Source organism: Zalophus californianus, chromosome 8 (genome assembly GCF_009762305.2).
Source record: "Zalophus californianus isolate mZalCal1 chromosome 8, mZalCal1.pri.v2, whole genome shotgun sequence".
In the NCBI taxonomy this organism is placed as follows: Eukaryota; Metazoa; Chordata; class Mammalia; order Carnivora; family Otariidae; genus Zalophus; species Zalophus californianus.
The window spans coordinates 84,223,984-84,368,162 of NC_045602.1; the positions used below are offsets into that span (position 1 = coordinate 84,223,984).

The 144,179-nt window shown below is 41.1% G+C and overlaps 2 protein-coding genes and 1 pseudogene across 3 annotated transcripts; 1 reads left to right on the plus strand and 2 right to left on the minus strand.

Moving 5' to 3' along the window:
* Nucleotides 1-20,397: 20,397 nt before the first annotated feature.
* LOC118357296 lies at nt 20,398-21,672 on the minus strand (annotated as a pseudogene).
* A 20,635-nt stretch (nt 21,673-42,307) lies between these two features.
* Nucleotides 42,308-104,840, plus strand: MRPS9 (mitochondrial ribosomal protein S9). Of its 2 annotated transcripts, XM_035728814.1 has the most exons (11): nt 42,308-42,470; nt 53,223-53,402; nt 72,150-72,212; nt 72,303-72,331; nt 85,144-85,225; nt 93,642-93,721; nt 94,556-94,631; nt 97,091-97,256; nt 98,186-98,294; nt 102,597-102,766; nt 104,559-104,840. In XM_035728814.1, exons 1-11 carry the CDS (start codon nt 42,336-42,338, stop codon nt 104,648-104,650), a joined length of 1,182 nt encoding a protein of 393 aa, XP_035584707.1. In that variant the 5' UTR covers nt 42,308-42,335; the 3' UTR covers nt 104,651-104,840. The 2 variants fall into 2 exon arrangements, with proteins under 2 accessions (XP_035584707.1, XP_027477433.2); XM_027621632.2 differs by lacking the exons at nt 72,150-72,212; nt 72,303-72,331; nt 85,144-85,225.
* LOC113937395 (elongin-C) lies at nt 61,351-61,887 on the minus strand. Its single transcript, XM_027621633.2, has one exon. The coding sequence runs from the start codon at nt 61,730-61,732 to the stop codon at nt 61,394-61,396; it is 339 nt and encodes a 112-aa protein (XP_027477434.1). The 5' UTR covers nt 61,733-61,887; the 3' UTR covers nt 61,351-61,393.
* Nucleotides 104,841-144,179: the final 39,339 nt, after the last annotated feature.

The following is a 144,179-nucleotide window of genomic DNA, read 5'->3' on the forward strand; positions in this document are numbered from 1 at the left end:
GGGTCCTGGGATCCAGCCCCACACCGGGCTCCCTGCTTGGCAGGAAGCCTGCTTCTCCCTCTCCCACTCCCCCTGCTTGTGTTCCCTCTCACTGTGTGTCTCTCTGTCAAATAAATAAATAAAATCTTTAAAAAAAAAAAATAACATTTTAGGGACACCTGGGTGGCTCAGTCAGTTAAGTGTCCAACTCTTGGTTTTGGCTCAGGTGGTGATCTCAGGGTTGAGGGATCGAGCCCCACGGTGAGCTCTGAGCTCAGTGCAGAATCTGCTTGTCCCTCTCCCTCTGCTCCTCCCCCCACTTGCAATCTGCCTCTCTTGAAATAAATTAAATCTTTAAAAAAATTTTTTCTAATAAAAAATCAAATAATTACAGTTAAAAAAGTGGTCATTTTTTCATACACTGTTCTGTGGGCTAATCAGGATAAATGTCATCAACTAGAGTTTATAATTTCAAAAACAAAAGTACAAGTGTCCTCCCTCCAAAGGCAGTGCTTTTCCCCCGACACCATAAATAAGCAGACAACGCAGTTAACCGTGCTCTGTCCCCACAAAACCCACTTAGGTGTGGAAATGATATAAAGTGCTTCTGGCTAAGTGGTTATCAGGAATACTAATGAGCCTAACAGAATGTGGGAAACTAGTTCAATGTATAAACAAAATGTTTTATATAGTAAAAGAAAATTTCAGAGTATACAACTAAAAGATGAACTATACATATAAATACAGGCATATTCTGTGCAAAGTCCAATTATAACAATATCTACTATTTATGACACACTTACTATCTGCTAAGAAATTTACATTCCTTGTTGCTAATTATCACCAACCACTTGCATTGTTGCGGCTATCGTGCCAATTACACAGACGCCGAGGCTGAAGTTCAAGGAGCTAGAAAGTGGCCGTGGTGGATTCTGGACCGAATTGTTGATGTCTGACAGCAAAGCCCGTGTTTTTTCCCTCGCACCCTGGTATCTCACCTAAAACAAAAACAAAACAAAACAAAAAAACCCAAAACAGAAACAAGTAACTCTGTTTGTAACTCACAAAAATCTTCCTGGAAAAATGAGAATTGCACATTTAAGAATAAAACACTACCTAAAGGCAAATGGACAAGGGTAATTCAGCAGTCTGTAGTGCTGAGTGCATTTTTTCTGTTCTTTCTGGAGAATACAAGACAGCTCAAAAGAGGTCCCAGACACAGTGGTTCACAAGAGGAGATGTTCAAATACTTTATGAACTCAGCTTGTAAGATTGTAGGTATTTGGGCAGTTTCATTCTAAGATTACTCTGAAGTGTGACCATGTCGGAGCCAAAGGAGCAAGTATGCCTTTGTTATATATTTTTTAACACTTTGCACGATTCTGTCATCTACCCAGAGAAACAAACATCGATAATATTCAGCAGCATACCAACAATCTAGACAGAATGGGTCAAGTTTCCATCATCATCTTACATCACATTACATTACCATTTCAGCAATAGTGTCAGTAATTAGATATTGGCTAAATGCCTAAATCCTGATTCGCATCTATAATTTAAGTACATATCATACTAAATAGTGTCATTGTGCAAAGCCAAGAGGTATTCAGTGGTTGGTGTTTTCCCTCTTCCTGAAACACAAAGAAGCTTATTCTGTTCTCCAAGAATGCAGGTGTAATGTTGGAAAATGCCTTGAAAATTTCACTCATGCATTTGCCTGGGAAAAATAACTGATTTTTTAAGTTGTAAAAATATACTGGCTTTTCCATCTGAGTGGGCAGATGGAAATCAGTAGAAATGTATCATTTCCAGCTGATATGTTTATGTTATTGAAACCTTGAAAACAGTTCAAAATCAACAGCCCTAAATAGTTAGGCTAATAAACCAAAATGTTTGTCATACTTATTGTTTTGCATTGAACCTTCACTTGTACACAGAAAAATTAGATTAAGACCATTTCAGTACATTTGGAACTTGTCTTTTCAAAAAGTTACTTGCTGTGGATGCAAGGAAAAAGCAAATATCTTCTTAAACTAAAGCACAATAAATTTGTGGCAACCAAAGAATTTCGAAAAACATGGATGGGAGATGGTAATCATGCTGCGTATGCCTCCTCTCCCCACAATCCGTGTCAGACAAATGGGAAGTAGTATATAGCATCTGCATACCGTATCAGTAGTTGAACTTGAATTTCATTACAAAATGGCTTTGGTCACAGCTTGGGCTATTTACAGAAAGCTTATTTCAGTTCTCCTGAGCCCAAATTAAACAGTCTTAGAATGCGGTACTTATAAAAGGAAACAAAGGGCCTATTTATCCGATATTGTGCACCAGAAAGAGAAGACATAAATTGCATTAATCTCCCGTCTTTCTATTCTTACTCCCCTGGTCCAAAGAAGCACTGTTTTCATGATCTGAGTACTCTTACTCAGGATGGTTTTAAGTGGTCAGAGAAGTGATTTAACGACCTAATAGACTAGCTTGGCTACTCCTGTTCCCTATTTTCTGTCCCTTGGCTTATTCTCTTGGGGAAGATGAGAAGGAGGCATTTAGGTTAAAGCATTATGGTAGATTACTAAATGTAGTCATAATTTGTAACTCTGCTCATCGAGATCTAAAGTTTGTCTCTTCAGCTCTTAAATTCAGGCTGTGTGTGACATGCTCTGAACAACAGAATGCAGTAGAAGTGAGGTTGTGTGCATTCCAAGCCCAGGTGTCAAGAGGCCTTGTTGCTGCTTTTCTTGCTGCTAGGAGCCCTTTTGCCACCATGTGGACAAGTCCAGCCTGGCCTGGGGACAATGAAACAGCACCTGGAGCTGGCCTCACAGCTGTCCCAGACTTCCCAGCTGAGGCCCCAGACACGGGAGAGAGCTTGGCCAAGAAAAGTCAAGCTGGGAACGGACCAGAGAGGCGCCCCAGTGAACTCAGCCCAAATTGCCCAAGTTTGGGGTCATTTGTTACACAGCGATAGGTAACCGTTACAAGCGCTGTAGGCCATCACAGCCCTTTCAACAGTAATTCTCTTTCCTCAATCCTTTCCACTAAAGGGAGATTGTTTCTAACAGATCTTTATCTGCCAATGGTGATTATATCAACAACTACTTTATCTGCCTTAAGAAGACAAACTTCATTGCAAAAATCAAAAGTTTTCTCTAGATAAGATATGCTGGCCAACAAAGAAATTAACTCTAGACTATTCTACAAATTAAGCCAAAAGAAAAGCGTTTCCCTGGGTTGAAAGAACTATGGATTAAAGGTCCCCAGTGACAAGAATCTCCAAAGAATAAACAGAAATGTCCCCAAAATAAAGACTAAGTTTGACAACTGCCAGGATCAGAGGGCACAACGCTGTCCTAGGAAAGTAGCTGTCAGATGTTTCTCCTCACTTACCACTCTTCTGCTTTCTCCTCCACTCTGTTTTGATGGGCAAATGGGGAGCAGAGCCAAGGGAAGACAGAAAGGGCCACACTCCATTTCCTTGGGTCTCCTAGAGAAGACAACAGCTGGGTGGGAGAGCAGTTTTCAGCTAAGTCAAGTTTAAAGACTGGATAACTACAGATAGGGTGGTACATCAGAGGGCTCTAATCCTCACCTTGAAGCTACAAGTTTCCCCGTAGAGGGCCAGAATTTGCGTAGGTGATAACCAGGTACTGGTACAATATTACATTCAGAAGGGAGCAACTGGTGTGCTCACCACTTTGACTCAGCTTTTCCTTTCAGTGTCCTAAAAATACAACTTAAAAAGAATCAGAAAATCACCTGGCTCAGAGATGGCAAATTATTTCTAAGCTTAGTAGTTTCTAACATTTCCTAGGAGCAGTGTGCCTGGCTGGCTCAGGCAGAGGAGCATTCGACCCTTTATCACAGGATCATGAGTTCCAGCCCCATGTTGGGTATAGAGATTACTTAAAATGAATAAATAAAAATAAAAATAAAACATTCCTAGGAGGGGCATCTGGGTGGCTCAGTCATTGGGTGTCTGCCTTCGGCTCAGGTCATGATCCCAGAGTCCTGGGATCGAACCCCGCATTGGGCTCCCTGCTCCACGGGAAGCCTGCTTCTCCCTCTCCCCCTCCCCCTGCTTGTGTTCCCTCTCTCGCTATATCTATCTCTGTCAAATGAATAAATAAAATCTTTAAAAAAATTATTAAAAAAAATTCCTAGGAGCTATATGTCGCCATATACGACATCAGTTCTATATGTTAGAGAACTAGGCAGTAAGAGGAAGGAGAAGGTAGTGTGGATGCCCAGTATGTTCTACTAGGAGTAATAGCCATGGGCTAAAATATTTGAAAACCACATATCCAACAAAGGACCTATATCTGGAATATGTAAGGAAGTCCCAAAAATCCTCTTAAAAAAAAAAAATTCTTGTTAGAAAATAGGCAAAATACATGAACATTTTATGGAAGAGGATACATAGATGACAAATAAAACACATAGAAAACTATTCAATTTCATTAGTCATCAGGGAATTGCAAATTAAAATCAACACAAAATACCATTACATACCAATTAGATGTTTAAAATAATAATAAAAAAATAATGTTGACACCAAATGCTGGTGAAGATGTAGAGAAACTGGATTATTCAGACATTGCTGGTGGTAATGTAAAATGGTACCACTGCTCTGGAAAACAGTTTGGTGGTTTTTAGTAAAATTAACCCTGTAGCTATCAAACAACCAGTAATGACATTCCTGAGCATTTATCCCAGAGAGATAAAAATTTAGGTCCACACAAAAACTGTATATAAATGTTCATAGCTGTTTTGTTCATAATAGTTGAAAATTGGAAACAAACCAGATGACCATCAATGAGCAAATGGTAAACCACCTGTGGTACATCCATGCCATGGAATACTACTCAGCAATAACAAGGAACAAAGTTTTGACCCACACACGACTTGCATAATCTCTGGGATTTATGCTGACTAAAACAAAACAAAACAAAACAAAAAAACCCTCAAAATCTTTACATCATTCCATTTATATAACATTCTTAAACTAACATAATTACAGAGACAGACTAGATTGGCATTTGCCAGAGGTTAAGGGGTGGTAGTTGTGAGGAGAGGCTATAAAAAGATAGCAGGAGAGAGCCTTTGTGGTTATGGAACTCTTGTGTATCTTGACTGTGGTGGTGAGTACATGAATCTACACAGGCCATACATTTGGACATTACACACTCCCCCACCCCTCTGTCTCTCTCCCTCCAAGATTCCCGTTCCTCAAAATGCATATAGAACTGGTAAAATATGATAAGCTCTGTGGCTCGTCCATTTTCTGATGTGACATTCTATAGTTATGTAAGATGTTACCATTGAGAGGAACTGGGGGAAGGGTACCTGAAACCCGCAAGAACGTTTTTTGCAACTCTTTAATCGATAACTACTTTGAATCTTTTAATGCTTAATCTGTAATTATATCTTAAATTTTGGCCACTGTATAATGATTTCAAAATAAAAATTTTAAGCTTTTGTGGGTTTTTTGTTGTTGTTATTTTTAGAGAGGGGGAGGCAGAGAGAGAAAGAGAGAGGCAGAGGGAGAATCCCAAGCAGGTTCCACTAGGGGGGTTCGATCTCATGACCCTAGGATCTTGACCTGAGCCGAAATCAAGAGTCGGACGCTTAACCAACTGAGCCACCCAGGCGCCCCTCAAAATAAAAACTTCCAATGAAACTAACAAAGAAGATTGCAGGACAGGTAATACAGCACATGAAGTAAGAGCCGAGATGAGGTCTCGTGACTGCCAGGCACATGTTCCCAGATCCTGGTCATTCAGTCAGGATGGGTCACCAGAGATGGGGCTGAGTGGGGGTCAGAGAAGCCTTCAGCTGGTTAGACGTGTGCCTCCCATTCTCCATTTCACCAGTGTTGGTTACTTGTCACTCAGTAACCAATCTCAACAAGGCACAGATGCTGGCGCTGGTACATAGACCTAGGTTCAATTCTATTTATCTTGGATCTATAATCTTGATGGATTCCTATATTGGAAAGGGCGTTTGATCAACACCTCTGGCATCCCTAGGGGAAGCTAGAGGAAAGGCCACACAATGAGCTGTTCCCTATCCTTCCACTATTGCAATACCACAAAGTGACATTTACAGATAGCTGCCAAACACTCAGAACTGGGCTGGGCAGTGAATTCAACCTGAACTTGGGAATATAAATGAGAAGGAGAATAGAGCAAAATAAAAATGACCAATGCCTGGGGCCTAGGGAAATCTACGCACGCTGTTACCTGGTAGAAACCAGGTAGATGGATTCGTTGTCATTGTAGTCTAGTGTGTGTGCGCACCCATGTGTGCGTGTGTGTCTATACATACTTTTCTATTGCTCATTAGGGGATATGGAGCATCATTCTCAGACTATAGAAGGAAAACCTATTTCTGAAAATGACTATAGAAATCAGAAGAAAGTTTAAGTAACAATTATGCACCTTATTAGGGTGAGAAAGACAACCATGTTCTCAATGACACGAGAAAAAGAAAGTCATAATAAAATGCTATCCAGAAGGCCGGGAGAGAGAAGGATTTGTTAAAGAAACTTAAAGAGCCAACAGCACATTTATGACTTCAAGTTTTCAAATGGTGGGGTAAAGAGGATTGCTCTTCCCCCTCCTCAAAAATCATACTGGAGGACTAGAAGAAAAAGTACCTACAAGAATATTAAAAGCATAAAAAGCAGAAGCAAGATCCATTTTCACTGAAATGAGGAGGCATCTGTAACCCTGAACCGCAGGCTGTGAGGAAGGGCTGGCAAAGGTGGGGAAGGTGAAACAAAAAGTGGGAGGTGTCCCCAGGTCCCCAGGGACCCAAGCCGATCATGAAGTTACTCTCAACCTCCCCCTCAAAGGCCCTTCCTTCCCTTTCCCTGTGCTGCGGGCACATTTCTCCTGCCGGAGTCCGCCAGTAGAGGAAGAGGAACAGAAGGAGGGAGGAGAGGGTCAGTCCAGGGCTGGGGTTCATCCCAGGAGTGGCCATTGGGTCCACAAACAGTTGATTTCAGTTTCCAGATTTTCCTACATTCCTAGAACATCATCTTATGCCCTCTGAAATAGCGACCAACTGGCTGACATCCGTCCCAGAGGTCTGTGTCCCCCCCACACCAAGCTCCTGTGTTGTAACGACCCCAGGCTCTCTCCTGACTTCCCCCAGGGCTAAGAGTGGTAGCTGCCTCCTGCAGTTCCTATTGCTATGTTAAGTCGGTGTCCTTTTTCTCATTTTCCATCTTCCAGTATCTGTTTAATCAAGCTCATATATTAAACTCACTCTACTAAAATAACTGGTGGCATTCTGTTTTCCCCACTGGATCTTGACTGAAATAAAATCACCATCCTCAGAAGTAAGTAACACACTCCGAGGGGCAAAATTACTCATTCTTGAGAGCTGCTTGTTGCAGTGTCCCTGGCCTTGTTTCGATGGGATGCTTCCAGAAGCAGGGAGGGTGATGCTGGGTAAACCATCGCATAGATCGCTGTTACAGAAAAAGGTGTCTTGGTGAAGTGGGGGGGGGCGGGAACAGGGGCTCAGCCTCATGAACTGACTGTAGGGCTTATGTCCTTGTCTGGGGAGAAGTCACAGCCAAGAGGATGCTCACATAGGCTCCTGTCACAGGAATCTTGTCAGCCTGGAGCATGACCCTGACACGTAGCTGCCATAGACAACTGGCCCGGGAAGAATTCATCTCACTCAAAGGTGAGCAACAATCCAAATTGAACTGGCCATAAATTATATGCAGACACATACCGGGTTCTATGTGAGAAAACAATAGCATAAGAATAAATAACCAAAATTCTAAGAAAGATATTAGCATATCGAGTCAAGCAGTAAATTTTACAATGATATAAAGTAACTAAGTAAGATTTATTTTTTGGATTGATAAAATGCTTCAGCATTAAAAAATTTAAAATATGGGGTGCCTGGGTGGTTCGGTTGGTTAAGCAACCGGCCTCTTGATTTTTGCTCAGGTCATGATGTCAAGGTCATGAGATCAAGTCCCACATCCGTACTGGCTGGGCACGGAGCCTGCTTAAGATTCTCTCTCTCTCCCTCTCCCTCTGCCCCCATTCCCACCCTCTCTTTCTGTCTCTCCCTCTAAAAAATATAAAATATTATATTAATAAATCAAAAATAAAAGCCAAATAACTGGTAGTGATTTTTATAGGTACCAAATGTGAATAAAATTCTATATCCATTATAAAAAATGTTTAACAAAAGAAAAAATTGCCAAGAAATGTTTGAAAAACAGAATAATGAGTAGAGACGTATCTTATCAGATATGAAATGTCCTTAAAATCTATTATAATTAAACGAGCATGTTGTTATGCCAGTAATAGACAAATAGTTTATTATATCAGAATATAATCCAGAAATATATAGCCATTTGATACATGAAAAATGTGACATTTTAAATCAGTAGGTAAAGAATGAATTATTCAGCATATGGATATGGAACAACTGAATATCCATTTTGAGTAAATCAAACTTGGATTCCTGCATTGTGAGATAGATATGTCTATGTCTATATTTATATCTATATCTATATATATCAGTGATGGTTTACAAACTATTAGAGAAAAATTTAAAGAAAAATTTTTAAAAATCTTTATTGGGGAATGACCTTCTAAAGTCCAGCAGCCAGAGAAAATTGGACATAATTCCTAGATTGTCCTACTAAAATTTAAATTTGCTCTATGTTGAAAAAATACCATAAACAAAGTGAAAAGATGAAACAGATTAAGAGAGAATGTTTACAACTCAGAGAACACAGAGGGGCCAGCAGGGTGTCGCATTCACTTTCAACCTGAGAGTTTTGGTGACCTAGTGAGCTTAATCACCAATTTTCAACAGTTTAGCAGAGTAGGGGTGGAAGAAAAGGCCCAAAGTGGGGGCTAAGTAGGACGCTGTCCCCCACCCCACAGACCTAGAACATGAAAAGGCAACACTCTCACAGTAAAGTTAAACTAGAAATAACATGTCCTCTGTTCCATCAGACTGGAAAGACATGGCCAATCTCAAAACCGGTTGTTGAGTAGCAAAACTATCACCCACCCTTAAGGCAATGAAGGAAACAGCCTGAATTCAACTTCACTAGGGGTTTCAAAAAAACCTCAAGCAAGAATTTAATCTAGAATGGTCTGGGAGTGTCTCCAGAAATCTGGCAAAAGCAAACACAAATCCTTTCTTCAGAAATACACCTTTATCCCAGGTCCCAAGCATTTCCCTCCCCCTTCCAAAACAAAACAAAACAAAACAACCAAACAAACAAAAACAAAAACAAAAGCAAAAAACAACAACAACAACAAATAAAATGAGTAGCTTTTACTCAAAACCAAACCAAACCACGAAAAAACAAGCATCATGAGAGCACCAACCAGAGCTAGAAAAATCTGACCAACAAATACTTTAGATGAGTTATTCTCAAAACACAGTCCCTAAACTAAGCAGCATCCGCATCATCTGGGAACTTGTTGGAAATAGAAGTTCCTGGGTTCTGCCCCAGACCTGCTAATCACAAACTCTAGGGGTAAGGCCCAGCCACGTGCGATTTAAAAAGTTCTCACATCATTCTGATGTACATTCAAGTTTAGGAACCATGGCTTTAAATATTAAATTTAGGGGCGCCTGGGTGGCTCAGTTGGTTGAGTGTCTGCCTTTGGCTCAGGTCATGACCCTGGAGTGCCAGGATTGAGTCCCACATCGAGCTCCCTTGCTCAGCAGAGAGCCTGCCTCTCCTTCTGACCCTCACCCTACTTGTGCCCTCTCTCTCAAATAAATCAATAAATATTAAATTTAAAGAACCAGTGTATGGTGCAAATGTGTTCAATGTGTTGCTCAAGAGAGGCTTGGAAGTACGACAAAAGAGCAAACAATTCTGAATGAAGCCAACCAGGGCTTTCAGAAGTGAAAAATACGGTAAACAGAATTTAAAATTCAATTGATCCATTTAGCAGCAGGCCAGCTCTCTCTCTCTCACTCAAATAAATAAATAATGTCTTCTAAAAATAAATAAATAAAAATAAAAGATTTTATTTCTTTATTTGAGAGAGAGAGAGCACAGAGGAGTGGGGGGAAAGGCAGAGGGAAAGGGAGAAGCAGACTCCCCGCTGAGCGGGGAGCCTGATGTGCGGCTCCATCCCAGGGCCCCAAGATCATGACCTGAGCCAAAGGCAGACGCTAACTGACTGAGCCACCCAGGCGCCCCAAAATGTCAAATTTCAACCAGGCTTCAAGGAAAAAGGCAGACTAAGTAAGAATTTTGGCACTTTAGTACAGGAGAACTCAAGACATTTGTTGTCTAGTAAATTGAAGAGTGTGAGTGGCTCATGGCAAGCAATTGGTACCACTAGTACTTACAAACAGCATTAGTCTATAATGTGCAGGTTTTATATGCTTTAGAAAGTATATGGTTAAAACTAACATCTAATTGTGATGGAAAAATAAAAACTCTTGGAAAACTAAAAACAAAATGCTATCTCCTGGACATGATAAAGAATATCTAACTTAAGGGGCGCCTGGCTGGCTCCGTCAGAAGAGCGTGCAACTCTTGATCTTGGGGGTCATGAGTTCGAGCCCCACGTTGGGGGCAGAGAATACTAAAAAATAAATAAATAAAACTTCTTATGAAAATGATTATCTAACTTAAAAAAATAGCCAACACCATACTTGAACAAGTCGTCCAAGAGATTATCATTATCAAATAAAGAAGAGGTCAAAGATGGCTGCTATCTACAGATTTCTCCCATTTGAAAGGAAAACCGAGAAAACACACTAAACTTTCTCCTTGTCTTTGAGATTCTCAATTTTACCATACTGTACTCAGAAGTAGAACTGATTTTATTACCTAGCCTGTGAACTTTACCAACCTGCGGTCTTTCATTATTCCTTTCCTTCTGGAAAATGGAATATTAAATTCTATTTAATAACAGGCAGGGAGCAAGATGGCGGAGGAGTAGGAGACCTGGATTTCGTCTGGTCTCAGGAATTCAGCTGAATAGGGATCAAACCATTCTGAACACCTATGAACTCAACAGGAGATCAAAGAAGAGAGTAGCAACAACTCTCTGAACAGAGAAATGACCACTTACTGGAAGCAGGGACCCAACGAGCGGCAGAGCTGGGGAGACTCACCTTCCTTCCCCGGGGAGGAGCGGCATGGGAGCGCACCGCAGGGATCTGCTGGGTTTGGAGACTCCACACCAAGTCGGGAGCCAGAGATAGAAACACTCGGTCACAGGCCGGGTGAGCACAGAGTGCGGCGGGAGACCGGGGAGACGGGAGTGACTGCTTTTCTCTGGGGGCGCACTGAGGAGCGGGGCCCCGAGTTCTCAGCTCCTTTGGATAGAGATTGGGAGTCCGCCATTTTCACTCTGGTCCTCCAAAGCTATACCAGAGCTTGCAGGGAACATAAGCTCCTGAGAGCAAACCCAAGCAGATTGCTTAGCCGGCACCGACAAGGGTGGGGCAATTCCGCCTCCGGCAAAGACATTTGGGAACCATGGCAAAAGACCCCTCCCCCAGAAGATCAGCACGAACAGGCAGCAAGCCAAGACCAAGTTTACCAATCAAGGAGAACGGGAGAACTCCAGCGCTAGGGGAATACTGCACATAGAATTCATGGCTTTTTTACCATGATTCATTAGTTTTTCAAAGTTAATTTTTTTAACTGTTTTTTTATTTGAATTTTTCTTTTTCCCCTTTTCAACCAACATCTTATCAATCCCCTTTTAAAAAAAAACATTTTTTATTTTTCATTTTTAGAGTCATATTTTATCCCTTCATAGTAGTTACCCTTATTTTTGACATATATATATATAAGTTGTTCTCTCTTTTAAAATTTTGAGATACAGTTTCTTCTAATAGATCAAAATATACCCTAAATCACTAGTGTATGGCTTTGTTCTAGTCTCCTGCCTGATCACATTCTCTCCCTATTTTTTTTTCTTTTCTTTTTTTAAATCTTCTTCTTTCTTTTTTCAAACAACTTATCTTACCAATTCCTTTTATAAAATCTTTTATAATTTACATCTTTACATTCATCTTCCATCCCTTCACTATATCAACCCTTATTTTGTACATATATAAATCTTTCTTCCTTTAAAATTTTAGGAGGCACTTTTTTCTAACAGACCAAAATACACCCAAAATCTAGTGTGTGGCACTGATCTATGCACTAACCTGGTCATATTTGATCACATTCTGTTTTATTGTTCTGTTTTTGTTTTTATCTTTTTCTTTTTGTTTTTTTTCTCTTTCTTTCTTTTCTCTTTCTTTTTCCTTTCTTTCCCTTTCTTTTCCCCTGGTTTCAGGTCTTTTCTGATTTCTATAGAGTATATTTGCTGGGGACGGTGTTAACCTGTTAGCATTTTGTTCTCTCATTCATTTATTCTGCTCTGGACAAAATGACAAGATGAAAAAAATCACCTCAGCAAAAAGAACAAGAGGTAGTACCATCTGCCAGGGATCTACTCAATACGGACATTAGTACGATGTCGGACCTAGAGTTCAGAATCATGGCTTTAAAGATACTAGCTGGGCTTGAAAAAAGCGTGGAAGATATTAGAGAAACCCTTTCTGGAGAAATAAAAGAACTAAAATCTAAGCAAGTCAAAATCAAAAAGGCTATTAATGAGGTGCAATCAAAAATGGGGGCACTAACTGCTAGGATAAATGAGGCAGAAGAGAGAATCAGCAATATAGAAGACCAAATGATGGAAAATAAAGAGGCTGAGAGAAAGAGAGATAAACAACTACAGGAACACGAGGGCAGAATTCGAGAGATAAGTGATACGATAAGACAAAACAACATTAGAATAATTGGGATCCCAGACGAAGAAGAAAGAGAGAGAGGGGCAGAAGGTATATTGGAGCAAATTATAGCAGAGAACTTCCCAAATGTGGGGAAGGAAACAGGCATCAAAATCCAGGAGGCACAGAGAACCCCTCTCAAAATCAATAAAAATAGGTCAACACCCCGACATCTAATAGTAAAACTTACGAGTCTCAGAGACAAAGAGAAAATCCTGAAAGCAGCTTGGGAGAAGAGATATGTAACCTACAATGGTAGAAACATTAGATTGGCAACAGACCTATCCACAGAGACCTGGTAGGCCAGAAAAGACTGGCATGATATCTTCAGAGCACTAAAAGAGAAAAAAGTGCAGCCAAGAATACTATATCCAGCTAGGCTGTCACTGAAAATAGAAGGAGAGATAAAAAGCTGCCAGGACAAATAAAAACGAAAGGAATTTGCAAACAAAAAACCAGTCCTACAAGAAATATTGAAAGGGGTCCTCTAAGCAAAGAGAGAGCCTAAAAGCAGCATAGATCAGAAAGGAAAACAGACAATATACAGTAACAGTTACCTTACAGGCAATACAATGGCACTAAATTCATAACTTTCAATAGTTGCCCTGAATGTAAATGGGCTCAATGCCCCAATCAAAAGACACAGGCTATCAGATTGGATTAAAAAAGAAGACCCATCAATATGCTGTCTGCAAGAGACTCCTTTTAGACCCAAAAACACCCCCACATTGAAAGTGAGGGGGTGGAAAACCATTTACCATGCTAATGGACACCAGAAGAAAGCAGGGGTGGCAATCCTTATATCAGACAAATTACATTTTAAACCAAAGACTGTAATAAGAGATGAAGAAGGACACTATATCCTACTTAAAGGGTCTATCCAACAAGAAGATCTAACAATTGTAAGTATCTATGCCCCTAACATGGGAGCAGCCAATTCTATAAGGCAATTAATAACAAAAGCGAAGAAACACATTGACAACAATACAATAATAGTGGGGGATATTAACACCCCCCTGACTGAAATGGACAGATCATCTAAGCAAAAGATCAACAAGGAAATAAAGACTTTAAAAGACACACTGGACCAAATGGACTTCACAGACATATTCAGAACATTCCATCCCAAAGCAACGGAATACACATTCTTCTCTAGTGCCCATGGAACATTCTCCAGAATTGATCACATCCTAGGTCACAAATCAGGTCTCAACCAGTACCAAAAGATTGGGATTATTCCCTGCCTGTTTTCAGACCACAATGTTTTGAAACTAGAACTCAATCACAAGAGGAAAGTCGGAAAGAACTCAAATACATGGAGATTAAAGAGCATCCTACTAAAGAATGAATGGGTCAACCAGGAAATTAAAGAAGAATTAAAAAAATTCATGGAAACCAATGAAAATGAAAACACAACTGTTCAAAATCTTTGGGATACAGCAAAGGCAGTCCTAAGAGGAAAGTATATAGCAATACAAGCCTTTCTCAAGAAACAAAAAAGGTCTCAAATATACAACCTAACCCTACACCTAAAGGAACTAGAGAAAAAACAGCAAATAAAGCCTAAACCCAGCAGGAGAAGAGAAATCATAAAGATCAGAGCAGAAATCAATGAACTAGAAACCAAAAGAACAGTAGAACAGATCAACGAAACTAGGAGCTGGTTCTTTGAAAGAATTAACAAGGTTGATAAACCCCTGGCCAGACTTATCAAAAAGAAAAGAGAAATGACCCAGATCAACAATATCATGAATGAAAGAGGAGAGATCACAACCAACACCAAAGAAATACAAACAATTATAAGAACATATTATGAGCAACTCTATGCCAGCACATTAGATAACCTGGAAGAAATGGGTGCATTCCTAGAAATGTATCAACTACCAAAATTGAACCAGGAAGAAATAGAAAACCTGAACAGACCTATAACCACTAAGGAAATTGAAGCAGTCATCAAAAATCTCCCAACAAACAAAAGCCCAGGGCCAGATGGCTTCCCAGGGGAATTCTATGAGACACTTAAAGAAGAATTAATACCCATTCTCCTGAAACTGTTGCAAAAAATAGAAATGGAAGGAAAACTTCCAAACTCATTTTATGAGGCCACCATTAACTTGATCCCCAAACCAGACAAAGACCCCATCAAAAAGGAGAATTACAGACCAATATCCTTGATGAACATGGATGCAAAAATTCTCACCAAAATACTAGCCAATAGGATCCAACAGTACATTAAAAGGATTATTCACCACGACCAAGTAGGATTTATCCCTGGGCTGCAAGGTTGGTTCAACAACCGCAAATCAATCAACGAGATACAATACATGAACAAAAGAAAGAACAAGAATCATATGATCCTCTCAATAGATGCAGAAAGAGCATTTGACAAAGTACAGCATCCTTTCTTGATCAAAACTCTTCAGACTATAGGGATAGAGGGTACATACCTCAATATCATAAAAGCCATCTATGAAAAATCTACAGCAAATATCATTCTCAATGGGGAATAGCTGAGAGCTTTTTCCCCTAAGGTCAGGAACGTGGCAGGGATGTCCACTCTCACCACTGCTATTCAACATAGTATTAGAAGTCCTAGCCACAGCAATCAGACAACAAAAAGAAATCAAAGCCATCCAAATCGGCAAAGAGGAAGTCAAACTCTCACTCTTTGCAGATGATATGATACTGTATGTGGAAAACCCAAAAGACTCCACCCCAAAACTGCTAGAACTCATACAGGAATTCAGTCAAGTAGCAGGATATAAAATCAATGCACAGAAATCAGTGGCATTCCTATACACCAACAACAAGACAGAAGAGAGACAAATCAAGGAGTCGATCCCTTTTACAATTGCACCCAAAACCATACGATACCTAGGAATAAATTTAACCAAAGAGGCAAAGGATCTGTACTCGGAAAAGTATAAAATACTCATGAAAGAAATTGAAGAAGACACAAAGAAATGGAAAAAGGTTCCATGCTCATGGATTGGAAGAACAAACATTGTGAAGATGTCAGTGCTACCTAGAGCAATCTACACATTCAATGCAATCCCCATCAAAATACCATCCACTTTTTTCAAAAAGAAATGGAACAAATAATCCTAAAATTTGTATGGAACCAGAAGAAACCCCGAATAGCCAGAGGAATATTGAAAAAGAAAAGCAAAGCTGGCGGCATCACAATTCCGGACTTCCAGCTCTATTACAAAGCTGTCATCATCAAGACAGTGTGGTACTGGCACAAAAACAGACACATAGATCAATGGAACAGAATAGAGAGCCCAGAAATGGACCCTCAACTCTATGGTCAACTGATCTTTGACAAAGCAGGAAAGAATGTCCAATGGAAAAAAGACAGTCTCTTCAACAAATGGTGTTGGGAAAATTGGACAGCCACATGCAGAAGAATGAAACTGGACCATTTCCTTACACCACACACAAAAATAGACTCCAAATGGTTGAAAGACCTAAACGTGAGACAGGAGTCCATCAAAATCCTAAAGGAGAACACAGGTAGCAACCTCTTTGACCTCAGCCGCAGCAAGTTCTTCCTAAAAACATCACCAAAGGCAAGGGAAGCACGGGCAAAAATGAACTATTGGGATTTCATCAAGATAAAAAGCTCTTGCACAGCAAAAGAAACAGTCCACAAAACCAAAAGACAACTGACAGAATGGGAGAAAATATTTGCAAATGATGTATCAGTAAGGGGTTAGTATCCAAAATCTGTAAAGAACTTATCCAACTCAACACCCAAAGAACAAATAATCCAATCAAGAAATGGGCAGAAGACATGAACAGACGTTTTTCCAAAGAAGACAACCAAATGGCCAACAGACACATGAAAAAGTGCTCAACATCGCTCGGCATCAGGGAAATCCAAATCAAAATGTCAATGAGATACCACCTCACACCAGTCAGAATGGCTAAAATTAGCATGTCAGGAAACGACAGATGTTGGCGGGGATGCGGAGAAAGGGGAACCCTCCTACACTGTTGGTGGGAATGCAAGCTGGTGCAGCCACTCTGAAAAACAGTATGGAGGTTCCTCAAACAGTTGAAAATAGAGGTACCATACGATCCAGCAATTGTAGTACTGGGTATTTACCACAAAGATACAAATGTAGGGATCCGAAGGGGTACGTGCACCCCAATGTTTATAGCAGCAATGTCCACAATAGCCAAACTGTGGAAAGAGCCAAGATGTCCATTGACAGATGAATGGATAAAGAAGAAGTGGCATATATACACAATGGAATATTATGCAGCCATCAAAAGGAATGAGATCTTGCCACTTGCAACGATGTGGATGGAACTAGAGGGTGTTATGCTGAGTGAAATAAGTCAATCAGAGAAAGACAGGTATCATATGACCTCACTGATAGGAGGAATTCTTAATCTCAGGAAAGAAACTGAGGGTTGCTGGGGTGGTGGGGGGTGGGAGGGATGGGGTGTCTGGGTGATAGACATTGGGGAGGGTATGTGTTATGGTGAACGCTGTGAATTGTGCAAGACTGTTGAGTCACAGATCTGTACTTCTGAAACAAATAATGCAATATATGTTAAGAAAAAAAGAAGAAGAAGATAGCAGGAGGGGAAGCATGAAGCAGAGCAAGTCAGAGGGGGAGATGAACCATGAGAGAGGATGGACTCTGAAAAACAAACTGAGGGTTCTAGAGGGGAGGGGGGTGGGGGGATGGATTCGCCTGGTGATGGGTTAATTAGGGAGGGCACATTCTGCGTGGAGCACTGGGTGTTATGCACAAACAATGAATCATGGAACACTACATCAAAAACTAATGATGTAATGTATGGTGATTAACATAACAATAAAAATTTAAACAATAAAAAAATAACAGGCAGTTATTTTTAAAAAAGAAACCAAGTGGAAATAATAATTTAAAAGTGTAATTGCCGAAATCAAGAACTGAATGGGTGGGGTTAAAGTCAGCATGCGTCCCACCGAAAGCAGATTTTTATGAGCAGAAAATCAGGCCGAGGAACCCTCCCAGCAGAAAGTAGTAATTCTACCTCTGAAACTAATTTAAAAAAAGAAAGAAAGTAGTAAAGAGTCAACGCTGATAATAGTAGTGCCAAAAGGACAGGGGAAAACAGATGGGAGGAAGCATTTGAAAAAAATTATAATGACTGAAAATTCTCAGAACTTTACAGAGAAAAAGCAAACCACATACAAAGGACCAAAATAAATCAGACTTTCAATATCACTGGCATCAAGGAGACAGTGGTAACACATTAAAGACACCCCAAGAGGATAGCTAACTGGGCCTGCATTTCTTCCTGACTCTGAGAAGCAGGAGGAGGGGAGAGGGGAAAGGATGTGGACAGAGATGGTGGGGGCTGGCCTGAGGCTGCAGAGGATGCTGGGAAATGCAGCTGGTAGAAATGTCCCAGTTGGTGAAATAGCCAAAGACTATTTAAGGACAACGGTTTTGAAGAACAATGTGAGCCACTGTTCAGAAATTTATAGTAAAATGTTTTCTTCTGCTAAATGCTTTCTATGAGTGTGTGTGTGTGTGTGTGTGTGTGTGTGTGTGTGTACACACATGCCCATGAAACAAACTCACTGAAGAGGTTGGATGTTCCATCCAGATTGATGTATAATAAGTAATACAGCCTCACTGAAATGAGGAGCCTGGAGACAAAAGTGACCAAAGGGATGTAAGGTCCCAGGAATTTTTAGAAATTTTGGAAGGCAGGGAGGGTAGGACATCCACAAAGCTTTGAGTCAAGCCTGTCGGAACAGCCAGGGTCTGGGAGACTTCATTCCAGCTGACATCTGGATGACTAGCACTTCTGCTTCCAGAACAAAAAGGTACTCTTCAGGATGGTTCCTGCGCCTTGGGTGCTCTCTGCATGAATCCCCTGACAAATGTCTTCCGTACCTCTGGGTTCTCGAAACTTCCTCAGTTCAGTCTCCTGTACTCAGCCTGTCTTCTTTATTAGCTCGCCTTTCCTTCCTTCCTTTTGTCCAAACGGCATTTTCCGAAGTGCTCCGAGCACGCCTCTTCTACTTTCTCCAGCTCACCGATCCATGAGGTCACCCTGGAAGCCACGGTTCCCAGAGTTCCATTGTAGGGATACATGAATCACCTTGAACGTGAGGGCCCTCGGCGGCTGCAAGTTCATCATGCGCTTGGAAACAGTTTGTTGTAATATTCACTTCATTTCGAACTTTTCAAACTTTTTCTGTAAAGTTTAGGAACTATTTTAGATTTCACAGGCCATATGGCCTCCGTAGCAACCATGCCGTTCTGCCATTTTGCACGAAAGCAGCCATAGACGATATGTAAACAAATAGTTATGGCTGTGTGCCAGTGACATTTTATTTACAAAAACAGCCAGTGGGAAGGAGTTGGCCCACAGGCCTGCGTATGATGTAAGCAAGCACTTGCCAAAATGAATACCAGGCCCCTATAGATGGCTGGATCTGGGTAATATTGGCCAGATTTCCCTGTGGGTGTGCAATCCTTCCCCCAAGAGTTTTATGGATTTCAAGATTTTTCAAGGTGAATTTTAGCTCTAGACCTTGGTTTTGCATGGGGTTGCCTCTGTTCTGTACCTGGTCTGCCCTGCTTTGTGTACATAAGGCATTCACTGATGTTAGTATTTATTAAACTATTCACACTATATTTTGGCAATGGTATCATTTTGCTAGGGCTATCACAACAAAGTACCACGCACTGGGTGGTTTAAACAACAGAAATTTATTTTCTCAAAATTCAGGAGGCTTGGACTAGAAGTCCAAGATCAAGGTGCCAGCAGGGTTCAAGGCTTCTGAGGCTTCTTTAAAAAGTTAAATTTAAATAAAATTTAAATTCCAGTTAGTCAACATTCAGTGTAATATTAGTTTCAGGTGTACAATGTAGTGATTCAACACTTCCATGTAACACCCAGGATTTATCACAAGTACCCTCCTTAATCCCCATCATATATTTAACCCACTGCCCCACCCCCCCACCTCCCCTCTGGTCACCACCAGTTTGTTCTCTGTAGTTAAGAGTCTGTTTCTTGGTTTGTCTCTCTCTCTCTTTTTCTTTATTCATTTTGTTTTATTACTTAAATTCCACATATGAGTGAAATGATATGGTATTTGTCTTTCTCTGTCTGACTTATTTCACTTAGCATAATACTCCCTAGCTCCATCCACATCATTGCAAGGGGCAAGATTTCCTTCTTTTTCATGACTGAGTAATATTCCATTACACACACACACACACACACACACACACACGTGTGTATATATTTAAAAAAAACATTTATTCAGCATCATGATCAGACTATTATATTTAGCAATCAACAGCAAGGGTAGAAAAAGAAAAAAAACTACATTAAAACCCTTTGTTGGAATGCATTACACTTTCCACAGAACAGAAACTAAAATAACTTGTTATACAATTAGTCACAAATCCAGTCCTCAAGTTTTTTTGCTGGAGCATGTGAGTATTGTCTCAAATCTGTCTTCTTTGTAGCAGCTCGGCCCTGCCCCCACTGTGCTTGGCTGAGGTCCAAATCTGTCATAACCGATAGCTTTCCTGTCCCTTCTCTGGCTCTCCTCTCCTGCTAAGCTTTGGTTCCTGGCAGTGATTAAAACCTCCTGCCACTGTTGTAGCTACTGCTGCTGCTGGAACTGCCACAGCCACCTTGGTTTCATGGTTTGGCAAGGTATTGGCCTCCACTACCGTAGGGGTCAGAGCTCTGCCTCCAAAATTTCTTCTGATCATGGGTCCAAAATTTGAGGATTGATTGTTGTAGTTGCCAAAATCATCATAGCTTCCACCACCTCCAAAGTTGCTTCCATCATTACAAAATCCATTATAGCCATCCCGCTGCCACCATACCCACCACCACCTCGACTGCCACCAAAGCCACCTCGACCACTGAAGTTCCCTCCACGACCAAAGTTGTCATTCCCACCCAAACCACCTCCACAACCACCACCAGAGTTTCCAGAACCACTTCGACCTCTTTGGCTGGAGGAAGCCCCAGCCATCTCTTGCTTAGACAGGGCTTTCCTTACTTCACTGTCGTGGGCTTTTTGAATGACAATCTTGTCTACAGAGTCATGGTCATCAAATGTTACAAAAGCAAAACCTCTCTTCTTGCCACTGCCTTGGTCAGTCATGATTTCAGTCACTTTAATTTTCCCATACTATTCAAAACAATCTCTTAGATGATGTCCTTCAGAGTCTTCTTTAACGCCACCAACAAAAATCTTTTCCAGTTAAGTGGGTACCAGGTCTTTAAGAATATTCTCTTGAGGGTGCCTGGGTGGCTCAGTTGGTTAAGTGACTGCCTTAGGCTCAGGTCATGATCCTGGAGTTCCAGGATCGAGTCCCACATCGGGCTTGCTCAGCGGGGAGTCTGCTTCTCCCTTTGATCCTTCCACATCTCGTGCTCTCTCTCTCTCTTTCTCTCTCTCATTCTCTCTCTCTCTCAAATAAATATATAAAATCTTTAAAAATTTTTAAAGATTAAAAAAATTTAAAAAATAAAAAAGAATCTTCTCTTGAGACTGCCCTCTTTGGTTCCACAAGTCTTCCATCCACCTGTGTGGCCTTACATTCATGGCTGCATCCACCTTCTCCACAGTGACATACTTGACAAACCCAAAGCATCTGGAGTGTTTGGTGTTCAGATCTCTCATTACCATACAGTCTGTAAGTGTTCCCCATTGCTTAAAATGACTCCTCAGACTCTCATGGGTTGTTTCAAGCTCAAACCTCCGATGAAGAGCTTCCGCAGCTGTTCAGGCTCTTTGAGAGACTCTGACTTATATGTGACTACAGTAGGAGGGGAGACTTTAACAATGCTTACTTGGTGGTGTCCACAGGCAGAAAGGACCACATCTTCTTTATCCATTCATTTGTTGATGGACGCTTAAGCTGCTTCCATGATTTGGCTATTGTAGATAATGTTGCTATAAACATCAGGGTGCATGTATCCATTTGAATTAATATTTTTGTATTCTTTATTTTTAAAGATTTAATTTATTTATGGGGGGGAGGAGCAGAGGGAGAGGGACAAGCAGACTCCACGCTGAGCACAATGCCCAACGTGGGTCTTGATCTCAGGACCCTGAGATCATGACCTGAACGGAAACCAAGAGTCAGACACTTAACTGACTGAGCCATCCAGGCACCCTGAATTAGTACATTTACATTCTTCGGATAAATACCTAGTAGGACTGCATTGTAGGGTAGTTCTGTTTTTAACTTTCTGTGAAAACTCCATACTCTTTTCACAGTGGCCACACCAGTTAGCATTCCCACCAACAGTACAAGACGGTAAAAGCCTTTTTTGACCACTCTGCCACTCTGGATTTTAATCAGTCTCTGTTTCCCAAGTGGTGTCCAGATTTTCACCATCCAACTAACATTCCTTTTATTTGCCCCCTTTTACCAAATCTTTACCTCCTTCCTTCTGAATGTGGTCACACAGTTGGCCTGAAGATTGAGGTCAATCACATGACAATCAATCAATCACGCCTACGTGATGAAGACCCAACAAAGACCCTGGACACTGAAGCTCGAGTGGGTGTCCTAGAATTCACTGGACCTAGAATAACCAAAATGATATTGGAAAAGATGAGCAAAGATAAAGGACCTAAATTATCTGGGGTTTTTTTAGAATTAATTTTTTTTTAGTGAGAGAGAGAGAGAGCACACCAGCAGGGAGGGGCAGAGGGAAAAGGAGAGAGAGAATCCCAAGCAGTCTCCATGCTCAGCGCAGAGCCCGATATAAGGCTCAAATCTCACAACACTGAGATCATGACTTGGGCCAAAATCAAGAGTCAGATACCCAACCAACTGAGCCACCCAGGCACCCCTTAAATTAACTGTTTTTAATCTTTATAATAAAGTCACAGTAAAAGATAGTGTGGTATTGGTGTTACACAAATAGATCAATGAAATAGAGATTCTAGAAATAGAATTACATATATATGGTAAATTTATTTTCAACAAAAGTGCCAAGGCAATTCATCAACAAAAAGATAATCTTTTCACCAAATGGTGCTAGAATAATTGGATAGCCATATGCAGAAAACAGCCTCAATCTTTATGTCACACCATGTAAAAATACTAACTTGAAATCATATATTTACACATAAGAGCAAAAACTAAAACATATCCAGAATAAGAAATAAGAAAAAACCCAGTGACCTTGGGTTCAACAAGGAGTTCTTAAATATGACACTGAAAGTATGAATTATAAAAGGAAAAATCAAAACAATTGGACTTCATTGACATGAAAAGCTTTTGTTCTTCTTAAAGGCAATATTAAGAAAATGAAAAAACAAGCCATGTACTGGAAGAAATTATTTGCAAAACATATATCCTACAAAGGATAAAGGATAAAGACCTCATAACTCAAGAATAAGACAAGCCAATTTTTTAAGTGGGCAACAGAAGAACACATAGATGGCTAATAAGCACATGAAAAGATGCTCCATATCATTAGTTTTTAGAGAATTGCAAATTAAAACCATGAGACACACCTTCACACCCACCACATAGCTAACCATAAAATGACTGACTACACCAAGTGTTGGCAAGGATCCAGAGCAACGCTCACTTTCTTAAGTTAAAAATACACCTACCCTATGACCCAGGTATTCCACTCTTAGCTATTTATCTAATCAGAAGAAATGGAAGCATATGTCTGCACAAGAACTTGCACTGTATTTATAAATGACCCCAAACTGGATACAACCCAAGTGTCCATTAACTAGTGAATGGATAAACCAGTTATGATTAAACTATACCGAGGAATATTACTCAGAAATAAAAGCAAATGAACTATTGATACAAAAGTATGTGGAAGAACGTTTAAAGTACTGAGTTAAAGCAATCAGAGTTCTGCCCCTGAAAAAGGAGTACATACCGCATAATTCCATTTACATAAAATTCTAGAAAATTCAAACTCAACTCTAGTGACAGAAAGCAGCTCAGTGGTCATCTGGAACTGGGGTTGAATGGAGGGATAACAAAGGGGCACAAAGAAACTTTTGGGCATGTGGATCTGTTCATTATTGTGATTGTGGTGATGGTTTTACAGATGTGTATATATATATATATATAATAATTTATTAAGTTGTGCGCTTTAAAGATGTGCAATTTACGTACGTCAATTATACCTCAATGAAGCTGTAAAAAATATTAGCCATTAATATCAGGTAAAAAATTAAAATAAATACATGCATCATACACAAAAATAAAAATGATGATATCTCATCGTGGTGAGGGATGAAGAAGCCAATCCTGTCTGTAAAAACTCCTGGCTCTGGTGAGAGAGCTGTTCGTGGTCTCTAACAATGAAGCTAGAGCCAAATCAGTGTATTAGAGAAGACAGGAGATGGGTCAAGAAGGAGAATGTACACTCATCCAGGAGTGAGGGGAGAGCTCAGGGAAGAAGCCAACAATCCAAATGAACCCTGAAGAAGTCAAACTGAGTGAGGGAGAAGGAATGAATGCCAGAGAGATTGAAGAGCCTGAACAAATGCACAGATTTGGGTATGCTTTTGGGCGGGGCTCAAAAGCAGTATCACCTCCCCTCGATAGCATATGTTTCGCTGTATGGATATTCAGATCTGTAGTCATATTACTAATCAGATAAAATAGTTTCTTTCTTAATGCGAGCCCCATTTGAGTGTCCTTATTCTTTGTAGGACCCTTTTATAAGCACTTCACTGTTTATGTTGCAAGCACTGTGGTATCTACTCATATATCCATAGGAACCCAGTGCCTGGGGAAGTTCTTTTTAAACTGAAGGTCCTTTCAAGACAGTTAAGTCTTGAAAAACTAGTGCTCCTTTTGGTTCGGAAGGTACACTTGTAGCGTCCTTGAAGTACTCAAAGCCTTTTCATATAAAGTTTATTTTCTCAGTCATATAAGAATCACAGGTTCAAATAAAATACCTACAATATACAGGAAGAAGGGAAACACTCCCACAGTTATGCCACACTAACCATCACTGTTAACATTTTGACATTTACTTTGAGGCTTGTTCTTTTTAAGATTTTATTTATTTATTTGAGAGAGAGAGAGCACGAGCGAGAGAGCCTGTGCACAAGCGGGGTGCGGGGCAGAGGGAGAGGAAGAAGCAGGTTCCCTGCTGAGCATGAAGCTGGAAGTGGGGCTCGATCCCAGGACCCAGAGATCATGACCTGAACCCAAGGCAGACGCTTAACCGACTGAGCCACCCAGGCGCCCCTACTTTGAGGCTTTTAATGCACTTTTTAACACAGAGGTGACTAAGATATTTATGTTGTTGTTTCTTGCGAAGAGTATTTTTTGGTCCATAAAGCTAATTAATTAGCCGGGTGCATTTCTACTTTATATCTGGGAATTACATCTGCTCAAGTAAAAGGAATTTATCAGTTATTTACATTATCAAGAGATGGCCTGCCACTCTCACACGGATGCTTGTCTGATGGATAAAGGACAAAAATTAAAGCAGTGTCAGTTACAGACGGCATTCACCAATAAGTTATTCAATAGTATTCAACAGTAACTATATTAATGCGCTCCTTTTTAAATCAGCTAATGGAAAGTTAAGTGTTAGCAGGGCCTGTTCCCAGATTGAACAAGAGTCATCAGCTTCCTGGTAGTCAACTTTTGGGTTGAAGAGGGTTTTCAATGGGAATGTGTGCATTTGATGAATGCTAATTACATGCTTCCAAATCTTCTTTAGCCAATCCCGTTTGCAGCTGTTATCCAAGTTATTTTGTAAATGTCTGAAACAGCTGTCAACATTCTGAGGGGGAAGCTCTTCAATCAATGAATTGACAGAAATGCAATACTTAGATTTTTCTGAGCAGAAGGCGCGAGAACATCATATACATCTATTTAGCGATGTAGCCAGCAATGAAAGGGAACGATTGATACTGCTGTTGTGTTTTGTTGAAGAAAATTTTCATGCTCATGGGCATGGAAAGTACATCATAAGAGCGCCCTACTTGGGGGGAGACCCACAAAGTCAAATGGGATGTTTGAGTGTCCTAAGGATACAAGCAATGCAATCTTATTTCCTATCAATAAGAATGCTTCTAGTAGTGTATAGCAACATTGTAAATCATATTTTAATTAAAATTTTAGTACTTGTTGATGTTATTTGTTTATTGTCTCAATACAACATTTTTAACAGATGACATCTGGACATTTTACTTAATTTCTCTCTCTTTTTTTCCTCTATAAAATTCTTTAGTAAATCTAATTGTCGAGAAATGCATCAGACTGACAGCTCTGGAAAATGAAGCCTTTTATTCAGGCTCAGAATCTGTGTATTTAGAAAAGCACTACCTTCATGCTCCTCTTGGCCTCAATTCCTTACTGAGACTTGAAGACTCAGGTCACTTTTAACCTTCAGGTCACATTTGCTTCTTTGCTAAGGTTACAGTCTTCAGGGGGAAAATGAGCATTGGGTATAGAAGTGCTTTCTGGAGCCTCATGTGTCAGAAAGAAGATTGAAGCCCACTCTGCCTTTCCACCTGCAACTGGTCCAAAATGATTCTTGAACTATCGTGACCTATTTAAAAGTAACCCAATGTTTTGTTTGCATGAGTGGAAGAGAAATCCTGTCTGCCCTGATTTTTCATGGAACTATGTCCCTGCATGGGCATGTCATAATTTTTCATGCCAGAAAACCAAAAAATATAATTAGGATGTGTAAGTTTGCAAAAGTCTGTCCGGTTAAGTCATGCTGGCAGAATACGTATACTCATCTCTGCAAATTTGATACTGATGATCACATATATGAAACTATTTTGCTATTGGTGCAGTTCCCTAATAGATGAATACATCAGCAGTTATGGCATGCTAGCCCTGGGCAGTTTTTAAAAACACACAAAATAATCTTTTAACTTTCAAATGATTAAACATAGATGGTCCTCTTTGTTGACCCTGGAATTTCTTCAAGCATTGCAGAATAAAAGTTGGTTTGTTTCTTTCCAATCTATGTTTCACTCTCTCTTAGTTTCTCTTTCCTCTCTTAACTAACCTACTTCTAGGGTTAGTTATCATGGCGCCACCAGAAGCATATATTGAGACAAAGATAAGCGTGCAAATGATTTATTCTGGAACTGCTCCCAGGAGAAACTAAGGGACGGGGGAAGCAAGACAGGGAAAGAGAAAAGGCAAGCAAGGGTGTATGATCTCCGGCAAAGTTTGCTGAAGAGAAGAAATAGCCTGACCTGGCAGGGGAACTGGGTTACAAGTTTTCCTCAGTTTATCCCAATTGCAGGCAAGAGAGCTGGGCTTTCATTGGCTGCATCAGTCAGCCATTGGCTAGGAGCTTACCTGAGGAGGCAAGACCTCCCAGGCATTTCCTGCTTTCTGTACTTATGCCCAAAGTGACTTCAGCAGACCTTGGGCAGACCTCCAAAGAAAGACACAGGTGTGGACAATTACAAGCAAAAGCCTACAGAAGCCAAAGGAGGGGTGCATAAGAATAAAAGAGATCCAACTGAATCTGGCTGAGCCCCAACAGTGTCCAATACACATAGGAACATTAGACAATATCCTGGAATTGCAAAGTGAGGACAGTGCTCATTCAGAAATCAGGAGCTTTGTCCTGAAAGAGTACAAAAATGTCTGAGCAGTCATATTTGGAGTAGCATGCTCACTGCCACAAGAGAAAGAAAGCATGCATAGAGCAGAGATTCCCGTGCTCATTAGAATCGCATGGGAGCTTTTGGAACTCCCAAAGCCCAGGACATACTCCAGACCATTCAGTCACAGTCTCTGGGCCTAGGGCCAGACAGCAGTGTTTTTTCAACATGCAGTCAATGTAAAGAAACTATGGCATAGAATATGGTCTCAATATTGATGGCACTTGCAAAAAGATATCCGTTGCCTTTCCTAAAATGGCTTTTGTTCACAGTCTATAAAAACAAAACAAGCAAACACACAAAAATCTGCTCCTTAATATGGTACCATGTTAGTAGGAAAATGTCTTGCTTTGGGCAAAGATATCAGACTATTTGCCTATTAGTATGTTATTTGGTATTTATTTAAAAATTGTTTAATTGGTGCAAGGACAAGCTATTCAGAGTTTTGCAGAAATCTACAGGGAAACATTTTATTGTCTTAAAAATACAAAACAAAGAGAACTATTTTAAGAAATAATAAGAAAGCCACTTTTTATCTTATAAAAATAAAGGGAGGATTCTGGGGAGATGGCAGAGCAGGGAGCACTAGGAATCTGTCTCCCCACCTAGACAGTAATTGTACTGGCAGATTCTGTCTGCTATCACTATTTTGGAACTCTGGAGTCTATTGAAGGCTTGCTACTTCCAGGGGAAGTAAATTTTCTGGATGGTAAATTGCACTTAATTTCAGTCAATTTCATTGTAGCAACTACCCATCTCCCATCCTCTGGCCCCACAATAGACAGCTGTGCACATGTTTCAGGAGCAGCTTGCATACAGCTTGAGGGAGCCAGGGTGGATAATAAGGACTCTGCCTCCAAATATCAGGGATCTGTGCTCTGATCGTTGATTGCTGTTTCTGATCACAGAAGAACAGGCGCAGAGTGCAGACACAGAGAGGCATTGTTGCCTTCATCCCTCCACTGTTACAAGCCTCTTGTCTTTGGGCTGAAATGACTGTCAGAGGATTTAAAGGGCCAGTGTCTTTTAAAATTTTCTTTTGTTCGCCCCCCCCCCCCCCCCCCGCCACCTCATTTCCTCCTTTGGGAGCCAGATAGTTAAGCTCTAGGATATTCAAAAGCAATCACATATATGGTGGGGAATTTAGAAAGTCATCATGCATACCCAGGGAAAAGTTCAGGCTCAGAAAAAAACCTGAGAAGACCTTTAGTTTATACCTCAGGCTGATCCCCAGCACAGAGCAGCCTACAACAATCAAAAAATAAAAGCAAAAACCAAAATCAGCAAACCCCAGGAAAAGGGAGAATCTGCTTTCCAGAGTTACCTCATTATTTTATTCAAATGCTTAGTTTTCAGTAAAACAAAACCACAAGGCACTCAATGAAACAGAAAAGTGTGGCTCATTTCAAGGAGGGAAAAAGACAACAAAAACTGTCCCTGAGAAAGACATGACGGGCCTACTAGACAAAGACTCTAAAACATCTGTTTTAAAGATGTTCAAAGAACTAAAGGCAGACATGGAGAAAATAAAGAAAATGATGTGTAAACAAAATGAAAATAACAAAAAAGAGATTTGAAAACCTAAAAAAAGAAAGAACAGAAATTCTGGAGCTGAAAAGTACAATAACTGAAATGAAAAATTCACTAGAGAGATTCAGAGGCAGATTTGGGCAGGCAGAAGAAAGAATCAGTGAGCGTTAATATGGAGAAATGGAAAATATCAAGTCTAAGGAAAGAAAAAAAGATTGAAGAAAAGTGAACAGAGGCTAAGGGACTGATGGGACACCATAAGCCAATCAGCATACACATTGTGAGCATCTCAAAAGAGAGAAGAGAGAGAAAGGGGAAGAGAGATTATTTAAAAAAATAATGGGCCCCAATTCCCCAAATGTAATGAAAGACATGAATATGAACAAGAAGTTCAATGAACTCCACGCCGAATAAACTCGAAGGGACTCACACCAAGACACATTGCAATCAAGCTGTTGAAAGCCAAAGATGAAGAGAGAATCTTGACAACAGCAAGAGAAATGGCTCTTAACAAAAAGAATCCTCAATAGAATAATCAGCAGACTTGTCTTCAGAAACTTTGGAACCAGAGGCAGTGGGCTGATGTATTCAAAGCGCTGAAAGAAAAAATCGTTGATCAAGAATCCTAGATTCAGCAAAACTGTCCTTCAGAAATGAGGGAGGTATTAAGATATTCCCAGATAAACAAAAGCTGAGGGAGTTCATCACCACTAGACTTGCCCTATAAGAAATTCGAAAAGGAATCCTGCAGGTTGAAATGCTTGGACACCAGACAAGTCCAAGCCATATGAAGTAAAGATCTCAGTGAAGTGAAATACACGGGCAATTATAAAAGCTAGTATTAATGTAATTTTGATTGGTAACTCCACTTTTTGTTCTCTGCATGATTTAAGAGACAAATATATTTTAAAAGTTATGAACAAACAATGAATCATGGAACACTACACCAAAACAAATGATGTAATATATGGTGATTAACATAACAATAAAAAATTTTAAAAAAATTAGGAAATAATGCAAAAATGCATAGTGAATAAAATATCAACATTTTCAATAAAGAAAAGTTATTAGTCTAAAAGCTAGTATTACTTTAACTTTGGTTTATAACTCTATATTTTGTTTTGTGCATAATTGAAGAGACTAATACATAAAAAATACAATTTTAGTTTATGTTTTGGACACATAATGCATAAAAATGTAATTTTGTGACATTGATAACTGAAAGTGGTGGGGATGGAGCTGTGTAGGAGAAGTTTTCTGTGTTATTGAAGTTAAGCTGGTATAAATTCAAATTAAAGTGTTATGGCTTTGGGATTCAAATGTAATCCTCATGGTAATCACAAAGAAAATATGGAATATACAAAAGGAAATGAGAAGGAAATTAATACATTTCACCATGAAAACATCAACTAAACACACAAAAAAGATAGTAATGTGGGCAATGAGAGATAAAAAGTGATAAGGCATATAGAAAACAGATGGCAAAGTGACAGAAGTAAGTCCCTCCTCCTCAGTAATTACTTTAAATGTAAATGGATTAAATTCTACAGTCAAAAGACAGAGATTGACAGTATAGCTTTAAAAATATGATCCAACTGTATGCTGTCTACAAGAGACTTGCTTTAGATCAGAAACACAAATAGGTTGAAAGTGAAAGTATGGAAAAAGATATTCTGTGCAAATAGTAACCACATAGTGGCATTATTCACAATAGCAAGAATGTGGAAGCAACCCAAGTGTCTATTGGCAGATAAAGGCATAAGAAAAATCTGGTACATTCATAAAATGGAAGGTTTTCAGCCTTAAAAAAAGAAAAGAAATTCTGCCACAGGCTACAATATGGATCAATGTTGAGGACATTATGCTAAGTGAGATAAGCATATATGTCGGACTAAAAGGCATATATGTCGGACTCCACTTTTATAAGTTTCCTTAAGTCATCAAATTAATAAAGACAGAAAAGAGAATGGTGGTTGTTAGGGTTTGGGAGAGGGGAGAATGTTTTTCTATAGGTTCACAGTTTCAGGTTTGCAAGATGAAAAGAGTTCTGGAGATGGACGCTGGTGATGGTCACACAACAGTGCAGATGTACTGGACCATACACTTCAAATAGTTAAGATGGTCAATATTATGATATGTGTATGTTACCACAATCAGAAAAAAAGAGAGATGTTAATATCAAACTATGAGAGAAAGGGTTTATGTGGAAAGGATTATAAGTCAAAGAAGGAAAATGGCAAGGAAAAAATAAAAGAGATATCTCAGCCAATTGTTTTTCTAAATCCTTACTTATTCACTCTTACTATGAACTTGGAGAATAAGCTTGAACTCCTGGCCAAGGGAGTAGTCATGAAACCTGGATACCAGTATTTAGGGCAAATTAGTGTTTGCAGTCATGAAATTATTTCAAAAATCATTAAAGGATTTTTTCACATTATTCAGGGTATTTTGATTCTCTCTCTCTCTCTCTCTCTCTCTCTGTGTGTGTGTGTGTGTGTGTGTGTGTGTGTGTGTGTGTGTGAAGAAATTAAGAACATCTACGAAATGTAAGAGGCAATTCCATTTTCACAACCAATCTACCTAGATAATGTTTTATTTTTCCTTTGAAGTATTTTATTTTCATAGTGTTAATAGGTATTTTTTTTCTTTCTAAAGATCAAATAACACTTTTCCAATGTTAATATGTGCTTTTAACACTTAAAATATGCAAGCCAGTGTATCCAAACTTGACAGTTCCTGGTATGCTTAAACTAATTAGATTGCTGTGAGAATCAAATGAGGTAAAATATATAACAACCCTTGAAAAATATAAATTATTGAATAAAGTTAAGGTATACATTTTGGTATAGATAAGGTTATAAATCTAGTTTTGGAGAAAGACAAATCTTACAAAGTGGAAATTTGTAAAATAAAACATGCAGTTGTGTATAATGTGCAATCCATTCACTTTAATTCCTAAAGGTGCTGAACTTTGGGAACCTCAATTAAATAATCATTACAATAACTAATTTATGGAGATATGTACGCGCTGGGTCTGCATGCAGAAGATAATGGAGATGTCTGGATAGAAAATGAAGCATCAGTGAAGTTTTTTAGGAAATGAAAAAATCAGGGTTTCTAATATAAGGAATAGAAAATAAGTAAAAAAAAAACCAAGTATTATGAATATGAAATAAAGGAGAGAAGCATTTGCCAAGAAACTGGCAGTTCTCCTTATCCTTCATCCCAAACCACAGACACAAAGTAACATGGAGGACATGCTATTTGGAAAACTGATCTGATGATCATTATTTTCTCACCCACCATGTTGTACTTGCCTTGCTTCAAGGTCTAAGATGTCACTTTCTAAGGTTAGAAGGAAGGCATTTTCTGAGAGGTAAAAATCATCAATGGTCCTTTTCTGTGCAATAAAAGTAGAAATGGACCCAATGGGCAACCGCACCATTACTGTAATGGCCAGTAAACTCACACTGAGCTACCCAGGCATCAAAGTAAATGTAGTTGACAGTATAAAGAGAAGGTGCACCCAAAGGTGTTCACAAACTCTCAATTTGTACAGCTCCTTAACTTAGGAAAAGGAAACCAAATGACAGAATTATCAAAGATATCTATCTGACATCAAACAAAAATTGGAGAACAATCTGTATATGAACCTTGACCCCTGAAGGATGGTGGCGATAGGGAAAAAAAAAAAAGGCAATTTTATGTTTCATGTAATCATTCATTTAACCAACAAGCATTTATTGATTGCCTAGTATTGTGCCAGGCACAGTCCAGCTGAGGATACACCATGAACGAAACAGACATGGACCCTGCGCTCAAGGGATTTGACAAGGACTTCAGATTCATCTCATGTAAGCATCTACTAGAGCCTTAAGCCCCCTTTGTAATATCCCTATTAAGTGGTTGTTGCAAAAACCATGGATTAGCTTGCTCAACATCCCTTCCAATTTCCTTCCTTCAACCAACATGTATATTCCAGGTCCCGGGTACTGTCTGAAAAACTGCTAGGAGTAGTGCAGTGAGCAAAACAATTAAGAAATTACATTTCTCCTGTACTGCTAAAGCAGGAAAGTTAAAGACTCCCTTGCAGCTTGAGTTCCAGGTATGGTTTAGTTTCTGCTGATCAGAAGTATTCATGTGAGACTTGAATTTGTAACTGGTTTAAGTGGGAAAAGATGAGCAGAGTGTGAGGCATATCCCGTTGGCTGGTGCACATAGTAGCTGTGTGCACCTCAAAGTGCAGCTGCGGCATGATCCACTGTCCCTTTCAATGATTTTTTTGAATACCTGGTAATAAATCCCTCTCTATTGAAACCAGTTAAGAGTGGATACCATTGCCTGAAATGGAACACACACTGACACAGTGTTTTTAACCCAAAACGTGTACCTATTGTTGTCTAGAAGGAATCCCTCCCGTCTGCTGGGAAGCTGCAAATCTACAATACGTGTGTGTGTATGTGTGTCTGTGTATCTGTGTGTGTGTGTGTGTGTGTGTGTGTGATTATGGGCAAACAAAAGACAGAAGATCAAAACTAAAGTTTTGTTTCTTTTCTCACATTCTCTCTTTCCAACCATAGGCCAAATGTATTTTTAAAAAATCTGGAAGTCGTGCTATCTCGTACTATCAATTCTACCTTCTCTGGCATAACTGCATGAGTTGTTGAATTCTTAAATTGAACTCTTGATTCTGACTACATAAAGAAACACATTGCCCTGACTGGATAAGAAGTTTTAAGAAATCTGAATATTTGACAAGCGCGTGCCTTGAGGTCGGCAACCTATATCTAAAAAGTGCTAGGCATATATATATATATATATATATATATATATATATATATATATATATATAAGATATCAGGAAATCATGGATTTACCACAGAAGCATAAATATTTGTAAGTTTCAAAGGTCATTAAGAATGTAACTCTAAAAGCTTGGTTTGAAAACTGATATGCTTATTTCAGGAATCTGTATTTCCCAAGATAAAATGTTCCTTTGAGTCTAAAGTCAAAATAACAACATGCAGGTGTTTACAATCTAATCATAGCAAACCATTCATAAAGAGATGAGATAGTTTAATCAGATACTAGGCTGTGATATGCTTCTTGAAATTGGACACAATTTCAGATTTCAGATATGATACTTGATTTTGGAAAACAGTTAGAAAATGGGCCAGCAATGTATCTTCAGTGGAAATCGGAAAGGGGGCATGCAAATGCTTAAGCGTCATTTAAGGATAGTGAAGAATAATTTTTAATCACCTGATTTGATAAATTGAGATAGAAAATTCTACTTGGTAGGTACTATAAAATGGGGTAGGTTAATTGCCTTCAGAGAGGGTTTGGAAGTGGTTCTGCATAATGGTAAAGAAATGAGTTAGATGGTTTTCTTATTTTGATTTGCAGCTCTATAAAACATTTAGGAAATAAAACCATCTTGATCCATTTGGCAGGAAGTAATGTTTTCCTTCTCAAACTCCCAAATTACTTAGCAATTCTTTCATGACTATATCACAATCTTTCTAGAATAATCATATTTGTGTAAATATCTTTTTCCCCTTATAAGTTTATAAGCTCCTGAAAGACAGGTATCATATTAATACTCAGATGGTTCCTATCACAGAACATTGCAAAACAGGTATCAATAATACTGGGTGATAAAGACACAATAGTTTTTGTGTAGATTAAATTTCTTACTTCAATTCCTATAGTACTAAATTTCCACTTTTCAGCGGGGCAGTGAAGTCAGCAGAGACACTAGGCAGGTTTATCTATGTCTCCAAATTATGAAATAACCAGTTCCTTGGTTGGCCCTTCTGGAAGAATCCTTTGAGCCCTAGGGCCCCAGCATTTCTAGCTATCTTTGAGTCTGCAAAATCTGAATAGTTCTGGGGCTCATGTTTATATCAGGAAACATTTTTCAAGTTCATGTGTGTCGCAGTCATGGTGGGCAGTGCAGAAGGCAGGATGGAATAAGAACCTGCGTGGGAACAGTCTGAAGTGGGACCCCAAGAATGGAGGGGACATGGTGACTGGAGGGTATGGAGGGTATGTGGTCAACCTAGAGTATCCACATTTAAACTTCACACACACACACACACACACACACACACACACACACACACACACACACACACACACCACTGTGCAGACAAAGAAAACGTATCTGAAGGGCAGCCAATTTTTGACTGCTAAAGAGCAACTTAGACAGAAGTATTCTCATGTCCTTACACCAGAGATGGGATGGGTGAGAAGTGTGAGAGCCGCAGACAGAATTACGTGGGGTTGGATGCTAATGCAAGAGGACAAGGGAACTGGGTCCTGGGAGAGAACGGTTAACAGCAAGGAGATACAATGTATAAAGGGGAAAGTGGGGATTCTAAAGACACCCTGGTTAACTAACTCAGTTCTCCTGGGACTGGCCATAATATGGAAGTGTGGTTAGGTGTGTGTCTTCCATGCCATGTTGCTTGGCTCCATGCCTTCCTAGCTGTGGCACCCTATGCAAGTTACTTAACACACCCACACTTCAACTTCCTTATGTCTAATACGAGGATAATAATAGTGTCTCCCTCATAAGGATGGTGTTATGATTCAATGAGGCAAAACTTAGAACAGCCCTCAGTGACTGCCATATAATGTTATATAATGCTCTTTCAATTAATATTTTGTGTGTGTTCACTTGCATATGCGGTATAATTTATACAACTCTCTTCCATATTTCTTGGAATTATATCTCATGGTCCATCTAAATGCATACGCTTTCTCAGAGATGCTAGAAATATGTTGCTCTTACCTTCACTTCCTCAAAAGCATAAGAAAGAAGATTATACTTCAGAACATCTCTTTTTTTTCCAGGCCCAGATGACAATCTTCTACTCATTTACATTTTCGGGCTGCATCAACTTCTTCCCCACAATGCACTTTTTAAATCGCCTCCCTGCTGTGTAAAGTGGCACCTCCTCTCTTTGTCCTAAAATATAGTCTCTTTATGCCTCAAGAAGTTTATTTTGGCTCTAGTGTTCTGGAATTTGATTATTAAGTCTGTATTTATTTTAGCCAGGCCCTCACTGATTTTATTGATTTCAATTATATTCGTTCTTAACTTTTTTTTTTTTTTTTGCTCTGAAATCCTGTATCTTGACTATGTCCAATCTATAATCTTGGCTATTTAGCTCCCCTTTTCTAGACCTTCTTTACTTCTGTTCAGGGCTCATCACAAGGGAATCCTGTATCGAGCCAAATCCATGCCAAGGGAGGGCATGGATGAAAGAAATACCCATAATATCATAGAACATTTTGTATGCACTACTATTCCTAATAGGGAAACCACTTATAATTCCACCACCCAGTCAGAGTAACTACTTCTACTGTCTACATGCACTTAAAAAATGACTTAATCTATGCAAAATAATTACAAATATGGTCAAGAAGACACTGGCCCTAAGCACACTGCCCCTGAAGCTATGTATGTTGGAAATCATCTTCAATGCACAGCAAATGGTGTGATCGATCCACCTTTATGTTCCATGTGAATTTGTTTTATTTTTGATAATGAAGCCTGGAGAAATGATTCCTGAAGCATCATAACAACATTGACTGACAGCTCCCTAATTTCTGTGTCTTTTATAGCAAGCATAATTGACAGCTCATAGGTAAAGAGCACATGTAGATGGATTGGGTCCACACTGAACACAGTGGGGGAAAATACCAAAGAAGGTATTTGTTCTATTTGTTATTAATTGAAATCCAATTAATATTGTAAAATATATGCATTTGGGGAGAATAGATTTACTTGTAGGCTGAGACAGATTCAGTTTTTAAACTGTTACAGAAGCTTCATATATAGCGATAATGTACTAAAATTACCTCTCATAAGTATTTTTACACTTCAGCAAAATTTGCATTACTCATTTCCTTACTCCACATACACTGCTTATTTAGCTGGTCTAGATAATAAAAACATTTTAAGTTGTAGATTTAAATTTCACTGAAGTTGTGTGGGCACCTGCCTGGGTAGGTTAAGTTAAAAGTCTGGCCCCATTAAAAACAAGAATCCTGCAATGCCACTTCTAAGTATATACCCAAAAGAATTCAAAGCAGGAATTCAAATAGATACTTGTGCACTCATGTTCATAGCACCATTATTCACAATAGCCAGGAGGTGAAAATAACTCATGTGTCCCTTGATGGATGGATGGATAAACCAAATGTGGAACAATGGAACAATGAAACAATGGAACAATGGAATATTATTGATCCTTAAAAAGAATGAAATCCTGAAACATGCTACCAGATGGATGAAACTTGAAAACGTTATGCTAAGTAAAATAAGCCAGGCCCAAACGGACAAGTATTTTGTGATTGCACTTATCTGTGGTACTTAAAATAGTCAAATTCATAATGACAGAAAGTAGGATGGTGGTTACCAGGGATTGGGAAGAGGGTGATTGGAAGGTGTTTAATGGGGACAGAGTTTCAATTTGGGAAGATTGACACATTCTGGAGATGGATGGGGGTGGTGGTTGCACAACAACGTGAACATTCTTAATGCCACTGAACTATACACTTACACAGTGTTAAAATGGTAAACTTTATGTTGTGTATTTTTTAACCACACATGTACACAAAAGACACGTATGAATCTGCACGGTCAGACCAGATGGTAAGATGAAAGAGTATTGACACCTGATGAAATGTAATGGAATCTGACCTTAGGAAGAACTGTGAAAGATTTGGAAGGCTTTATGCTGGGTCTCACTCAGAGATGTAGTAGGTCTGGCCTGGGACCCAAGAATTTGCATTTCTAATGAATTCCCAGGTGTGTTTGTTATCTATTGCTGCATAACAAATTAACCCATATTTTAGTGACTTAAAAGAATGTACATTTATTATCTCATAATTTCTGTGGCCCAGGAGTCTGAGATTAGTGGTTCTGGCTCAGGATCTCTCATGAGGTCGTAATCAAGCTGTTGACTGGGGGCTGAAGTCATATGAAGACTTGGTTGGAGGACCCACTTTTAGGATGGCTCACTCCCACCATTGTTAGCTAGAGACTTTAGTTCCTCCCTAGGCAGATCTCTCGGTGTGGCTGTCTCACCGCACAACATCTGAATTCCCCAGAGTGGAGGCTTCAAGAGACAGAGAGCAAGCAGGAAGCCAGCATTTGTGACTAGTTCTAAAGTATAATCTTGATAGACAGGTCATTAAATCCAGCTCATATTCAAAAGGAAGGACTCTACCTTTTAAAAGGAAGAGTACCGGGGCGCCCGGGTGGCTCAGTCAGTGAAGCATCTGCCTTCAGCTTGGGTCATGATCCCAGGGTCCTGGGATCGGGTCCTGCATCGGGCTCCCTGCTCAGCGGGGAGTCTGCTTCTCCCTCTGCCCCTCTTCTCACTCATGCTCTCTCTTGTGCTCTCTCTCCCTCAAATAAATAAAATCTTAAAAAAAAAAAAGGAGGAGTACCAAAAAGTTGTAGACGTTTTAAAAAAACAATATACTGGATTTATTCTTGGGGCTGCTGTAAGAAAGTGCCATAAACTGGGTGACTTAAACAACAGAAATTTATTCTCTCACAATTCTGGAGGCTGGAAGGCTGAGATCAAGGTGTTAGTAGAGCTAGTTTCTTCTGAGGCCTGTGAGGGAAAATTTGTTCCTGATCTCTTTCCTTGCTTCTGGTAGCCTCACATGCTGCATGGCTTACAGCTTACGGATGGTCATCTTCCTCCTGTGTCTTTATATTGTTTTCCCTTTGTACATGTCTATCTCTAAATCAAAATTTCCCTATAATATTGTCCTTGTGGATCAGGACCCACTCCACTGATCTCTTTTTTACCTGATTACCTCTAGATAACCCTTATTTCCAAATAAGCTCATGTTATGAAGTACTGGGTGTTAGGACTTCAACATCTTCTGACTTGGATCTAATTTAACACACAATATAATCAGGTAATGCTGAGGTTCCTGCTCTGGGGATCATACTTTTGAGAATCACTGGTCTAATCCACCCCTTGGTTACACTAATGAGAAATGTAGGTTTTCCATAAGCTAAACGAACTACCGAGTGTCAAAGAGTGAGTTTACGGCAGAGTTCAGATGATACCACATATTTCTTGGTCTACACTCAGTGCACTTTCCATGAACCACAGAGTGTTTGGTCATCTTTGACCCAAAGTTCTCTGAAGAGCTCAGTTATCTGTGGGCCCATGAAGACTTTGTGTTTTTTCTAGGTTATGGTTTTTCACTCTGACTCACAAAACTCTGTAGTTCCAGGAATCCTTTAAAGGGTGTGTGTGTGTGTGTGTGTGTGTGTGTGTGTGTGTGTGAATTTTCTGGAAACTACATCATTCATCATTAAGTTATTTACACAGGGAAGGAGAAAAGACAGGGTAGGAGATGAAGAGGAGATAATGAAGGAGAGAAGAGTAAGGAAATGGGGTGTGAGAAATACAGAAAAAAGAAATCACCATTGTACCAATTTACATTCCTGCCATAGCCTGCCATATCTCCCGGTGTGAGTCACGGTGGGAGGTGAGATGAAATCAGCTCTACCTGTTATATGTATCTATATTTTTAGAAATTCAAGGTTAAGATGAACACCTATATATCCACCAGTTATCTAAAGACAAAGAACATTGGCAGGAGCGCTGACACTTCTGTGTGCCCTGTTCACAGCACCCTCTCCCTCCTTCCTGGGTTATTTACTATTCCCAAGTTGGTGTGGATCATGCTCTTGTTTTTCTTTATGGTTTTACTACGGAGGGATAGACCCTTAAACAATATCTTGTTTTGTTTTACCTGGTTTTGAACTTTATGTAAATGGAATCAGCCTGGGTAAGCATATGTGACTTCCTTTTTTTCCTCTACCTGGTGATTATCGTGTGATTGTGATTCATTCATTGTCATTGACGTCCATCCATCCTCGGATCAATAGATAGGTTACTTTTGTTGTTACAAAAAAATAATGTTATGAACATTCTTATGTTTGTGTAGTGATGTGTGTCTGCTCCTTGGTGAGTTAGCCACAGAGACTACACCAGGTAGAGTTGCCCGAGATCATGGGAATCTTTCCAAAGCCGTGTCTCCCAGAGCAGGGGTAAGCAGGTTCCTTTTATTAGGGTTTGGGATGAATATTCAGAGAGGGAGGTCTCATCATCGCATGCAATGGACAGGCATAGAGTTACACATTCCCACTCAGAAAACATGCCTATACATATGTTGTATGTCATGCCAACGAGGCTTATGTCCCTCTCAGGGTGGGGATTTTAACGTTATAATGAAGTTCAGACACTTTATGATTCATCTGCACAGGTGTCTGTCCTGGGGGGTCATATTCAAATGTTTTTTTCTTGTTCCAGCAATTCGTTAGTTTCTAAAAGATAAAATTTATAGTTAGGCAGAAGCTTCTAGGAGTTCCTCAGTTCAGGGGTCTCACTGATGGCAACGATACATGTCTTCTGGTACACTGTGCAAGAATTTCTGCAGGTATATGCCTAGGATTGTAACTGATGGATTGTAGGGTGTGCTCCCCTTAACATCATGGATTGGTTGGCTGATTTCAGGAGGGCTGAACTACTATACTCCCACCAGAAGCATCTAGAAGTTATTGCTATCTCATGTCTCAGCAGCACTTGTTAGTTCAACATTATGCCTACAAGCTGACTTTAGAACTAAACCCTCACATTAGCTGTGACCCCACCATATTGGACTTTGGGGACTTTATGATCCTTGTGCCTAGGATGCCTGATGCCTCTGACATAATAGGTGCTCAGTAAATGAGAGGAAAATTAAATGAATCTAAGCTTTAGCTGTGTGGTAAAACTACATTTTTTTCTATTTTAAATGTTTACCAGCACATTCCTGATCCCAATCTTTCCTTCTGACTCCAAATTATGTACCTAATGTCAACCTATAGTGGTATATTTTTTCCAAACTCAAAGGCTACACAGGAAATTTCATGCAGCAGTCCAAGTGTTGCCCCTAGAGGTGGGAAATGTATTAAATTCACTTTACTGTAATCTAATGAAAGATTATAACATGAATTTTAGAGAAAAAAAATAGAAAACTTTACAATTCCTAACCTTAATTTCTGAACTTACTTTGTTCTTATATGTTCTAAAATTTTTAAAGAAATAGTAAAAATTCTGTTTTCACATACTTATTTGGTTGTTTTCTTCTTAATTAAATATCCACAATTAAGTTAAAAACACTTTTGTGACAATGCATAGGAACTGCTGTCTAAAGGCATCTATTTTAATGAGCTATAAAGTTTTGGTTCCCAAATCCTGGTTTGTCAACCTCTGCCAATTTCTGATGAAAGTTTTACTAGCCTAAAAGGTAATAACAGAACAACAGAGTGAGTTTTCAATACAGTGAAGTGCATTCCATTTAAAGGAACACTTTTTTTTTCCTGGGATTATGTCATTTCTACCTTTTTAATGACTAAATGTGTTTTAAGAAATGATGGTGTATGTATTTGCTTGGCAACTTTGTGTGTTTGTATTTTAATTTTCCTGGTCCTTCAATTCTAAATGTGTGGAAACCCTTTCAGAGCAGCTTACTGCATCATTTAAAATGTATTTTGTAGAAAGCACCCTGGGAGTTACTCTCAAGGGCACACAAGTCTCAGAAAGCAAGGTATACTCATTTCTATTCCATGACGGTGCATTTAATTCTGATTGGATTTCAAGTTAAGGCTTAGCGCTAATACTATGGGGAGAGGCGTGTAAACAAGGCTAAGACTGTTTCATCCTCACCTGTGAATGGTTTAGCCTGCGCGTTACACAGTTAAACAATAGGAGTGTGAGCGCCATGGAAGGTATAGAGTGGTTTGGCAGTTGCTGGAGGGAGGTGGAGACCCTGGACCCTGAAAATGTGAAAAGGTAGAGAGAAGGGGAAACCCATAGTAGAAAAGACATATAGGAGGCAAGGCTTGGGGTCCATTCTGGCGTGAGCAAAGAGAGCAGCCTCTGCGTTGGAGTGTGAAGTCAGACGGCAGAAGGAGGTGCGGGGGAGCGGCGCGGGTTCTGCGGTTCAGGGAGAGTCAGCTCGAGGTGCAGCGCTGGGCAAGGGAAGGAAGGGTTGGCTAAAGAGCCACGTGGAAGTCATACCAAGACTTAGACAACAACAGAATTCAGCAGCTGTAGAAGGCGAAACAAGCCAAGAGGTACAACCCACTACCACTTCAGCTTGGGGCTACTACCAACCAGGGGGTGGAGTCGGACACGCCCCGGGAGCTCACACACCCAACCAGCGACGAGCAGCCCCGGACCGCGGAACACGCCCCCTGCTTCTTCCCGACAGCCCCCGGAACCTAGCTCCCACCGGCGCCTGCGCATGCTTCAGGCCCCGCCCCTTCGCCCTCTTGCCCGGGTCTCCGGCAGCCAATATGGCGGCTTTCCGTGTGTCTTGGGGCGCAGTAGCTTCCTACCGGCTTTTTCTCGGAGGTAGGGTTAGCCTCGCCCGGAGACAAGGCGTCGGGAAAGCAGCGGCTGCTGAGTTGCAGACAGGTGCTGTATTCCAGGTAAGAGAGAAGTGGAAGCACTGGTCCGTGTAGCGCGAAGATGTGGAGCCGGCGCCGCTACCTTCCCCTGGCCTTTCGCGTTCCCTCAGACGGGGACTTAAGGGTCTGGGGTATCTAGTAGAGGTCTGAGGTTGAGAGAGGAGGAATGGGTATTAGTTTGCAGCGGCCACTTGAGGTTGTTTCTGGTTTTCGCAGGTGCAGTGAGGGAGGAAGTTATCTGCAGTCGGAACTAGAGCGACCCCCTTCCTTAAGTTGGCTGCCAAGCTAAGGGGAGTCGGTGCCTTAGGTGTGGTGTAGGGTCCGGTCCTTCCCGCTTGCTCCGCGGTCCAGTGGGGAGGAAGGCCACGCCAGAGGAGGTGAATGAGAACTGGACTCCTGCAGTAGTCTGGAAGACTTAATGGAGAAAGTCACCGTGGATAGGTTTGATAGTGACTTTATAAGTGCCTTGCATCTGTGCAGTTTCTGTTTTCTTAATTTTCCCGACACCTTGTCTCTGGAGAGATGGAAACCAGAACTTGTACTTTTCCTTTACTCCTGAGGGCAATGAGAAGCCAAGATTCTAGCTTCACGGGACTCAGTTGGGTGATGGTGCCATTTGCTGACATGGAATTTCAAAAGGAGGGAAAAGTTTTGAGAGGAAAGAAAACGAGTTTAGTTTTGGATATAAATGTGTTTATTATACAGTTATAATTGGGATGTCCAAGTGGAGATTTCCAGTAGGCCCAAAGATTGACAGGTTTATAGTTCAAGAAGAAATCTGATTTACAAGTCCTCTGTTAACTTGTAGATGTTAATCAAGGCCTTGGAAGTGAATTCAGACACCTAGTGAAGGTGTCCTGAACTGGAATAAATAGAGGGACAGGGCGCTGAAGGACAACAGTCAAGGAAGAAGAGCCTCCCAAAGATTGAGCATGAACTGCCAAAGTTCATTCAGTGAACCAGACAGGGTGGTGGTATGGAAAACAGGTGAATGTTTTAAGTAGGGAAAGTGATAAACAAGTACCAAATACTGCAAAGAAGTCAAATATTATGAAATAAAAACTATTGAGAAAAGGAATGCTGTATATTTTTAATCATCTTTTATATTTTAACCTAAATCAACCAGTCCATCTATTCATTTATCCATCATTTATTTTTTAATACTTTTTTTTAAAGATTTTATTTATTTGAGAGAGAGAGCGTGAGCAGGGGGAAGGGCAGAGGGAGAGGGAGAAGCAGACTCTGGGCTGAGCGGGAAGCACTCAGCAGGGGAGCCCTACTTGGGGCTCCATCCCAGGATCCTGAGATCATGGCCTGAGCCGAAACCAAGAGTGGGATGCTTAACCGACTGAGTCACCCGGGTGCCCCTTAATATTTTATCATTGGAAAATATGTTGGAAAATTTTATTTTTCATGCATCTGAGTATATTTTCCCTGTATATGCTTAGTTAGCTATAAAAGGGGCTATAGCATATAGAATGTTTTTATTGTTGACACTTGAAGTGTGTGTATGGAGGAAGGGGTGCTAACTTTCCCTCCCTCAAACTCTATGTATCCTCTATCTTCCTCTATGTTCTTTTTATCATATGCATCCATATATGTCAGTGGTAATAGTTGATGCACATTTATTTTGTTTCACATTTTCTTACCATTAATAAAATGTTCAGTAAACATCCTGTAATAATTCTTAGGTGCTGTTGCTTTTATTTGTGTAGGAGAGAGTTCCAGTTGGGAGTTTATTGCTACAAAGTATGTGTACATCTTACATTTGAATAGATATTTCCACATAGCTTTCCAGGAAGGCAGTAGCAATCCACACTCCATCATTGATGTCTGAGAGTGCCCCTTTTCCTACTGGCATCAGGTATTTTTTTCAGTAAGATGGGTGAACAGTGATTTTTCCTTGCTACTTTAATTTTCATCTCCCTGACTTGAAATAAAGCTTTCTTCCCCTCCATATGGCAAATGTTTACTGAGCACTTTACTTGAGCCAGGCACTGTGAAGTAAACAAATCATTATCAAATAATTACCAGACAGTATTGACCCTTAGCACTCTCTAGGGATGATCCTTAGATTGCCGAATCCCCAAATTCCTTAGTATTGTCACAGTTTATGTTTTACCACAGGGAGTGCAACACATATAACTGAAAGACTTAACTGACCCCAGTCAGACCCTTACTATTACCATATATATGGTTAAAGACATAAAGTTTTTTTTTTTTTTTTCCTGGCACAGAGCTTGTCTGTCTTAAATATTAATACTCCTTCACTTCCATCTCTAACATTAATAGTTATATTTTTCTCAGGCCACCTGGGTGGCTCAGTCGGTTGGACATCCAACTAGATTTGGGCTCAGGTCATGATATCAGGGTCATGAGATCAAGCCCTGCCTGAGACTCTGCGCTGGGGGTGGAACCTGTTTAGGATTCTCTCTCTTTCTCCCTCTGCCCCCCACTCCCACACACACTCTCTCACTCTCTCACAAAAAACATAGTTACATTTTTCTTAGGGGCCATGTTTTATAAAACAGTGGAATAATGATAATCAAATACATCTCATACAGGGTATTTTTGCATTTTGTTTATATGTATAAGTGTATCCTAGGTGGTGATCTAAATAGTAGTTATTACTGTGGGTCACAGTCAGAAAAGTGAGAAACACTGATGACACATGGAAAAAGAAACAAGTTCTGTTAAACTGTGCCTCCTGTGTGCTCAGTTGGGACCCTCATTAGCAGACTTCCTCTTGCATACCAATCTTGTGGTATACACGTTTTGTATTAATGCCGCTACAATTGCAAATATCTAAGTGTACCAAATTTGGGGTGGAGGAGGGAATCTTATTTGTGAATGGCAAAACTTCAGGTTATAAACCCCTGAATATCAGGGACCTACACACAGTTTACCGTAAGGTTTACAGAGATAAATACAGAAGAGCACAGAAATGCAGTGTCTAATGCAAATGAGTTGAAATGGGTAGAGTGGTGGGCAGCTTCTCAAAGGAGATGATAAGAGTCTTCAGGAGCAGTTAGGAGTTACATGAAAAAAGAGAGGTATTCTGTTCTATGATGATGTAATAGGTACAGAAGAGACAGACGTACAGAGTCAGTGGATCTGGCAACAACAACTAATTGGTTATAGCAGTTATAATTGGTATAATAATTGGTGCGAGAATGGTGAGAGATGGGAAAGTTTGACAGGGCCCAGATTATGATTTGTTCTGCTATACTAAGGTACTTGAATTTTTTTTTTTTAATCTTTCACTAATGAGAGTAGCACTGGCATTATAAGCAGTTGACAGTCATGGTGTACTGCAGAGGTTACCCAGATTTTCTTAAATCCTCTATCAATATGATGTAAGAATGCTAATTTAGCTTTTTGAAATATTTATGACTTTTTAAAAAAGATTTATTTATTTTGTATATATATAGAGAGAGAAAGTGTGTGTGAGCAGGGGGCAGAGGGAGAGGAAGAGAGAATCCTCAAGTAGATTCCCCCCCTCCCCCTGATGAGCACAGAGCCCAACATGGGGCTCGATCTCAGGACGCTGAGATCATAACCTGAGCGAAACCAAGAGTTGAATGCATAACCGATTGAACCACCCAGGCGCCCCTGATTTTTTTTTTTAAGATTTTATTTTTAAGTAATCTCTACACCCAACATGGGGCTTGCACTTACATCCCCGAGATCAAGAGTTGCACGCTCTACTGACTGAGCCAGCCAGGCACCCCTATGACTTCTATAATAAGGAAAAGCAGTAGACCAGTTTTCTATTTTGAAAGTTAATATTACCAGTTATCAATGATATGTCCTCTTAGTTTTATTTTCTACTAAACAGTGCTTAAACTTTCTGTGTTCACTGAGTCAGTGCACCCCACGTTAAATTGGACTGTCTGCCAAAGAATGATCAATGGCATTTGGTGGCTTAGCCCTTGTGTATTTTGATTTTATTGTAAAAACATTGTTGTTCTTGTCTTAAATATCTGTTCTTTTCTTCTCTCATCTTATGGTCTCCTAGGAGCTTATAATGTCCTGTATTTATCATAGCATCCAGTTGGTTTATGATGGGGTCTTAATAAAGTTTACTGATAAATTTCTTAAAAACTCTTTGAAATTAAAAATTGACTTGCATTTGTATCAAACGCTGTCTGCAGCTCTGTAAATTAGTTACGTTTTCCCCTAGGTAACTTTTGAATTTTTGAAAAAATCCCATTTTATTAGCAATGGAAATTAAAACTCCTTTGATGGGATAAGTTTTTTCTTTTGAGATCTCATCCGGTCCTTTTAAGGATAGATTTAGTGGACTAAATCTACTTGTATTATGCTTCATTGTTGTAAGTAGGATGATAAATTAATTAGTTATTTATTGCTGCATAACACGTTACTCCCAAATTTAGCAGCTTAAAACAGCAGACGTTTGTTATATCATGGTTTCTGTGCATCAGGACTGCAGGCACAGTTTTACTGGGTTTTCCCTCAGTCTCCCATAACACAGCAGTCCAGGTGTTGGCTGTGGCTCCAGTCGTCTCAAGGCTGGAGGGTGGAATTCTACCTCCCCATTTGCTCATTGTGTGTGGATGCTAGCAGGATTCATCTCCTGCCAGGCTATTGGACTGGCCGGAGGCCACCCTCAGTTCTTGTCACGTGGGTCTTTGTAGGGCAGCTCACCACATCTGGCTTCCATCAGGTTGATCAAGAGAGGGGGAAAAAGAGGGAAGACAGTCTTTTTGTAACATGATCTTAAAGGTGACATTCTATCATTTTCATAGTATTCTGTTCATCAGAAGCAAGTTACTCAAGCAAGTTACAGAAGCCCACACTCAGGAGGGGATTGAACAACAGGATGAATACCAATGGTAGAATCATTGGGAGCCATCTTGGAAGCTATCTGCAACTATGAAAGACCCACATTTACTTCTTTTTTATTAACTAAGTGTCTTGTGTGTTTAGGTCTTTCCCCTACAGCGGGTTTGTAAACCTCTTGAGAAAAATAGCATAACCTTTGTATCCCCACTCTGATGCCTAGTACAGTGCCCACAGATACCTCCTAGATGCTCACTGATCATCTCCTGAATTTAAGCTTGTGAAGAGTTCTTACATATAGGGATATGTGCATGTGTACATGTGTGTATGCACATGTGTATACATGTGAACACCTGCCACACTCCTTTTTGCCAGATAGATTAGTAACTTTAAGAAAACTGCAGTTTGACCATGCTTCATGTTTCCTTCTCTCAGTATGGCAATGTTCGCGTTTTAACACCACTCAATTCTGCTTGACAGTTATTTCTGTTAAAATTCAGTAGATAGCGTGGCCCATAGTAGTTGCTTAAATTTGTTAAATGAACTTGTGAAATAGTTTACTTTTTAGAATTTTATTATGAAAAATAAAGCATTTTCAGTCAGGCATTTACAAAAATAGAATAACGAACGCAATGTATATTTAAGTTAACCGGCTTCAACAGTTATTAATGTTTTTGTAATCCTGTTTCATCTGTCTCCCTACCTTTTTTTCTGTAAGCTTTTATGTAAATCTGAGACTTTCCGTTATATTACTTATGTGTATACTTGAACGTGCATCTCTAACAGGTAGATTTTAAAAGAAAAAAAAAAAAACATGGCGGCACCTAGGTGGCTCAGTCTGTTAAGCGTCTGCCTTCGCTCGGGTCCTGATCCCAGGGTGCTGGGATCAAGCCCCAAACTGGGCTCCCTGCTCAGTGGGGAGTCTTTTCTCCCTCTCCCTCTGCCCCAACCCTCCACTCGTGCTCTCTCTCTCTCTCTCAAATGAATAAATAAATCTTTAAAAAGACAAACATAAGCTTCCATGCCGCTATGCACATATCTGACAGAATGAACAGTAATTTTAATATCATCTGTTACCATATTCAAATTTCCCTGGTTGTCCCAGCAATAATTTTTTATAGTTGGTTTGTTTAAAGCACAATTCAAACAAAGCCCCTATATTTTATTTGATTGGTAATATGTTAAGGCTCTAAATTTATAAGATTGTGTAAAGAAAATAAATGGTGAATTTTGCTTAAGTAGTGTAGTAGATTTCCTTGTTTAACCTTTTAATTGTCCATTTCCCTTTCAGCAGGGCACTCTGTTTTCTCAGGAGGAATGAGTTCTTGCCCACTGGATACAATCTGGAAGAACTATAATCTGGGGCATCTGACCCAAAGTAGCCCCATTAGGTAGTCCCTCCCGTGAGATCTTGAGCAGAGAGCTAAGGACAGTTGGAATAGCATTTTATCTTAATGGCCACAGACTTCTTGAATGTGTTGTGGATCATTGGAGTTCCTGTTTTTTAGCTGCCTGCTTCAAGTTATAGTCCTGGGCCCCTTTTAGTCTTCTAAGAAATGTCTCTTTTGCTTAAGCAAAGTCATTTTCTTTTGCTTGCATTCAGAGACCTCTAGCTGATAAAAATATAAACTCATTCAAAAAGGTTACTATCCTTTCTCACTTGGTGTCCTTATATTGTTTCTATCCATGTTCTCTCTAATCTGACTTTAGTCTTTACCTTTCTTTTTATTCCTCAAGAGTATTTTTTCTTTTGCCTTTTCTATTCAAATAAGCGGCAGATCCTTCTTTGTTCCATTTTTATCCGATTGAACAAAAAGGAAACTCCTTAATACTTGTAATATCATTAAAGTAGTGTGTAGCACTGGCATTTGGCCAAATTTGGGACATCACTGCTCTGTCAGGATGTGTCTGCTTCTTTGGCAACCGGCTTGATTGAAATTATAGTTGTCTGACCCACTGATTATCTTAAAAAAGAAACAAATCTGTCAAGTTGTATCTGTACCAGTCCATAAAAACAAAGTGGAAGGAAAATTCTCTGTCATAGCTTTTCAGTTGGAAATAGAACCTGTAGAGAATTTTGTTGATTTGTACTTATCAGCAAAGCACGTTCTTTCCAGGAATTCTGGCTGTTCGTAGCTAAAGATCTAGTGGATTCACATTCAGCATCATCTTACTTAATGGATTGTTCTAATGAGAAATGGACTCTTGAATGTAAATATTTTTGTGTGAATCATTGCTGTAATTGAGAACAATTATAAATCTGTTCAGTAATCTGGTACTGATGCTGTGATGGCTTTATAATAAATCAGATGCCATATTCTTAGGCAGTGTATACCAATGTCTTTGAAAAGATTCTAAAGATCCTAAAGAGATTTTATGAAAAATAGCAAAGTAGGGACTTTTTAAAAAAATTCCTAAGTGAACAACAATAAAAATTTTTTACAGTTTTTTTAAGCCTCATTTATGTTAAAACTAAGAAAGCCGCCATATGTCACAAAGTCAGAAGAATATAGATAAACACAAGATAATTTTAAATCAAGTGAAGAAATGAATCTTCAAGCCAATAATCAACTCTTTTGCTTGAGGTGATACTAAAATGTCAGAACAAAAGAAAAGGAACAGTGTGGGAGAGAGAGATGAAGAAAACACAAATTATTTTACTATAACTGCTTCACACTGTCAAGGACATTCTTAAAAGGTTGGGTTAGGGAGAGCTGTATGAAACAGGAGATAAGAAAATATGATTAAAGAAATGGTTAAGGAAAGATTTTTAGAGATAGACCAGTGATTTAAGAGCTAAAAATTCAGAGTGGCTGCAGAATTAACACCACAGAAAACAAAAAAATCCCAAGGATTAAAGGTTTAAAAATCATACAGGATGCAGAACAAAGAGATAATAAGACTGAGAGAAGCTGATATGAATGGAGGACAGAAAAACAGATAATTTCTATAGTCGAAGAAGAAAACAGTAAGTGAGAATTCAATGAGTGTTACTTTCTGAAGTTGACGGGAGAAATAATTTAAACATTTTATTCAGAGACATAAAGGTAATCATTACTAAAATAAAAGGCTGTTTGGTGTCTAAATCGCTGGATGAAGAGACAAATATAAAAAAAACTACAGACCACCTAGCAAAAGAAAGAAAACAGGAATGAAAACATAAAAACAAAGATAAAAATAAGATAGAAAATGAGACAGTATCTATTAAGTCCATTTGAATAGGATGTTCTCATGTATTAAAAAACCTCAGATTGACTCAAATAAAAACTAAAGTGAATCAAAATTTCAGTGAAAAATATGGGCAGTGATATTCCAGGGAAAGGCAAAGGGAAGTTTGAATATTTGAAAATACTACGATTCAACAGAATTAAATTCAAGGTAAAAGTATTGCCTGAGAATGGAATGCTTGATAATTTGAAGGGTACAATTTGCCTGATGATAGAACTCTTCTGAACTAATTAGTACATCGAATGTACCACTGAAACATACAAAGGAAATATATAGGAAACAGGAAGATAATTAATAAAATATAGCTATTGTATGGATATGGATTCATAACTGTTTCTTTGGTATTATTCTGGCTCACATCCAGTATAAAGGGGTGCTTACATTTTTTTCTTATTTTCTTTAATTGTTCTGTCTACTTTACAACCACTGTATCATTGCTCTTTGAATATGAAGTATTCGGTCCATCAAACCTGTCTCCCCTTACTCTGCAGACCCATCTCTTGTCCTGTTTCATTAAAAAAAAAAAAAAAAATGGTCATAAGACAAGCAATCTTACCTTTCCGTCTACTTTCCCTCACAAACTGTGTTGTTTCTTTGCATAGTAAAATAGATGTTTCTTATTCTAACACTAATGCCTGCCATTTCCCCTACTTTGATGGTGTCACATCATGTCCCACGCTGATTATTAACAGACGGCATCTCTAGCTCAGATCTCTCCTGTGTACACACCCACAGAGCCATCTGCCTCCAGGACACCTATCTCTCCCGGGATGCCCATCAAGCATCTCAAACTTGTCATGCCCCAAATTGAACTCATCACTTTCTTCCTAATCTTACTCTTTCTTTAGAACTCATTACTTCAGTGAGTGGAAGTCTCCCATATTCACTGGGAGACTCATTTCTCCTGAGGGCTGTGGTTGGGTGATCGGTGGGAAGTGTAGTGGAGTCACCTGTATTACAAATGGATTGTTTAGTTATGGACCAAAACATCTTGTCATATGACTTAAGAAACCAGCAATGTAATCATCCTTTTGGCAGTGGAACATTGGGGAAAATCAGCTCTACTGAGTGACAGCTGCTTTCTCCTCTAGATCCATAGCTTTGCCATGATTCTTGGCGCAGACAGGCATTTTCTCTTCACTTTGAATACGGGAAGCAACATCTTCCCATATTCAAAGAAAACATGAAATCGTAAAAAAAAGAAAGAAAGAAACAGAAGCAAAACCCTGGAAAAGTAAAAATATAGTAAGATGGTAAACTCTTGAGATGAGGATTTGGTGCTGTTGGCACTGGCGGTGGGGAGAGGTAACAGGGATGTACAAAGAGGCTGTATAAGGGCAGGCTAACTATACGTAAGCAAGTTTGGGTCATGTTTTTACTGATTGATAGTGACACTGTATCTTTATAAAGCATCTTAAGATTCTCAATTAATATATAAAGAGAGAAACTCCTTTGTGCTCCCCCAAGGAAAAATAAACTATAAAGTTTCATGGAATTTTAAAATGCCTTCCCTATCTTACTCATTTAAGAGTAGCAAGAAATCATTTTATCACTATTTTGATTTGTGAGAGTTTAAGAACATAATTTTTACTATTAATAGGTTATTGTAATATTTGTCTGTATTTTTTCTTCTGCTTCTTGTTACTATACTGACAAATTATTAGTTACTTGAATCTCTGATTCACGAAGAGTTAGGGAATGGATGAGGCAGGGATGGTGTTGGTGTTGGTATGCACGAAAGAGAATTTATGGTAATGAAAAGGGAAGTGAATGAGTTACTAAGAATTACAGTTCTTAAGGTCTGAATTGCTTAAGAGTGCTTAAAATTGTTGAGGCTGGGATGAAATTTGAGAACCACAGATTAAGATTTTGAAAAAAGCCAGGACCAGAAATATCTGTTCTAGCTATATCCAGCTACTGAATGTGGCTAAACGGTCATTTGAAACTATTTTTCTGGTTCTTTAGCACCCTTTATTGTAGGTGAACTATTAATGCCTTGAGGGGAAATTCCTAGTGCTACAGCATAAAAGGATCAACAGCAGCAAGTGTGATATCATTACTGATAGTTTAAAAGGATGGGAAAGCCCTTATTTCTGTAAGTCAGTGTATTGAACCAAATTAATGATAAATCATGTCAGTGCTTAGTGAAGCAGTTTCTTCGCCGTATCAGCTTAAAATAAGGACCACAGAATTGTCTTAAGCTAAGCTAAACTATTATTTTAAGGCATTGAAAGATGGGCCATAGTTGTACCCTTAAACAAGGTGACTACCAGTAGCCTAAGTGTGCTATACCCCAGTACATGCTCCTTCCTTCCCTTGACTTCTGCTTGCTAGGTTCTGTCTGCACGTGCATTTGCCTCTTTTTAAGGGAGTGGCATTTTACTCTTCATTGCCTGCGTGTCAAATATCACAACTAGTTGACCTTGATCCATCGGTATCAAATGTGGATGTTTGTAGTAGATAAGGAGGGTAGCATATTACTTACAGGTATTTTGGGTTTTAATGTGTTGAAATGCCAGTAGTTTAAACTACTGTGTAAGGAGAGGCTTTTAAAAGCAAGCTTTTGAGGGGAGGACAATTTCTAACAGCTTTCTTAACAGGCCTTTTACCTGTTCCCAGACTTGCCAACTGAGTACTATAATAAAGACAACTGTTTGAACATCCTGTTTTATATAAAGACCGTGGCGTACAAGATCATTATTTAACTTAAAATCTTTTCTCTGTGTTTATATTTTCTGCTAGATATTAAGGCTAAGGCACACCACAGGTGTAACAACAAAGAAAAATGTTGCAGCCTTAAGACGTGAAACTTACACAATGGATTTTATTAAAAAGCAGATTGAAGAGTTCAACATAGGAAAGAGACATTTAGCCAACATGATGGGAGAAGATCCAGAAACTTTTACGCAAGAGGATATTGACGTAAGTGCAATTACTCTGTTGGGAAAGTAATTGCTGTAGAGTTTGTTTTTTTATGATTTATTTATTTTAGAGGGGGAGAGAGAGCGCACTAGCGGGAAGGGGCAGAGGGTGAAGGAAACTGAAGCAGACTCTTTGCTGGGCTCTGAGCCTGATGCGGGGCTCAATCTCATGACCCTGAGATCACGACCTGAGACAAAACCAAGAGTTGGACCCTTAACCAACTGTGCCACCCAAGTGCCCCTAGCTCTGTGTCAATTTTAATCTGTCAGAATAAGGACAAAAACCACTATGTATTGCAAGTTAGAACCACGGTTTCAAAGAGAAATGCTACTCTGTATTTGAAGCATTGTGAAGCATAGTGAGTTTTAGATTTTAATGAGAAATGGATAATTTTCTTGATTCAAGGTCTTAGGAGCCATTGTGAATGCTCATACACAATTTGGAAACATTTATCCTATTGTGGAGTCTAAAACTCAGCTTTCTTACAAAATGATAAAACAGATGGTGATGGAAATATAGTGAAGTTTACAGGAAATCCCATAAGTAAACCTGAGTTGAGTGTTTTTTATTATCTTAATTATGTATTTGAATTTTCAAAGTCAGGGCATGTTCTAAATGATTTGAGAATTAAAGTTAGAACTCTCTTATTGTTCCTCTCTTGAGTTGTTATAACCGTAATAAAAGTAGTAATAATAAATAATACTTTTTGCCAGACATCCCAACATAGCTAGCAAAGGTACTTAAAATTTAACCACTTTGCAGCTTGTTCTAACTTTTTAAAATTTTATTTTGAATTCCAGTACAGTTAATGTACAATGTTATATTAGTGTCAGGTATACAATATAGTGACTTAACACTTCCATACATCACCCAGTGGTCATCATGACAAGTGCCCTTAATCCCCTTCACTTATTTCACCTATCCCCCTCACCTCCTCCCCTCTGGTAACCATCATTTTGTTCTATACAGTTAGAGTCTACTTCTTGGTTTGTCTCTCTCTCTTTTTTTTTCTTTGCTCATTTTTTGTTTTGTTGGTTTCCTGAATTCCACATATGAGTGAAATCATATGGTATTTGTTTTTCTCTGACTTCTTTCACTTAGCATTATACTCTAGCTCCATCCATGTCATTGCAAATGGCAAGATTTCATTCTTTTTTATGGCTGAATGATATTCCAGGGTGTATATGTGTGTGTGTGTATGTCACATCTTTATCCATTCATCTATCCATTGACATTTAGACTGCTTCCATGATTTGGGTATTGTAAGTAATGCTGTTATAAACATAGGGATGCATGTATCCCTTTGAATTAGTGTTTTGGGGTTGTGTTTTTTTGGGTTTTGTTTTTTTTTTTTTTGGTAAATAGTAGTGTGATTGCTGGATCATAGGGTAGTTCTGTTTTTAACTTTTTGAGGAATCTCCATACTGTTTTCCATAGTGGCTGTACCAGTTTGCATTCCCACCAACAGTGCACGAGGGTTCCTTTTTCTCCATATCCTTGTCAACACCTGTTGTTTCTTGTGTTGCTGATTTTAGCCATTCTGACAGGTATGAGGTGATGATGTTGGAGCATCTTTTCATGTGTCTGTTGGCCATCTGGATGTCTTCTTTGGAGAAATGTCTGTTCATGTCTTCTGCCCATTTTAATTGGATTATTTGCTTTTTGGGTGTTGAGTAGTATATGTTCTTTATATATATATAAAGAACATATAGGTGTGTGTGTGTGTATGTGCTTTGTTAAATGCTTTTTCTGTATGTATTGAGATGATCATATGGCTTTTATCCTTTCTCTTATTGATGTGATATATCATGTTGATTGATTTGTGATTATTGAACCACCCTTGCATCTGGAAATAAATTCACTTAATTGTGGTGAATGATTTTTTAATGTATTGTTGGATTTGGTTTGATAGTATTTTGTTGAGATTTTTGCATCTAACTGATGCTGACCTGTAGTTTTCTTGTATGTCTCTGTCTCATTTTGATATCAGGGTAATACTTGGCCTCATTGAATGAGTTGGTAGGTATTTTCCTCTCTTTTTAGAAGAGTTTGTGAAGAGTTGGTATTAATTCTTTAAATGTTTGGTTGAATTCATTTGGGCTTGGGATTTTTTGTGGGTAATTTTCTTTATATTACTGTTTGCATTTAAAACTGGCCCTTCCCTCTCTCCTGGTGACCTATGTGTCCCTGAGTAACTGTTCTGAGCAAGAGGATCCCACTACCCAACTGAGTTTACTACCTTTTTGGTTATACATGGAGATATTTAGCTCATTGAAAGAAACAGAATTGTTCAACAGTTTGTAATTCTGTCTGAGAAGATAACCATTTTCATAATGTATTAAAATTTATATGTTGTTTGGAGTGGTTAGTTCAGTGCTTGGATCTTTAATCAGAATATTTGTTTGGGTTGTTAAAAATATTTTCAAGAGGATTTAGCTTCTAGGTAGTAGACATGGCGTATAATTTAGTTCATTTACCTGGTTGAAAGCCTAGGCTCACTGTATAATTTTCACATTGGTAAATTAGGTGCCATTGTGTTACTATTACTATTACTATTAAATGCAATAAGTAAAATCTACCATAATTTGAATCCTTCACTAGTTCTCTGATTGCCTTTGTCACACAAATCTTCCATCCCCCACCTAAGACTGCGTGTTGAGGAGAACAGTAGGAAGTACTCTTGAGTATATTGATTTATCATTGAGTGATCGACACCGGAGGTGGTATCATAACCCTCAGGTTGAGATTTTGTCTCACCCAGCACATTGCCTAAATGCCTGCATGGAAGTGTTAGCTCCTTTCACACCGGTGACGTAATTCTGCTGCGTTAGACTTACCTGCAAGTGATTGATCTGCCTCACTAAGTCTCACATTTTATATCAATGAACTCTTTGGGCATTTTATTAAATTTAGTGGGTTCTCTTTGGCATCTAAGTAGATGTAAAAGCAAAAGAGAACAGTGACAGCCAACTGTTACCAAAGCATTAAAATTACATACCCATTGCAGTTCCTCGTTTTGTGTTTTTCAAACAGTTTTTCAAAACTGTTATTTTTGTTTGAGATTTGGCTGTATATATAACCTGAAAGAGAGTATATAGCTAATGAGTCTTATGTAGCATTTCCATACTGACAAAATGCTTAGTTATTTCTAAAGACAAAACCAAATAATTTGATATCCAAAATCAGGAAACTATTTTAAGCTTCCAGATAATTTTTGGAAGAACGTCATGATTGCTTTTATATATTTAGAGGTTATGATGCTTTTTGTAATGTGTTTGGCTTTTAATACAAAATTTAAAACCAGGTACAGTGATTTTTCTCTTATTTTATATGATCAGGAAATTCGGTATTCCACAGAAGTGAAGTTTTCAGATAAGGGAAACCTATTTTTAATTGTTACTGGTAATGAAAAATACCACCACTTACTAAAAACCTCCTATATACGTTCAAGATGCTTTCTGGGAGCCTGATTTACATTACCATATTCAGTCAGAAAAATGTTGTGGGGTCTTTATTGTTGAGGAACCCAGAGCTGTACAAGGTCTTCCTATATGCAAAGTCTGTTTTTCCACACTTTCAAGATTAATTTTTTGGGTAACATTTTCTAAAATAGTGTTCTCCCCAACCTTATTTAGTAGAGTATAGTGAGTATAATTTAACCTTACAGTGCCTCAGGATTTTCCTTTCAGTATGGTTGTTAAGCTGATACCCTGGCAGGGGCTCGTAATTCCTGTACTGAATGGCCTGGCTATGCTGTAGTACTGATTCCTGTCATCTCCTTTCCTGTCAGACATCCTGTCAGGATGTCTGTGTGCGCGCATCTGCCTCTGGCCCTCTCGCCTTCCAGCCTTCTGGCATAACTAAACTTGTTAGGCCTGTGAATTAAAACTAAGAGCCCTTGGACTTGGCGTGAGGACCTGTGTGCCCTTCCTACTAAGTAAAATCATGAATTTATGTCATCTGTGTTAACTCTTCGTAAGCATTTTTTTTGTGTGGATTTCTAGGTTTAGAACTTTATTCCAGAAGGTTGAACTTGAATAGAAATCTGGCCCCTGGCCTTACTGAGTCCAGCATATAGATATGTGAAAATTATACCTAGCTAATCTTACATGTTAGTGTTTCTTTAAGTTATAAAGTTTCTTAAAGAGTACAGATGTGGGTTGGTAAAATAGAAAGGATATGGCAGATAAAACTTTATGAATAAAAATAATTCTATGTCACTTTTAATATTTACTTAAAAGTTATGTTATTTAGAAGTTTATTATTAAAGCTACAGCATTGTATATCTGCTAGATTTGTTTTTGCAAAATTACTTTTTTATATTTAATGCTCAATCTTGGTATTGTATTTATATGAAAAAGTTATTTTTGGCTTGTGAAATAACACATTAACTGGAAAGAAATTAGTCATGGGCAAGTACAGATTTTCTCCATTTCAAGGTAGTTTCATTTTCATTTTTGCCTAATATTTTAAGTTCTTTTGAAAAGAAAGAAACCACCTATTACACTTCCCCACTGAACCACTGTGATGCTACTGACCACCTGTGGCAGATCTGGCAGGAGGAAAGCAGGTGCCCTCGTATATGGTGACATGCATATATACATGTATACATGAATACTATATATATATATATATATATATATATATATATATAGTTGCAAGTACTGACATGCTTGCTGTTTTGAAAATATATCTTAATGCTGTGGTTCTTAACTCCCATTCCTCAGACCTTTAACATTACAGGTTACTGCCAAATGTTGATCAGCATATAAAAAATATTTTTAGCTCTCACCGTACAGTTACCATGAGGAGGATTGAACTGCCAGATTGAACATTGCACTGAGTGGGTTCTGTAATTGAACTTAAAGTAGTTACAGTTTGAGGGGCGCCTGGGTGGCTCAGTTTGTTAAGCGACTGCCTTCGGCTCAGGACATGATCCTGGAGTCCCGGCATCGAGTCCCGCAATGGGCTCCCTGCTCGGCGGGGCGTCTGCTTCTCCCTCTGGCCCTCGCCCCTCTCATGTGCTCTCTCTCCGTCTCTCATTGTCGCTCTCTCAAATAAATAAGTAAATAAATAAAATCTTAAAAAAAAAGTTACAGTTTGGCCAAGGGAAGACACTACTTTACTGTCTGGAGACTAAAGAAATCAGCTCCAGAGCCTGTGACAGAGGCAGAGCTGCAGCGGTTTCCCTCAGTGACCCAAAGGGAAAGCCTGGTCCAGTGACATTGTTACACATTGTTATACTTGAGCAGACACTGGGTGACAGTGATTTCAAAATCATGCTGTCAGCACAGAAGAAAGTTGAGAACCACTGCTATTTGCATTTTCCTTTTTGAATTAAGTGGTATCAGTTACCAATTTTAAGTTGGAGACATCTCAGTGATATTAAATATTATGGATACAAAATTGCACTTGCATTTACTAATGTCTTTATTTGGGAATTAAAAGTTAAGTTCTACATTACTGTAGAATTTCAGGAAAAAAGCCAGCAAATTGATATATAGCACTGCTGAAGTCTACCAATTACTTTTTAATTGGTATTATAGGCCTCATTCTGAAATCAGAATGTTTTATTCTCCTAAGTGTGAATATGCTGTATGAAGTTTCTCTAATTGATTTGCTGTGCCCATTCCATTTGATGTATCATTTTTCACAATATTTCATAATTTGTGCTCACTTCTAATGAACAGAGTCGTTAGGACAGGCATGTCTAAGTACAACTGACAGCTAACATTAGGTGCCAGATGCAGTTTATAAAGCTATGTAGAACTGTAGAGAACAGTTTAAATAAATTAGCACCTGTACATTAGTCTCACTTGCTGGTAATTTATAAGCGAATCAGTAGAGATGACATTTAGGTAAGTCATTGATCAAGTTAACAGCTGCAGACCCACTGCCCAGCTGGGATACCTAATTAATAGAGATTGCATTCCTGACCCAGTGCTCCTCCTGGGTTGAGCCTGCAATCCTTTTATACTTTGATTTAAGCCTAAGAATGTAGTTAAATACTTTGCCTTCATTTTAGGGAACCTTGAATTACCAGTATTCTAGTTAAAAATCTGAAAATGTAGGAAACATATTTACAAAGGAGAATTGCCTTACTCCATGACTTATTTGGATTAATTTGTTTTAAAATTTACATTCTTTATTTTTGTCAGCACTTTTTTGTTTTAGATCCAGATGAAGAGTGCTATGGTCTAATAAATTTTTAAAGGTTCCTGTAATTACCATTAAATGTATACTCCATTTTTTTATTTCCAAAAGCATGGTTTTTGTGTTTTGTTTTTTTGTTATTGTGACAACCGTTGAACCTACTTCAAATATGAAACAATTATTTCAAATGTAACATAAGTTTAAAACCCCTAAAAACTTTTCTTACGCTGAATTCCATACAAATTTCAGAACTTAATATAGGAAATACTAAACTAGAACTTATAGGAAAATGCTCTTTTTTTCCTCTCTCCCTTCCTCTGGCTCAGAGTTTCTTCTGAGTGAACTTCAAACTGAAAGAATAAGTCATCAACAGCCTCAAAATCAGAGTAAGGCAGTGATTTGGTATCTCTTTCAGGTATATATATTCATGGATATTGGCAGTGTTCGCATACCAGTGTGTTAACTACAGGCTACATCCAGAATCTAGTTCCTAGACTGGGAAAGGTTCTCTTGAAACACAAATGCTAACCTAAAACAAATAACATTAGGCCAGTAATATTGCTTTCAAGCTTCTTGAAGAATTGAGTCCCAACTGATAGACAGTTGGCCCTCGAACAACACAGGGGTGAGGGGCGCTGACCCCCTGTATAGTTGAAAATCCGCATATAACTTGACTCCCTCATCACTTAACTACTTACTAACAGCCTACTATTGCCTGGAAGCCTTACTGATAACGTAAGCAGTTGATTAACACAGATTTTGTATGTGATGTCTGTTATATACTGTATAATTACAAGAAAGCAAGCTAGAGAAGAGAAAATGTTATTAAGAAAATCATAAGGAAAATACATTTACAGTACTGCGCTGTTTGTCAAAAAAAATCAGCACATACATGGACCCGCAGAAGTTCAAACCTGTGTTGTTCACGGGTCAAATGCATTATTTTTGTCTTTTGTTTTTGTGGAAGAACTGAGTGTTGCTCAGTTTACATAACTGTGTTTTACGTAGATTGTTTAGAAGTGAAAAGGTGCTTATTTCAGATAATTAAGAAATTTCTGTTAGTTCTTTTGTTGATAAACGTGGTCCAGGTGGGCCAAACCACAATTCACATGTGAAATGCCAAGTTTCCTCTAATTTGAAGATACTTGAAGACCTAGGCCATGTCCTACTGGTACTTCTCTGGTGCCTGGTAAGTGTCACATGCACCAGGGAATCTGAGAACATTATAGTTGATAGATGGGTTAACATTAACAGAGTCAAGTATTTCTCTCACCGCCTTCCTCCACTGGTTTTCTGGTTGACTTAATTTCACCTTATAATATTTGAATTCTGCATTTTTACCATGCTAATACAGATATTTTTGAATAACATCAGGAAAACTGCTTAAAAATAACTGAATTATTTTAACACTTTCTTTGCCTTTGTTTCTCCTTTTCTTTTCTGGTACTTTTGAACCTTTCCCGACCAAATCTTTACCTTAATTTAAAATTTTATGGGAAAAGCCCTTCTGCCCCTAACCATTTTTGTTACTTATTTTTTATTATAATTCTCTTCTTTGAAATACCATCCATAGCTTTATGTTGAACTGGGAATAGTATTTTTTTTTTTTTTGGCATATTTGTTTATTTCTCAATTTGTGAAAATGTCCTTAATTTGTTGATGTAGCAAACAAATTTCAACTCTGATTGCTATGCAAAAGAACAGAAGATAATCTGCTTTGCAATGAACTTTAAAGTTCAACTGCACACAGGCAACATGCTATATATGAAAAAATTACTAACTGAACTACAGGTATTAAATACTGAAAAAAGTTAACAGTTTATTATAATTTATTTTATTTAACAATCTAGGAAGTTCGCAGCCATCAGCAGTTCCAGTGCAATTTCAGGTGCAATTGGGAATTCAGGAATCTCTGTGGAGCTGTTAGTGTAGCGAACCTTGTAGGTAAAATACATGCATACTTTTGATAGCACATGTGAAGGAATCTCTCTAAAATTGACTTCATTAGTTTCGTTCTCAGCAAACTGACCTGGGCCACTCAACATGGCTTTTATTGTTCCAGATGTTAGCGCATGTTCTCTTTTTACAATAAATTCATGACCATCCGAAGATATCAATTTGACATACATGGCATCAGGGCCTTCACAGCCACCATAGGTTTTCTCTTCTCCATCCATTATGTTCTTATGAAATTCTACTTTACTTCCACAGGAACTTTAGTAGTTTCTCGTCAGCCCTGCAGCCACCGCAGCCACCGCACCGGGTCCCCGCGCACCGCCACAGCCCCTACTCCAGGGCCGCCCCCCCACCCCCAGCTGCCTGCCGCCGTGGGTTCCGGGGCAGTTCGGGAATAGTATTTTTATATTGCATATTTTGGGAAGCCCCAAGGACTCAAGAGATTAGCCCATGGAAGACTTTATCTTTCATGAAATGTTTTTCCAGTGTGGGACAGAGGCTGTCAATTGTAAGGAGTGAGGATGAAGTTGTCTGCCATCTACAAGGAGAGCTTGAGGAAGTCTCTTGAACCTGTGGCTTTTAATAGAAACCGATTGAGGAAGCCAAAGGGGCAAATTAGTGGGGGTATGGAGAGAGGTAGAGAGTTAAATGCCATATTTGGAAGGGCTTGCACAAATGCCTTTGTACTAAAATAGGTGTAAAGTCACTAGGCCCTAACAGACCCCTTTATGGGTGTGGGATGTGCCTGCCACTGAGCTAACTTCTCCTAGCCTGGCTTTGAATTGCCACAGAGTTATCCTGGTCAGGAAAGGCGAAATCTTATCATTGAGCCTCCTAGGATAAGAAGACGCTCTGAAAGACAGTAAGCAGGAAGGCTGTTGTGCTCCCTGATGGGTCTTGCTCCCGTTGCAGGGGCCAGTGCCCTCAGAACTGATGCAGAGCTTCTACTAACGAGATGGCAGTGACTTCATTGAGACCGTACTGGTGAGGTGGGTGCTGGAACAGCAGACTGCAGCACATGTGTTCTCATACTTTGCAAACGTGCAGAATGTCCAGAAGCCATGTCACTACCAGCAGCAGACTTTGGAGAGAAAGGTGATGCACACCTTCCTCTCCTCACCATTCTTGCCTTTAAGATGGTGGTGGGGACAGTTACTGTGGACCTGGACTGAAGGCCCTGCAAAGTCTGGCTGGAGTGTTCCCTGAAGGGCATGTTGCAGACAAGGCTCTGTCTTCAGGAGCTCTGGAGGATGACTTGTTCCTTCAGGTAGGCATTCCGAGGCTACAAGAAAGAGGTGGATGCTTGTCATTTTTGTCGTTATGTTTGGTTGTTTTTTTCTTTGTTTCTGGGAGAAAAGAGGTGCAAAACAAGCAGGAGTTTTCAGGATTGGTCACAACTGGATATTTATATATATATATATATTTTAAGATTTTATTTATTTATTTGACAGAGAGAGACACAGCGAAAGAGGGAACACAAGCAGAGGGAGTGGGAGAGGGAGAAGCAGGCTTCCCGCGGAGCAGGGAGCCCGATGTGGGGCTCAATCCCAGGACCCTGGGATCATGACCTGAGCCGAAGGCAGACGCTTAACGACTGAGCCACTCAGGCGCCCCTATTTATATCTTTTTCTTTCCAGTAGCAAGTTAAGATTAACTGTGGAAAGGAACAACAGACGATGGGAGGTGAGGAGAGGACAGTGGGGCTGTCCTGAATTAATAAACACTACAAGAAGACTAATTGGGTATCTGGAGTCTTTTGTGATGTTACTTTCATTTTTGCCCCTTTTGAGTGTTTGTGTGTATATAGACCTACATTTTCCTGCAACTGCCTGTATATAAATGTTTCTACTTCCTACTCCCAGCATTGAAATCCAGGCTGAAATGAGGTTTAGAATCCAAGTGCTCTCGCCTTAGACAAAAGTAAGTTAGTCATTCTGGTTATTAGCAGAGGGCCTCAGTGGTGCTAAGAGAGATGTCAGGAAATTCAGCTTTCCACATGGTTTCCATGATACTGAGCTCCCCATTCAAACCCCCAGGGAATCAAATCACAGAGTATTCAAATGTTCTTACCTCATGGAAGAGAAAATGAGGAATGGCTATCATGACCAGATTCTTCATAGAAATCTTCTATTCAAAGATGTTTTGGTTGTTAATATTCTCTCTTATGAAAGTGGGTATATGTTTGTTAGTTTAGACCAGTAAAATCACAGACTTTATAACTTTGTAACAGTTTAATGAAGTTTGAAAGCCTTGCTGAGATACACAATAATAACATCAGTGCAGTGCTATCCATACTGCTTGAAGGCTTTGGTTAAAATAGTCTAGAGCTGTGTGGTGGCCACTAGCTGTGTGGAATTGTTTGTAGGTAGTTAATATTAATGAACATTAAAGTTTAGTTCTCTAGCCACACTAGCCACATATCAAGTGCACAATAACCACATGGGCTACAGACTGTCATATCACCCAGCACAGATGATAGAATATTTCCATCATCGAAGAAAGTTCTTTCAGACTGTGTTGACCAGAGGATTGCTCCGTCACTTCCCCCCAAGTAAGAATTTGCATTTCTTGTCTTGTGTTATTTGAAAGAAAGGGAACAGTTGGGAAGTATAAGTGTTATCATTCTGCAATTTCATTTTTATATTGTTTTTGTGACATGATTCCAAATACCTGAAGAATTGGTTTTGAGAACAGTTCAAAAATACACCGTAAGAATAAATAGAAATTTAGAAGTCTAGGAAATTGTTGCTTTTATCTGGCAGAAACAGCAGGTTTACTAAAACAATTTCAGTTGTTCAGTTATTCAATTATAGAAGAACAAAAGATTCATGACTTACATGTGTATATATATCTGTGTATACACACATATACATATTTGTGTATGTATTTTACATGGGAGTAGGAATTGAAAATTGAAAACCTGAAATATTATAGGCTAATGGCAATAGCAGTAAACATTAATTTGTATACTTGTAAAAATTTCATTCATACAGAAAAGGAGAAATAATTGTATAATGCATGCCCTATGACCATCACCTAGTTTAAATAACTTAACATTTGCCATATTTGCTTCCCCTGTATTTTGTGGCTGAACTATTTTCTTTCTTTTTTTTTTTTTTAAAGATTTTATTTACTTATTAGAGAGAGAACGTGGTGGGGGTGGTGGGGGGCATCAGAGGGAGAGGGAGAAGTAGACTCCCCACTGAGTAGGAAGCCTGACCCCAGGCTTGATCCTAGGACCCAGAGATCATGACCTGAGTCTAACCGACTGAGCCACCCATGCGCCCCTGAACTATTTTAAAGTCAATTACAAACGTTATGATGCTTTACCCCTACATACTTGAGTATACATCTCCAAAAAATTAGGATACTTTCCTATATAACCACAATACCATTATCACATTTAACAAAATTAATTTGAATATAGTCTGTAGTGCAGTATGAGATCATTTATATATTAACCTGTATTTAAATGTCCCCAGTTATCTGTAAAGTGTTGTATTTTCTAGTTGATTCACTCAAGGACTCTGCAATCAATTTGCTTCTTTGTCCTTTGAGTACTATATTCCCCTGCTATCTGTGGTTTTGCTTTCTGTGGTTTCAGTTATCTGTCCAGAAGCAGATGATCCCCCTTCTGACATATCAGAATGTCACTAGTAGTCTAACATTACATCATAGTGCCTCCGTCATTCGCTTCACATTATCTCATCACATAGGCATTTTATCATCTCATACCATCACAAGAAGATGTTAGTACAATACAATAAAGCATTTTGAGAAAGAGCCCACATTCACATAACTTTTATTGCAGTATATTGTTAATTATTTTATTGTTAATCTCTTACTGTATCTAATTTATAAATTAAACTTTATCATAGGCATGTATGTATAGGAAAAAGCATAGTGTCTATAGAGATCAGTACTATCTGTGGCTCTAGGCAGCTTCTGAGGGTCTTGAAATGTATCCCCCGCGAATAAGGGGGACTGTGGTACCTACCGATGTTCTCCATCTGGGGTGGGAAATCGGTGACTAAGAAACCAAGGTCCTTTGCCTTCGAGAGCACCCTCTACATGTGACCAAGGTAAAATCCAAAGAATTGGTAACAGGGCCTGGGAGAAAGAACTGTAAGAAGGCAAAAGTAAGTTATTTGAGGAGCAGCTATGAATGTGCTGTTAGGATAACTTCAGTGGAACAATCCTAAACACAGCTGACAGTTGGGAATGGTTTGGAAACTACAGAAATAGATTTAGCCTCTCTCCACATGAATTTGCTCGACAGGAGGAGAATCAGAGGTGGCACTCTGAGGGAACTAGCATTTAAGGGAGGAGCAGAGATGTGTTTACAAGAAACCAGAGAAGAACTTGGAGAGAGGTAGGAGGGGACCATGGCTATGAGGGGAAGACAGTAACCTTCTGTGGAAGAGACCTATAGGTCATGAGGCTCCAAAGGGAGGCTTGGTGAGGCCAGGCAATCACAGGAGCAGAATTATGATAAGCCTGATTGAAATCTTTGAGCTAAAGAGTAAGGTCGTTGAGGAAGTGGGTATGTGCTTCTAAGGATGGATATGGGAATTGAGAGTGGTTTATTGGCCTGGGTGGCACTGGGAGTCTTGTGTAGGTGGCTCACACACAGGGCAGGAATTGGTGTGTAAAGGAAAGGAGGTGAGCATCAGCCTTTATGATTGCTGCAAAAAGTGTGGAAGTTCAAGCCAGGGGAGAAGGATGGGGAGAGAATAGACTCGCCAGACGGTGTGGTGCTGGAGAGACCTGAGGGCTCTGTCTGTCCAGTGTGACTGACGTGGTAGGGCAGTAGACAAGTGTGGAGAGCGCTCCAACAGGTATAAACGAAGGGAAATGACAGAGCCCCCAGGGAGTCAGGGGAAGTCGCTCAGGAGGGTTGGCCTTGGAGCTAGGTCTCAAAAGACAAACAGGAATATGTTAAATGGAGAAGTGGAATGATGGTATTCCAGGCAGAGAAAATAGTACGTAAAGGACCTGACTTGGCAAGGAACAAGTGACTGCTAAGAAAAGCCAGATGAAAAGTATTGCTGAAAAAAGGTTGTGGCCACTTCCCTTACTTCCCTCCGCATAACCTAGAAATAGTTGAAGCACAGGTCCTGTAAAATATTCTTTTACCAACCCATGTTATTTCATGTGTACTCTGACAGTAACCCCCGTATGTGAGATTATGTGTGCGTCTGTCTCTGCTGCTGGCATTCGGTCAGGAATCGTAGCTTCCTAAACTCTCGGAGTCCCTAGAACTTAGGTGCGATGAATATTTGTTGAATAAAATTGATCAAGGTAAAACTGATTCACAGTAAATGGTCAGTTTCTTTTCCTTTGAGCATAGTTGGGCTTTTCTCCTAATTTTACCACTAACTAGCTGAATGTCCTTCATGCCAGTGGAGACGTAAATCCATTTTCTGAGAGACCTAGGTTGCCTCCCTGACCTCAACAGGGAAGAGCACATTCAGATAGTAAATTTCAGGAGGTTCGGGTTCTAGCTTTGCCACTTTAAGTCCTAAAACAAAATAATGTGGAGAAATGTTTCACATAGAACATTTTTGTATAGCTCACATTTATCTAGTGCATGCGGGGTGCTGTGCTTTTGCAAATACCTTATTTAATCCCTACAACAACTAGATAAAGCTGATGTCCTTACAAGTTAGAATCACTGGGAATGGTGTTACCGGAGAATATTTTTATGGTTATAGGACATAGTAAGGGTCTTATGTTATTTAGACATTCACCACTCCCTCTGTTCTGAATTCTGAAGTGCAGCGAGAGTAAAGGTTTTCCTACGTTACAGCACATGATGCTCTGCCCAAAACACAGCAGTGGGCTGGCTGCTCAACTTGCTACTCACACTCAGAATTCTCTTCTTCCTATAAAAACTATTTTTTACAAAACGGTATTTACCTACTTGAGTTTCAGGCCTGGAAAGCCAACAAAATTGTTTTTTCATAAAATCCAGGTAGTCCTTTGTTTGCCTCAGAATTTGGAAGAAATCAATTTAGAGTGCCTGGAGGAGATAAATGGAAGTGATAGGTTAAGTCATGGTCGCACTGTCCCATGCATGCTGAACAGATGACAGAACTCCTAGTGTGCCTTCCCTGTTTTCTATCTTCTGTTTGGTTAAAAAGTAACCAATTTATGACTAATATAACACTGTGTTATAACTCCACTGGAATTAGAAAGTATATTCCTCATAATTTGGTATAAAAGATGTAATACAGATTTGGAAAAAAAAAAGCTGTTTTATGTACTGTTTCTTCTTTTGTTCCATTTCCTGCCATCCTTTGTTTTTCATTGTTTTTACTGAATTTGTGATTTTGCTGTTGATCTAACATGGTGTCGTGCTCTATGGACCTTCTCCACAGTACCTAATATAGTTTGGCACAAATATAATATAGTTGGTACAGTATAGCATAGTACATTGTACACGCCATGTCAGTAATTAGTAATAGAGTATATAGTATAGTATGATATAGTTAGTATAATACAGTTGGTTGTATTATTATTATCACCTAGGGGCGCCTGGGTGGCTTAGTCGGTTAAGCGTCTGACTCTTGGTTTTGGCTCAGGTCATGATCTCAGGGTCGTGAGACTGAGTCCTGTGTCATGCTTGTGCTGAGCACCAAGTCTGCTTGTCCCTCTTCCTCTGCTCCTGCCCTCCCCTGTGCTCCTGCCCTTCCCCCTGCATTGCATGTTCTCTCTAAAATAAATAAAATCAACATGATCACCTAATATGGTGAGGAATTATGAATTAGTAAATATGTGTTAATTTATTCTTAGGTGAGATTTTTTTTTTTAATTTCCACCAAATATTTTATTAACTTGTTTTTAAGTTAATACAGAGATTGCCTTAAGACCTAGACACCCTTTGCAATTGATGCTTTATTTTCAAGTTCTACTGATTAACTTCCTGGTGACTTGTCTATATTTTAGTTTTCATGAGAAATCTAGCTGCGGGATGAATTCTTTACATTTTCATTGCCTTCTTGAACTCTTTTCAGTAGTCCCCTAGGTTACTAGTAATTTTTATATTTGAAATGATGCCAGTGACAGCTTGAACCTGATTTGAAAGTTGGTTGGACTTACACCCCCGTGATCCTCGCGTGCTTACCCCAAGATGCAGAGTTGTACTTCAGTCTTCCATGCTAATATTCTCACCCAGGCCTTGAGTTAGTAGCCCCTTGGCTAAAATGTCTGACCAGCCTTGGGGATGCCATGGCTGACTGTGGGAACCAGACCTGAAGACCACCTGGCCCACAGATGCTGTAGGCTCATGGTGACCCTGCTGAGACAGGTTAGGTTTGGAAAGACCCAATTAACTTATTTTTTAATTTTTAACATTTTCCCCTGATTTTTATTTTGAAATTTTTCAGATTTTCAGAAAACTTGAATATTCAATGAATAACAAACACACACGCACATATATACCTTTCATATAGATTTGCCAGTTAACATTTTGCCACATTTCCTTTCTCTATATAAAATTTATTTTGAGTGAGCGTTGAAAATGCAGTATCATAACACCTAACCCCCCTATTTGTATCAGTATTTACCCTAAGACATACATCCTTTATACCATTTTTCCACGATACCACTATTATATCTAATACAATTACAATAATTCTGTAATGTCATATATTCTATAGTCTATATTTAAATTTTCTCAGTTTTCCCTAAAATGTCTTTATAACTAGCTAGTTTTGTAGAATCCAGACCACTTGTCTTATACAGTTGTCCACATTGTGGCTTTCTACTTGCTTTCTTGTGATTAGATTTAGAATGTATAAAGGGTAATACTTATGTGATGTGGTATACTTCCTGTTCCCTCACACCAGGAGGTACATAATGAGTTTGTCCCACTATTGATTGTACATCTGACCCCTTGGTTAATGTGGTGACCAGTAGACCTCTTTATTGTAAAAGTGATTTTTTTCCCCTTGTAACTAAGTTATCTGTAGGGTGATTATTTGGGGTTCTATTCTATATTCTATTCCCTAGTAACCTTTCAGCCAATGACTTTGTCATCCACTGGTGCTCCTTGGCTGAAATTGGAGATTACTTTGGAACTTATAAAACAGTGATTTTCTACTTCTGTCATTCCTTCTACTTTTATTAACTGGTATTGTTTCATAAAAAGGCCTTCCTTTTCTCCTTGCCCCCTCCTTCAGAACCCTGGAGAGAGAGAGAGTGTGTAGAGGCACACTCTTCGACATGTACGTACTAAGTGTGTTACCAGGCATTGTCATTGTTCTTTGATGTTCACATTGTCCCACGTGTGGCCAGTGGGAGCTGCTTGAAGCTGGCTTCTCTGTCCTTTTGAGCACTTCCTTGTTTCCTGGCACAGGAAGGTGTCTTAGGCTTATTTTGTGCTTTTCCTGCTTTAGGCCTAGAATTAATCATTTCTGTAAGATACTCTGTTCCTTATACTAGGAAATTGTATTTAGAAACCAAGATTTGGATACTAGGGGCCACTCATTGCTTTCAGAGTTTCATTGCATCATGCTCTTTCAGGGGACAGAACTAAAAAGTACTATCTTTTAAATATTATAGGAATAATCCAGGAAATAATAATTTTTAAAGATTTGCCTAATTCAAACTTAACATTACATTTCTTCTTTTATGTTTGTATCTCTTCTACAGTAAAATTTTGGTCACCATACAATTAATACATTTATTTACTTTATGCTATAATATACACAGAATGTTTCAGAATTTTAATATTAATATTACTAACAATAAGCCTTCCAAGTAAAGTTGAAGATTTCTTTGCTATTCTTTTTTGTCATTAGAAATTAGGTTTATTTGTTTTTGTTTGAGGTTTATTTGTTTTTGTTTGTATTAAGTTTTAAGAGTTTCTTTTGGAAAATTTTGGTCTTTAATATATAAAGCATATTCATGCTTCGAAGTTCAGCTGAATAAAGGCATACCTAGGGAAGCCTTACTCATCCCCCTGGCCCTCACCCTGCTACCATCTAATAAGTGATGATTTTTATTAGTTTCCACTGTACCCTTACTTGTGGAAAGAAACCTATGTATATTTCTCCCTATTCCTACATGTATTTTCTTATTTCTTTTTCTTATACCAAAGGTCACACTCTAAGTACATTTACTTTGCGTCTTTTATCAATCTTTTTTTATGGCTAGAGTGCTTGATGGCATGGATGTGCCATCATTTATGCAGCCAACCTTGTGGGGGGGGGTGTTTCTAATATTTTGTTGTTATAAATCAGTGAATAACCTGTGATGATGTTGGTTTTGCCTGTGGGGGTATAGCTTATATAAAGGAATTCGCCCTGTTTTCTTCTCATGCTTGTTTGATTTGATTTTCTGTGTTTAGCTCTCTGACCCATCTGCAGTTCATTCTCGTGTACGGTGTCTGGTTTGCATCCACTTTTATGTTTTTCCAAATGGGAGTCAGTTGTCTCAACATCACTTACTAAAAAGTCTACCTTTTCTCCCTCAGAGAAGGAAAGGCAGAGGAGTCCCTGGTTTTAAAAAGAAAAAATGGTCACAAAATTAGCACTCGGATGTGTGATCTAAGGGTTTTTTTAGTGTCCGTTTTATTGCCAAAGGCCGAATGGGAGAATGATGCTTGACCCAGAGACACAGATGGGCTCCCTAAGATAACTGAATTGATAAGCCCCAAGTTATAGCTCCCTAACTTTCAGGGGCGAAATCTGGTCTAGCACATTTACTGTGTGGGTGAGCAGAGAGGCCCATCCTGAGAACAGCCTCTCTAAAAGAACAGCACTGAGTTTACGTGAGCTGCCAGTTCATTTAGAGTTCAGATACAGTGCTAATAAGATCCAAGGCCACAGACTTCTCATCTGACACCATTCAAGAGAAATGAAAATGCATGTGGTTTGCTTTTAATTGTGAGGAGTGGTGTTCGAGAAGACGCTGTCATGGCTTACATAGTTGTCAAGTTGGTGGCAGTACTAGAGGTCAGGGGCTTTTGGAAATGTGTGGGGGTGAGATTCATCACAGGCACTAGGGATATTACTGGCATAGATGGTGAAGGGCCAGGGGTGTTAAGTGACCTGCAGGACACGGGAAGGGCAAGGCTGCCTACAACAGAGCTGTCACACTCAAAATGCCATGGCATCCCCATTGAGAAACAGACATTTAAGAGAACTTGGTTGGAAAAATGTAGTATAAAAACCTCTCAAAACTTCTAGGAAGAGTTCAAAGAGCATCAAAAACATTTGGGCTATCACAGTGGATGAGGCTTGGAGCCTGCTCTTTTCAGTATTCGGTCTTTGATATTTGCACTGCCAATGGGGAGTTCGAAGGGGTGCTCTTGAGCACATTACCACCGAGTTTGTATAGGAGCAACTCTCGTTTGGCTTTTAAAAGAGAGATTTGTGGTGTCACATTCATGTTTGAAACTGACACTTGAAAATTGTTAATAACCAGTTTAATAGTCACAAATAATTTTTTCTTTGGGGATGTGTATGTGGTAATTTTTTCTCATGTTTAAAAGATTATAAGATGAGATAATGTATATGAAAGTCTTAGTTTGATATCTGGCATGTAGGAACTCAGGAACTATTAGTCATAACATTAACTTGTGTTTATAACAGTTGTTAATTAACCTTTGTTATATTTGTTATATATTTTCAGAGAGCTATTGCTTACCTTTTTCCAAGTGGTTTGTTTGAGAAGCAAGCCAGGCCAATAATGAAGGTAGTTCTCTTCATTAATATTTTTTAAAATTTCACTTAGGTTTATAATATGTTACAGTAATTATCTAATTCATTGTAATTTATTTTACAGCATCCTGAACAGATTTTTCCAAAACAAAGAGTAAGTTTGCTCAAGAATGAATGAGTAAACAAAGAGGTAAGTTTGCTCAAGAATGAATGAGCAGTTCTTCCTTTGCTGCAGTGTTATGTTACATATCAGCAGTCGCCCACATATGGTGGAGATACACCCCTGTGTTGTGGCAGTTGTGAGGTCGATCAGTGATACTTTATAAGTAACAATAAATGACTGGAATTTATAGACTATTTCTTTTTAATTAAATAATATTATAATTAGATCAGCTTAGAGTTTATGCTGATACTAATGTCATACTCATTCATATTCTAATATGCTTTTTTGAGGAAGAGGTTGGTACAGATCTGGAGACTAATTCACCTTTTTTTATGTGAAAATTTAAAATTTTTGTTCATTTCGGAAGCATATTTTCACTGAATATAGACCCCCTTTTTTTGTCTTTCCTTTATTGATATAATTACATTGTCTTTTGTCTTGCATTGTTTCTGATAAGCAGTTAGCCATCATTCTTGCCTGGCCCTCTGTTTTCTCTGGTTTCTTTTAAGATTTTCTCTTTATCTCTTAAATGTGTAAAATTAAATTTTGAAGAAAACATACAGCAGGCTTTAAGGTTGCCAGGAAATAATATATTTACTATTTTCCAATTTACATTAAAAGCCTGTTAGCCAATGTGGACTGGTGGTAGTTATTAGTTAATTTAAAAAGTACTAAAGCTAGGGTGGTTCAGTGGGTTAAGAATTGGACTCCTGATCTCAGCTCAGGACTTGATCTCGAGGGTCATGAGTTCAAGCCCCACATTGTGCTCCATGCTGGGCATTGAGCCTACTTTAAAAAAAAATTTTTTTTTAAGTACTAAAACTAGAAATTACTTCTTAAAAACACTCAGTATAAATTTATATTTATTCATCAGTCTTTTGCTACAACCCTAGAGGGGTTTTTTCTTTGAGCCAGGTATCTGTTTCTCCCTGTTTCTTTTGCATAACCCTGCTGTCACTGACACATCATCAAAGTTTTTTAGTTTTGGTTTTCTCTTAGTGGAGCAAAGAACTTAAAACTTTCTAAGAAATCTGAGTGTAGAATATTTCTATATTTCTACAGATTTTTCCTCTAACCACACTGAAGTAGAGCAAACTTTTTTTTTAGTAACTTGCCTTTCAGTTTTTTTAAAGCATTCAACTTAGTTTTCACAGTAGCAAAAACTATCTTTTCTGTTTCCACTCATATTTCATCTGTTTATGTAATACTTAATTCATGTAATTACAGAAATAAATATAATTGTAATAAACAGGTTTGGGAATGGACACAGCTGACTCTTAGTAAGCATGTAACTCTGCAGCAAAAATGTGTCTATTTCCTAGAGGAGAGCCTGCTAGCCACAGATGCTCATTGTGCAGGCGGCATTACTCAGTATCTTTTAGAGCTGATTCAATGGAGATTGGTAAGAGAGCAGATATTTCAATAAAAAATGTATTTGTTTTGCACTGATATTTCTGCTAAGTCTTAACCTGTGTTCAAAGCTAGGCATTCTTTTTTTTTAAGATTTTATTTATTTATTTTGAGAATGAGCGAGAGAGAGCATGAGCGGGAGCAGAGGGAGAAGCAGAGGCAGAGGGCATGAGAAGGGGCCGAGGGAGAAGCAGACTCCTTGCCGAGCAGGGAGCCTGACATGGGGCTTGATCCCAGGACCCTGGGACTATGACTTGAGCCGAAGGCAGACACTTAACTGACTGAGCCACCCAGGCGTCCCCAGAGGTAGGCATTCTTTCATTCTGCTGCTCCACTTCGCTCCTTGAAATGATAACTTTTGTTTTGAATCTTGTTATAAAAATTAGGGGTCTTTTTATAAATATATTGTCTTTTATATTTCCTCATTTCTTTGACGTAGTTGATTATAAACTATAACATTTCAATTGATAGCTCTTGGGGAGATAATAAATGAAGGCTGTGTTACAAGTGCATATCAGGGGGCGCCTGGGTGGCTCAGTTGGTTAAGCGTCTGCCTTCGGCTCAGGTCATGATCTCGGGGTCCTGGGATTGAGCCCTGCATCGGGTTCCCTGCTCGGCGGGAAGCCTGCTTCTCCCTTTCCCACTCCCCCTGCTTGTGTTCCCTCTCTCGCTGTCTCTCTCTCTGTCAAATAAATAAATAAAATCTTAAAAAAAAAAAGTACACATTAGTTTTAAAGATGCAGCTCAAGTTTATTGAAATAATACTGTATATACAAGGCATAGAAACTTAATGGCTTTTCTGTAAATGTGGTAACTGATTTTTTTTTTCTTATTTTTAGTGGCTTCTCTATTTTTCAGCCTCACAGGCTCCTCACATGTCTTTGTCTCTTTGCATCTCTTATACATCTGCTCCTCTGAAACTGTTTCTTTCAAATCATACCAGCTTCTCAGTAATAGAAGTTTGTTATTGCTATCAGCTAGAATGTAACAACTGAAACTTCTAGACATCCCTGCAAAATGCTCCTGTTATTTTGGAGCTATGTCAGTATTGGTAGGATTTTATTACATATTGCAGTTAACTATATTTAGACAGGATTCCTTTAGAATTAGCAAAATATTTTTTGCCACCTACCTACCAATTTTGCTGTACTTTGTAGACATAAGACAAACTCATTTTTTGTGTTAAAAAATATCAGTGAAATTTGATTTGAATAGATTATGATGCTTGTAAAGTGCCACCACTTTCTTTACTAAAGGATGGAAGCTTCCAGATAGAGTTAACATAAAAATCCTACTCTACTATTTAAGGCAAGTGATAAAAATATCAGGAAAAACAAAAATATATGCCAGATTGATGACAGACGCAAGGAATAGCACCTAACACTAGATGAAATGGAATTCAGGGGGGTCGAGGAGTGGTTCGATGAGACAAGAATGTTAATTGATATTGATAGAATCTAATACCCTTTAAGTGGATTTGACGACCATGAATCTTTTTGTACCAGGCATTTAGTATTGAAATGTTCATAGCAAAAGCTGTTAACTAAGGCTGTAAAGAATTTGAATAACACAGTATGATTTTACAGCTACACATACAAGTACAAAGAATACATTTTCTATATGGATGCTAATGGAATATTAATAGAATTATGATGTAATAGTTAATAGAGAACATCCAACAAATTCCAAAAAGTAGAAATGATACAGATTAGATCTTCTGACTTCAAATCAATAGAACCATAAAACTATTGGATTAAAAGGAAATCAGAATGGAAGTCACAGATTATTTAGAAATGTAGAAAGATGAGAACAGTTCATATCAAACCCTACGATATAGACAGGTATTATGCAGAGAGAGGTATTATGCAGAAGCAAATGTATTTATGAGACATTAACAGATACTAGAAATAAATGAACTCAGTATTCAAGAAAGTAGGAAAGGAACTAAATTGATGAATGAAGAAATTTTAAAGAAGAGGTAGGATAAATAAAACCAACTAGTTCTTCAGAAAAGCCAATGAAATTGATCAACTTCTGGCAAGTCTGGTCAAGGAAAAAAGAAAACATAAAATTTAGGACAATATTAATCATTTTAAATAATATTCAGAGGATATTTTTAAAGTGAAGATTGTTGTGGGTAGCTTTATTCTAATTAATTTGAAAAATATCCTAATTAATAGGGATGCCTGGGTGGCTCAGTTGGTTAAGCATCTGCCTTCGGCTCAGGTCATGATACCAGGACCCTTGCTCAGCAGGGAGCCTGCTTCTCCCTCTGCCTGCCGCCCCCTGCTTGAGCTCTCTCTCTCTCACTCTCTCATTCTCTGACAAATAAAATCTTTAAAAAATATATATCCTAATTAATAACTAGTATTTATTGAAACATGGAGTGGGCCAGGCAACAGTTCTAAGTGCTTTGTATGTATTTACTCATAATCTTCACAACAGTTTTATTAAGTAGATACTATCATGTTCCCCATTTTACAGATGAAGGAACTAAAACCTGGAGAGTAATCTTAACAACAGCTAGGAACTGGCTGAGGCAGAGGGGAGGAGTTAAGACGGTGGAGGAGTAGGGGGACCCTAAGCTTGCTTCGTCCCTCGATCACAGCTAGATAAATATCAAATCATTCTGAACAACCAAGAAATCAATCTGACTGAGAGAACAAAACTGCAGGCCTGCAAGAAGTGGCTGAGGTAGGATGTAGGTAGGCCCTGACAGTCTTGACTCCAAAGCACTGCCACACGTCCCTGACTCTCAAACAGGTAGTAATTGTCTTAGGGAGAATATTGGTTAGACTAAAAGCTAGAGAGGTCAAAGGTAATCAGAGATCTAACCAGAGAGGCACCAGGCCTAGAGGTTCTGTGAATTGTCATACTTGTAAAAGCTTGAACTTTTATATTATGTGAACTGTTGCAGAGCAGAAAAAATAAAACCTTCAGGTTCACTTTAAAGGCTCACACAATTACTAGATCTGGACACAAGTTGCAGAAAAACCTGTAGTCTCGTCTCGTCTCATTAAATAAAATGATAGCAAACCAAATAAAGCATTATATTAAGAGAATATACCAGAGGACCTTTTTACCCCCAGGAATATAAGGGTGGTTTAATATTAGGAATTTGTTAGTGTGTTATTTGAGTCAGGGGGTAAATATTTTTATAGCTAAAAAAAGGTCATTAAACAAAATTCAGCATTTATTTTTTAATGAAACTCTTAAACTAGAACTAAAAAGAAACTTTATTAGTTTGAGAAAAACTATCAGGAGAAACAGAAACACATTAAGTTAAAAAACATACCACTGGATTACTTTACCTTAAGTTCAGGAATAAGATAAGTATGCCCACACTTGCCTCTGGTATTTAGTATTGTTTTGAAAGGCTTAACCAGTGGGATTAAAAAAGGTACAGAGGTTAGGAATAAGTCAGTTATTATTCACAGATGTTAGGATTGCCCACCCAGAAAATACAAACCACAAACTAAAAACTGTATTAGAATTACAATAGAATATCATTATTTGGATATCTGAATATTAAAAATATTCAAACTATGAGTTCTAATTTTTTTTAAATGATACTCTTTTTTTTTTAAAGATTTTTATTTTAGAGCACACAAGAGAGAATGTGAGCAGGGAGTGGGGCAGAGGAGCAGAGCGGGAAGGAGAGGGAGGAGGGGAAAGAATCTCAAGCACACTCCATGTTGAGCACAGAGCCTGACTTGGGGCTCTGTCTCACGACCCTGAGACTGTGACCTGAGCCGAAATCAAGAGTCGGACGCTTAACCAACTGAGCCACCCAGGTGCCCCTTAAGTGATACTGTCATAAAAGCATGCCACAGTATAGGTAAAGGGCAAAATACTGATTGTGCAGAATGATATGAGCATCCTGCCAGTTGACGACTTGGTGGCCAAATCCCCACAAGTCAGTATGGAATGTAGTGTAATGATGATCTAAGTAACATGATAGTCACATTGGTAACAAATAAATTGTGATTTTTCTCTGCCTGTATGTAGTTTGGTGGACAGGAACTGTTTTAAAAACAGTGAATTCCAGCTTTACAAATACATATTTACATATACGCATAGAAAAATATGTATCCCGTGTGTATTCTATTTATTTTAACATTTCTTTGTATACACTTCTTACTCATCTTTGTTCTGATTTTACATCTATAATTAAATTATGAAACTTCTTTTGCTAAAGTTTCCCTTGTCATCTCTTGGTTGAATGGAGTTCATTTTCTAATGGATTTTTCAAAGAGATCTCATAGATTACAAAATTTCTTGAGCACTTATATGTTTAAAATTGTTTTCCTATAGCCTTGATACTTGAAGGACAGCTAGGCTGGAGGGAAAGATCTTTGGTTCACACTTTCTTTTTTTGAGTTTCCTGAAAGTGCTGCTCTATAGATGTCTTGCTTTGTTGTTTTTAAGAAGTCTCGGATCAGTCTAGTTATTCTTTCCTTGTAAGTCATTTAATCTTTTTCCCTGGTGGTCCTAAGGATTCTTTGGACCTTTGTTAGTAGCTTTGTGGAAGTATGACGTTGAGTTGATTATTAAGAGTTAGCTTACTGGGGTGCCTGGGTGGCTCAGTCATTAAGCGTCTGCCCAGGGTCCTGGGATCGAGCCCCGCATCGGGCTCCCTGCTCAGCAGGGACCCTGCTTCTCCCTCTCCCACTCCCCCTCCTTGTGTTCCCCTTTTGCTGTGTATCTCTCTGTCAAATAAATAAAATCTTTAAAAAAAAAAAAAAGGTTACTGTGCTGCCGATGAGCTCTTTCAGTATTGTAGATTCAAGTCCTTTACACCCAGAAAGGTTTTTTTTTTTTTTTTTTGATAGTTATAAATACTAGTTCTGTTCCACTTTCTGTTTTGCCCCTTGGGACTCCAATTATATAAATTTTATTTCCTTCCTTGGTTGTTTTCCACATCAACTGCAGTCTGTCTCTGACTCATCTTCCTTTTTTTTTTTTTTTTTTTTTTGGTCTCTTCATTTTCTTGACTGTTTTTCTACTTTTTCTCCAGTGTCCTTTATAATGTTTTTAATCTACTTCTTTGGGTAATTTATAAGTCAGTCTACATTTCTCATGATTTTAGCTTTTTTCCTATTTCTTCCCCGAGTTTAATCAAGTTGTTTCATTTCTTTTAGTTTTTTGTCCATTATGAGCTCATATTTTGAAGATTTGATTCAGAGTGTTCTCTAGTAAACCCAAATGCTTGTTTGAAAATATTTAATTCAGTTTGGAGTGTTGCATTTCACTTTCCTTCTGTTTTGTCATTGGTTTTGGTAAGGATGAATTTTCTTTAGCTGAACATTTGGATTATTCTCATTTTCTGTTTTATTTTTGTAGCAGTCTTTAAAAAATAGATGGAAGTAGGCATCTGCATTTCTGTGGACAGAAGTGTCTTTTTTTTTTTTTTAAGATTTACCTATTTATTTTAGAGAGAGCGAGCACAAGCAGAAGGGGCAGGGAGAGGGTGGGAGAGAGCATATCAAGCAGACTGCGCTGAGCATGAAGCCCAACACGGGCTTGATCCCACGACTCTGAGACCACGGCCTGAGCTGAAACCAAGAGCTGGGCACCCAACCAGCTGCACCACCCAGGTGCCCTAGAAGTGTCCTGTTTCTTAATCCACTCAATGGAATTTAAAAAAAAATAGAGTGTATCCAGAACATGACAGAATTGGGTCAAGACTTAAAAGTTCATTATGATTTTGGAATTAAGAAATTTACATTCTAGAATGGAATTAAAGTGGCTAGTTGAAGGATAAATATAAAACTATCAAATAATGGATAATATATGTCCTTAAGTCATAAAAAAATGAAAAGGACAAAGATCAATAAATTATCTATTTTAAAATTCAAAACTTCTCTTTGGAAAAAAGACAGTATAAATTTAAAAAGCAAGCAACAGGGGTACCTGGATGGCTCAGTCAGTTAAGCATCTGACAAAATAGGCAAAGGGGAAAATAGGCAATTCATAAATGAAAATACAAGTAACCAGTAAACATAGGAAATTATCAGATCAGAAACAATGTTTTATAAAACAATGATAGATCATTACACTTACCAGATTAGAAATTGTAAATATTATGTGTCAGCAAAAAATTAGAAACCATCTAAACGTTTACCAATTAGGGTAGCTAACTAAACTGTCAGAGAATCCTACTGTGGAGTAATATGCTGATAATCAAGAGAGAGGTAGTTTCAGGGGTGCCTGAGTGGCTCAGTCTCGGTTAAGCGCCAGCTCTTGATTTTGGCTCAGGTCATGATTTCAGGGTTGTGAGATTGAGCCTTGCGTAGGGCTCCACACTGACACTGGAGCCTGCTTAAGATTCTCTCTCTCCCGCTCCCTCTGCCCTACTCCTCTCCCCTCATTCACACATACTCCCGTTCTCTGTCTCTCTCCCTCTCCCCTCCCTCTCTCAGTCCACAAAGAAAAAAAGAGAAAAAGGTAGTTCTAGTTGTATCAGTACAAATGAGACACACTGTTGGGTGAGAAAAGGAAGTGAAAATGGTGTAGTGTTGTCCTAGTCCATTCAGGTTACCATACTCTGGGTAGCTTACAAACCAAAGAAATTTATTTTTCCTAGTTCTGGAGGTAGGGAAGTCCAAAATCAAGACAGCAGGTGAGAGCCTGCTTCCTGGTTCATAGACCACTGTCTTTCCCTGTGTCCTCACGTGGCGAAGGGACCCAGGATCTCTGGGGTTCCTTCTGTGAGGGCACTCATCCTATTTATGAGGGCTTTGCCCGTATGACTGGATCACCTCCCAAAGGCCCCACACCAAAATACCAGCACATTGAAGGTTAGGTTCCGACATGAATTTGGGGGACAGGGAAGACAAATAGTCTATAGGAAGTATGTAGTATAAATACAGCTTAATACCATTTGTGTTTTTAAAAAACATGCAGACAGTCCTCTGTATTTCAGTAGGTAAACATAGATAAATGTACTGAAAGAGTCTAGAACAATCAACTTTTCAGCCTTGCCTCTGGCAAGGGAATTCTAATATTTAATCTTTATAAAAAGAATGAACAAAAGAAGTGTTCAGAGGGAAATTTATAGCATTGTGAATGTGTATAGTAGAAAAGAAGATCTAAAATCACTTATCTAAGCTTCCATCTTAGGAAACTAGACAAAGAAGAGCAAATTAAACCCAAAATAAGTAGAAGAAAAAATGATAAAAATTATAGCAGAAGTCAGTGAAGTTGAAAACAGGAAATCAGTGGAGAAAATCAACAAAAACTGGTTCTTTGGTAATTTTATATGTCAGTTTTATCAACAAAATCGATGAGCCTCTAGTCAGGTTAACTGAAAGAAAGGAGTGTGGACACAGATTACTAGTACCAGAAATGAAAGAAAGGGTACCGCTACAGATCCCAGGGACATTAAAAGGATAATCAAGGAATACTGTGAACAACTCTCTGCCTTCAGATACAATAACCTACAAGGAAATGGACCATTTCCTTGTAGGTTAGATACAATCTGCCAAAACTTACACCAGAAGTAGACAATTTGAATAGGCCTATATCAGTTAAAGAAATTGAATCAGTAGTTAATAACCCAGAAGACCTTGGGTTTGGCCATGGCTTTTTATATACAAACACCAAAGGAGAAGCTGGATTTCATTAAAATTCAAATTTTCTGCTGTGAGAAAGACACTGTCAAGAGAATGAAAAGACAAGTCACAGATTGTAGAAAATATTTGGAAAAGACATTTGATAAAGGACTGTTATCCAAAATACACAAGGAACTCTTAAACTCAACAGTAAGAAAACCAATGACCCAATTTAAAAATTGGCCAAAGTTCTTAATAGATACCACAGAAGATACATACATGGCAAACATATGACAAGATGCTTCACATCAGGGAAATACCAATTAAAGCAACAGTGAACTATCACTCCATACCTGTTAGAATGGCCAAAATCCAGAACATTGACACCACCAAATTTTGCCAAGGACGATGAGCAACAGGAGCTCTTGGGAATACAAAAAAGATACAAGAGAGTTTGGCGGTTTCTTACAAAACTAAACATACTCTTCCCATATGATCCAGCATTTGTGTTCCTTGGTATTTATCCAGAGGGGTTGAACACTTAAGTCCACACAGAAACCTGCAGACAGATGTTTATAGGGGAGTAGGTGGAGCACAAAGGATCCTTAGGGCACTGAAATTACTCTGTATAGTATTATAGTGGTGGATCCAAACCCACCGGGTGTACGAGAGTGAACCCTAATGTTAACTATGGACTTAGTGTGATAATGCACCAGAGAGAGTAGGTTCATCGCTTGTAACAAAGGTGTCACACTGTTAGGGGATGTTTATAATGGAGGTGGCTGTGCATATATGGGGCAAAGATGGTATATGGGAAATCTCTGTCTTCCTCTCAACTTTGTTGTGACCTGCTCTAAAGAAAAAGTTTGTTGAAAAAATAGTGAAAGAAGGGTATATTGCATAAAGTTGATTTTGTAGAAAACATAGTTAAATGAGGGGGCAATGTCAAGAACAACAAAAACTAGGGGCGCCTGGGTGGCTCAGTTGAGCGACTGCCTTCGGCTCAGGTCATGATCCCGGAGTCCTGGGATCGAGTCCCGCATCGGGCTCCCAGCTCAGCGGGGAGCCTGCTTCTTCCTCTGACCCTCTCCCCTCTCATGCTGTTTCTCTCTCTCTCTCTCTCTCAAATAAATAAAATATATATAAAAAAAACTAAAACAGATAAAACTTACAAAAATATGCAAGTTTTTATGTAGAAAATTATGAAACTTAAAGCTCATAGGTGAAAGCCTGAATAACTAAAAGAAAGATTTCATGTTCCTGTAAAGAAAGATACTGCAAAGTTATTTCCTTAAAAATCATTAACAAACATATAATTTTAATCAAAGACCTGATAGGACTTTTGGGAGATATTTATAAACTTTATTTGAAAGAGTAAATGTGCAATAAGCAGAAAAAAATTTTTAAAAAGAAGTAAGGATAATGTAGCAACCTTACCCTACCCGCTATCAAAATGCAGCAAAAGCTTATTTTAATCAAATGGTGGTAGTGGTGCAGTATTCTGACAGACACACCTGTGGCCCAGATGAGAGTATTCAGCATTAGCATGTTTTTTATGCTGCATTTTGTGAATTCTAAAACAGTTTTCAGTTTTAGCAATTAGACAACAGGATTCATTTTACAGTTAATATAAACCATGATGACCAGCATTTTTTCCTTCCTTTGTATAAGATACATGATGGGACATCTTAAAATCTGTGACATCTTAGATTGAATGAAGTATTATGAAATCAAGTAGACACATACACCTCTGTATACTCACACTCACACATGAAATGAGACCCACCTCAGAAACCCCTCCCAACTTTTACAGTAGAGTCTTATTTGCAGCCATGATATTTGTCTTTCTTAGGCGCTTTCTGACTGACTGCTTTAACAACACAGTGCAAATGGATTGCATAGTGAAGTTATAAATATTGGAAAATATGCAGGATTTCATGAAATCTGTGAAAATGATGTTGGAGAAGTATTTAATTCATCCACAACCATTGGCATATAAGAATCTGGTTTTCTTTTTTAAGCTAAAATCCCTATCAAGACTTTCCTTCATAATTTATTATGAAATTTTGGTCTTTGTTTTAAATATATTCATTTAAAGTGGCCTATGTGTAATGTCAGTTATCCTCAGAAGCAGAAGTATTCTATTTATTGTACAGGTGGTATTTCAACACAAGAGCATAGTGGAGCGCCTGGGTGGTTAAGTGTCGGACTCTTGGTTTTGGCTCAGTTCGTGATCTCAGGGTCATGAGATCGAGCCCCACTTTGGGCTCTGTGCTCAGTGTGGAGTCTGCTTGAGATTCTCTCTCCTTCTCCTTTTGCCTCTCCCCCTGCTCATGCTCACGCGAGTGCTCTCTCACACTCTCTCTAAAATTAATCTTTAAAAGAAGATTTACTCCAACAGAAGAGTATAGTATCAAAAAAGTGATGGGATAAAGATTCTCTTTGCTGGACAAGGTAATAACTTGGATTTCTGCCTGATGAACATAATTCAGATAGATGGAATTTCTGAACATGAAAAAAAAATTTTTTTTTTCAGAAGAAAATATAGGAAAATAGTTTTTAGAAAGCCTAAAGTCTTAAAACATGTTCTCTCCATAGGAGTGATGTTGTCCCTGGGGGGCATAAATGGATTCATAGGAGATGAGAAATGTCTGAGCTGTTAGAATGTTTACAGCCCTCCAAAGGGCCACCGGGTACATCAACAGATCCACAGTATATTGGTGGTATTGAAGTTTCATGGGGAGAGAGGCAATTAGGAAAAAGATGTCTAACAAGACTCCTTAGTAGGGATGATAGTGAGAAACAGCCAATAAACCATGCCATAGAGGAAAGTGAGAGATTCTACAGTATACATATATTTTAAACTTCTTGACTATGAAGGACACTGTAAACCAAATTAAAAGATGGATGACACAGGATTTCAACACATTAAGGCTGTCTATGTTTGTCTCACACACCCTCCCCATGGGGGGAAAAAAAAGATAAAGCACTTCATCCTTAAAAAAAAAAAAGAAAGATGCTTTCTCTAAAAAATAATTTTTTTAAAAGAAGTGACAGATTGGGAGAAAAGAGTTTTCAACTTCTGTAATTGACAGAGGAGTATACCTTTAATGTATTGAAGTTCCCATAAATGGTTAACCGAGAAACAACTCAGTAGAAATAAGGGCAAAGGATGTGGAGTCAGGTTTGGTTTATTTACTACAGTGACTCCATTCCTCAGTTTGTTTGGTGTTTATTAGATGTGAATGACCATCTGTATTTCAAAAGGAATTACACATAACACTTTGTGGGGGCCCCTTCTGTTTTAGACGTTTAAACTCTCAGAGGTATGTCACCACAGAGTTGGAACAAGTAATGTGGCATGGAAAAATCCATTTAGTTTTTTTCTTTGTTGTTTTATTATGCCTTTTCCTAATTTCCTGAATGTACGACGTTATTACTTTATCAGTTTCCCTTTTTAAGAATATGGGAGCGTGTTGTATTTATAGCCAAACCTAGATTTTTTTGTTCCAACAAGATGATTTTTGCTATTTTATGTGTGTTTATTTAAAACAAGTTCTAGAAATTCTCATGATGAAATATGCAGGAATATTTTATCGAAGATACAAACCTTGTTTTATGTTAATGAGTGTGGAATATTAAATATCCTAAATAGTTTGCATGCACGTTAAACATGCTGAACTAAATATTAAAATTCTAAATATTAATGCTGTTTTGTCATTTTTAAAAGTTAATCAGAATTGTAGACATGTCTCCTAACTTCAGTTAAACATAGCTATTTGGTCTCTCTCTGCATAAATTTTTATTTTTGTTTATTTGTTTTCATCTGGCTTTTTATTAGCAATCCAGTGGGGAGAAGATGGCCGTCCATTTCATTTTCTCTTTTATACTGGCAAACAGTCGTATTATTCATTAATGCATGTAAGTATATTACATCGATGATTAATAATATGAACTGTAAGCTAAGTGACTGTACCAGAGATTTTGCTTGGCTTCAGGATTTACCTAGTATGTTTCATATTGAGCGAAACTAAGACCTCTAGAGGTAAGACAGTATGTCAAAAGACTGTATATATTATTAATTCATTTTTGCTAAAGGTTAATAAACAGAATTTGTATCAGGATGGTTTGGCCTTCAAATGCTGGTTCTTAACAAATTGAGATCGTTTTAGGAGGTAAGTGCTCCACTCAGTAATAATGCACGTATGTGCAGAAGGTGAGGCGCGAAGCTGGAAAGGGGATGAGTATGTGCTGCTGCCAAGGGGCTGTAAGGCATTGACCACAGAGAGAGTCAAAATGTCGTCTGTACTTTCTGTTTATTCATATACAGTTTTTGCCTTTCAGAGTAAGCAAGTGCAGCATCAGGAGTCTAGAATTTGTGCCTCCAAAAGACCTAAGAAATGATGTTATTACACCGTGACTTGCATCTGTGTTTGAGTGTACTGGGAACAGCTTTCTGTTGTTGGTTCAGAGCTGTGTTTGGTAGCGTGCAAATTTGGGGGTTCCCTAGGGTGCTATGAATAAAATGGCTAGATGCTAATACCCGGTTTTCGACAACAGGACCCGTGTTACCTTAAGAATGCGATGTCAAGTTTTATTTTCTTCACAGAATGATTTTTAAAAGTTGCAAAAACACTCACTGGGCTTCCGCATCCTCAGTCAGCTTTCAGGTTGCTTGAATCCCAGGCACACATTCACTCGGCTCTTTTAGAACTCTCTGGTGTTTATTTGTGCTCCACAGACCCAAAGGACAAAATCCCCACTTGTCAGGTACATTTATTTCTGGGGGAAAAAAAAGAAAACCTTCTTTTCGCTTTTTGTTGACCTTGGGCAAATGAGCTTCTTGCCCTGGCAGAAATGAAATGAATGATAAATGTAGAGTGTGTCTTTGCTGACTAATGGAGCTGCGGCTGGCGCTCCGCCGAGCTGCCCCCGCAGCCCGAGGCTGCCCGAGGACCCCTGCTGTTCATTTAAATAGGTATGTCAAATCTGCCTCCCAACGCCGCTGGTTTGATCTGTGGTAATATTTGTGAAGGTTCCATATGGACTTGAGCCCCCTGCAGTGCTAAGAAATAATGTACAACGCTTCATGGTGCAGACGCAAATTTTCTCTGAAAAGGGATGCAGTGCTGCGTTTTAGCTGTCGGAGGGGATGATGGAGCTGACGCGCTAGGCCTGTCAACTTGTTACACGGATGGGTTGCACGCAGCGAAGCTGTGGAAAATCTGTGCCTTTTAACTTTTCTACTTAATCACGGTTGTAGCATTGCCTTTAGACTGTATGCTACATTAATTCTCTTCCTGCCTTCTGCCTTTCATCCCGAGTTTCACGGAAAAAAGTAAAGCATGCAGGTCGTGTAGGGGAGCCTTACCAAACAGCTGTCAGCTGACACGCCATTTGCATTTGTTTGGGCTGAAACTGAGCAACCCAAGGGCAAGATGTTTTGTTGCATTCCATCAGAATGAAGAAATTACGCATTGTAGAGGGGCCTAACTTCGATTTGGGTTGGTTTCTGTGTTTTAGAAAGGTACTGCTCAAAAAACCGATCGGTTTCTCAGTGGATAAAATGCTACTGTACTCTGACTGAAAATGTCAAATTACGTCTGATTAATTAAGGTTTGTTTTTTTCTTTTTGAGTAATATAGTTTCTGTTATGTAGAGCAGAGTTCTTTGGGCTTTTCTGTTTTAGTGAAACTCCAGTAATTTAGGGCAGTTTATTTTGTTGGGTGTTCTGACTCCCCAAGCAGTGTGGGGCTTCGCATTTGTTGTATTTCTCATCGGAACAGTTTACACGTATGAATTACAGCTCTTTTGGGTTAACTTGAGCATTTTAATTCGGATAATTAATAAAACCTTGTATTTGCAAAACTTCTTTTTATGGAATCTTAAAGTAAATTTATGCGTGGAGAAAAGGACAAATGCTTTCCTAAATATATGCCAATCAGCGCCCTGTATGGCCAGTGTTATTAATTAACAGCTGTAGTCCTACCAGCCTCATTTCCTAGATCATGCAGATGAGCTTCCTCCTAGAGGCTCTCTGTTACTTTGTTACTTTGAAATGGTATGTGACTAAATATCCACTGGTCAGCTTACAGAAGTGGTTTTGTAGGGAAGTCAGGCATTGGGTAAAATGGAAAGGATAAAACTTGAAACTGCTTCATGTGTTTGCTTGCTCCTTTGTTCTGCCTTCTCTTGGCTGCGGGGGTGGGGTCTGCCTTCTCTTGGCAGGGGGAGTGGGGGGTGTCAGATGCTGTTCGTTCTGTAGGAGAGTGATCCCACTGCAGCAAGGAGTCAGCCCCCAAAGACTGTGGCAGGCCCTAAACACTTGGAAATGTATCTTTGTTCTTGCCATTTCTTTGATACAGTTTCTTACCATGTGACAGGGTAAAAAGACCATAAGCCAAACTAGGTTTTTATCATTAGCCAACTGTAATTTTGTCAGGCATGGCAGTCGTGGGCCAAGCTTTTTAACAAACAAAAAACCCCACAGATCTAGAGCATGTGTGCAGTTCTGCCCAGGAGACCTTTCTGACATCAATTAACCTTTTTATCTTCCGTAATAATGCCAATTCCTCTTTTTAGTATTTGGTCACTGTTTGTATAATAGACTTATATATTACCTCACAGCAACTAATACAACAGAGTCCCGATGTGGCTTACAGTTCAGGATAACATACAATGTTTTAGTGAACACTGTTTCCAATTGGCCTATCATCAGTCCATCTGGTCTTTGTGGAGAGGCAGGGAGGTTTTTGAGGGAAGATGAGGACAAGAAGAAAGAAGCAATTTATTGTTCCTGCCCAGAAGTGAAGTATGATAGGAAAGCGTAAAGTGGAGGAAATGTGCTGATCCGTGGTGGTCTCAGACTTTGTAAATGTGTTACTTTCCAAAGGTTGTTACCACCTTCCTTGGAACTCCCTTTTTCCTACGGATACGATAATATGTCCATGTCTTCAGGTTCCCGGGAAAGTCAATAAAAACCCACTGATTTTACACTGTAGTGAATATGGTGTGCATATGTAATGTAAAAAATATAGGACAGTTTAAACAAGTAATGTCTTAAACAATAAAAAGTAGTTTAAGAAGAAATAAGAGACTTAAGGAGTTTCTCAAAGGATCGTTGAGTACTGAAAAGGGAGCTCCACGCTTGATGGCACTGGCTCATCTGTCTTTTCTCACCCAAAATGGATGGCTTTCCATTTCCTTAATAGCCATGTGACGAGGAGAACTTGTATACTTTTCAGACATGATTTAGAGTTTCAGTTTAGGGTTTCAGGAGCAGAAGGAACAAACAGGGAGAAAAAGAGAAGTTTCCTGAAACAACTGAGCCAAAGTATGAAGGAAAGGGAAGAATTTTTAAAGAGGATATATGTGTGCGTGCAGAAAAGAAAATCCTATGCCATGGTACAACTGAGCTGTGAATAGCCTTGCTCTAGATGAGGAGAAAACCCAGTGTGCACAGTCAGGAGACAGGCCGGAAGGGTGGTCTCTGTGCCCTTGGGGCCTGGCAGCCTGGTGGGGGGGGGGTCGAGGGGTACCTGTCCAAGACCGGCCACGCTGGTGGTGGAAGAAGGCTGTGCCCATGAGCGAGACATTTACAACCTGGACAGCCATGGTTGAGTTTGGGCAGGGCCTCTAATTGTGGGAAAAATGTTAATTCAGGTTTATTTGTTAATATATACATGTTCTTGAAAAATTTTAAATTAACTCACTATAAGCGAATTGAAAATTATTTAAAATTCATTACAGGAGGTGATTATTTGACTCTGAAGTGGGAACCCTTTGTAAAATATGATTCATTAAGTCCGGGCATGTCTACTGCAGCCTTTCCCTAAGTGCTTGCTAAGAAACACAGGTTATAAAATATTCTTCATGAAAAAGGTTCTGCCACGAAGTGAGTTTGGCAGTGCCGCACATTGAGTCTTGGGAAACTCCACCAGGAGCCATGTGATAGCATGATAAAGTCCAGTGGTAAAGAAGCCTGTTGCAGTAACCCACTACTGCTCAAACATCGGGTCACGGAACCCTTTCTGCCCAGAGCCCCTTTTAACGTTCCATGAGACCAGAGCTTAGGAAAAAATCATTTATCAAACACTTTAGGCATTTGCTGACATTTTACACAATCTCCCTCACCCCAGTTTCTATGATATGGTTGTGCATCTCTTTTTAGATGCAGTTTTTACTGCACTGGGAATTGAGTCTCTTAAATCTATAAACCTCATTTATATTTTAGGACTCGTTTTACAGTAAACAATGGAATATTTTCAAAGTATTTCCGTGAATTGAAGGAATTACATGGCCACAGATGAAATCCCTACCCAAAAAAGTTTGAAATTAAGGAATAAGTAATCATTATATATTATTTAAACTACTCTGCTGAAATGGAAAAAAGTTAAAATTTGAAAGAAAACCAAGTAATTCTAATCCTGATAATTTATGCATAAACGGGATTCATTTGCCTTTTGAAAAAAGCCTGGCTTATTTAGAAAGTCTCTGATTTATTTTAAATGACTTAACCTTCTGTGTTCATAAAGCATGAGAACAACAGCCCTCGAAGTGACTTCACTATGTGAAGATCCCAGAGTCCAATGAGCAGAAGTCCTGGGGACTTAGTGCCACAGAATTCTTACGTAGTTTGCATTGTCTTTGTAACCTTGTGGTGAATATTTAAAACTTTTGATTTAGTGTCCTTATCTTTAAAAATGGAGTTAAAACAGTGACCCTTCTCACAATGAGGTATTATGAAATAACTCCTTTAAAACTGTGCAAAGTGCTGATTTTTAAAAAGCTACAGAGTGGTGCTGACATCTCTCTGCATGCCCCTTTAAGGCAGCATATTGTATTCACAAAGTGTTAGCAAGGGTGTGTGATAGCAGTATGTTACTTAAAACATTAGATAAATAGCAGTAACCATGATAGATGAATTCTATGTTTATTTCATTTTATTTCATTGTATATGCCAGTAGCCAAAAATTTGGGAAGATTGCTACTTAGGAAATCTGATTTTCTGTGACTTTTTTCTTTTTGACAGACATAGTTTAAGTCCATTACTATTCTGTTATTTAACTAGTATCTAAGATGACAGTTACTATTAGTTTATTAGTGTATGTTTTGGGTATCAAAATACAGTTGACTTTTCTGATACCACCCCCACAAGAAATTTTGTTTACCCTTCCGAAAATTGGAATTTCTACATGATTATTATAGCCAAAACAGATTTTAGAAGAATGCTAAAAAATCATATTGCTCATGCTCTTGGAAGGGTTTAGTTTAAACGCATCCCTTTTCTGCAACCTGAGCATCTGGTATTTTCAAATTAGGCACCTTCTAAATTTGACTCATACATTATGGAAATCTGATGACACGAGGGGTGGATAGGCTTGCTTTGATTTTATGAAATATTAATCATAGCTGTGATTAATGATTCAGCATTTCACATCTGGGTTATTCCTGTCGTATTTGAAAATTATACTATTAAATACAGTATATAAACTTAGTGTAGGTGGGGTCACGCTAATTCTCTAGTGTCCTTTAAAAATTAAGTGGAAACTTAACAATATACCAGAAGCTACCAGTGATAATCTGTGATGTTGACAGTTCCTGGCATATTTTATACCCTCAGGGATTTTTTGATGCAGGTTAGTACACATCTCTTCAGGGAGCTGAAGCTATAGAATCTACTTTCCAGAGAGCTGTTGTCTCTAACCAAGGTAGGATCTCTAGAGTGACTTTATTTATATAGAAGAGAAAGAATAAATAGAAATGGTACACCAGTAAAATTGTTTCAGTTGTTAGACTCTTGAGTGCCATACCGCCCCCCTGCTGTCATTTCTTGACCATTACTGCAGGTCAGGTACTGCGCTAAATACTTGATGCATGTTTTCCTATTTAAAGAAATGTATGGGGTGGCTTAGTGAGAATTACATAATTCGATGGATCACAACCATGAAAGTGTAAGCATCTGCCATAAATGAATAAAATTTACCATGTTTGAAATTTGACATGTACTATTCATGGGTGGTTTTCTCATAGTCCTCATTTTTTTTCTCATTATTTCGCTTGTACTACTTCTAAATCATTATGGAGCTAAATATAACCATGAAAGGTAATGACATAGTGAAAAAATTGTGAAGAAGAGTATGTACTTAAAAGTTGGTCCAGAGTCACTGGAAAATGATGATGACTTTAGCAGTCCACACATTGACTTGAAATTTGACTGTGAGGCAGGTCAATAATAATAATAATAGTTATTATTATTTCTAGTTGTCATAGTTATTCCAGAAACTAACAGCCTTACAAACAGGAGAAGGCATCTTATTACTGTTGTTGGTGTTCTCTTGGATTTGCATTTTTTTTTAGCTGGATTTGAAAGATACAATATCTCTGACTTCCGTACCCTCAGAACGTCCAGACTCTGGAGCAGACCAGAGAGACTGATGCCATTCCTTCACCAGAGCCCCGAGGTGTAGCAGTGTGGCTAGGGCCAGCCTGCTGACAGCGGGGGGCCTGGTGCACAGAGAGATACCATGTGCGCTGTGTCTGTCTACTTTGTACAAGTGGGATGGGATTCGTCTTCTGGGTTCTTCTTTCTTCCTTTATTTTACCTATTCAGAGCATTTGAGAATTGCTTTCTAGAAACAGGTGCACAGAAATTGTTCTGATATGGTATCCAGGTGGGGTCACAATCCAGTATCTTAGCCTTTTAAAATGAGTTAAAAGTCAAATGAGATTTAACCAATTCTTGGGAGTTAAAATACACAGCCAGTCAAATGAGGCTTACCAATTCTTTGGAGATAAATTGTAGAATTTTAAGTTGAATAGCAGGTATATATACTACATGTGGATGGTTCACATTCATTTTTGCTTTCTTTGGGGGTAGATGGTTGTAGTACTGCTGCTACGGGCGATGGATTTGTGCTTTGGTTATAGTTGTAGAGATTGTTATACTTAATGTGGACACTAGAATAGAATTAACTGAATTTGTCCCTTTGCTATATTATGTTGAACTAGACTCTTGATACTTCTAGTGTTTAGATCCAAACGTCAGTGTATGTAACTTAGGGTCATCATTAAAACAGATCAGTGGGCCCCACCCCAGAGGTTGCTCATCTGAAAGTCTGGGTTAGGGCCTGAGAAATTACAATTCTAACCAGTTCTATGCTTATGCTGCCGCTGCTGCCCTGGAAACTTACCTTTACAGTTACCAAACTGGTGATGGTTTCACTTTGTTTGACATCCTCATGTACACTGTTAATGTACGCACCCTGGTACAGACAGAAACCCATGCAAAGGGACACTTCCCCTTTTCTTAGAACAAACTCTGGCAGCAACCTCTGGCAGTTTAATCAGAGCCAACAAGAAGTTGCCCTTCCAAAATTTGAAATTATTAAGACTATTTGAGAGATGGATGAACATGTCTACAGTGACAAGTTGTGTCTTCATTATCTGACAGTAAGTAGCTGATGATATTGGAAGGTGTCATGATCAGCAAGAAAAAAATGTCATTTATATCATCTCTGGCTCATCCTTTGAAAATGCCTACTCATTAGGTATCAGTATGGTAGATTATGTTAAATTATAAGTGAATACACACATATTGGATGTGAGTCCTCAATGAAAATTTGTTCAGTCAAAAAACTGGGAGACAACTTGCATGATTCTACTTTTGTAAACTCATTTCCTGGAAAATGTATTTTATTGATACTATTCATTGCCAGATTATTGCTTTTTACAAGTTCTAACAAAATGGCAGTTTTCCCCCCGTTTACATTACAATTTAACAAGTGACACATTTACAGACTTTGTTGGAAAGTAAATTAATGGAAACAAATCAAATAATGAAACAAATATAATAGAAAACTGTTTAAGACATAGACTAACCTGGTGAGGACTTAAATATGTAAATATTGAATATTAGATCAGTAGTTCAGCTGTAAATATCATAACTTTGCTGGTTAATTCCCTAAATTTAAAGTGCATATTGCTATATAAATTATGATTTCTTTATTTTTGTGGAACTTAAAGGAAAATCGTTTGTAGCTTTCTTTTGTGTTTTCCAACCTCACTAGAATTTTTTTAGAGTAAATTTCTTAGAGTTATTTGAAAATCAGTTAACATTTGCTATTATGTATGATACTAAATTCTCATTGAAATTACCATCCTTTAGTTTGAGTGAGAAATAGTATAATTAAAAAGTGTTTTCAGTGTTATTTGCTGTGCAGCTAGATTCTGTGAGGAGGTCCCTTCTGAAATGAGGGATGCTCACAGGGAAAATATGAAGTAGAAGTCATAATGTACCGTAGCTCTTATTTTAGCGTGTATATTTTATTTGCCACAGGAAGCATATGGAAAGCTACTAGAAGCAGAAAAGCATCAGAACCAGTTGCAAGCCAAAGGTTTATTTTCAGAAAAAACCAAGTAAGTTCTTCTCTCGCATTAAAATACATGCACAATTTGAATGAAAAACATGCCACTTGTCATTGGTGGTGTTTAGGCATACTTAAAGCCTAGAAGTGTGTTCCCGATTTCAGCATCGATCATTAAAGTTAGGGGTCAAAATAACAGGCTGGTTTTTTGTTTGGGAGGAAGTAGATCTTACAGCTGTTATTTTTATCTTCATTCCAGATTTATGTATCAAATGGCACTTACTTTTGAAGAGGAGATCCTCAGCATTTTTGTTTATGTAGCTGTATATTTACTGAAATACCAAAAACAATTCAGGCGTGTAAATGTTAAGATTTGGACTTCCATTGGGCAAACAGTGATAGGTTAGATCTGTCAGCCCGGTGCTTCACTCCTTCTTATGCAGAAGACACAAGTCTTTGAGAATCCCTTGTTGAAGTCATACTTAACCACCGCTAGCTCTTTCTTTGGACTTGATTACTACTTTAGTCCTCTGGCAGGTCAACTTTGTGTCCATTGCTTCTCCTTTGAAGTAAATAATGGAAAACAAGCACAGTGTTAATTTTTAAGAAACCTGGTAGCTTGGTGTATCAAATGAGTTCCACAAGAACGTGTTTAAGTCCTCCAATAAAACATTTGCTAGACTGGGTGTCTTTCTTAAAGTAGAATGAGGGAATGAAATAACACTTCTCAAAAATAGTTTAATAGTTTACTTAGGTGAAATTTTAATGTTCTAGAATACAAAAATTTGTTTCCCAATCAAGAATCGCTACTGCATGTGGGATCTTTTGTGATAGAACTCTAATTGCATGGTTAATTTAAAAGAGAATATATGTGATATTTTAACAGAGACCTGATTGGCAGCAGATGGCTGATTAAGGAGGAACTAGAAGAAATGTTAGTGGAAAAACTGTCAGATCAAGATGTGAGTGATTAATCTTTTAAAATTAAGGGGACCTGTGCTGTAAGAATGCAGACAATTGCTGTATTTAGGATCGTCACGGTAATGTTCCTCAGAGGCAGGTGTTCCTAAGACAGTTTTCCTTTCTAAAACATATGTATAGTTGGTTTCTGCCAAAGGGCCTTATTGCAGTCAGGAAGGTGACATGCCTCCTGGCCAGACCCTCCTATCCACAAGTGCCCTTGGTGTCCTCCGCTGGCGGTTCTAGGGAAGCGCAGCAGAGGTCAGTTTTCATCTCCTTAAGTAAAGCCGATAGCTCGTTTTACAAGCTAATGTAAGGAGTTATCACAGGTGAAGTAGAAAAAGAAAAGAGCGCGTGGTCGCCCTTGTGCAATTTGCTGCTCCCTGGCCTACTTGTATGCAGTATCTAGAAGGGTGGTATTTTTCATCTTGGAATCTGAGAAACCACCTATGTCAGAATCACTTAAAATGCAGCCAGAAAACTGGTTAGAAAATGCAGTTTCCTAAGAATTCAGACCTCGCTCAGAATTTCCAGGGGTGTCACCCAGGAATTCTTTTTAACCAGCTCCCCAGGTGAGTCTTATACCCTATAAAGTCTGTGCCCCCTGCTTTAGGTTTTCATTGGAGTGCTCCTTTGCTAAAGGCTCTAATATACGCCAATATTATCTGAGGAAATTTGATGTTTTAAATATGTTGATATTCTAAATTTAGATTATTTCTAGAAGATTTGAGTTTAAGTTTCACAAATTGTTCCAAGAAGGGTTTTTTCTTCCATTGGCACTGGCTAACATTGTTAGTACCTTGCCACCCGTGTTGATTTTAAGTCATGTACTTAAATTGCGCTTTTTTTCATTTAACATATTGGAGAAATTAATGATTTGGAAACATTGCAACTTGCTTAGCAAGGTGTCAGGCATTTGGTGAGTGGTAGATCTGGAGTTAATTTCTAATATCCTAACTGCCAAGTCGCTATTGCTGCATTTGGATCTAATGGAAAAAAATCTCTTTGCTTCTTCATTGAACGTATCATTTCATTGTTTCCTGTGTTTTCTGGCTGCTTTGATTTTTTTATAATACAAGTTTGTTTTTGGGGGGTTTTTTTTGTTTCTCCATTTTGAAAACATCCCAAGGACTTTTTTTTTTAGAGGTGTGCAACTGGGAAGACCAAATAAATGCATTTTCCATACATACACATAATGATGAATGTATCTCCTAATCATAGACAGTAGATGTGTGGATGATAGTCTGCTGTACTTTTGGGGTACTGGATAGCAGAAGAGGTCCTGAAGTTGCTGGCTGGTATCAAGGTGAGGGAGGCAGGGGGAGGCAGGGACTTCTTAAACCTTACCCCTCGCTCATCAGAAAGGCCATGCCAGACTCGTAGCTACCCCTCTGTACGTTTATAGTCAGCATGTGATGGAATTGAGAGAACCGCTGAGAGCAGAGGGCACAGGCCCAGAAATGGAGGGGAAGAACAGAGCTGTGTCAGTCCAGGTACCGCAGGTGGCAAAGTCTGTCACCCTTACCTAGAAAATTCCCCTCTCTTTTATTGTGACAGCACAGGAAGCAGTAATTGAAGCAGTCTCTTAAAACTTACTGTTGAGATTTTTCCACATTTCAAATCATTAATGGCAGATGTTCACGATAAAGTCAGAGGCGACAAAGAGTATGATTTTTAGGGTTGACAAAAACACAAATAAGGTTATCAAAAATTGGGTCTCACACTCCACATTAACTAAGGATCTCGAGTATTAGTTGTCTCCTTCTGCATAAACACTTTAGAATGATTACTCTGGCGTCAATTTTAAGGGGTTAATACCAAGTTGTTTACTTTCTAATCACATGTTCGAGAACTATTAAAAAAAACTCACAGAGTAGCAGGGATAATTTATTTCAAGAGGTTGCCCTTTAAGTCAAGTATCTCTTGAATTTTTAAATAGCTTGATTGTTCGGTTTTAAAGGAAATCATAAACATTAAAGTAACACAGCTTGAACAGCTAAAGATATATTTGCCAAATGTATTATGAAATATAATTTAAGAGGTACATTTTCTCAAAATCAAGCTCTTCCCATTTTACTATACATAACTGGAAATTATTTTTAAACCTCCTCTTGATCCAGTTAATAAAAGAGTAGAAATTACACTTGAAGATCATCTAAATATTTTTTGAAAATGAATTTAAATCTCAATTTCATGTAATTAAAATACAGAGAAGCTGATTTTTCTTTGCTTGCTAAGTCTCTTGTTTCTCAAAAGAAAAGATTGGGCACTGAGGGATACACGGGAAGTGTTGCGTCTACATGCTGTTTTAAAAGCAGCATGAAGGTGCAGGAGTGTCATCCTGTCAAAATTCATCAAGAAAAGCAACATTGGAAAGATCAGGTATACAAAAATAGAAAAAAATTTAGCAAATGCAATTACACTTGCATCTTCTAATGAATTTTTATTTTATTGTCTGTAGTATGCACAGTTCATTCGGCTGCTAGAAAGGTTATTGACAGTGCACGGTGGTGTCGAAGAAGAATTTGTGCAGAGATTCCGTAGGAGTGTAACTATTCAATCAAAAAAACAGCTGATTGAACCTGTGCAGTATGATGAGCAAGGAATGGCCTTCAGCACCAGCGAAGGTAATGACATTCTGTGGAGAGAAAAATTTTGTGAAAACGAGAAACAACAATTATTTTTATTTGCTATCACTCCCTGTTATTCAGTTGGTCCATTTGTTTTTTGCTACCGTAACACTGAATTTTCTAATTTTTAAGACTGTTGAAGTTTCAAAAATCTGAACCTTCTCATGTCCCAAGAAAAAATGTGGATGCGTACCTACCCCATCTTGTTGACGCTTTTTATTTTTAGACTTATGTTAAATCTTTTTCATTTTCAACTGGCAGAGACAAAAAATGTTTGTGATAAAGGTTTCCCATCTAAAATGAAAATGCTTAGGGAATCTGCTTGGATACTGAAACTGTGAAACGTGAAAACTTGAGGTCCTCAACCTCACATCTTCCTTGGAGCCACGCAGACCTTCGTTACGATGCAGCTTTTAAGGCCTGACCCATTAAATGATAAACCTGCAACTCTTCACAGTTGAGCATTCTTCCTTGGCATTTCAACTAATGCTTTCAAAGAAATGGGACCTTTCCTGAGGATTCTTTTCTTTTTTACTAATTATATTTTATTATACTGTTCATATATTTTTAAGTTATATGATTAGATATACTGATTATCAAAGAAGAACACTGTAAAGTGGTTGTTTTTCTAAAGTAACATAAATAAATACGAATTACTTCATTGCTCATTGAAACTAATTTTAAATCATTGTGGTGTTCCTAAAATGGAGTTGAGGAACAAAATTACCCCGTAATAAGCTCTATTGCATTGATTATGGTGTAGTTTGCCTGTTTTATTTTTGTTTGACTTGTAATACTCATAGAACTTTACTATATACAGTGTAATAGTATATGGTCCTTCTGGGGAAAAAATATAACATCGTTTTACCTATCTCAAAACATTCACCTCGAAGATTTTTACTAATAGAAATTCTGTATTTACAAAGGTAAAAGAAAAAGTGCAAAAGCAGAAGCAGTTGTTTATGAGCATGGAAGTGGAAAAATAAAAGTAAATGGAATCGATTACCTGCTTTACTTCCCAGTGACACAAGACAGGTTCGTTTCTCGTTTTGCATTTTGTCTTTATATTAAAAAGCCTTATGATTTTCTGATTATATATGTCTGAATGATTGTTTCTCTTTACCAATGTAATTAAATCAAACTAGCTAGAGGGAAGCTGTCACTGTTTTTATTTTTAAAGATTTTATTTATTTGAGAGAGAGAATGAGAGAGAGCACATGAGAAGGGGGAGGGTCAGAGGGAGAAGCAGACTCCCTGCTGAGCAGGGAACCCGATGCGGGACTCGATCCTGGAACTCCAGGATCATGACCTGAGCCGAAGGCAGACGCCCAACGATTGAGCCACACAGGTGCCCTGTCACCATTTTTTTTTAATGTGATTTTCCAGATTTTGAAAAAGCATCTCTAGAATTCCTCATTAATTGAATCTTCCTCCTCTATCAGATCCTACTGGAAGTTGAGTATTTTAGACGTATCTTCTTTTCTGAAATGCAGACTATGCCAAAATGAAAGAAAAGTAGATTCCCACCTTCTGTTTCCCTAGTTGGGGGGCAGATGTGCACAAAACAACAGAAACCAACCTTGGCTTTTACCAGCATAAGTATTAGAAGAAGTCTGCTTTACGCTCTGGATTTTTTTTGCTACTCAGAGGAAACTGATTACATAATGAGCAAGCAAAGAAACCTGACACTGATGTGTTAAAACAAGAGCTCATCATGCTTTGCTTTAGTTCCCAGTGCCAAATATGGCAGTTTTATTTTTTTGAACTTTGTATCCCATGGAGAAATAGACATTAATCATAAATAAGTATTACAATTCAAGTCCTCTAAATATGCTCATCTTCGATCTCTGTGAGTCACTATCTAAAGGCCTCTTTTGGAGGCGGTTATTATTTTTCTAGTAGTTACTGTCATTATCCACAAGTAACACAAGTTCTGCATGATTAGACTCTGTTTCCTGAATGTGTAGTGCACTATTTAAGGTGAAAAGAGGCAAAAGCTCCGCTGATCCCAGTGCTTATGTAAGGAAAAGAGGACCCTGTTAATGTGCAAGTTTCTGGACCAAATAATGACTTCAGGAAATGTATGTTTATTTTATTAGTATGTGTGTTTGTGTCGAGGAGTAACCCACTCTAACTCCATTCAAATGGAGTAGGCTAATTCTGCCATCCTTCTCACCGGGAAATGGGTAGAGGAAGCTCTTCTTTCCCTTAAGAAAAGCCAGAGAGACCCAGAATGTCAGCACTGGAAACTGCTTGGAGGAATGGCATTTGACCAATAATAACCTGTTAGTTTACTTTTGGATATAACTCCTGATGCTTTAACCATAAATCTCAGTTATGGCTTGAACTCATAAATCAATAGGTATCCTTAGAATTTATTTTCCAGTTTGAATTCAGCAGGCACTTACTAAGGATGGTCTGTGTGCACCATCTTGTTCTGGGTGTTGTGAAGATAGCAGAGCTATTTTTTTTTTTTAAGATTTTATTTATTTATTTGAGAGAGAGAGAATGAGAGATAGAGAGCACAAGAGGGAAGAGGGTCAGAGGGACAAGCAGACTCCCTGCTGAGCAGGGAGCCCGATGCGGGGCTCGATCCCGGGACTCCAGGATCATGACCTGAGCCGAAGGCAGTCGCTTAACCAACTGAGCCACCCAGGCGCCCCGATAGCAGAGCTATTTAAGATACGATTTCTATCATCAAGAGACTTCCTCTCTGATTGGGAAGCCTAAGTAGAGAATCTTGGCAGAAATGGGCACCCGGACTGTCTCGTCATCTTAAAGTGGTTGTAGGGATTGTGCTAGGCTGGGCTTCCCACATGCAGGAGCAACCAGGAGCTTACAAATTCAGCAGCAAGGTGACCACTGACCAGCAGGAAGACAGCTGAACTGAGAATCCAGTGATCTCGCTTCTAGTTCTGTTTTCTAGCTGTGTGACCTTAGCCCAGATACTTAAGGTCACTTTGCTAGTTTGTAGGAGAATTGGACTTGATCTCTCAGATGCTCGCCTACAAGTCAGCTGGATGGCTAGCTGTCTTTCCAGGGTCCTTTATTCAGGCTGTTTGCACAAATAGATCATTGGGAATGAACGTTGACTGTGTTGCCTTCCCAGTGTTATCAGAAAATTTTTGTTCATTCATCCATTCACTTATACAACAGACATTTATTACTAAGTGCCTAGTACTGTGGAATACAAAGATTAATAACCCTTCTGATTTGGAAAGGCCTTTGCTCTGTCAGGCAACCACTAAAGTAACTCTTAACTGATCATCGGTGCAAAAGAAATGCGTTCCTCACACAGCACTAGCCGTGTAATAGGGGAGATAAGGTTAGCATTCTAAGCAGTTAAAAATAAAAAGCATGCATTTGTACATACGCTAAGTTATATGCTTTTGAATTGGTGCCATAAGGAGAAAGGAGATTTTTTTTTTTTTCAAAATAACTTTGATTAGGTAATAAAGAACAAAATAACTGTCTGAGATGCCTGAGAGCAGATGAAGACGGTTTTTGCACGTATTTGCAGTCCAGATTAGTTAAAATCAATAGCTATATATAATCATCTTCAATTGTTACCCTTTGGATCACACCTACGTATCAGTTAAGTTTTCTTCCTCAGTGTGCACCCACTTCCCAAATGTCCAGACCCTTCTTCTTGGTGGTCTGTCTTACCTTGACCCCTGGTTCAGTCACTCTAGTGTGTCTGGAGTAGATTAGAGAATATGTTTTTTCTGAATTTGTCTCTATTTCTTTATTTAAGCATTTGTTAGGGAATCTTAGAATTTTAGGAATTAACACAGATAAGTGTTTAAGCTCCCAAACAAGTGGGTGACCAGAGCTGCTCAGTAATGTCACTTACATCACTAACCACTTACCTGTGTCAGGCAACACAGAGTGTCCCCCGCCCTCCAGGCATGTCTGCATGTCAGTCCCATAGATTCCGTCTTGGCCTCTCTTGCCCTGCTGGAAAAGTGGCATGGTGGAATTACATTATCAGTCTCTAAATTTTCTTTAGTTATTATGATAATATGGCTATTACTTAGAACAGTATTATTTTTATAGCATTCCTTGGTTGCTTTATTCAAAAAAGCAATATGGATTTATGTTATTTCAGGCCCGTGTTTGTTGTTGTTTCATCCCTGTTGAAACAACATCCCTGGGCGCCTGGGTGGCTCAGTTGATTAAGCGACTGCCTTCGGCTCAGGTCATGATCCTGGAGTCCCGAGATCGAGTCCCACATCGGGCTCCCTGCTCAGCAGGGAGTCTGCTTCTCCCTCTGACCCTCTTCCCTCTCGTGCTCTCTCTCATTCTCTCTCTCTCAAATAAATAAATAAAATCTTTAAAAAAAACAAAAAACATCCCTGTTGAAGCAGCACTATTGCAGATTCTAATTAACTCTGTTCTTGGAAGGTCTTGTTCAGAGAGAAGGTTCTGTCCATCTGTCTGCATGCAATTATTTTGCCCGTGTAGCTTGAAGAGTAACACTCGAATGTAACTGTCCATATCTGTCTTTCAGCATCACTGTGGTATAAGTTTTATTTGAGGTCTAGAAAGCTACACTGTCAGATAAAGCAAGTCAATGCAAAATGAATCGGCTTTTCTAAATATTCAGTAGAGATATTGGGGCAAAATAGCAAGATCAACATACCTGACAGGCAGTGGTAATTGGACCTGGTACATAAATGGTGTTCCACAGTCACTTGCTGGGTTGAGCAAGAGAAGGTCTGGGTGGTGTTGTGTCCGTGTTCCATTCTCCAATGCTGGGGTGCCTGTGGGGCCCACGCGGGCACAGATTGCCAAGGGAAGTGGGCCCAGCTGGTGTTGTGCACAATGTCACGTGGCACCTTCAAGAACCGGTCATAGGAATAGGTGTTTCAGAGGTGGGGGGGTGGGGTAGGAGGTGAATGTGGTTTTAGTAACTGTCAAAACCATGTCAGGATGAGCATCCTACATTACACAGATGTGTTACGGTGCATTTTGTTTAGTGAATCTAACTGGCATTGGATAATCGATCACTGAATCCAGGGAGATTCCGCTGATGAGTGGAATTTCCCAACTTTGAGACTTCTTTACAAGGTTATTTTCAAGCTTCGGAAGGTTCTCATGAGAGAAAAGGGCTCAACTGTGAGAGGGTGTGTATTGCTCTATCCAGGAAGAAGAAGAAACGTGGCTGTCTGCAGAGCATTCTCGACATCAGAGACACCAGGAGTTGTTCCTATTACTGGTTGACTGAAGTATGTGTGCTGGCATGCCTGATTTGCTTTCTATGAATGTGGACAACGTGAGCAGTTTGTAACACAAGCATCTCGATAGTGAGCTACCTTTCCCTGTGATGTGTTCTAGAGAACAGTTGATGTTCCCCTTCTGCTTCCTTAACCGGCTTGGAGAACACGACGTGACCTGCACAGTCTCGGGGGGTGGGCGGTCGTCCCAGGCTGGAGCCATACGCCTGGCGGTGGCAAGAGCCTTGTGCAGTTTTGTCACCAAGGAAGAGGTCGAGTGGATGAGACAAGGTACGAGCCGTGGTGGGAGTGGCGGGGGGCGGGTATCTCCGCCCGATCTGTGGTGTTCCCCGGTTCCTGCACCAGTCCCTGGAAACCAGAAACTACTCTGTTCAATACGCAGCCTTGCAGTTTGCTGGCTTCTCTTTGTATGCTCCACAACCATACTGGTGCTTTTCACTTCTGATATGTGTGAAGTGAATTTGAGCTAGAAAAAGAAAAGGAGGCCCTCCCAGCATTGGGGAAGGCTTCTTCTGGCCTTTAGGGCCTAACCGCTTAGCCAGCTTAACAAGCACTGCCCCGTTGTGTTTAACAGATGAATCAGTGACTGTTTTTGTCTTATCCTAGAAACTTGTAACTGTTTGATGTGATGAAGCCCATACTGTATCTTTCCAACGTTATTGGAGATTTCCGTTTTTCCACTGTGATGTGACTATGAATTTTATGTTGTCTTATTCGCTGGGTGACTCTCACCTCGTCATGAATACGAGAGTCTGCAATGTGAGAAAGAAGAGGCCATCAGTTTGTTCATGAGGGCGCTGTTTTAAGTGCTTAGGATAAATCAGGGTGGTTCTAAGCTGAAGACCATCTTCCAACTGTTTATGAAGGGAGGAAAGCGCTGGGGGCGCTACTGACCAGCTGTGTGGCCCGGGCACGTCACTTAGCGCCTCTGGGCCCCACAGCTCCTCTCCAGGCAAGTAAGATGGCCTGCCCTGTGCCCTCTCGCGTGAGCCGCTGCGGTCCAATACCGCGCTGCAGAGAAGTGCCACTTACGGCTTAGACTAGTTGATTCTTTAAGTCTCTTAAAAATCCATTTGCTTATAAAAAAATTTACCATTTTGTACAATTCATGTCTAGTCATTCTAATAACTTACAGGACCTCACTTCACAATTCTTCCAGTTTGACTTAGTGGGCATATTGAAAAGTAATAAAGCATTATTACTTACAATTCAAACTAGAATTTAGACAAGTCTTGTCTGCATTTTGTCCAAAATATTTATTCCATGCCCTTTTAAAGACACATAAATGCAAAAGCGTAATGGGTATATAATGAGTGATTGAAGCTTGCCTTTGCTTTACACCCAGATACTCCTAATAAGATACCCCCACCTTGTCTACAGGGAGAAGCAGTGCTAGTGTTGGAAGAGTGAAAAAGACAAGGAAAAACTATGGCCTGTTTACGTATTTATAAAAGCATTGTAAGAGCTTTCTCATCACTGGTATTCTCGAAATCTGTGGTTCCAGCCACCACAGGGGCATATTATTCGGGGCATATGCTAAGAGTAACTCATCAGTTGCCTAGAAATTACCCGCTCTTGATGATTAGGGAGTGAAAACTTCCAGAAGTTTCTTTTCTCAGATAGGTTTGATAAGTCATACTGTACCTGTATGTTTGTATATTCATGGTCTCAAATCTACAGTGTCCATAGACTTCCTCTTACTCGGCCGTATAGTGTTTCTTGTCTGCCTCGTGTCTCCGTTGGAACTTTCACACCTGTAATAATAAGCGGGCGGCGTCAGTGCCGTCACGGTGAATAGTGACCACCCATGCAAGAGCAGACTTAAGTCGAACAGGCTTAAAAACCTACAAGGAACCACGGCCCTCATAGGAGGAGAAGAACAGACTGAAACAATGCAGCTGGTGTTTGTCTCCGAAATGGGGGGAACTATCCTAAAAGAGTGAGAGCAAACTGCTATCGTGAGACTTACACCAGGCTGGTAAATTATTACAGGCCTGGTTGCTTTCCTGTAGGCAGTATGCATCTCCCATGCTTCATAAAGGCTTCTCTTTCTACACCGCAGCTGGACTGCTGACTCCTGATCCACGCGTCAGAGAACGGAAGAAGCCAGGCCAAGAGGGAGCCCGCAGAAAGTTCACCTGGAAGAAGCGTTAAGTGTTCTTTGGGCGAGGAGAGGAAACGCCGTGTATATGTGCCTGGCATGCGGCAGACATACAATAAATATTTGCTGGCCAGTGTGAGGGCAACACTATCAGGCATTTGAGTTGTGAAATGATTTATTTTTAAATGCTACTTTGTAAAGGTTACCCTTGTAAACATAATTTTTAAAAAATATTTAGCTTCATTCTGCTGCCGTATTTTTTAAAACTTTTTCAGAAGGTCGTTTTAGAAGGCACGATTCTCATAGAACCTTGGCATATTAGATCTGAAAGGAACATTCAACAAATCTAGTCAAGTAACCTCATTTTGCAGCGAGAAGTCCCAGCCTCCAAAATGAAGGGACTACCAGAGCTGCACTGCTAATTTAATGAGAGAACTCATTTCTCCTGATTCTCTTGTTTTCCCATAACAGCATTTGTTACAACATATTTTTCAAAATGAGGGGCGAGAATGCTTGTTCAAGAGAATGAAGTAAGTTGTGAGGGTCTTTGTCAGGAGCCAGAGAGGACTGAGCTGCCAAGTGTTCAAGGAGCGGATTCAGACAATAGGCCAGTCTCCCCCCAGCCCCTGGCAGCCACCGCTCTGCTCTTTGTAGGAGTTCAGCTTTAAGATGCTACAGTACAAGTGATACTGTGTGGTTTTTTGTCTTCATCCAGCTTATTTCCCTGAGCATAACGCTCTCCAAGTTGGGTTCAGGCTCTCCGCTAGAAGATGACTTAGTTCCGAGGATCTCATGTGCGGATTACGGTTGATAATTCTGTATTATATAATGGAAATCTGCTTAGATCTGAAACATTCTCACCAAAAAAAAAGTAGGGAGGGGAAGAAACCATGAGGCGATGGATAGGTTAATTTACTTGATGGTAGGAACCCTTTCACAACCCGTGTGTGCGTACAGTAATCCCCCACCCCTATCCACACGTATACATTCCAAGACCCCCGGAGGGGAGGTTCCTGAAACCAACCGAACCTGATACAAAACGGGGTTTTTCTTCTACACATAAATATCTATGATAAAGTTTAATTTATAAATTAGGCATAGTAAGAGGAGTAACATAATCAAATAGAATAGTTATAACAGTATACCGCAATAAAAGTTATGTGAATGTGGTATCTCTCAAAATACCCTGTTGTGGTGTACTCACCCTTCTCATGATGGTGTGAGATAAGAAAATGCCCCCGTGAGGAGATGAAGAGGGGGGAAGACGTGGGCACCGGGACGCGGCGTTAGGCCACTACTGACCCTCGGATGAGAGAGCAGGAGGACGACCATTTGTTTCTAGACTGTGGTTGACCACGGGGATCTGAAAGCACAGATAAGGGGGGACTACTGTATATCAGATCGTCACATTGTGCATTTTAAATGTATTACAACATTGCCAATTCTACCTCAGTAAAGCTGGGAAGAAAGCCGAGTGAAATTAATAGTGAAGTCCTGTAACTGCTTACTGCTATGGTATAAGCAAGAGACTAAGCCCGGGACGTGCTCCCCCAGCCCACGGAAGGCTCAGCAGAGGTGCCTGTGATACAGAGGCTCTGAAGGAAGGTGGGTAGGCCACGAGTTCACATAGGTGGAAGGGCGAGGGCGGGGGCCAGGGGCCGAGTCCTTGACTACGGGTCCCCCAGAGACTGCCACACACTAGCTGTCCGCAGGGCAGGGGTGCGGAGGGCCGCTTCCCTGGGACAGCCTCTGTAATTGCCTGCACTGGGTCTGAAAGACCACATACAGGTTTCTGGCCAACAGCTGGACTCCTTAGCTAAGTGTTAAATTGAGGAGGAGCTTGTTATAGGGTTTCTAAAGTTCTTTAAGAAACTTAGATTTTAACTATTATAATTTTGCAGGTTTTTGAGGGGAAAAGGTAGTTGGTGACAGGGGTGCTTTAAATCCATCTTAATACACTTGTTTTAATAAATACTTCAGAAATTAGACCCTCAGTGTTCAGTTGTCTTTTCTGTAGGGAATTATCTAGTACTGATATCTCAGTAACTGTTTTTTTAAAAGTCTAGGCTAAGTTCTGAAATGTGTACATACACTTCAGATCCTTAAACCGTACGGTAACCCGATGAAAACAAGGGCATACATATCCCCGCATCGTGCCCAATGCGTTATTCATCTCGGATGAAATGGTGGAAAATGTGCCCTGGTTTCTCTGCGCTGCATTCTCCTGTGAAGTCGTGGTAGGTTCGGTCCCGCTTCTGTCGGAGCGCACTATCACCTTGATGAGAGGTGGGTGACGAGCGGTCCTGCCATGTGGCATGGGTCCGCTGAGGTCTTGCAGGTGGGCATGGGCGTCCACCAGCACCTGGCAAGCCCTGGCAGGACAGGCCAGCCCGAGCGCGTGCCGGCCGGCGCTTCTCATGAGGGAGACCCTTCTCGTGGAGGAGACGCCTTGGGGGAAACCAGGGCGCTGGTGCGGGAAAGCTGGGGCCCTGAAGGACAGAAGACTTGGCAGAGACAGCGGTGGAGGCAGGAGGTGGGGGTGCAGACCCCGGCAGCAGCAGAGGGACGGGCAGAAGGCGAGTTCAGGATGTTGGGACGGGACACACACGGTAGGCGGGGTGCTGCTGGTGGGGAAGGTGCTGGGTGGTTTGTGGCGGCCACAAGGTCACAGAGCTGTGTCTGTGCTGCCTGCCCCCGGAGAGTGCCTGAGGCTGGCTTTCTCTGAGGAAAACAGCCAGGAGGGTTGGGATTACAGCAGTGATTTCAAACTGTTAGCAACACGACTCTGAGATAGTTTAGCTAGTAGGGAGTATCACAGCACACAATACAATTGACCTTTGAGCTGCATGAGTCTCCTCATATCTGGATTTTTTTTTTTTCAGTCAGTACAATACTATGAATGTATGTTAGGATTTTCTTAACATTTTGTCTAGCTTTACTATAGGAATATATAATAAATATACAAAATGTTTGCTAAACAACTCTTTGTTATGGGTAAGGCTTCCAGTCAACAGTAGGCTATTAGTATGTTTTGGGAGAGTCCAAAGTTCTACACGGATTTTCTACTGCACAGGGATTGGCACCCCGAATCCCCACATTGTCCAGCCTGTAACAACAGTCTGAATGTTAGGTCCCACCTTCAGGTGAGGCAGCTCTCAGGAATCCAGGGCTCCATGGGAGAATCTCTACCTCGGAAAGATCACAGCTGTTGCAGGAGCAGGAGGGACTCGAAGTGGGGGGGCCCATCAGGAGGCTTCTGTGACCGGACCAGGCAGGATGACCAGAACAGGGGCAGGTGGGCGAAATGTTCCAGAGCAGGCCCAAGCTGGCTGTAAGAGGCAGGGGCAGATGCCAAGTAGGGGAGTGAGCAGGCAGCTGGTAAAGCAGAGAACTGCAAACGCGACGGAGGGGACAGTGACATTAGAGGGGCTGGCTTGGAGTTTCAGATGTTCGGAGACAGTTGGAAACGAGGGGGCTGTAACTGAGCAGGGGCGTCAGGCCGGTGGCCTGTGTGGGAGGCCAGTACCTGGTCGGGCACTTGAAACACTGTTTCATGTGGTGGGAAGAAGGCCAAGCCTCCGCTCTGGAGAGAACAGCGAAGTTTAAAGCCTGACGGAGACGAGCCAGAAGCAGCACCGGTGGTTGGGGAGGAAGGAGGAAGTCTGGGGGTGGTGACCAGAGGCCACTGGAGAAGGAAGCTGCAGGGGCCCTCCCTGGGCTGGCCTGGGCTGGCGGACAGTGTGGGCTGTGTGTGTGCAGTGGGTCCCGCTCCTCTCCCTATCTCAGTTGCCTCACGTCAGATTGGCGTCGCTCGCTGTCTGCCCTGGCAGCCCCACCTGCCCTTTCGTGAGGATCAAATAAGATAGAGCGGGACAGCTGGGGCGGTCCACTCAGGAGCTGGGCCACTGGAGCGTGCGGACGAGGCAGCCAAGGAAGAGGATTAAGCAGGCCCAGACCCTTGTTTCTCTGCTCAGCTTGAGGCTGGCTCTTTTGCAAACAAGTGCTTAGGGCAGGAGCTAAAAGGCACTGAGCTTTCCAGCCTCTGAATCTTGACCTTCTCGGTCACCTTGGTCAGAAACTCGGTAAGTGGGTTCTGAACACCAACTGTGTATGCAGCATTGAGAAGGGCTGATAGGCACTTTAAAAAAAAAAAAAAAGGCATTTGACAAGATTATTGCCTTCAGATAATAGTAAGTGCTAATGCTTCTGTAGTTCCTACTCTGTGCCAAGTACTGTTCTAAGTACTTTACAAGTAAGAATGTATTTAATCCTCACAGCAACCCTATTAGGTAGTCCTGAGAAAAATCAGTGCCCAGGGACATGATTACATAACTTCCCCAAAGTTGCACGGTGAGGGAATGGCCAAGCCGGGTTGGAATCTGGAATCTTGGCTCCGGCACCATGCTCTGAACCCTGTGGGAGGCAGAGAGGCAAGACACACAGCACAGGAGCCCGCACAGACCACCCGTGCTCACACGGTCCATGGAAGGAGAGCCTGTGGCTCGGTGCGGCCAGGAGATTTGACAGAGGCAGCGGAGATCCCAGCAGATCCTAATGGATGGGTAACCATTGATTCATTAGCATTTTTACTATGCCCGACAGCCAACCTTGAGCCTTCATCACATCCAGAGAGGGCTGTCCCTGCCATGCCATCAAGATGGGGTCACTGGGAGGACAATGAGTGGGCCAGGTGCCTGTGGGAGAAGGTTCCAGGTGAGGCATGAACAGTGATGTGAGTCCAGGGATGAAGCCCGAAGAAGGTGAGGACTCGCCCAGTTTGCCCGCGATGGCCCAGCCTACACCTCTCAGTATCACCGGGTTATCTACGTGTAACTCCTAAGGAGTTCGTTCTTTGGCTCCCCACACTTCCAGGGCATGTGTGAAGCCTTAGAATCCTTCCCAAGGTTTTATGGACGTATAATTCTTCCTGGACATTGGTCCATCGCTCTCACGAGATGCCCAGAGGGGTCCATCCCTGTAATGGCACGGACATAAGGGGGGTTTTGCAACAAACGTTGGAGAGGTTGTGGAGAAAGGGGAACCCTGTCTTACACCGTTGGTGGGAATGCAAGTTGGTACAGCCACTTTGGAAAACAGTGCGGAGGTGCCTCCAAAAGTTAAAAATAGAGCTACCCTATGACCCAGCAATTGCGCTCCTGGGTATTTACCCCAAAGACACAGATGTAGTGAAAAGAAGGGCCATATGCACCCCAATGTTCATAGCAGCAATGTCTGCAATAGCCAAACTGTGGAAGGAGCCGAGATGCCCTTCAACAGATGAATGGATAAAGAAGATGTGGTCCATATACACAATGGAATATTACTCAGCCATCAGAAAGGATGAATACCCAACTTTTACATCAACATGGATGGGACTGGAGGAGATGACGCTAAGTGAAATAAGTCAAGCAGAGAAAGTCATCATATGGTTTCACTTATTTGTGGAACATAAGGAACAGCATGGAGGACATTAGGAGAAGGAAGGGAAAAATGAAGGGGGGGAATCGGAGGGAGAGATGAACCATGAGAGACTGTGGACTCTGAGAAACAAACTGAGGGTTCTAGAGGGGAGGGGGTGGGGGGGATGGGTTGGCCTGGTGATGGGTATTAAGGAGAGCACGTACTGCGTGGAGCACTGGGTGTTATACACAAACAATGGATCATGGAACACTACATCAAAAACTAATGATGTAATGTATGGTGATTAACATAAAATAAAATTAAAAACAAAAAACAAGGAAGATTTTGGGTTTTGGTCTTGTTTCTGTTTTTTAAGAAAGATAAGGCTGGCCTTCACGAGCAGCCCTGAAAGCAGTGGGTGAGGCAGACATGTGTTGTAGATGCTGGTGAGGGACGCTGTGCCGGGTGGGGACAGGGGGTTGGGGAGACAGGTCCATGGGTGTCCACTTAATACCCCTTCCAAAGGGGCTACATAGGCTTTTCATTACAAACTGTTACAGGATAAAAGTAAGTACAAGGCCACCCTGAGGTGATATGTGGCGGCTTCAGAACATAGTCTGTGAAGTCCGTGTGTGAGCCCAGACCAGCTGACCTCCCTACACCTCAACTGCTCATTTGTGAAGCGGGGAGAAGAGCAGCATGCCTCCGAGGACCACAAGGAGCCATGGAGCCCACAGGAAGAGCTCTGTAGATGTTGGTTATGATTCTTATCAAAAAATCCCTCTTTCACCGACTGTCATTCAGTGAAACAAAAGCGCGTGGTGGTCCACGAGCGTGGAAGAGGGCAAGAGTAGGGGCGGTGGTGTGAGCACGTAGTCTGGGCCATGAAGGAGCAAGGCACTGGCTATGTGTTGCCTCCTTCTGGAGCACAGACTTCACGGGCCATCCAGAAAAAACTAAAACCTGCTGGTACAAATGGTGGTGCAATTTGATGTTGCAGACCAAGTGTCTCTGTGTCTGTGAGACTATCTAGGCCGGACTGGATTCAGGAACCTTCCAACATCGGGTGTGTTCAGCCTCGGGAAGGGCTCAGAGCCACGGTGGGTAGCAACCAGCAGGGTATGACAGGTGTTTATGAGGAGGGATCAGTAGGTTGCGTTTTGCAAATACTGAAGCCAAGTGCCTTGAATGGGCTGTAACACGGTCCCCAGAGTTAACAGGCAAGGAGCCAGAAAGATAAAAATCTTCATCACCTCACAGAAATTATTGCCCCTTTGGTGAACAACCTTGTGGAAAACCGCAGAAGTTTCTCTTGTTCTAAGCCTATGGCCAAAACAACGCATTACTAAAAAATACGAGTAATCTTTGAACACTAACCTGTAAAAACTACCGAACGTCAATACTGTGTACAGTCTTACCAAAGACTGTTTGCTGCCATTTCACAGAAAACAGATTGTGAGTTATTACTGAGGAGCAAAGTGTTGAGAAACATTTTCAAAGAATTCAAGTCCTACCATTCAGCCACAGATTGTTAGCTTTTTAAACGAAATCATCAATATCATCAATGTTATGTATATATTTTAAAAAAAGGAACCACAGACTATTTCGCTAGGATTAGATGCTTAAAGTTTCATCATGTAAATCACATAAACGATTTCTGGGACAGAGACCTGTATTAAGCATGTGTTTCTGAGGCCTTGCTGACTGGAGCCGGACCTGCCAGCCAGCGCAAACCAACCAGCCCCGAATCCACACCCCCAGCCACCTCCTGTGTTCACTGCCCTAATCACCTCAAGGCCACGTATCTTATAACGAGGGACAGCCCGTGTCCCAGAGCCCTCCAAAACTAGCCACCCCTAAGCCTGCTTATACTGTCTCACACACTCCATCCCGCAGAAAGCACAATAAAAACCAGCTTTTCTCCTCACTCTCGCTAGTAACCAACCCTGGTCCTTCCCTGCATGGCCCTGTGTGGCGTGCCCCCTCCTCTCGGGAACTGTAACAAAAGAGCTTTCCAGTGGCAGTCACCTCCTGATCTGTTGGCCTCACCATACCTGAATCATAATAAAACCTACATTTGAAACAAGGCCTCAACCTCGAAAGGCCCCGTTATGCTAGGACTAGTTCTATGATTGCTATCACTTTTCTATGTTAGCGCTTTGTCATTCGATTTGTATTCACTGTTTATTTACCACGGTTATAAGCATCAACCAAGACAAGTTCCTTCCAGAAAATGTTTTTGAGAGAAGCGAGGACACCCCTTTATTGGGGGTGGTAAATTCATATTACCTTTCATTAAATCACTGCTGCTTAAGCTTTAACAAAAGGTAGAACCACTTTGGGATCCTCTATGAAAACTGTTCATGAGGAATCCAGATGGATTCTTTTCATTTTCCCAGCACGTGGTTGTACTTCTAAAAAAAGATTGAAACCTCTCCAGGGGGGCCAGCCTCACAGTGTGAGATCTCTCCCTCCAGGTCAGGCATGAAAGATTTCATACCGAGCTCCGCACAATCATATGTAACCTGGCAAGTCCTCCCCATCATGGCTTCTGGAGGCAACTCTTCTCTCACGGCGTCCCCCTGCTATTAAGTGGAATTTCTCTTTTGTAATTTTAGAGCATTGCTTCTCTGAAGTGAGGGGAGGAAGTGGCTGAGGGAAGGCAGGTTTTCCTAGTGGTGTTTAATGGACAAAGTTAAGGGAGCTGAGGATCACGTGTCTGTCGGTGGTGGTATTCTGTTATGATTAGGTCATATTAGAACTCTCCTGGGCACAGGCTGCAAACACCCCAAACTTGGACCGTCTTTCACCTGCAAAGGGGGTTTCTCCAGAAGCTCTCAGGGTACCCAGCCTATCTGCATGAAGAGGTACACAGCCATCCTGCAGGAAGGGGGAGAAGGTATCTCAGGGTACCCAGCCTATCTGCATGAAGAGGTACACAGCCATCCTGCGGGATCGGGCCTCCCAGATCGTTCATCTGTGCCCTCTGCCTCCTTCCCTTCTTGCACAGCTACTGTTCCTGCAGCTGAGAAACACTCCCACCATTTCTCAAACTCCACAGCTCACATAGTCCTCAAGGTGCTTCCCAGTGATGCCGGGAAACCACACTCGAACACACCTCCCACTGGCTCCAGGGAGCTGGGGTCAGACTGGAACTCTGGCAGCTCCCATGGCAGCCCGTGGCTGGAGCAGGAGAAGGGACAGCTTGGGGCACCTGTGTGGCTCAGTCAGTTAAGCGCCTGCCTTCGGCTCAGGTCATGATCCCAGTGTCCTTGGATCGAGCCCCACGTCGGACTCTCTGCTTGGTGGGAGTTGGCTTGTCCCTTTCCCTCTACTGCTCCCCCTGCTTGTGCACGCTCTCTCTCCAATAATAAAATCTTAAAAAAAAAAAGGGGGGGGGAACAGCTAGAAGCCAGCAGGTCCTATCCCCAGAAGGCAGCAGTCCACACAGACAACAGCACACCCCAGCGTTGTCCCAGGTCGTCTTAAAATAGAAATTGTCCTGAGATTAAGAATTCCTCACTGATGTGAGGTCATATGATACATGCCTTTCTCTGATTGACTTATTTCGCTCAGCATAATGGAGTGGTGGAGGGTGGGAGGGATGGGGTGACTGGGTGATAGACATTGGGGAGGGTATGTGCTATGGTGAGTGCTGTGAATTGTGTGTGACTGATGAATCACAGACCTGTGCCTCTGAAACAAATAATACATTATATGTTAAAAAAAAAGACAGGAGGGGAAGAATGAAGGGGGGAAATTGGAGGGGGTGACGAACCATGAGAGACGATGGACTCTGAGAAACAAACTGAGGGTTCTGGAGGGGAGGGGGGGTGGGGGGATGGGTTAGCCTGGTGATGGGTATTAAAGAGGGCATGTTCTGTGGGGAGCACTGGGTGTTACACGCAAACAACGAATCATGGAACACTACATCAAAAACTAATGATGTGAGGGCGGAGCAAGATGGCGGAGGAGTAGGAGACCTTGATTTCGTCTGGTCTCAGGAATTCAGCTGAATAGGGATCAAACCATTCTGAACACCTACGAACTCAACAGGAGATCGAAGAGGAGGGTAGCAACAACTCTCTGAACAGAGAAGCGACCACTTACTGGAAGGTAGGACGTGCGGAGAAGTGAATCGGAGGCAATATTCGGGAGGTTAGACGGCGGGGGAGGGGGCCTCCGTCGGCCACTTCTGGCAAGTGATAGAGCCGCGGAGCACAAAATCGGAACATTTAGAAGTCGGCTCTGCTGAGGGACGTCGCTGCAGTGGCTAAGCGGGGGGTGGAATCCGCCCGGGACAGTGTGGTCTCAGGACCCTCGGGGTCACAGAAAGACCGGGGGTGCCTGAGTGCGGCAGAGCTCCCAGGTATCGGAGTGGGGAAGCTGGCTGCAGAGACGGAGCCAAGTCGCGGGCTCTCAGCTCGGGGTTGCCATAGACTGTGATCCGCGGCCCAGTCAGGCCACTGCTCCTCCAGCAGGGACCCAACAAGCGGCAGAGCCGGGGAGACTCCCCTTCCTTCCCGGGGAGGAGCGGCGCGGGAACGCACCGCAGGGATCTGCTGGGTTTGGAGACTCCACATGGGGTCGGGTGCCAGAGATAGCAACGCTCGGTCACAGGCCGGGTGAGCACGGAGTGCGGCCGGAGACCAGGGAGATGGGAGTGACTGCTTTTCTCTTGGGGCGCACTGAGGAGCGGGACCCCGAGTTCTCAGCTCCTCCGGGCGGAGATTGGGAGGCCACCATTTTCACCCTGGTCCTCCAAAGCTGTACCGAGAGCTTGCAGGGAACAAAAGCTCCTGAGAGCAAACCCGAGCAGCTTGCTTAGCCCAGACCGACAAGGGTGGGGCAATTCAGCCTCCGGCAAAGACATTTGGAAACCACAGCAACAGGCCCCTCCCCCAGAAGATCAGCACGAACAGGCAGCAAGCCAAGACCAAGTTTACCAATCAAGGAGAACGCGAGAACTCCAGCGCTAGGGGAATACTGCACATAGAATTCATGTTTTTTTTTTTTTACCATGATTCATTAGTTCATCAAAGTTAATTTTTGTTAACTGTTTTTTTTTATTTTTCTTTTTCCCTTTTTCAACCAACATCTTATCAATCCCTTTTTTTTAAAAAAAACATTTTTTATTTTTCATTTTTAGAGTCATATTTTATCCCTTCATAGTAGTTACCCTTATTTTTGGCATATATATATAAGTTGTTCTCTCTTTAAAATTTTGAGATACAGTTTCTTCTAACAGATCAAAATATACCGCAAATCACTAGTGTATGGCTTTGTTCTAGTCTCCTGCCTGATCACATTCTCTTCTTTTTTTTTTTCTTAAATCTTCTTTCTTTTTTCAAACAACTTATCAAGTCCTTTTATAAAATCTTTTATAATTTTCATCTTTACAGTCATCTTCCATCCTTTCATTGTATCAACCCTTATTTTGTACATATATGTCTTTCTTCCTTTAAAATTTTAGGAGGCACTTTTTTCTAACAGACCACAATACGCCGAAAAATCTAGTGTGTGGCACTGATCTATGCACTAGCCTGATCATATTTGATCACATTCTGGTTTTTTTGTATTGTTCTGTTTTTGTTTTTATCTTTTTTTTTCTCTTCCTTTTTTCTTTCTTTCCCTTTCTTTTCCCCTGGTTTCAGGTCTTTTCTGATTTGTATACAGTATATTTGCTGGGGACGTTGTAAACCTGTTAGCATTTTCTTCTCTCATTCATCTATTCTCCTCTGGACAAAATGACAAGACGAAAAAAATCACCTCAGCAAAAAGAACAAGAGGTAGTACCGTCAGCCAGGGACCTACTCAATACGGACATTAGTACGATGTCGGACCTAGAGTTCAGAATCATGACTTTAAAGATACTAGCTGGGCTTGAAAAAAGCGTGGAAGTTATTAGAGAAACCCTTTCTGGAGAAATAAAAGAACTAAAATCTAACCAAGTCGAAATCAAAAAGGCTATTGATGAGGTGCAATCAAAAATGGGGGCACTAACTGCTAGGATAAATGAGGCAGAAGAGAGAATCAGCGATATAGAAGACCAAATGATGGAAAATAAAGAGGCTGAGAAAAAGAGAAACAACTACAGCATCACGAGGGCAGAATTCGAGAGATAAGCGATACGATAAGACGAAACAACATTAGAATAATTGGGATCCCAGAAGAAGGAGAGAGAGAGAGAGGGGAGCAGAAGGTATATTGGAGCAAATAATAGCAGAGAACTTCCGTAATTTGAAGAAGGAAACAGGCATCAAACTCCAGGAGGCACAGAGAACCCCTCTCAAAATCAATAAAAATAGGTCAACACCCCGACATCTAATAGTAAAACTTACAAGTCTCAGAGACAAAGAGAAAATCCTGAAAGCAGCTCGGGAGAAGAGATATGTAACGTACAATGGTAGAAACATTAGATTGGCAACAGACCTATCCACAGAGACCTGGCAGGCCAGAAAGTACTGGCAAGATATCTTCAGAGCACTAAACGAGAAAAATATGCAGTCAAGAATACTATATCCAGCTAGGCTGACATTGAAAATAGAAGGAGAGATAAAAAGCTTCCAGGACAAACAAAAACTAAAGGAATTTGCAAACACGAAACCAGCCCTCCACGAAATATTGAAAGGGGTCCTCTAAGCAAAGAGAGAGCCTAAAAGCAGCAAAGATCAGAAAGGAACACAGACAATATACAGTAAACAGTCACCTTACAGGCAATACAATGGCACTAAATTCATACCTTTCAATAGTTACCCTGAATGTAAATGGGCTAAATGCCCCAATCAAAACACACAGGCTATCAGATTGGATTAAAAAACAAGACCCATTCATCTGCTGTCTGCAAGAGACTCATTTTAGACCCAAAGACACCCCCAGATTGAAATTGAGGGGGTGGAAAACCATTTACCATGCTAATGGACACCCAAAGAAAGCTGGGGTGGCAATCCTTATATCAGACAAACTAGATTTTAAAACAAAGACTGTAATAAGAGATGAGGAAGGACACTATATCCTACTTAAAGGATCTATCCAACAAGAAGATCTAACAATTGTAAATATCTATGCCCCGAACATGGGAGCAGCCAATTCTATAAGGCAATTAATAACAAAAGCAAAGAAACACATTGACAACAATACAATAATAGCAGGGGACTTTAACACCCCCCTGACTGAAATGGACAGATCATCTAAGCAAAAGATCAACAAGGAAATAAAGACTTTAAATGACACACTGGACCAAATGGACTTCACAGACATATTCAGAACATTCCATCCCAAAGCAACAGAATACACATTCTTCTCTAGTGCCCATGGAACATCTCCAGAATTGATCACATCCTAGGTCACAAATCAGGTCTCAACCGGTACCAAAAGATTGGGATTATTCCCTCCATATTTTCAGACCACAATGCTTTGAAACTAGAACTCAATCACAAGAGGAAAGTCGGAAAGAACTCCAATACATGGAGGCTAAAGAGCATCCTCCTAAAGAATGATGGGTCAACCAGGAAATTAAAGAAGAATTAAAAAAATTCATGGAAACCAATGAAAATGAAAACACAACTGTTTAAAATCTTTGGGATACAGCAAAGGCAGTCCTGAGAGGAAAGTATATAGCAATACAAGCCTTTCTCAAGAAACAAGAAAGGTCTCAAATACACAACCTAACGCTACACCTAAAGGAGCTGGAGGAAGAACAGCAAATAAAGCCTAAACCCAGCAGGAGAAGAGAAATAATAAAGATCAGAGCAGAAATCAATGAACTAGAAACCAAAAGAACAGTAGAACAGATCAACAAAACTAGGAGCTGGTTCTTTGAAAGAATTAACAAGATTGATAAACCCCTGGCCAGACTGATCAAAAAGAAAAGAGAAATGACCCAAATCAACAAAATCATGAATGAAAGAGGAGAGATCACAACCAACACCAAAGAAATACAAACAATTATAAGAACATATTATGAGCAACTCTATGCCAGCAAATTAGATAACCTGGAAGAAATGGGTGCATTCCTAGAGATGTATCAACTACCAAAATTGAACCAGGAAGAAATAGAAAACCTGAACAGACCTATAACCACTAAGGAAATTGAAGCAGTCATCAAAAATCTCCCAAGAAACAAAAGCCCAGGGCCAGATGGCTTCCCAGGGGAATTCTATCAGACATTTAAAGAAGATTTAATACCTATTCTCCTGAAACTCTTCCAAAAAAGAGAAATGGAAGGAAAACTTCCAAACTCATTTTATGAGGCCAGCATTACCTTGATCCCAAAACCGGACAAAGACCCCATCAAAAAGGAGAATTACAGACCAGTGTCCTTGATGAACATGGATGCAAAAATTCTCACCAAAATACTAGCCAATAGGATCCAACAGTACATTAAAAGGATTATTCACCACAACCAAGTGGAATTTATCCCTGGGCTGCAAGGCTTGTTCAACATCCACAAATCAGTCAACGTGATATAATACATGAACAAAAGAAAGAACAAGAATCATATGATCCTCTCAATAGATGCAGAAAAAGCATTTGACAAAGTACAGCATCCTTTCTTGATCAAAACTCTTCAGACTATAGGGATAGAGGGTACATACCTCAATATCATAAAAGCCATATATGAAAAACCTACAGCGAATATCATTCTCAATGGGGAAAGGCTGAAAGCTTTTCCCCTAAGGTCAGGAACGCGGCAGGGATGTCCACTCTCACCACTGCTATTCAACGTAGTATTAGAAGTCCTAGCCACAGCAATCAGACAACAAAAAGAAATCGAAGGCATCCAAATTGGCAAAGAGGAAGTCAAACTCTCACTCTTTGCAGATGATATGATCCTGTATGTGGAAAACCCAAAAGACTCCACCCCAAAACTGCTAGAACTCATACAGGAATTCAGTCAAGTAGCAGGATATAAAATCAATGCACAGAAATCAGTGGCATTCCTATACACCAACAACAAGACAGAAGAGAGACAAATCAAGGAGTCGATCCCATTTACAATTGCACCCAAAACCATACGATACCTAGGAATAAATTTAACCAAAGAGGCAAAGGATCTGTAAGACACAAAGAAATGGAAAAATGTTCCATGCTCATGGATTGGGAGAACCAACATTGTGAAGATGTCAATGCTACCTAGAGCAATCTACACATTCAGTGCAATCCCCATCAAAATACCATCCACTTTTTTCAAAGAAATGGAAGAAATAATCCTAAAATTTGTATGGAACCAGAAGAAACCCCGAATAGCCAGAGGAATATTGAAAAAGAAAAGCAAAGCTGGCGGCATCACAATTCCGGACTTCCAGCTCTATTACAAAGCTGTCATCATCAAGACAGTATGGTACTGGCACAAAAACAGACACATAGATCAATGGAACAGAATCAAGAGCCCAGAAATGGACCCTCAACTCTATGGTCAACTGATCTTTGACAAAGCAGGAAAGAATGTCCAATGGAAAAAAGTCTCTTCAAGAAATGGTGTTGGGAAAATTGGATAGCCACATGCAGAAGAATGAAACTGGACCATTTCCTTACACCACACACAAAAATAGACTCCAAATGGTTGAAAGACCTAAATGTGAGACAGGAGTCCATCAAAATCCTAAAGGAGAACACAGGTAGCAACCTCTTCGACCTCAGCCGCAGCAACTTCTTCCTAGAAACATCGCCAAAGGCACGGGAAGCCAGGGCAAAAATGAACTATTGGGATTTCATCAAGATAAAAAGCTTTTGCACAGCAAAAGAAACAACCGACAGAATGGGAGAAAATATTTGCAAATGACATATCAGATAAAGGGCTAGTATCCAAAATCTATAAAGAACTTATCCAACTCAACACCCAACGAACAAATAATCCAATCCTGAAATGGGCAGGAGACATGAACAGACATTTTTCCAAAGAAGACATCCAAATGGTCAACAGGCACATCAAAAAGTGCTCAGCATCGCTCGGCATCAGGGAAATCCAAATCAAAACCTCAATGAGATACCACCTCACACCCGTCAGAATGGCTAAAATTAACAAGTCAGGGAACGACAGATGTTGGCGGGGATGTGGAGAAAGAGGAACCCTCCTACACTGTTGGTGGGAATGCAAGCTGGTGCAACCACTCTGGAAAACAGTATGGAGGTTCCTCAAACAGTTGAAATTAGAGCTACCATTCGATCCAGCAATTGCACTACTGGGTATTTACCCCAAAGATACAAATGTAGGGACCCGAAGGGGTACATGCACCCCAATGTTTATAGCAGCAATGTCCACAATAGCCAAACTGTGCAAAGAGCCAAGATGTCCATCGACAGATGGATAAAGAAGAGGTGGTATATATACACAATGGAATATTATGCAGCCATCAAAAGGAATGAGATCTTGCCATTTGCAACGACGTGGATGGAACTGGAGGGTGTTATGCTTAGTGAAATAAGTCAGAGAAAGACATGTATCATATGACCTTACTGATAGGAGGAATTCTTAATCTCAGGAAACAAACTGAGGGTTGCTGGAGTGGTGGGGGGTGGGAGGGATGGGGTGGCTGGGTGATAGACATTGGGGAGGGTATGTGCTATGGTGAGCGCTGTGAATTGTGTAAGACTGTTGAATCACAGATCTGTACTTCTGAAACAATGCAACATATTTTAAGAAAAAAGAAAAAGAAGAAGATAGCAGGAGGGGAAGAATGAAGGGGAGTAAGTCAGAGGGGGAGACGAACCATGAGAGATGATGGACTCTGCAAAACAAACTGAGGGTTCTGGAGGGGAGGAGGGTAGGGGGATGGGTTAGCCTGGTGATGGGTATTAAAGAGGGCACATTCTGCATGGAGCACTGGGTGTTATGAACAAACAATGAATCGTGGAACACTACATCAAAAACTAATGATGTAATATATGTTGATTAACATAACAATAAAAAATTAAAAAAAACTAATGATGTAATGTATGGTGACTAACATAATAAAAGAAAAAAGAAAAAAAAATAGAAATTGTCCTTGCAGGTCTGTAGAGGCAGTCTGCACGCTCCCCCTGCCCCACTGTGGTCGGGGGCCCCTTACGCATGAAAGAGCATGGCCTCTCCACACCCTTCAGGGCCTGTTACTTCCTTACAACACCCTCCCGCCAGCCATCTGAGGTGCTGAGGCCTGGCCCCACCGCCCCCACCGGCTCCCCTCTGCTCCCACAACACCTGCCCTGCGCAGCGGGCATGGCGCTCAACACTGAGTGCCCACTTGTGGGTTTTCCTCGCACCGGACCGCAAGCTCCGCAAAGGCGGGGAGAGTGTCTGGCTCATCTTCAAGGCCCGGGGCCTGGCTCACAGAAGGGGCAGGAATAAACCTTTGCCACAGAGGTCAAGGACTTCGTTAGCGAGTCCTCAGAAAAACGGTCCATTTCAAAGGGAACACTGTGCCTGCCTTCCCCGTGCAGCCCGGACTCTTCTGTCCCCGCACGCGCGGGCTCTCCTTGGGGTCCGGCAGTAAGAGGATTGCCAAAACTAGTCGAGTCAGAGTTCAGTCCCCAGAGTTGGACTTAGAGACAACAATTAGAGGCCAGTTAAGTGTTCAGCCCCGCTGAGACGCGTTGGCTGGGAGAGGAGTCAGAGCTGAGGGCACCGCCAGGGCAGATGCCGGAGGGGACAGACACGGGCCTGAACACGCTGCGCCCAGTGGGGCATGGTGCACAACAGGTGCTCAGGAAACCGCCACTCTGCCTTCACCGAGCCTCTGCTTTCTAGTCTGAAAAATGGAGCTGCTGTCTCTGCCTCCCAGGGTTCTGCAGACCACTCAGCAAACTTGAGCAAAATACCTCGCAGAGTCTCCGACGTGGACACGTCCTAGGGGAATAGATGTGATGGGGTTCAGCGCAGGCCACCCCCAGATATGCCACTTCGGTATGTTGATTATTTTGCATGAAAGCCATTTAAGAAACCACCAGTGCAAGAAGACCACTCGGACTCTCCTTTGTCCCCTCAAAGCAGGAAATAGTCCCCCGGTGAAGGCTAGCCTCCCTGCACCTGGAAGGTGGAAGGCATCCTGATTGCCGAAATTGCGCCCTCGGGGCCACCAAGGCTGGATAAACAAACCTTGTTGCTTCTTCATTTGCTACCCCAAGCCCAAACCCCTTGTCAAGTTCTTACAAATAATTGTTTCTCGGTTTCAAAGGCTTTGGTCACTTTGGGCAGTCTCCTATTTCTGTGAGCCCCCATATGGACAAAATTAAAGTTTTTCTCCTGTTCCTCTGTCTCGTGTCAATGTAATCATGAGGCCAGCCACAGAACCTAGAAGGGAAGAAAGGACATTTTTCCTCCCTACGGTGTTGGCGCCCCGTGCGGGGCCCTGGCCTGGCCGGACGCTGCCCGCCCCGGGGGGCTGCCCCGGCTGAGCCCTGGGACGGCTGACGGGTGCCGGCAGAGGTGAAATTCCTCCCTCCTGCCCTGCCCGCAGGGTCCCAGAGACACAACCCGGAGAGAACCCTCTTCCTGGCAGGAGAAAATACCTGCGTGCACTCTGGTAAAGATTTGTTAGGAGTACTTTTGTTCTTTATTGATCCTGTTCCTCCCACAGGCGGTGACTGTTTTCTTTTGTCTTGTGTGTCATTTGTCACAGGGCAGAAACCCACAAGATGGGACACAGGCACAGGCCCCATCAGCCTCACCAGACTGGCATCTGCTTAGACTTTGCTGTGGGTCCTCTTTCTAAAAACTGCATGAGGTTTTCCTGTCTTGTTCTGTGGCCTGAGAGCTTGGCTTTGGGACCAGTGAAGAGAATATTCCTTCTGGTCCCCACCATCGAGAAGGGGCAGGTCCCAGTGGTGGCCAGTCCAAGAGACTGGCGATCCAAGACACAAAGTCAGGCAGCACTCTCTTTGTCCTTCCTTGCCTGCTCTCAGGAGAGTTTGTTATAAGGGGTCCCAGCCCACATGGGCCCTTTGTCATTTGACCCAGCCTTCCTTGTCTTGCTAATGTTAGAAAAGCCTCATGAGCCCCATTCCAGGAGCACTTGCCTGGTGTCACAGATTTGCGGCTCTGAGATGGCAGGTGTCTCACGTTCCCGTGACGGACCGGAGACCCCATTTTCACCACACTGTTCGCCTGTGACTACCAAGGTCTGTGTTTTCATAGAGTAACTCCAGGAGGCCTTGGGTTGTGGGGTTCCATCTTCTGCACCCACTCTGGAGGTGCCTTATACCCATGATTAAGATTTATTGAATTTATTCTAAGCCTGGGAAGTTATCTCCAGGTCCTTCCACTAAAAAGGCTTATTGGATTGAGTCACATTTGGAATAAATATACTAATGGAGACCCCACTGGTCAATGACCAGATGATGGATCTTTTGAATGGGAAGAATTTCTCTACTTTAAAAAAAAAAAAAAATGAGCTCTCCTCCTACAGAGCTAACTTGTTGGTATCTCTGGGAAGATCAAATTGAGAACAGGACACCAAGGAGTATAATGGCCAACATTTGGGGCTCCCTTAACAAGAGGAAGGAACAGAAATCAGACTGGGAACAAAGATTAAAATCCACATCCAGCATAAATTCCCTGTCTCCACAGTCTCATGCACCCCTTTACCCCCAGCTCCCTGTCCCCTACCTTCCAGAAGATCTTATGGATCTCCAGGCGCTGGGTCAAAGTCCCCTTCTCAGAAGCCAGCTTTCTCTCCTCAGCAAATTCTCAGAGCTCCCCAAACTCTTCCATCTTCCCCAGAAAAATCCCTTCAGCTCCCTGTTTTAACTTCCCTTTCCCTTCAAGATTTTCAGAGGGCACGCTGGCCTGACTTCCCAGCCCAGGGTACACAGGTTGCCTGTGGAAGTACTGAAGGTCGGGAAGTGAGTGTAGCCGAAACACGTAGGGCAGGCGGTGAGGCAGGCTTACTGTCCCCCTACAGCTCCTCCTACTTGCCAGGGCTCTCTACTCAGACCCTGCTTGCCTCAGGCCTGCCTAGGCAGGGTCCTTCACAGATGCATGTTGGACCCCCCCACCGCCAAGAATTCATGTCCTCTGGATAGCAGCCGACCTTTGAAACTATAAAGCTCTTTTACCTCCACTTTCAGAAGATCCTATCAAATTTAGAGAGGAATTAGAAAGATTAGTGGCCATTTACCACCCTACTCCCAGAGCCCTGCCTCGGCTGCTTGCGAGTGTTCTTCCCTCCCGTGACTATACTGTGGTTATTTAGGCAGGCCAGACAGACCCTGGAAAAACCCCCTCGCAGAGGAAACAGATGGCCAGAAATTCTCCAAGGCCCTTCTGCAAATGACCAGGAGATGGCTCAGCTGGATGCTGATATTCAAGGCTTGATGGGAACGGTATTAGAGGCTTTTCTCCCTAAAGTGAATTGGTCTAAGGTTGAATTGTGAACTCAGAGGGAAGGAGAACATCCAAAGGCCTTTGCTGAATGCTTTATGCAAACTCTTCAAACGTGCGACTGCACCGAGCCCAGAAACTCCAGAATATAAAAATCTTTTAATTTCCCCTTTAGTAGGAAACTTTCTCCCTGATATACAGAGGCACCTTCAAAATAATATAGTTGGATCAGCTGGCCAGCCTATAAATGAAACAGCTACTAAATTCTTTGAAAATAGCTTGTAGGGAAAAATTTTTTTTTTAAATCAACTACTCTTTCTCTGCAACTTGTAACTCTCAAAGCTACTCCAAGGCCACTGTGACCCTTCCTATTCGCCTCCAGACATTTGTGGATGTTATAAAAAATATTGGAAGAATAACTGCCCTGCACTTCAGAGAGAAGAGTTGAGGAAACCATCCCCCAGGGCCCACATCCCCAGAAGGTCAGTTTGTCGACCCCTGTGGGACAGTTCACCATCCATGGATGGGGTCACCTGATCCTCCATCACACCCAAGCCCACCGTTCAAGTGGAAATAGAGGACCCAGAACTGGATGTTTAAATCGGGCCTGGTGTGACTCTCTCTACCATCTGCTCGGTGGATTCATTTCTGCCTGTCACCTGATTCTATTTGAGGCACTGGAGACTCTGGGACCCTCTTCCATGGCCCCAGTCTCAACCACTCCAAGATCCTCAGGCCCTCCTGGCACCCAGCATGCCTTTCTGGGGTCCAGCTCCTCATCAGCAAACCTTCCTGGTTCAGACTCGTGTAAGTTTAATGCCACTGTAAAATACAACGAGAGAGGGGTCTATCTCCTAGCCCTCCGGCAAAACCACAGATTTCCTACTCTCCTTACTTGTAACTCATCTTGATTTGGATTCCTCTGAAGAGGATGGGTCTGTAAAGGATGCCCCAGTTCATCTCTGGGCCACACATGCGAGTGAGGTTGGGTTGTGCCTGAGGGCCGAGCGGGTGTGTTTCTTGGAAAGGAATGAGCCCTTCCCATCAGCAGCCCAGCACCCCGACCCCGGACACACACAGCAGCGCCTGGAGCCTGTAAGAGGTTTGTTGGCAGCAGATCTCACACTGGTCTTTACGGCCTCACCCTGTGCCACTCCAATTTTGCCAGTAAAGAAAGAAGGTAAATTGGACTCGGACAGGAACGAAATCTGTCCATTTGTGCAAGACCTAAGAGCCATAAACTCCTGCACACACACACACACCCCCCACCAGTTACCCTGTGTCCCTAATCCAGTTACTGTTCTTGCCTCGATTCCAGGGCATGCTGTCTGGTTTGCAGTAGATGACTTCTGCTTGGCTTTCTCTTTAGCCCCACGGCATCCTGACTCGAGATTGCCTTAGGGAGCAGTTAACGGGGACTCGCAAACCTCAAAGATACGATGGGTCTCCCTCACTACTCTAAGTACTTAAAGCCGACTTGGGTTCCGTAGGCTGCACACAAGGCTCCACTCTCCTTCAGTATGTTGATGAGCTTTTATGCTAGAAGCACACTAGGCCAGCCTCTCTCAGAGCCGCCCGCATCTTCCGAAAGGCACCAGCTGAACGAGGAGGCCATAAGGCCTGCCCATCTAAATTTCAGTGGGTGCAGACAACTGTTACCTAGTCAGGGCATGAGATGTCCTCAGGGTGTTCAAAGGCGCACCCCAAAATGCCTCGAATCACTTTTGCCCATCCCTCTCCCCAAAACCAAAAAAAAGTTATACATTTCTGTGAGGCAGCCGGTTCCTGCGGCCAATGGATTCCTAATTTTGCTGCCCTTGCTAAACCTCTGTATGTCCTCCAGAGCCCACTTCCTGGCCAGCTTTCCAAGGCATTAACCTCCTCTGAAGCCTTAAGATAAACATTGTCCACACCCCCAGCTCTTGGCTTGTCTAATGTTCACAAACCTTTTTATCTATACTGCCATGAAAATAACAGGGTCCCAGGACAGTCTCTGCGTCTCCAATTCACCCTGTGGTGTACTGCTCACAGGGGGCTCCTGTGGGTCAGGCCCCGTGCACAGGCATGGCCCCCCGTGTTTGCCTACTGTAGCCACTGCCATCTTGACTGACAAAGCCTTGCATTGGGTTCTCCCCTTTCACCTGTGTTCCCCATGAGGTGTCTGCCCGCTGACAAGTTCATAAGACACAGTACCTACAACCTAGTTCTTCTGACTAACCGTCCACCATCTTACTGTTATGCTTTTGATCCAGCCGTCATACTACCCAGAGTACCGCCCCCAGCCCCCCGCCATGACGGTTGCCTTGCCACTATAGAATGGGCTCAAAGCCACAGGAGGGGCCCCAGACACCCCCTTAGTCAACCTAGATTTACCTCTCATTCGTAATGGCTCCTATAAACAAAATTTCCAGTGAAATGTAAAAACTGGCTACGCCATAGTGTCCCCGTGTGAAACGCTGGTGGCCTACTCCTTCCCTGCCTGCTCTGAAATCGGCCCAAGCGGCTGAACCGCTAGCGCTCACCATAGCTTGTACGTTGGTGGAAGGGAAAAGTGCCACTTTTTACACTGACTCCACATAGGCTTTTGGGGTCTGCCATGCTATTGGCGCAGTTCAGAAAGCCCTCGGATTCTTCACCTCTGCGGTACTTCTATTGCTAACGTGCATATGATCACTGCCCTATTACAAGCCATTCCCCTCCTTCTAAAACCTCCATCGTTCACTGTTCAACCCATACTAAGGAAACGGATGTTATACCCTTAGGAAGCAATAGGGCTGATACAGCTGCTAAGTACGCAGCCCAAAACAGAACCCCCTTCCTTTCTCCACCCAACTTTTAAGCCCGCCTTTATCCTTGACTGGTATTATTAGGCAAATGCCCCATGCCCCAATCTGAAAAAGACAAATGGATACTAAAAGGTGCCAAACAAGTTACCAGATGGATTATACCTTGGGCCAGACACACTTCCATAGTCCCTTCCTTTGGACTTGTTGGCGTGTATTTATCTCCCACCGAATGGGACATATGTGCAGACAGGGGATAGGTTAGGGACTAAAAGACAATTGGTTCCGTCCTGGCATCCACAGAATTGCTGACCAGATTACTTACCAGTGTCCACTTGTCAGTCTCACCAAATTTCTGGAAGAAATGGACATACCCTAGGAAGTCCTCCCAGGCCCATGTAGTGGTGGTGTTCCAAATGGATTTTATAGATTTGCCCCCAGGCTTGGGCTCTTCTCACGGTGTGGGTTTTTTTGTCTGTATCCTTGGTGGAGGAACTGAATGCTATCCGGCCAGATGTGCTGATACCACAACAGTGGTAAAGAAATTAATAACAGATTATTCCACATTTTGTTACTCTGTTATGGATCAAGTCAGGCCAGGGAGTTCATTTTACAGCAGAGAGAAACCATTTGCTTGCAGAGACTCGGGTACTCATTACAGTTTCAGACTCCATACCATCCTCAATCATCAGGGCAAGTGGAGCGTAAAATTTAGACATACAAAGGACTGTAGGAAAGACTGGTCAAGAAACTAGACTTAATTGGCCAGATGCATTACCCCTCCCCTCATAAAGATGCAGAACACTCCAAATAGGAGAAATGGATTGACCCTTTCTGAAATAGTGTTTGGACACCCAATGCCTCCTGGCATTTAAAACCCTCCACGCCTGGGGGTGCCTGGTGGCTCAGTTGGTTAAGCATTGGACCTCTTGCTTTCAGCTCAGGTCATGATCTCAGAGTCGTGGGATCGAGCCCTACATCAGGCTGCACGCTCAGCACGGAGTCTGCTTGTCCTCCCTCCGCTCCCTGCCCAGTTATGCTCTCTCACTCGAAAAAATAAATAAAATCTTAAAAAACAAACAAACAAACAAACCTTCCATCCTGGGCTAAGTGAACATTGTGGGAACTTAAGTGAACCATTTGATGCTATGACTAGCTATATACAAGCACTTCAGTATACCTAAAACGTATCACCAACAGGTAAAAGGGGCATGGCCTCCACTGATGGACAAGGCTTGCCATCCCTCTCGACCAGAAGACCAATATTCCTCAAGGTCTTTAGAAGAAAACATGCATGGTTACCTCGCTGGGAGGACCTTATGAGGTACTGCTGACCACGTAACCACAATGAAAATAAAAGAAAATCTCCTGGATTCGTGCAAGCTATGCCAAAGAAAACCCAGCTCATCACTTCTGAGATAACCGGAAGACAATCCCTATAGATGACCTTAAAGGAAGGATTTCTAGAGCAAACTCCCAGGCTCTTGAAACAGATGGTGATAGAAGGTGAAAGAGGTCAGGAAAGCATCCTGTACACAGAGAAGGCTCTTTGATTTCACACAGAGTTTTATTTCAGGTAACTGACTGATGCGGAGATTGGGCATGTGGGCAATCCCGGAGGTACCTGGCCTTTCTCCACCCCCATTCTCTGCCCAGTCTGACCTTAATCCCTAGCTTTTATGGAATGAGGGGCATGGTGGTGAGGTCACATGGAAGTCTTCTAAAGGGGCACCATCTATGCGCTAGAGGCTCTCTACTGGTCACCCAAAGTGGGGCCATCTGCACTGTGCTGCCCTCTGTGCACCATGTTAGGGAAGATCAGAACAAGCCTTCCTGCACCCAAGTCAGGGCACACGTTCACCCCACGGGCCCTGGAACATGTGGTCCTGCAAGTCACTGGGGCGCATGAACAAGATGTGCCCCAATGCGTTCCCTTCCCAAAGATGGAGTCAGTGTTGTTAGCACCCCTACACTCCACCCTGACATCTTTACAGCCCAATCTCATACCCTTCTTCCACCATGACCCTAGGGCCACAGATCAGGAGGTGACTTGCACCCCTGTGCCACAACAACAACATTAATATACCCTAAAGCCCAAAGAAAAAACCTCAGAACTGTGGTTCCCCAGCGACCCAGTAAAGAGGTCCTTTCCACAGAGGGACTGAGAACATCCATAACAGGGAGAGGTTTCCTGACCAAGTAGGAAGGAACATCAGCAACTGAGGGTAGAGGCAATAAGACAAATGTTCTACAGGCAATAGCTATGGACAAATCTTCATTTTGGAGCAACATGGAAGTGGTTTGGTCCCCATGACTCAACACCACTGTTGGCTTAGGTATTTTCCTTGAGGGATGATACCATAAATTATGCTCCTTCATATCTGAGTGTGTCTATATTGTCCACGGTTGTCTCAGTTGGTACCCATACTAACCTCTCTACCTCAGCACTAAGTGTCAGAGGTTCAAAAGCTATATCCACGTGTGGGGCCCTGACCAATGTCAAGGGGTTAAGAATAATACTGGAGGGATGCCTGGGTGGCTCAGTCAGTTAAGTGTCCAACTCTTGGTTTCAGCTCAGGTCATGATCTCAGGGTTGTGAGATCGAGCCCCACATCAGGCTCCACGCTGAGCAGGGAGTCTGCTTGAGATTTTTCTCTCCCTCTGCCCCTGCCCCTCCCCCCATACTTGCTCTTTTTCAGGCAAAGGTTTGCACAAGTCTTGTGAAGGTGTCCACACAGACCAGTGCCTATTTGTGTCCTGCCAGTGGGCCGATGCTATCTATTTGCCAGCAAGAAAGAGGGTGGTGTGTCATCCAACCAACATGCCCTGGCTGTCACCTGAGATGGCATCAGGGGCAGTCCTTGTCAGCAACTTGTGGTTCTGCCTCATGATTGCCTGGTGGTGTTGGTGTAGATGGGTACTGAGCGGACACACGCCATACTTGGACGGCTACATTAGGTTTAGTGCATGCTTCCCAAATAGCTTTCTCCGAACCAAAGTCCATCAGCATCCAGCGGGATGGCAGAGGAATGCCAAGGAGGTGGGTTTCCCTGGCAACTGGCATGAGTATACCCGGTGTCTGCCGGAAGCCAGTCTACCCATTCCTTTGCTCGGGGGAGGGGAGGCATAATGTCTGCTGTAGGTAAGCAAGCCATTTCTATAAGGTGCTTTCCTGGGCATAGACTTTGCTGAACACATCCTAAATCCATTCTCCTACCTGCAGGGAGATTCCTACCATCAGGCAGGTCAGCTATCAGTCCTGCTGTCTTTTGTAGTACGAGATATACAGCTCAAGTTGTTTCTCGATGGGACTATACCCGGTTTCTGTTCCCTTCCATAATCGAGACCAGAATCCTAACCGGACTCGTTTCACATTTTGCCATTGCCACAAGCCCCAGCCAAGCCCTTCTGGAAATGAACTCACATCTCATTCACAACTCACATCAGGCATCAATACTCCTGGGGCCTGTACTGGTTTCACTACCATTTTTGCCTTTAAGAAAGCCTCTTGTTGGTTAGCACCTCCGTCCCATTGGCTTCCCTTCTCCACCTTCTGGGGAGGTGGGAAATAAAAAAAGGTCTCTAGTAACCCAATAAACCAACAGAAGCCTGTGATTCCTTTACCATATTAGGGACTGGGAAGGCTCAGGTCCTATGGATGACCACCTCCCACAACACTTGTGTCTTCCTCAACCTGATGGAACCCAGGCATTGTACTGATTGACCGGGCCCTTGGATCTTGTCGGCATTTACCGCCCATCCTTGTGACTTTTAGTACGCTGGAATGACATGGCTGCTTGAGACAAGGAGGCTAAATCATCACAAGTTGACATCATCTATATCATGAGAAAGCACCATCTCCTCTGGCAATATTCATTCTTCCAAATCTTTGCCTACTATCCCATGACAAACTGTGGGACTGTGGAGATACCCTTGGGGCAACTCCTGGAAGGTCCACTGTCTCCTGTTCCATGTGACAGTGAATTGGTCTTGGAATTCAAGTCCTAATGGAATGCTAAAAAAGGCGTTAGAGAGGCCCAGTACAAAATGGTAGGTCTAAATGGACGCCATGATTTTCTCTGAATATAAGACTAGATTGGCACCACAGCATGGATGGCCAGAATAACTATATTGAGTTCCCTACAATCTACTGTCATTTGCCAGATCCCCTTAGATTTCTTTACAGGCCCAACCAGACTACTGAATGGGCTTTGAGCAGACCTGATGACCCCTGCGTACTCTAATTTGGTCACGGTGGAAGTAATCTCGTCGCGCACCCCCGATAGCTTATAGTGTTTTACATTTGTCCCACTCTGGGAACCAGCAGCTATAGAGGTTCCCATTTTGCATGACTCACCATGATGGGTTTCTCTACTCAGATACACAACCTGAATTCACCTGTCGTTGTAGTTGTATCTACAACCTGTAAAACATCTACACCCCAAATACATTCAGGAATGGGGGAGATATGCTCTAGAAAACAGTGGGGAGGAAGCCTGCTGGTCTGTAGGTAGAGACTAGTTTGCTGGCCTCAATAATTTTGAGACAGAGCAGGGACTGGACTCAAGTCCCCTCAACCCTGACCGCAAAGTCCAGCGTTCCTTGATAGATAACACTCTGTGCCTCTTGAGTAGCATGTCTTGCAGGAAGGTGGGAGAAGGTTGCTTACCAAAGGAGATGCTCAACTACAAAGACTGGAAGACCAAACCAAATCAGTCTGCACCAAGGTGGATGCCAGCACTGACCTGTCATTGACTTTTGCCCTCATTATAATACTAAAGATCACCCTCAGGGGTGGAGATTTAACATGCTAATGAGCTATTCAATGCATGACAACCATGTTCTGTCCACTGCACCTGTGCACCCAACTTCCTGTACCTCTGCCCATCCCCCATTCTTAGACATCACTCCTTTCCCACCTGTCTTTTCAAAAACTTTCTCTGGCCTTTGTTTAGAACGCCAGCATGAAGAATCCTTTCCCTTATTCCGTCTCCCTTGTGCTCAAGCATAAGCCCCAGTAAAAGCCTTGCCTGGAAATTCCTGTTGGCCCCAGCCAATTTCTACTGCTTGGAGAGCCCAAGGACTCGAGTCGGTGACAATTTGTCTCCCATAACCATCAATAGCCTTTATTTCTCCCTGAAATATTGAGGGGTTTCCATAGATAAGTGTTCATTCAGCCAGTGAATATTAAAGCTAGTACAGTGTGTTTGTTAGTGCAAGACATGGGGCCTCTGGTCACCCCCTAGCACATGCACTAGAGGGCAATGTTGGCCTAACCCCTAGTCTCTGCAGGTATGGGGGATCCACCCCTAAAATTCCTGTTAGTGGAAGGGCACTCAGGGATACACTGGCTTTTCTGAGCCTTCCTTCAAGGGAGTCAACTGCTTTCGCTCAGGCAACGCCTTCCATAGGCTTAGCAAGACCAGAGTGGATTGTTTGTCCATATTTTCTCCCCGGGTCCCAGATAATATTAGATCTTGCCACAGCTGTTTAGGAGAGACCTTGATGGGCCCCCTGTCAGCCATTTTGTCCTTGGCAGTGTCCTTTGTTTTTCCGTTTTTCAACCCATCTATTTCCCTTGTGACAGAATCTTTTGGTTTCACGTAAGTCTGCCACCAGAGCGGCTACTGTAGCCATGAGCCAACGAACCATAGGAGCAAGGACAGATACACAAGCCCCACCCCACAGCCCCCCGGGGGCCTGACTGCACGAATCAGTCTTTCACACCACAGGAAAAGCGTTCTGTGTCTGGGCCTCTAAAATGCTGGATGTAAATGGCATGCCTCATTCCCAGTTCACGTATAAGTTCTTGTAGTTCTTCTGGAGAGGGCCAGTGTAAGGGAGGGAATGGAACAGTCCCTTCGCGAGGCCAGGTTATATCAATGTCAGGCTGACCTAATGCATTAAGTTAGTGCCGGCACCCAAGCCTGAGGCAGGCAACCTTCGTCCCACGAGACTGAGGCCATTTCCCGGCGTCTCAAGCCCATTTCATACAATACCATCTCCCCCGGTTTCCCAGTCCTGACACCCAAACAGCCACCCCTTCTTGGCCCTTGGGCTTCAAGGGGCTCATTAGCTCCACAAATTCAACGGCAGAATATTCTCTCAAAGCAGTCTTCTGACTAGTGGGAATTCTTCTCGATCATGCCCAGGCTCACAACCGGCCTGGCTCTCCACCCGAATCAAAGGGCCCTGTACCTCCTCCTCTTCCTCCAAGACCGAGTCCTCCTCATCGGGGGAGTCTCCGTCCCAGGGACCCCGTGCTCCAGGCACCAGCTCTCCTGACACCCACTACGTCTCACTTCAGTGTGGGGCAGTCTGCACCCCTTCCCGCTCCTGCCAGGATTTCCAGGCCTTCTCTTGCATGTAATATCCCTATTAGAGCCTGTGGCTCATACAGGTTTTCTAAAGCTCGGTTCCGATTCTCTCCTTACTCATAATTCCCTTTCCCTGGTGTCTCTGAACACTCAGATCAACAACCAAGCCACCGCCGCAACAGCTTGGCCACTCTCCCTTCTCTGCTTTTTCCCCACCGTTTCGGATGGGACACATTCCCTGGGGCGTCTGCAGGGTGTCCCCGTCCCCGTACTCACGCACTGGTCCGGAACGCTTGAAAGACCCGGGCAAGTCTCCCCACATGCGGTGTCCAGCCAGCTGGGGGTTTCCTGCGCGGACCCCTGGCTGCCCCCCCATGCAGACCGCAGGCCACCCCCAGCACCCCTTTTCCCTGTGTTTGTTTCATTTTTGCTCTGTGCCTGGCTCACCAATTCTCAGAAGGTGGAGGAGGGTCAGGAAAGTATCCCCCACACGGAGAAGGCACTTTGAGGCCAAAAAGTGAAGCAAGCCCCCCCACACTGCTCAGTTTTATTCGGGGTAACTTACTGAAGGGGGAAGAACCAGAATGCTCCTCATTCTCCCTCCAGTCTGGGCCTTAATCCCCAGCATTTATAGAATGAGGAACATGGTGGTGGGATCACAAGGTCATGATCTAAAGTGGGGCCATCTGTGCGCCAGAGGGCCTCCACTAGTTCCCTAAAGTGGAGCCTTCTGGGTGCTCAGGGAAGCTCAGAACAAGCCTTCCCACACCTGGGGCAGGGCATCCATTAACCTCCGCACCACCTGGAACACGTGGCCCCGAGTAAGGTCATTGCAGGCCATGAGAGGTGGAGCATCAAAGATGGACTCGCTGTTGTCAGCACTCCGACAGACAGCCTCACGGAGTAGACCTCCTTTCCCAAGCTTGTGGATTAATAAACTTGCTTCCACCTCTCCCTTCCCTCTCTTTTAAGACTCCCCCCCACACACACACCCCTTTGTTATTAGTGAACATTTCCCCCCACATTTATTCATCATGTATTAGAAGGCTGAGTGGAGAATGCTTGTTTCAGTCCGTCCTCTGCTCCCTCTGAGTTTCCACAATGGCTCTCTTTCAACTTGTATCTTGCTCTTACCAATATTACCTTTCCAGCACTTTGGCCCCAGACCCAACACCCCCTCTTGCCAGTTTACCAGCCCCTGGCTGTGTTGATGATGTTGATGTTGACATCCTCAAGAGTGCAAAACGACCTATACTGGTTTTCGTTTCTGCCCATGTGGCGGACTGCTTGTGGAAAGCATGTGAACGGCAGGGTATGGCATCCACTCCTTGAGAAACATCACTCTGCCTCTTCTTCGGGTGGGTTGCTGGGCTTGGGAAAACCTCTAGAGAAGCTCAAGGACAGTCCGTTGCCCAGATAAGGACAACAGGTGAAAATGTTCCCCTTTATATTTTTTTTGTTTGTTTGTTTCTTACTCTTTTTTTTTAAATTTTTTTATTGTTATGTTAATCACCATATATTACATCATTAGTTTTTGGTGCAGTGTTCCATGATTCATTGTTTGTTCATAACACCCAGTGCTCCATGCAGAACGTGCCCTCCTCAATACCCATCACCAGGTGTTCCCCTTTATATTGAAAACAGACGTGCCACTGGGCCCTTCCTGGGTGACATACCAGGAGGATGTTGCAGACAAACACTGTGGGCATCTGCAAACATGTCAAGGAGATTAAAAGTGATTCTAGCACTACCTCCCATGGCGCAGATGTTTGCCAAATCACTCTATGTTTTAGATGGTTCACAAGCCACACTTGTATGACTTGCAGTATCTTAGCTGCTCCCTGATTAGACTACCCAACACCGCAAACTATATATGAGTGGACCAAGAAATCTGGCCTAACTTGGCCAGGGGACAAAACCAAGATTTATAGCTGCCAAAGCAGGCGTGCAGGCTTCCTATGTCGGATGTTTTGCAACCTGCTTTTCTCTTACAGACAAAGTGTGGATGTGTGGATGCTAACATTTCCAGAAGCAGAGGTGATGGAAAGCCCCAGATCTGAGATATTACAGATTCTGCTCTGATCGTAGCTTTGAATCACAAGGGTCTTTTAATCTTATGTGGCGACAAGGTCTATAAAGTGTTCCCACCCAAGTGGTCAGGGTGATGTGGACCCGGACCCCTGGCTCTTTCTGTCACTAGACACCCCACCTTAAATGCCGGCTGAATTGCAGACTTGCACCCCTTTGTTCATGAAGTCATGCCACATAAACATCTTAGACTAGAAAATCGGCTTGGGTATCCCCACTGCAAGCTTTTTTTAGCACTGAGGACCTTATTCCCAAGCTGTGGGAGTTATGAATTGGAAAAGGATCTTAAATCCTTCTGTGGTGAGAGAACGAGAGTTCCACACCACCAACCCGGGCTTGGAAGCTACTCAGTTGGAAGTTAACAGCTTCGCTTCCGCCATCCTCCAAATTCATCATGCTCTCACTGCCCGGTGATAAGGAGCATATGCATTCATCGGTGAAAAATGCTGTTTTAATGTAAATCAAACAGGACAAGTAGAGTCTAACTTACATCTATTGAAAGAGAAGATGAACTCTGTCCATCAGATAAATGAAGCACAACCATTGTATTGGACTGATCAAGTCCCAGGACTGGGAGGTGGTTTAATGGGTTGTGGGTCAAATTACTTCCCTTTGTTCATCTCTGTCCAACCTGCTTCTAGTCTACGCTCTTTTCTCCCTTTGCAGACCTCTTCCCTCTCAGCGACAAACCTGATTCTGCTCTCTCCAGCCATCAGCTCACCTTTAAAGTGTGCACTTTCCAGGGAAGTTTAAGAGGAAGGAACTGATGGGGTTCAGGGTAGGCCACCCCCAAATATGCCACTTTGGTATGTTGATTATTTTGCATGAAAGCCATTTAAGAAACAGCCAGTGCAAGAAGAACAGGTGGACCCTCCTTTGTCCCCTGAAAGCTGGAACTATTTCCCCCGTGAAGGCTACCCTCCCTGCACCTGGAGGGTGGAAGGCATCCTGATTGCCTAAATAGCACCCTTGGGGCCACCAAGGCTGGATAAACAAACCTTGTTGCTTCTTCCTTCATTTGCTACCCCAAGCCCAAACCCCTCTGTCAATTCTTCACAAATAATTGTTTCTCGGTTTAAAAGCTACAGAAGCTGCCCACCTTGGTCACTTCAGGGAATCTCCTATTTCTGTGATCTCCCAGAGGGACAAACTTAGAACTCATTCTTCTCCTGTTCATCTGTTTTGTCAGTGTAATTATTAGGCCAACCAACAAAGACTAAAAGGGAAAGAAGTTCAGGGTTGACCCCAAAAGTCAAAACTGCTTCAAGGAGAAAGTGAGCCGTGACCCATAGGTAGCGTTTAAAGAGGCATGTGACATTGGATCGCCATTCTACCCGGACCTTTCCTTCCTGACAACAGAATCAATAGGAAAACAATATTAACTGGATATGTCACTGGGTCTCTGAGGACGATGCTATGATTATTTCTTCATCTGAAAGTTGGTTTGGCTTTAATTGGCTTGTTGAGATTCATGTTGATGATCTCTCTTCTAGGGGTCCTCCTGGTTCCTGCTTCTTTTTGCCTTGACCTATCTCACAGACTATGACAAAGACTTAGTCAGCTGTGGCCCGACACACAGGTGTTGGAGGCATTCTCTACAGACATCTTTGCAAACAAATATTGTCCAAGCTAGAGGCCACCATGCACACCACCGACACTTGATTTCTTTCCAAATGATGTGAAATTAAACAACATAAAAATTCTACTAGTCCATGTTGGAGTAATGGAATCAGATGAAAGCAGGGGATTCTCGCCCTAGACAAACATCATGTATGGGCAATATACAATCACATTGAGGGGTTCACAGTATCCCTAAAGTTCATCCATGCACTGGGGCTTCTACGCACCCCAAGCTAAGAATCCCCATTGAGTTCCTTTTTTTTTTTAAGATTTATTTATTTATTTGAGAAAGCGAGAATGAGAAAGAGAGAGAGAGAGTACATGAGATGTGGGAGGGTTTGAGGGAGAAGCAGGCTCCTCGCTGAGCAGGGAGCCCGATGCAGGACTTGATCTCAGGACTCCAGGATCATGACCTGAGCCAAAGGCAGTCGCTTAACCAACTGAGCCACCCAGGCGCCCCTCCCATTGAATTCCTTACTGAGATGAAACAAATTCAAAATTGTCCAGTCAACTTACTTAATTTCTGGTTTTCTTGCTCCTACCTTTGAAATACTTATTTTAAAAAGCACAGTGGATTAATTTTGGCTTTTGTCTATAAGCTCCCTAAATATAAGCCCCGGGTACTGTCACACATAGATGATAGGTGTTTCCGACTGTCTGCAAGGCATCGCCATCTGAGATCTCTCCCTATCCAAGCCTTCCTGAGTTCCCTCCCTCCGCTTGCCCGCCCCCCACCCCGCCTGCCTCTGAACTTAGGATCTGAATGGACGAAGGGCAGTACGTTAAGCAAGGGGGAAGCTTGCCATCAGCATCTGACCCTTGTCCCCACACACTGCCCCTTCTCTAGAACTGCCTGGCTGATTGGTAGACATCTTTTCAGCTCTCAGAGGGCTTGAAGGGAGAATCTGGAGACCAACAATAAGCCACCCAAAACTCCAAAGCAGATCTTTAAGTTACAAACTTAGCTCCTTCCACAGAATGCAGCCCACTCATGGGTAACACCAGAATGGGAGCTGAGATGTCATCCCATGTGTGGAGCATGACCCAGTGCTTGTGAGGCTTGAGGACACTAGTAGCTGTGGAGTAAATTGATGGGTGTTTTTAATTTCTAACACATAATATATATATATATATATATATATACATTTAATATATATATTTAAATTCAAACACAATATATACACACACATACATATACACAACAGAGTACTACTCAGCTGTAAAAAAGGAGAACATACCACTTTCTACAACATGGATAGAGCTAGAGGATATTGTGCTAAGTGAGATAAGTCAGGCAGAGAAAGACAAATGCCATATGATTTATATGCAGAATCTAAAAAAACAAAACGAATAAAAAGCAGAAACAGGCCCATAAATACAGAGAATAAACTGGTGGTTACCAGAGGGGTGGGGGTGGGAGGATGGGCAGAATGGGGGAAGGGGAGTGGGAAGTACAGGCTTCCAGTTATGGAACGAATAGGTCACAGGAATGAAAAGTACAGTGCAGGGAGTCTAGTCAATGGTCTTGTAATAGCATGTATGGTGACAGATGGGTGCTACCATGTGGTGAGCGTAGCATGAGATATAGACTTGCTGAGTCATGGTGTTGTACACCCGAAACTGATACAGCATTGTGTGTCAACTTTACTTCAGTAAAATTTTTTAACATACCTACTGTATGCCTATTATTACTGATTTCATTCTAGACCTCAGGTCTTTTCAAATACTGTCAAGCCATTTGTCTGACTTCTGAGCTCAGTTAGCAGAGTAACAAAAACTTGCTTGTGGCTCAGTAAATCTCTATTATTTCCTTTCAGTTAGAAAAATTAAATAGGAAAATTTACACATTGACTAACTGCTGTCATATTCTATACGTTTAATCTAATCAGCAAAACGAATCCCTAGCCTTAATATTAAGGAAGGAACATAGACTGTCCACACCCTGATTTTGGCCTGGTGAGACTAAACCTTCACAGGTGGATTTCTCATCTACAGAATTGTAGAGATAATAAATTTGGGCTGTTTTTAGCCATTAAACTTCTGGCTTGTTACAGCTGACATAGAGGACTAATACAGGTGTGTATGGAATATATGTTCTTGTTATTTTTATACCAGACTCTTGGAAAGAATGAGACCAAGCTGGTGCCAGGCAGAGGTTCCAGGGAGCTGTTCCAAGTACATCATGGAGTCACAGGAGCCAAGGACTTCTGGGTGAGATCCGTAAATTGAATTCCCAAATGCAACCCAGGGACACAGCCTTCTCTCAGGCTGTTTTTGTGGCCTAAGAAGAGCTTGTGTGGGGTAATTTTGCACCTCCCATGGCTCTACCATAAAGACTTATTTCCAGGGGGGGCGGCGGAGCAAGATGGCGGAGGAGTAGGAGACCTGGATTTCGTCTGGTCTCAGGAATTCAGCTGAACAGGGATCAAACCATTCTGAACACCTACGAACTCAACAAGAAATCGAAGAAAAGAAGAGTAACAACTCTCTCAACAGAAAAGCGACCACTTTCTGGAAGGTAGGACGGGCAAGGGAGTGAATCCGAGGCGATATTTGGGAGGATAGACGGCGGGGGAGGGGGCCTCCGTCGGCCGCTTCTGGCAAGTGATAGAGCCGCGGAGCACAAAATCGGACCTTTTAGAAATCGGCTCCGCGGAGGGACATCACTCCAGTGGCTAAGCTGGGGGTGGAACCGTCGCGGGACTGTGTGGTCTCAGGACCCTCGGGGTCACAGAAAGACCGGGGGTGCCTGAGGGCGCCAGAGCTCCCAGGTATCGGAGCGGGGAAGCTGGCTGCAGAGACGGAGCCGAGGCGCGGGCTCTCAGCTCGGGGTGGCCATAAACTGTGATCCGCGGCCCAGTCGGGCCACTTCTTCTCCAGCAGGGACCCAACAAGCGGCAGAGCCGGGGAGACTCCCCTTCCTCTCCGGGGAGGAGCGGCGTGGGAGCGCACTGCAGGGATCGGCTGGGTTTGGAGACTCCACACGGGGTTGGGTGCCAGACATAGAAATGCTCAGTCACAGGCCAGGTGAGCACGGGGTGTGGCCGGAGACCAGGGAGATGGGAGTGACTGCTTTTCTCTGGGGGCACACTGAGGAGCAGGGACCCGAGGTCTCAGCTCCTCCGGGCGGAGATTGGGAGGCCACCATTTTCACCCTGGTCCTCCAAAGCTGTGCCGAGAGCTTGCAGGGAACAAAAGCTCCTGAGAGCAAACCCGAGCAGCTTGCTTAGCCCGGACTCACAAAGGCGGGGCAATTCCGCCTCCGGCAAAGACATTTGGGAACCACGGCAACAGGCCCCTCCCCCAGAAGATCAGCACGAACAAGCCAAGACCAAGTTTACCGATCAAGGAAAACGGAAGAACTCCAGCCCTAGGGGAATACTGCACCTAGAATTCATGGCTTTTTTTTTTACCATAATTCATTAGTTTTTCAAAGTTAATTTTTTAACTGTTTTTTTTGAATTTTTCTTTTTCCCTTTTTCAACCAACATCTTATCGAGCCCTTCTTTTAAAGAAACATTTTTAATTTTTCATTTTTAGAGTCATATTTTTATCCCTTCATAATAGTTACCCTTATTTTTGGCATATATATATAAGTTGTTCTCTCTTTAAAATTTTGAGATATAATTTCTTCTAAAAGATCAAAATATACCCTAAATCACTAGTGTATGGCTTTGTTCTATTCTCCTGCCTGATCACATTCTCTCCCTTTTTTTTCTTTTTTCTTTTTCTGTTTAAATCTTCTTTCTTTTTAAAAAACAACTTCTTATCAATTCCTTTTATAAAATCTTTTATAATTTTCATCTTTACAGTCATCTGCCAACCCTTCATTGTATCAACCCTTATTTTGTACATATATAAGTCTTTCTTCCTTTAAAATTTTAGCAGGCACTTTCTCTAACAGACCAAAATATGCCCAAAAGCTAAGTATGGCACTGATCTATGCACTAGCCTGATCATATTTGATCATATTCTGTTTTTTCTTGTTTTGTTCTGTTTTTGTTTGTTTTTATCTTTTTCTTTTTCCTTTTTTTCCCTCTTCTTTCTTTCCCTTTCTTGTCCCCTGGTTTCAGATCTTTTCTGATTTGTATAGAGTATATTTGCTGGAGACGTTGTTAGCCTGTTAGCATTCTGTTCTCTCATTCATCTGTTCTCCTCTGGACAAAATGACAAGACAAAAAAATCACCTCAGCAAAAAGAACAAGAGGTAGTACCGTCCGCCAGGGACCTACTCAATACCGACATTAGTATGATGTTGGACCTAGAGTTCAGAATCATGACTTTAAAGTTACTAGCTGGGCTTGAAAAAAGCGTGGAAGTTATTAGAGAAACGCTTTCTGGAGAAATAAAAGAACTAAAATCTAACCAAGTTGAAATCAAAAAGGCTATTGATGAGGTGCAATCAAAAATGGGGGCACTAACTGCTAGGATAAATGAGGCAGAAGAGAGAATCAGCGATATAGAAGACCAAATGATGGAAAATAAAGAGGCTGAGAAAAAGAGAGAGAAACAACTACAGGATCACGAGGGCAGAATTCGAGAGATAAGCGATATGATAAGACGAAACAACATTAGAATAATTGGGATCCCAGACGAAGAAGAAAGAGAGAGGGGGCAGAAGGTATATTGGAGCAAATAATAGCAGAGAACTTCCCTAATGTGGGGAAGGAAACAGGCATCAAAATCCAGGAGGCACAGAGAACTCCTCTCAAAATCAATAAAAATAGGTCAACACCCCGACATCTAATAGTAAAACTTACGAGTCTCAGGGACAAAGGAAAATCCTGAAAGCAGCTCGGGAGAAGAGATTTGTAACCTACAATGGTAGAAACATTAGATTGGCAACAGACCTATCCACAGAGACCTGGCAGGCCAAAAAGGACTGGCATGAGATCTTCAGAGTACTAAACGAGAAAAATATGCAGTCAAGAATACTATATCCAGCTAGGCTATCATTGAAAATAGAAGGAGAGATAAAAAGCTTCCAGGACAAACAAAAACTAAAGGAATTTGCAAACACAAAACCAGCCCTACAAGAAATATTGAAAAAGGTCCTCTAAGCAAAGAGAGAGCCTAAAGCAGCATAGATCAGAAAGGAACATAGACAATATACAGTAACGGTCACCTTACAGGCAATACAATGGCACTAAATTCATACCTTTCAATAGTTACCCTGAATGTAAATGGGCTCAATGCCCCAATCAAAAGACACGGGCTATCAGATTGGATTAAAAAACAAGACCCATCAATATGCTGTCTGCCAGAGACTCCTTTTAGACCCAAAGACACCCCCAGATTGAAATTGAGGGGGTGGAAAACCATTTACCATGCTAATGGACACCAAAAGAAAGCTGGGGTGGCAATCCTTATATCAGACGAATTAGATTTTAAAACAAAGACTGTAATAAGAGATGAAGAAGGACACTATATCCTACTTAAAGGGTCTATCCAACAAGAAGATCTAACAATTGTACATATCTATGCCCCTAACGTGGGAGCAGCCAATTCTATAAGGCAATTAATAACAAAAGCAAAGAAACACATTGACAACAATACAATAATAGTGGGGGACTTTAACAACCCCCTGACTGAAATGGACAGATCATCTAAGCAAAAGATCAACAAGGAAATAAAGACTTTAAATGAAACACTGGACCAAATGGACTTTACAGACATATTCAGAATATGCCATCTCAAAGCAACGGAATACACATTCTTCTCTAGTGCCCATGGAACATTCTCCAGAATTGATCACATCCTAGGTCACAAATCAGGTCTCAACCGGTACCAAAAGATTGGGATCATTCCCTGCATATTTTCAGACCACAATGCTTTGAAACTAGAACTCAATCACAAGAGGAAAGTCAGAAAGAACTCAAATACATGGAGGCCAAAGAGCATCCTCCTAAAGAATGAATGGGTCAACCAGGCAATTAAAGAAGAATTAAAAAAATTCATGGAAACCAATGAAAATGAAAACACAACTGTTCAAAGTCTTTGGGATACAGCAAAAGCAGTCCCGAGAGGAAAGTATATAGCAATACAAGCCTTTCTCAAGAAACAAGAAAGGTCTCAAATACACAACCTAACCCTACACCTAAAGGAGCTAGAGAAAAAACAGCAAGTAAAACCTAAACCCAGCAGGGGAAGAGAAATAATAAAGATCAGAGCAGAAATCAATGAACTAGAAACCAAAAGAACAGTAGAACAGATCAACGAAAGTAGGAGCTGGTTCTTTGAAAGAATTAACAAGATTGATAAACCCCTGGCCAGACTGATCAAAAAGAAAAGAGAAATGACCCAAATCAACAAAATCATGAATGAAAGAGGAGAGATCACAACCAACACCAAAGAAATACAAACAATTATAAGAACATATGATGAGCAACTCTATGCCAGCAAATTAGATAACCCGGAAGAAATGGGTGCGTTCCTAGAGATGTATCAACTACCAAAACTGAACCAGGAAGAAATAGAAAACCTGAACAGACCTGTACCCACTAAGGAAATTGAAGCAGTCATCAAAAATCTCCCAACAAACAAAAGCCCAGGGCCAGATAGCTTCCCAGGGGAATTCTACCAGACATTTAAAGAAGAATTAATACCCATTCTCCTGAAACTGTTCCAAAAATAGAAATGGAAGGAAAACTTCCAAACTCATTTTATGAGGCCATCATTACCTTGATCCCCAAACCAGACAAAGACCCCATCAAAAGGGAGAATTACAGACCAATATCCTTGATGAACATGGATGCAAAAATTCTCACCAAAATACTAGCCAATAGGATCCAACAGTACATTAAAAGGATTATTCACCACAACCAAGTGGAATTTATCCCTGGGCTGCAAGGCTTGTTCAACATCCACAAATCAGTCAACGTGATATAATACATGAACAAAAGAAAGAACAAGAATCATATGATCCTCTCAATAGATGCAGAAAAAGCATTTGACAAAGTACAGCATCCTTTCTTGATCAAAACTCTTCAGAGTATAAGGATAGAGGGTACATACCTCAATATCATAAAAGCCATCTATGAAAACCATACAGCGAATATCATTCTCAATGGGGAAA

What these genes read in the sequence shown, in the direction of transcription:
- MRPS9 (XM_035728814.1), top strand. Translation starts at nt 42,336, where the DNA reads ATGGCGGCTTTCCGTGTGTCTTGGGGCGCAGTAGCTTCCTACCGGCTT. An exon ending in CGTATTATTCATTAATGCAT is followed by an intron (nt 85,226 to 93,641) that starts GTAAGTATATTA and finishes TATTTGCCACAG; the next exon opens with GAAGCATATGGAAAGCTACT. An exon ending in AAAAACTGTCAGATCAAGAT is followed by an intron (nt 94,632 to 97,090) that starts GTGAGTGATTAA and finishes TATTGTCTGTAG; the next exon opens with TATGCACAGTTCATTCGGCT.
- LOC113937395 (XM_027621633.2), bottom strand. Translation starts at nt 61,732, where the DNA reads ATGGATGGAGAAGAGAAAACCTATGGTGGCTGTGAAGGCCCTGATGCC.